Source organism: Elgaria multicarinata, chromosome 3, assembly GCF_023053635.1.
Source record: "Elgaria multicarinata webbii isolate HBS135686 ecotype San Diego chromosome 3, rElgMul1.1.pri, whole genome shotgun sequence".
Taxonomy (NCBI): Eukaryota; Metazoa; Chordata; class Lepidosauria; order Squamata; family Anguidae; genus Elgaria; species Elgaria multicarinata.
Window position 1 is genome coordinate 62,407,466 of NC_086173.1, and position 118,582 is coordinate 62,526,047.

At 47.8% G+C, this 118,582-nt stretch overlaps 4 protein-coding genes across 5 annotated transcripts; 2 read left to right on the forward strand and 2 right to left on the reverse strand.

Moving 5' to 3' along the window:
• Window positions 1–2,598: 2,598 nt before the first annotated feature.
• CAMSAP3 (calmodulin regulated spectrin associated protein family member 3) lies at window positions 2,599–50,213 on the forward strand. 2 transcript variants are annotated; one of them, XM_063120467.1, is made up of 18 exons: window positions 2,599–2,753; window positions 21,195–21,460; window positions 27,895–28,029; window positions 29,050–29,148; window positions 30,864–30,911; window positions 33,802–33,940; window positions 34,054–34,193; window positions 35,087–35,180; window positions 36,779–36,830; window positions 38,649–38,725; window positions 39,625–39,697; window positions 40,208–41,951; window positions 43,198–43,334; window positions 45,905–46,107; window positions 47,307–47,403; window positions 48,180–48,298; window positions 48,570–48,688; window positions 49,774–50,213. In XM_063120467.1, the coding sequence occupies exons 1-18, from the start codon at window positions 2,606–2,608 to the stop codon at window positions 50,074–50,076; spliced, it is 3,993 nt and encodes a 1,330-aa protein (XP_062976537.1). In that variant the 5' UTR covers window positions 2,599–2,605; the 3' UTR covers window positions 50,077–50,213. The 2 variants fall into 2 exon arrangements, with proteins under 2 accessions (XP_062976537.1, XP_062976538.1); XM_063120468.1 differs by lacking the exon at window positions 30,864–30,911.
• A 2,661-nt stretch (window positions 50,214–52,874) lies between these two features.
• XAB2 (XPA binding protein 2) lies at window positions 52,875–71,950 on the reverse strand. Its single transcript, XM_063120469.1, has 19 exons — window positions 71,881–71,950; window positions 70,224–70,372; window positions 69,859–69,982; window positions 68,203–68,400; window positions 65,751–65,885; window positions 65,420–65,584; window positions 62,133–62,277; window positions 61,598–61,749; window positions 60,647–60,766; window positions 60,218–60,349; window positions 59,467–59,598; window positions 57,563–57,676; window positions 57,127–57,289; window positions 56,305–56,495; window positions 55,596–55,718; window positions 55,083–55,254; window positions 54,840–54,966; window positions 53,187–53,296; window positions 52,875–53,107 (listed from the first exon to the last, which is right to left on the reverse strand). The coding sequence occupies exons 1-19, from the start codon at window positions 71,923–71,925 to the stop codon at window positions 53,046–53,048; spliced, it is 2,559 nt and encodes an 852-aa protein (XP_062976539.1). The 5' UTR covers window positions 71,926–71,950; the 3' UTR covers window positions 52,875–53,045.
• Window positions 71,951–72,117: 167 nt separating this feature from the next.
• Window positions 72,118–74,250, forward strand: LOC134396706 (protein PET100 homolog, mitochondrial). The gene is made up of 4 exons (XM_063123256.1): window positions 72,118–72,225; window positions 73,147–73,233; window positions 73,917–73,949; window positions 74,036–74,250. Exons 1-4 carry the CDS (start codon window positions 72,199–72,201, stop codon window positions 74,096–74,098), a joined length of 210 nt encoding a protein of 69 aa, XP_062979326.1. The 5' UTR covers window positions 72,118–72,198; the 3' UTR covers window positions 74,099–74,250.
• Window positions 74,251–76,295: 2,045 nt separating this feature from the next.
• On the reverse strand, window positions 76,296–106,086 carry PCP2 (Purkinje cell protein 2). Its single transcript, XM_063121530.1, has 4 exons — window positions 105,952–106,086; window positions 96,598–96,721; window positions 94,593–94,756; window positions 76,296–76,472 (listed from the first exon to the last, which is right to left on the reverse strand). The coding sequence occupies exons 1-4, from the start codon at window positions 106,084–106,086 to the stop codon at window positions 76,296–76,298; spliced, it is 600 nt and encodes a 199-aa protein (XP_062977600.1).
• Between the last annotated feature and the right edge of the window lie 12,496 nt (window positions 106,087–118,582).

The following is a 118,582-nucleotide window of genomic DNA, read 5'->3' on the forward strand; positions in this document are numbered from 1 at the left end:
GGGTATAGAAATTTCTCATGTGAGGTTATACTAGAGCACTGGGGATGCCATGGAAAAGGCTTTGCTTTTTTGAAGCAGGGACTCACTTGTAGATCTTAACTACCAGGATGGCTCATACAGTAGGCCACGTTCCCTGACACAAGTAGGGCCCAGGCCATTTAGGACTTTAAATGTCAAAAGTGTTGCTGCATGCATCATTCCAACAACTGCGCTCAGCAAGTGCTTCGGGACCAAGTGGCCATCCAGATGCTTTTGCTCTCCAAGTCCTATCAGTGCCAGCCAGCATGGACAATGGTCATGGATGATGGGAGTTGTAGTACATAAACATTTGGAGGGCCACTTGGTCCCGACCCCTACATTAAACACATGTCTTGCCTAATGCTCCACCCCTTAGACATATGGCTGAAACATAGTGTGTCCTCTTTAGAGATAAAGATGCCCTATACATAATCCACTAATTCCCAGTGTATTGGGCTATTAAGAACCAAAGAGCCCAGTTAGATGAGTACAAGGGGCCATCTTGCAGAGTATCCTGCGTCCAACCTTGGCCAGCCAGATGTCTCCTGCAAGCATCCCAGCAGGGCAATGAGGGTAGCAGCCCCTCCCCCCAGCAACAACTACTATCAGAGGTATATTTTCTGAACATGGAGGCTTCGTGTAGATCTCATAATGTCTGTTGATAGACGAATTCACGGATGAGAGCAGGTCTAATTCCCTTTTAAAGCCATCTAAGCAGCAAATTAGGTGTGACAGTGGCAGGCCCATGTGTGGTTTGCCACCAAATCCTTATAAAGCCACAGCGTGTGTGATTTTAAGTGAAGCCTGAGTAGAGGAAACTGAAATCACCCCCCCCCCCCGCAACAACACTTTAAAACAGGGCTGGGAACCTGAGACCTCCAGATGATGTTGTTGGACTCCAACCCCCATCAGCCCCAGCCAGCAACCAATGATCAGGGATGCTGGGTTTAAAAAATATATATTATAGCATTTTTATCCTGCCTTTTAGCCAAAAAGGCTCCCAAGACAGCTTACAAAGTTATTTCTTAAGACAGTCCCTGCCCACAGCCTTTACAATCTAAAAAAAATGACACAAAAGGAAAAAGGATTGGGAGGGTGGAGAGAAAAGCAAATTTAGGCACTAAATTCTTGGTTTGCAGTCCAACGTCTGGAGGGCCACATATTTCCCACTCCTGCTTTAAATCTCCCCACCTCATTCCCATGGGGTAGCCCATCTGGAGAAAATCTTTGGGGGAGGTAGTTTCAGATGGAAAAGCACGTGCAGCAAAAAGAGCTTTACTCCCCGTTTTTGCATGCTGTGCTTTAAATCTCACCCGACTTTATAGGAATCAATAGAATTCAGGTAGGGTCCATCCACATGTTTGATTACAACCTAAGCAAGTGGCCATCATCACCACACCTCCCTAACTTATCCCACCCTCCTCCATCTGTTGATTCAACTGCCAATGTTACTGGTTGACCCAAATTCTGGAGTTAGGGGAGGAGAAAAACCGCAACTCCTCACCCCCATGCATCATTTTTGTAAACCTCTAACCCAGCCTTCCCTGACATGTTGAACTACACCTGCCATGAGCCCCGCCCAACTGGGGCTGATGGGAGATGTAGTCCAACATATCTGGAGGGCGCCGGATAACGGAAGCCTGCTCTATAGTGTCTCCTCTTAAGTTGTATTTCTCGTTTTCTAACCTAAAAAAGGTCCATATACCCGTTTAGCCTCCCCCCCCACAAGGAAGGTGCTTCACCCCCTTTTCCAGCTCTACAACACTGCTGTTCGGAGGGCGGCAGAATAATACTTCGATCTCCCCGCGAAGCTCCCATTCCAGTAGTGGACGCGAGGGAGGAATGGCGCAGAGCCACATCGGCGCACGACGTCCTGGCGGAGCAAAGGAGCAACGACGAGTACATTGCGGCCGGGAGATCCCAGGGATCTCCTCCTCCTCCTGCCTCCCCCCACCCGGCAGGAGGGTCCCGCTTCCCAACATGGTGGAGGTGTGCATGCGAAAAGCCCGAGCACGCGCACATTTGCTCCAGCCTGGCCGCGGCTCCTTTGTGTCTACCTCCAGGAGAGAGGGCGGCGGCGGTGGTGGTGGGGGTTTCGCTCCCAGCCTGTGTGCTGAGGGGGCGGCCGGCGGCAGCAGCAACAACAACACTAGCCGGGGAAATCCTAGTCTCCTCTTCGCCCGCCGCGCGCCTCTCTCTCCCTCTCTGAGCTCAATGGAGCCCCGGAGGCTCCCCCCGCCTCTCCGTCCCCGGCCTGCTTACTGCAAGGCGCGCACGCGCCCAACCCACCCAGCCTGGGCGGCTGCTGTTACTGCTGCAGCTCGAGTCCACCCAACCCTCCTCCCTCCCCGGGCAATTACCTGTGTGCAAGCCCCGCCCCCTCGCTGATTGACGGCACGGATCACGTGGGAGGGGGAAGAGAGGAAAGACGAGGACGGCGGGGCGGGCGCTCGCACCTGGAGCTGGAGGCGAGGGAAAACCGGACGGGGATGCGCTCGGCTGGGGCCGCCGCTGCCGCCACCACCAGCTTGTTCGCAGCTGCCGCCGAGCCAGGCCGAACCCAGCTCCAGACCCCGGTGGTGGGGCCATGGTGGCCGCTGCCCCCGCTGCAGCCGCGGCCATGAGGAAGAGCTTCCTGGTGCCTGAGATCAAGCCCTTGGATCAGTATGATTTCCCTCGGGCGCGCAGCGCTGCCAGCCTGGCCTGGGTGCTCGCCAAGGGCTACGGGGGTGCAGGTACGGCTGGAGCCGGGCGGGGCGGGGCGAGAGCGGGGATCCTCTCGGCGGAGCGGGATTTATTTTCCTTCCTGATCCCTGGGAGAGGAGGGGCGGGAGTGTCGGTGCTGCTGCGAGTCAAGAGGCGAGGCGGTGATTTCGCCCCCTTTGGGGCGCTGTGGCGAGCCGATCTTTCTGGCGGCTGAGCGGCTCCTGGGTTGAGCTCCCGAGCCGCATTCTCTTCTAATCTCTTCGCGCACCCCGTCCCCTCCCCTCCCCTCCCCTCCCACAAGATGTCAGCCTCCCCCTATCGTTCTTGGCTGTGGGGGATGCCCTACCTGCTAGCATCCGCTGAGGGATGGAGGACGGCGGGGGGGGGGCTGCCTTGGCAACCCTCCTGCTTCCATCCCACCCTTTCAGAGCTAACAATGGGCTGGGCTTGGGGCGCCGCCGCCGCGACCAGCTTGCCCGGGCGGGGTTGACAGAGCCCGCGGGTGGGTCGTCTTTGCACCTTTCCTCTTTGTGGAGATCCCCTAATATCATTCACCAGGGAGGTGCTTAGTTCCCCTAGATTGGTAAAACTAGGATGATGGGGCTGGGGGGAGAGGGATTGGCATCGGGACTCCGAGGGTGCCGTTTTTTACTAGGTGTTTGTGTTGCGGGGGGGGGCATGAGCGTATGGGAAGGGTGCGTTCTGCCATGTCTGTTGCAGCCCCTCTCCTAAGACTGCCCTATGTAAATCTCTCTCTCCCCCCCCCCCTTCAATAACCCCAGTTCCTCCCTGGCTTTGTGTTTGCTTTTGTTACACGGTCAGCGTCTGCCTGGCTGGCATGCTGTTAGGTGAGCTCAGAGGCTTAGGGTGCGCTTTGCTGAGCACCCCTGAGGGCCAGTTGGCTCATGAAGAGTGTCATGGTTGCCCCACCCTAGTTGGTGGCCATGGCAGATGATGCGAGAATAGGATGCCACCATTGGTGTGTTTACCTTTGTTCAGTGGCATCATTGCTGAGGTTGAATTCCTTAAGGGGAAGCAGCGCTGTTGGGTAGAAGCAGAGCCCCAGCTGTACAGCTCCTTCCTTTTCCTCCTTCCTAGGCTAGGCTATGGCTGTCCTAAGAAGAAAGAGAGATGGAGGCGATTAGTGCTGCCCTCAGGATGCTAGGCTAGTGTTTGATCACTTGGCCTTGCCTTGGCATAGGATAGCTTAAACAGGCATGACTGAAAAGGCCACTTGGTGTGGTCCTCTTCAACCCCCTGGCAATGCCAGGCTCAGGACTATGTATATGCCTTCACAATCTGAGCCGCTGTTCCCTTTGTCTCTGCCCGGCCTGGAATTAATGTCCTGTGAGGATTTGCAGATTGGCCTTGCTTGAATGCATGATGGAGAGGGAGGAGAGAAAAGGGGGAGCAGAAAATCCCTGGCGTTGGGGTGGGTGGGGTTGACCTTCTTGCTGTTGCTTCATAAAAGTGGGCGTCATCTTTGCTGATCTGGTGCCCCTTCTAACCCAGATCTTGCGCTCTCCCCTCCCCCCCTTACCCATTTCATCCTTTCATCCTCCCTGCTGCCAAAAGAGTGACAGGCCTGTTGTATTCTTATAAGTCATGCTCTCCAGATCTGTCAGCCTGGTGTGGATGTGGAGAGTGGTGATGAGCTCATTCTAAGGATGAGTAACGTGTGAACTGCTTCTATGTAGGCCTGGCGAAGTGGAGGACTGGGCCAGCTGTAGAGCCCTTGGTGGTTTTGCTAAAAGTATAAGGAGTAACAAGGAGCTCCATGTTGTCACCATACCTGCAGCCAGGAGGCTGGACTGCCAGTTAGGGGTGATAGGGCTGTGTGTGTGTGTGTGTGTGTGTTCGTGTGCGCTGTGGCATTCCTCTGACGCTGCTGACCTGGAAGTAACATAATAGGGTTTGAAGCCTGCTGGGCTGCAGGCCAGCCTGAGAGCTTGGAGCAGGGGAATGGCTTGTGAGGTTGTGGGACAATGAACAACTAGTCTTTCTTCTCCCCTCCTCTCCCCAAGGCTTTTGTGCCCCAAAGTTCTCTTATTTGCCCCCTTGCCCCCACAGATGAAACATGACCACCTGAGGTGAGGTGCCGCAACCATTTCATGAAGCAACAGGAGGGAAAGTGTAGAGTAAATGGCTGTACTTAATGGGTGTTGAAGGGCCATATGTGTGTTTCTGTGTGTGTTCTCACAGAGGTGTAATTGGATGACCAGTTCTCTAGTTCTAAATATGCGATCTGGTTATACCCAAGTGGGAACAGGTTCCTCTTGTCCCTGCCCTTCTAAGTCACATTGATGACATATTAACAGTACATGGTGATGGAAGGGCGAGAGCCTTGTCATTTGGCTTGGATGAAGGCCAGAATGATAAGCCTTGCTGAGCCAGTGCTGGGTTCAAAGTCCGGGTTTGTAGTAGCTTCAGACTGCAGCCTTAAAAAGGCCCTTTCTGTTTGCAAGTCAAGCCCTTTGGAGTGCAACACCTGCTTGTCCCATACCAGAAAATGCACATGGTACTATTAGCATCTGCTCCAGAAATAAATAAGCTACTGGTAGTAAGGTACTGGTCATCAGTAGGCCCCAAGCCAGGCATTCTGTGGGATTGGTGTGACTTTATGGTACAACATGGGAGCCATTCAAAATCAAAGTGAAACAGCAAAAACAAATAAAAAACAAACACTAGATATGAATTTCCTATGTTTTAAATTATTTAATTTTATGAAGTTACTTCAATTTTAAATTCTTTTTTTATAAACGGTTAAGTGTTTGCTGGCCATATCATTGGTTAAAATAGTAAAAGTTATGCACAAGTTTGCTTTATTGGATTATTGCCTTCACTTTTACCTTCCTTCAGTAACTAAAAGAGCCAGAGGCTCTTTTATTTACTGAAAACTCAAGCAAGGGGTCTGGAATATTGCTGGAGTTGGGCCCAGTTCTCCCAATCTATGACTACAGGCTCAGGCACTAATGCTATGTGTGTGGGTTGGGCCTTCTTGGCTTACTTAGCTAGCAACTGGGACCTTCCCTGTAACTGGGTCAGGAACTGGCTTACCTTTGGACAGAATTTCCTGACTGATATTGCTGTGTGTTGTACACCCAAGAGAGTTGCTAGTAATTATGCACATTATGATGGTAGCATCGTGAGGTTAGTTCCCTATATGAGTTGGGATCCCCTGCGTGTTGGGTCACAAACTGGGGCAAGCCATACCCTCAAGGGGTTGAAGTAAAGGGTGGCACAGGAAATAGGAGAGGAGTGGGAGTTGCTGGTGCAAAGGCAGCCCGCTGAGAAAGTGTGGCTAATAATCTCGTTCCATGGGACTGAGCCTTGCTGCTTCCTTTCCACTCACCCTTCTGGGGGTCAAACAGGCATGGCTGTTTAGGTATCAACTGCTGTAGCCCAAGAGACAAGTTCTTCCTCCCTCAAAGGTTCCAGCAATGAAGCAGAAACTTCAACTCCTGGTCAGCCTATTGTTCCCTCAGCCAAACTCTTCCCTGGCCTATAGCCAAGACATGCACAATAAATTATGCCCAGTTTGCCAAGTTGGGCATAATGTAAATGGAAAACTTGAGTCCAACTAGGTTTATTTATTATTTATATATTAAATGTACATCCTGTCTTTCCACCCCAAATGATCCTCCAGGCCGCTGACAATAATAAAATTATATTTTTTTTAAAAAAAATTAAACCATAACGTTAAACAAAAAATAAAAAACACAAATGAAGCAGACAGTTCAACCCATTAAAAACCACTTCAGAACCAGACCAGTTTGCATGACAAAGTCCTACCTGAATAAAAAAAGTCCTTGCCTGTTGGCGGAAGCGCAGCAGAGAAGGAGCCAATGTAGCTTCTCTTGGCAGAGAATTCCAAAGCCTGGGAGCAGCCACTGAAAAGGCCCTCACCTGCATCTCCATCAAGCATGACTCAGGTAGCAGTGGGACCAAGAGAAGGCCCTCCCTGGGAGATTTTAAAACCTAGGTAGGCTGTTATGGGAGAATGCGCTCTCTCAAATAGCCTGGTCCCAAGTTGTGTAGGGCTTTATGTGTCATAACCAGCACTTTGAATTGTGCATGGACCGGTAGCCAATGAAGTTGTGACTAGGGAAAGTCACACACACTCCCTGTAACCGACCCTGTCAACAGTCAGGCCACCACATTCTGGACCAGCTGAAGTTCCCAAACACTTTTCATTGGGTTTCACCCAGTCCTTGTGCTCCAAAGCATTGCATCAAGCAGATACTTCTGTATAGTTGAGCAAACCTGTCTAGCGCCTGCTTGAAGCGGAATGGATGATTGCAAATGAGATGTGCAAAGCCCTTGTATGAGCCTGGACAGAAGAGGACATTAAGAGGGTAGAATACAAGGCCTATGAGTTCAGAGATGTGCCTTACTCCAATGTCCTAGATATACTGATGTGTTCTTCTCTTCTAAAAAGATACCCTAGCTGAGTCCAGCACCAAAGTTCCCACTTATAAACTCCTCCTGCAAATCTTCAGGGAAATAGTTTCAATAACCCACCTGGGTGGCTTGTTCTGCTCTCCTTTGTCATAGCGCACTTCCTAATATCCCCCAGTGCAAATCAATTTGGGGGGAGCCATAGCTCCTTGTCCTTCCTGGTGAACTGTTGTACTGTCTCTTCTTGGGGCATTTTTTTTTGTATTTTCTTCCTAGTAGAGTGCTGGCTGGTTGTGGACTGGGGAGCTCTGGATTCAAACCTTTGCACAGCAATGAAGCTCACAGGGTAGCCTTGGCTTAGTCACCATCTGTCAGCCCAGGTGTAGGTGACCTGGTGCCCTCCAGATGTTTTGGACAACAACTCCACAAGCGCCAGCCATCATACGACCAGTGGGAGTTGTACAAAACATCTGGAGGGCACTTGGCCACCTACCCCTAACCCAATCTGGCTAAGATGATTGGATGAAAAAACAGGTGGGCTGGCTGGCTGGCTAGGTGCACTGCTTTAGGCTTCTTGGTCAGTGGGGCTGGGGAGGAGGAAGACAGGATAAAAATGTGATAAATGTGTTATCTTCCCTCTGCAGGTTAAATATGATTGTCTCCATCACTCTCTCTATATAGTTTGCTAAACCTTCAGCATGTTCCTCTGAATCTTGCCTTTGCTGTGTTTCCTAGAAGGTAATCTTGAAGATTATCCAGTTCTAAATGGAGCACTTTTACTTCCACCTTGCGGCTGGCGTCCATGAGTGAAGTCTTTTTACAATAACATTACATTGTCAACTCTTATTTGTCTTAAATAGATTTTGTTTAAAATCTAAGGTCCTTCTTGATGTTGTGAGAGTTGTGCTTCCAGTTTTCTCAGGCCCTTTCTACACCTCTTGGCCTTCCGGGAGGGCGGGAAGGATCTTGGGATTTCCTGGTTCCGAGATCCTCCCCTGAGTCCACACGCCCGCGCCACATCCAGGGATGGCGCGGGCGCCATTTTTTTTTTAAGCAGTGGGGCCAGTCATGCAAGAGCAGGGCCCCACTCCATCAAAAATGTGAGTAGTTTTTTTTAAAACAAAACCTGAAACCACCCCCCAAACCTCCTCCTTGCCATCCCAGGGGTGGCGAAATTGCTGCCATCCCCTCCCCTGATGGGCATGGAGTTGCGCACCATGGCTCTGTGCACATTTCTGGTGCCGTGCTGACTCGCGAGTCATCGTGGTACCAGGCGGGACAGGCGCCCACACCTCTTGCGGTCTCGGGACAGTCCTGAAACCGCAGGAACAATTGGGTCTTCCTAGGGTTTCTTTAGCCTTGGGAAAACCCATTCCCCTCCCACCCCATGTCCCTTTGAATCCCTGTGCATCATATAGACACACAGGGACTCTGCTGTGACCAGACCAGCCTGGACTATCGGGCTGGTGTAGACACAGCCTCAGTGTTGTCAAGTTAACATCAGTGCTGATCCGGGTCTAGATGTATGCAATCTCTAGATGCCCCTTCAACATCAAAAGACATGGCGATGCAATCTAGTGCAGCTTTCCCAGCTAAGTGCCTTCCAGACATTGTGGACTCTCAACTCCTATCAGCCCCAGCCAACATGTCCAGTGGTCAGGAATCCTAGGAATTGCAATCCATTTGGAGGGTACCAGTTTGGAGAAGGCGGGTCTAGTGGTATTTTATTGCTTGCACCTCAGTGCTCCCAAATTGTCATGGTCACTCATTTTAATCTGGCCTTCTCTTCTGAACTTGTTCATCCTGTCTACAAACTTAAGCATATTTTCCATTATTTCATTCAGGTGACTAATGAAAATGCTTAATAGCACTGCACCTAGGAGAGACCCCTGACAAACATTGTATATTATAACTTCTCACCTAAAACTGACCCCAGATTAACTCCGTATTTACTGTTGGGCACCACTTTAATTAGTAATGGGTACGCAGTTCATGGCACTGTCATTTCTGCCTCTTGGAATGACCTCTGCAACTGTGTAAACCAGCCTTCCTCAACCTGCTGCCCTCAATTAGCCATGCTCGCTGGGGATGGTGAGAGTTGTAGTCCAACACAAAACCCTTTTGGCTGCTAATGATCACAGCCTTTTCTTCTAGATGCTTAAAGGGCTTAAAAAAGAAGAAAGAAAACAAATTTGCTCTAATGTCTTCTAGGTAAAAATTAGGCCTGTAATTTCCTGGGTCCCCCTATTCTCTTTGTTACATTTAGAAACAATGACTGGCTTTTGCTAGTCTGCTGTCTTGTAAGATTTCTCAAAGATGATAGTGGCGTTGAGGTTTCTGCTTCTTGTCCCTTTAACATTTGAAGGTGTGTATTTTGTTCGGACAGGGATACAAATATTTAGCTAGTTCTTTTCTTAACCTGATGGCTGCCTTTCCTTTGTGTCTATTTGAAGTAAGTATCTAGGAACCATTACCTATTGTTTTTTGTTGTTGAAACTGAAGCAAAATGAACAAGAAAGTTTAACTTTCTTGTGAAAAGGGAATCTAAAATAGCACACATACACCACCACAATGCCTCTCTCCTCCATGGTGCTGTGTGATTCCTCTTGTCGACCATGAAGTTGTGTATTCATCCATGGAATGAAGTCCTGGATGCATCGTTTGACCTCATTCTTGGTGGGGTATGCCTTGTTATGTCAGGCTGGAGTGCCCTGAACTGAATCCTCAGCTAAGTGCTTGCTATTGTAGCCTGATTGAACTGTTGCCAGGGTATTTATTGGTAGGAATGTGCCTCTCAGTCATCTCTTCTTGGTACTTTTCTGAGATCTTCTGGGCCTTTCTAACTGCGCCACAGATGTTTGGGGCTGATGGCCTAATTCCTCACTGGCCCTGACCCGACAACATTCTCAGGTGTGTGCTCTGTGGAGGAGCCCATGCAGTTGCAGAGGAACTTTGAACTTCTTCTAACCTAAGAGCCCTTAGTTGTCTTGTACCATACAGGTGCTCATAACTGTCCTAGACATGTTGGAATGTATATCTATTCATGATTGTTGTCATGGAGACAAGGCCTGTGAGCTGATGAATCCTGCATTGGTTAGAGAAAGCTGGTGGCTTGCACTATATCTTGGAACCCTTTAGGACCCTGCCTTTGCCCTCTAAGCCTGACAAGCTGAACTATACTTTGAGAGTTAGTTCAAGCTCTACCCGGCATAGTAATCGTGGGTCTATTGCCATATATTTTCACAAACTGCACTTAGGAACCGGGGAGGTGAAATATTCCAAATCCTGGTGTTTGAAAGCCATTACTGTAATAATAAATGTTCAGACCCAGAACCTGTCATAACTCCATTCTGAAACATGGAGCATCACTAATCCCATTCTATAACATGGGTCTTCTCTGTTTCCTACCTACAAAGTAGCTGTACCATATTATGCAATCCTTCTGCTTGAGCTCAAGATCCCTCGCTTGAACACCAATATCATAACACATAGTCATTCTAATAGAAATACACTTTGTAAAAAACTGCCCCACTGCTTGATCTCCCCTGGCTTAGAACATCGACTGGCAGGCCCACCTCACTATCTGCAGTGCTCTGTCACCCTGAATCTTGTATGTAATGATGGGGGTGTTGTTGTGAGTGATGGTGCTGCTGACAGCCTCGCCTTACTTCTTCTGGCTAACTCTATGTTGGTCTAGGTTAACCTTCCCCCACCTGGTGCCCTCCATACGTTTTTAATTACACCTCCCATCAGTCCCAACCAACATGGCCAATGGTCAGGAATTCTGGGAGTTGTAGTTCACAGCATCTGGAGGGCACCAGTTAGGGAAAGCTGGCCTAGGCTAGCCTTCCCCAACCTGGTGCCCTTCATATGCTTTGGATTACAAATTTAGGGTTTGCTGGGCTGGGCTTTTTCTCTGGTCTGCAGACTGAAGGGGGCCAGGTGGGAAAAGGGGTTCTGAAGCATTTGCAGCTGTGGAGAGCTTCCTTCCAGGTGAGAAGAGAGTTGAAGACTGCTCTGTCCTGCCAGCTGGAGGGGGTGGGTGGAAAGTTGCTGACACTTCTTTGCACATCTCTTTGACTTCGCCTCCAATCCAGTTTAACCTGCTAGTCCCCAACAGGCCCATGATCTGGCAATCTCTGCCTCTTGTTGGCTTGTTCCCTTGCTGGAGGTAAATAGCTGGGTTTGTTGTCCCCCCCCCCACTGTTTTGATATGGTGGCGCAGTACTGAGATGGTGCCAGAGCTTCTCCCAAAATGCAGCATACACCCACTACTGCCAAGGGCCCAACCTTGGGGAGTGGCAGTTGGCATAGCAATTATCCCTGTCCCATCCCCATCCCTAGCAATCAAGGAGAGTTTGTGGGATATTATTTTTTTGAATAGGGTTCTATGGAGCCAGGCAGTCAATGGCTGTATTTGCTGGGGTTGATGGGAGTTGAAGTCTAGTACATCTGGTGGCCATGGTGAGAGCCAGTGTGGTGTAGTGGCTAAAGTGTTGGATTGAGAGTTGGGAGATCCGGGTTCTAGTCCCCACTCGGCCATGGAAACCCACTGGGTGACTTTGGGCCAGTCACAGACTCTCAGCCCAACCTGCCTCACAGGGTGGTTGTTGTGAGGATAAAATGGAGAGGAGGAGGATTATGTATGCCACCTTGGGTTCCTTAGAGGAAAAAAAAAGGTGGGATATAAATGCCATAATAAATAAATAAATAAGGTTGAGGAAGGTGGGAGTAGATTTTTTGTTCTGTTGTGCAGAATTATCAGTGGGCTGGAATTCTGTTGTGCAGAATTATTGTGCAAATTATCAGTGGGCTGGAACAACTCCCCTGTGTTGAAAAGTTACAGCCTTTAGGGCTTTTTAGTTTAGGGAAAAAAGTGAGCAAGGGTGGGGTGATGCATTATAGATGTTCATAGAAAGTAAGTATGGTGTGGAGAGAGGGAAGTTTTTCCCCCTCTCTGATAATACTAGAACCCAGAGTCATCCTATGAAGCTTACTGGTGGGAGATTCAGGACAGAGGAAAGGGAGTACTTCTTCACACAATGCTTCATTAAGCTACGGAATTCACTACCATGAATAGTTTACCTGTACACCACCCAGAGACTTCATTTATTGGGCGTTCTAGAAGTGTGAGAAATGAAATAAATAATAAATGTAATATAAATGGCTACTAGTCATGATGGCTGGATGCTACCTGCAGTATCAGAGGCACTATGCCTCTGTATGCCGGCCAATGGGGAACATGAGCGGGAAGGTGTTGCTGCACTCATGTCCTGTGTGTGTGGGCTACCCACAGGCATCTAATTGGCCACTCTGGAAACAGAATATTGGACTAGGCAGGCCTTTGGCCTGATCTAGCAGGGCTCTTACTTTCTTATGAAATGGAAGGCTTATGGCCCTCCTTCCCATGTCTTGATGCTGTGCACGACCACTGATCCCATGGTCTTGTAGCTGGTGCAGCTTTGCCTTCTGTAAGTCTGACTCTATAGACTCCTTGCTACCCCTCTCTTTTGGCTGTAGGCCTGCCGTGGAGCCCAAGCTGTGACCTTGGTGTTCCAAGAGGGAGGGGGAGGTGGCTGCTGCCCTGCTTGTTTTTCTCTCTAATCTGGCTGCTTGGCAAAGACTCCCACATGTGATTTTTTTCAAAAGTTTCCTGGCTGGAGCCAAACCCCTTTGCCTCTAAGACCCAGATTCTCTCTGGTTTGTTGCATGCTCCAGGCACTCTACAATCTTGATTTGTGTCTGACCCGACACCCTGTATAATACCTGCCCATAAAACGTTCAGCTTAATCCCAACAGGAGTGACTCTGGTCCTCAAGCAGGGGAATGATCTCCCTTACACATAATGGTAGCATTTGTTGTTAAGAATATGTCTATGTACCTCACTACACCCCCACCCCAATTATATTCATCATTGCCTTGGTGTGTCTAGTGGTTCCCTTAAGAACCTGAGCCTTCCTTGGGCCTCAATAATTAGGCCCTGTCTAAACAGATGGGCTATCCTACCTCAGGCGGTAAGTGAAAGAGGGCACAACTTTTGAATGCTCCCTGGTGTAAGAAAAAACAAAAACAAGGAGGAGAGCATCCAAAACAGGTCAGAAAAAAAGACTTGACACATTTCATCCTGTACTTTATTCAAAGGCCTTTCTCAGGGGGTTGTTAGAAGATAGTGTCTGCAGAATTTCCTTTGGCAAAATAATTGTCTCCTATAATAATCTTTGGCGGCTGTGATAATCTATGAAAAACAACACAACACCTAGACTAAGACCTAGGGAGGGTCTAGCCTAGCCATTTTCTCTTCTGTGCTAATTTTCTATTTTTAGGATTATAATTTTTACTTGGGAGAGCTTTCAAAGATGTGAAGTGAGTGAGCCAAAGGGCCGTGGCTCACTAGTAAAGCACTTGCTTTGAATGCAAAAGGTCCTAGTTTCAATCCTCGTCATCTCCAGGTAGGGCTGGGAATGAACACCTGAAACCCTGGAGAGCTGCTACTAGTCAGTGTAGACAGTACTGAGCTAGATGAGCCAATGGTCTGATTGGCAGCTTCCTTTAGGGTTCAGTCCATTCTACTACTTGAGAAGTCTACCTTCTCAGTCTGCTATTGAAGATCTGGCCTCCTCATTAGACCGAGTTCTGCTGGTTAATATCTCTGGATGAGAGAGGATCTTTTCCCCAGATCGGTTTGAGCTGCACGCCCTCATTTCATGTTGACCACAATCTTGTGCTCTAGAGTGAGAGCAGTCCCCCACCCCCACCCCCAGCTCTCTCCTTCCCCAGCCACTTTGATTCTTAGGAAGGGACTGATCTGTGCTTGCCTGCTTCCTGGCTGCTTCAGGTTCCATCTTTTGTGGCGAGTCCTCCAAGGCCCTCAAGGCTGTGTGTTGCCCTTCTGCGTGTCTGCTTGTGCAAACCTGTCCTTCCTGAGACACAACACTTCCTATTGCATAGGATACATCCATATTGGGATCGAAGCCTATGTCTGAGAAGTGGAGTCCAGGTGATAACGGGAAGGATGTGTTCCACTATACAGCTGATGTCATTTCAGGCTACGGTGCTTACACCCTTGGGGCCTCCATTGCACGTTGCGACCTGTTGCCTATGGGGGTGTGGTGCTGTGCCAGGTGCATATTTTCTCTTCACCCCTCTGGCTCCTGCATAGTTTTTGGGATGCTTTTGTCACGTGGCCTTGCACAAGCCCCTGTGGTTTTGGGTGGCGGCAGCAGCTGCATAATAAGCTTGCTGAGGCCTATGGATGATCCACAGTGGGGTAGAGCAGCTACTGCTTTCCATGAGGGTTGGAGGAATGCTCCACAGCTCACGCCTTTCTGGCCATCCCTACTGTGTTCATGGGCAAAAGCAGGGGCTTCTTGGAGCCAGGCTTGTGCAGCATGTGCTCAGCTCCTACTGGCTTGAGTCGCCTCTGGCGAATGCTGCCCTCTTTCCCATGTTCCAACAAACTGTTGACGTGTCTTTGAATCGCTGTTCAGTACTTCCGGGCACATTCCCATGATTAAGTCACGACTTAACGTGGATTAGTAAGTACTCGAGGAGTTTTAACCACACAAGTGTGTGATAACTTAGGCTAGCCTTCCCCAACCTGGTGTCCTCCAGATGTGTTGGATTACAGCTCCCATGCTGGCTGGGGATGATGGGTGCTGTTGTCAGACACATCTGGAGAGCACCAGGTCTGGGAAGGCTGGTCTTTAGGCCCAAACAATATGTTAACTTAAAAAAAGGTGTAATGGTAGGTAACCCAATAACCCTTTTACAAAAGAAAAAAAAAACAGCTTCTGTACAAGGCAATTCTGAGTAGAGAAACATTGGGCAGGGGAAATATTTTAACGTTCTGACCCCAGTCCCTCTTGCTTCTTCTCTCTCATTCACCTCCACCAGTTTCCTGTTCTAAAAGGACTGCCCGGCTGCCCACCGTTGTATGCATTTGTATATAACGTGTAATTTGGACCTGGGTGCAAGCCACACTGTATTGTGTTTGAGTTCTTTCCGATCCTGTTTGTGTGTTCTCACCATCCCATGTTCATGCTTCCCCCCACCCCTCATGGATATTGTCTGCTTTTATGCTTTTTATGGTTTTAAATTTTGTATATTCGTTTTAAATGTTCACTGTTTTTAATCTTTGTAAACCGCCCAGAAAGCTTCAGTTATGGGGTGGTATATAAATGTAACAATAACAAATAATAATAATAATGGCTGCAAGTGCAGATTAGAATGAAAACAGCACTCTCTTAAAATGTCCTCTGAGATTTTACACTTCCCCGTTCATGCATCATGTTTTAATGAACCCCATGAACCTGAGTACTCTTAACACATCTGTTTAAATACCCCCCTGGATTCAGCTTACATCTTTTGGAAAAGAACGCCTGAGGGACTATTGCAGGGGACCTGAGGCTCAGACCTATGACTGCTCGCTTCTGTTCCCAGGGTTGGGAGTTCCCACTTCTCTCCGAAGCATGCTGAGCTTGTCATTTGAAAGGTGTTCTCCCTGCACCATGGTGTGTCCCTGCTGTGGTGATGTTTTGTTTGAAGGAATCAGCAGATTACCATTTTATTAAGTTTTAACCTGCATTCTAAAACCTGCAGGGCCCAAAGCTGTTTATAATTACGGATTCCTCTGCTTCCAATTTTGTCTCAAGGATGGTCTTCTGATTTAGATCCTTTGTGGTCAGTGGCTGCAAGTGTAACTATTAAGTGCTTGCCACATTGGGACGTTGCACGGTAACATCTTCGCTGCTCGTTAAACGTATTAAGGCTCGTGCCTGCTGGCTGGAGGCAAGGGAGGGTAGTTGCCTGGGACATAATAGTTGGGAGAGCTTGTTTTGATCCACCTGTCCTCCGTGGCTTAGATATTTTTTAAAAACCCAATGGCCTGTGAGGTGGTGCAACTCCCTGTCGTGGGAGTTGGACTTAACTCCTTTTTAATACCACACTGGGTGTGAGGTGAACATCTTAATAGGGTAGGGTGACCATATGAAAAGGAGGACAGGGCTCCTGTATCTTTAACAGTTGTATTGAAAAGAAAATTTCAGCAGGTGTCATTTGTATATATGGGGAACCTGGTGAAATTTCCTCTTCATCACAGCATTTAAAGCTGTAGGTGCCCTGCCCTTTTTTAAATCAGGTCACTCTAGTACAGCTCCTGCACTTTAACTGTTGTGATGAAGAGGGAATTTCACCAGGTTCTCCATATATACAAATGACACCTGCTGAAATTCCCTTTTCTATGCAACTGTTAAAGATACAGGAGCCCTGTCCTTTTCATACGGTTACCCTATAATACCCTATAACTTCATGTCAAATGAGACATGAAGTTCATCATGTGCTTTGGCCTGCATGGCTATAAAAAAAAAAGGTGTAACCTCCCCCCACCCCCAGCAATTTGGGGCTGGGCTGTGGTGCAGGGAGGGGAGGGTGTCCTTTGCCCTGTGCTGTGGTTCCAGTCAGATTTTTCATGCTTGCTCTTTGCAATGGGAGGAAAACGCACATCTGCGCAAGTGGGAGCTCTCCTTCCTTTGGGAATAGCAAGTCTGGAGACTCTGAACATGATTGGCCAGGGGCAAAGGGTTAAAACCCCTTTCCCCCATGAACCAATCAGCCACACAAGGCCAAACCACATGACAAAGATACTTTACAGCATCAGTTGTGAAGTACTAAACCTCTGCATTCCCTTGAGTTTGAAGGGTCAGGCCTCAGAGGCACTTGCCCTGAGCTTTTGGGCTGCATCCATGCTAGCCTATATGTCAGCTGCATTTTGGGGCCTTTCTCCTTTGTGCTTGCCAGATGTTCAATGTGGTAGAACACACTGAATTTAACTGTCCTGGGCACCTGGCGCCGAACTATGCTTTGGAGCTCAATGCTTCTCTTGACGAAATCCCTCCTCTGTCTGCACACAAACAGGCACACTTCTCTATGCCCATCACAGGAACTTTGTTCATTCTGAATATTGAGCAGGCTGCCATCATTTTTTAAATTTTCTCATAATGGGGAATGTGTCCATTGCTTCCGGTAATGTGATACAGCAGCCTTCCAGTGCTGGCTGGAGGTTATCGAAGTTCTAGTCCAGCACATCTGGATGGTGCCAGGTTGGGGAAGGCCCTAAGGAAATGGCCTCTTCCAGTGGTTGTCTATCTATTAGAGAGACCCAGAAAAAGGGGCAGGGTAGGCTTCTGCTCCAGACACACGCCATCCAGTAGACATGCTGTAGTGGGGCTTCCACATGCCTGGGCCCCTGTATTAGAGCATTCGTAACAATATGGGCCCATAACACGCTAAACCATGCTGCTTAACCACAAAATGGTTAATGGAATGCATGCATTCCATTAACCATTTTGTGGTTAAGCAGCATGGTTTAGCGTGTTGTCTGCATGGGGCCAACGATTAATCCAGAGCTGGTTAACTGTAAATGAAAAGGGAATGCTGAGGAAAGTTCAGTTTCAAACCCTGCCATCTCAAAGTAGTCTTCCTCTCCAGTCTCTGTGGCTTGTGCCGCCACTTTTTGAAGGAGACAGAAGGGGCTGTTAGCAAAACCTGGAGGGAGAGCAAGAGGTGTGTGTGGGGTCATTCATGGTGGTTCTATAGAAGCTTCTCCCCCACCCCCTGGGATATAAGCAAACATTTGTTGAGTCCAAGCTAAGGCACAGTTATCTGTTGGAGTACCCTCTCCAGCACGGCAAGGGCAGCTACGGTTCCAACCCCGGGCTATCAGTCACGTTGGGACTTCCTGGGCTGCATAAAAGAGGTAATTTCTGTCCACTTGCATCAGTGCAAAATGAAGTTCAGGGCAAGGCCTTGGCAGCAATACCATACCAAGAACTTTCCTGTTTGGCCTGCCCAGATAAATAGCTTTGGCTGGCGATGGGATTAGCTCCCTGAGGCTGAACCAGCTTTCACAGGCCACCTTCCCCCACTTTCTTCTAGTATGGGAGAAGGAGGGTTATGCTTCCTTTGGAATCGGGTGAGAGCAGATAGCAAAGATGGGCCCAGAATATGATGGGTTTCTGCATTCCACTGCTCCAGTCCTAGCTTGCCACAACGTTAAATGTGTTGCCTTGATAATGCTTGGAGCTGCATTGTTAGTTTGCCTTAATGGGTTTGCTCCCTGTGCAGAGCACAGTGCTCGTCTTGACTTAGTTGGGAGCATAAGTAGGTATTAGCAGCCGTGGTGCTCCTGAGAAATGTTTGGTGCATAGAGTGAGGCAGGGCACCTGCCAGGGTATTCCGTGTAGCCATTCATCTCCCAATTAGCCTCTCTGCACTCTTCTGCAATCTGTGTTGCTTGATGTAGGCCATGCTTCCCCAAGCTGGTGCCCTCCAGATGTGGTGGACTACATCTCCTATCATTTCTGGCCAGCATGGCTGCTGCTGGCTGGGAATGATGGGAGTTGCACTTCAAAACATCCAGAGGGCGCCAGGTTGGGGAAGGCTCATACTGGGTCTACTTTGTGCTTGCCCCGGGAAGGGTCTGCTTGAGGATGTTCTTTGTGGGGAGAGGCTTCAGCTCAGTCTTGGCTGGGGCCCCTGTTATTCCATGCCTGGCTTAATGCTTGCTCTGCCCGTATTTCTCAGTAATAGCTGGCTGATGCTGAGCTTGGGAGGGAATGGGAGCTGCTGTGTTCTCAATGTAAGGATCACTTAGGCCTTCTGTGTCTGTCCTCCACCCCCCAAGTAGTACGTTCTCAGTGTTGGATGCCCTGTGGACTTGGAGGTGGGTGTGATGGGCTCTCTGCCAGGATGGGTGGATGGGTTTGTTTGGGCCCTGAGCCATGGGGTGGGAAGGAGCTGGGATTGTAGCCACAAGTCTGGTCTCGTGCACTTGTGGTTGTGATCAGGTGATGCTGAATCAGCTGGTGAAGCTGTTCCACCTGTTCCTCTTGCGCGCTCTCTCCCTCTCAGGAATGTCCTGTCCCTCCCAGCCAACTCACTAGCAGGAGCTGACACGTAGAGTAGATCTTGAGTCTCGTGGCCTCGCCGCTTGAGGAAATGGCCAGTAGAGCGTGTGCATTTTAGTCCTGGCATTCCCTTTCTGTTGGGAGCTGAGTATGTCTTGCTTTCCTTATTCCTGCCATTCACAGTCCAGAGTTCCAGAGACCCAGTGGGAGGAACGGAGCTCACAGTTTCCCAAAGAGGAAGGAGATGTCGGGGCTTCTATCACTTATTTGTGAGCCTGTGGGAGGCCTGCTTCCCAGTTCCTGTGAAACCCTGCTCCAGCCTTCCCCAACTTGGCTGGGGCATCTGGGAGTTGTAGTCCAACACATCTGTAGGGTATAAGGTTGGAAAAGGCTTGCCCCACTTTCTTTCTTTTTTCAAAACAAAAGATGAAATGTAGAAGGCCTGATTTCCAGTCTAACCCATTAAACGTTGTTCTCCTCTTGCAACTCCTCTTACAGTTGCACACAGGATTCTCAGCCCCTCTCCCTCTGCTGCCCCTTGAGATAGTGATGGCAAAGCTCTGGAGCCCCTTTCTGCCCAATGTCCAAAGCGGGTGGCTGTGTCTTGGGCTGCTGATGTTAATCATGCTGCCAGAGCAGATAATTTTGAGTTCTTTCTCTTATGGCTGGATGCCAACTCTGGCAGTGGCTGCCCCTAAGCTGTCTGTCTGCACAGTGCTTGCTTAGTGGGCCATGTTTGTGTGTTAGCTCCCACGTGATGCATAGCAGAAGCCTTTGCGTTCTGTCCTGTGTGCCTGTAACTCAGTTTGAAGTACTCTGGTCTCGTCTGATGCCCGACTGTGCGTCGTTGGCAGCCGGCCTAGCTAAATCCCTGTCCTTATTGCTTCTTGTCTTCTTTTCCTCTCACTGTAGGAGGAATGTGCCGAATAAGACAGGGCTTCTGCAGGTGTAGGATGGGGGAATCCCCTCATCTCCAAATCACAGGTGTTGCTAAATCCAGGTGTGCATGTGGAAATGCTTTAAAATGCAGGAAGCCTCTGGTGATGAGGGCAAGCAGAGATTAGCCTCTCTCTTGCAGCCTCTCTTCTAGTCTAAGATGCTGACTGGTGATATCGATGGTCAACCTGAGCAATTGTTTGTTCTTGTCCCTGGCTGTGACAGAGCCATGCTGTGTCCCTCTTTTTCTCCTCCGCCCGCAGGAAGAGGTCTGGGAAAAGAGTACTTGGCCAGGGTTCCGAGGTCCTTGAGGATGTTCTTTCTAGGTCGCTGTCGGTCTCTTGGATGGGCTGGTAGTGGCATCACAATGAATCTGCGCAGTATGTTTTGGCTCCCCCAGATCCACTGCCATCTCTCAAGCAGGGGACTAGGAGGAAGCCAGTCACCATGCTTTCCTGCAAAATGCCCATCCCAGATGATTTCATCCCAGCTGCTGCCATAATCCCACAACTGACTGGGCGGGTGGGCCAAACAGCGGCACCCGTGAGCTCCCTCATGACACTTGGGCCCCAAGAGCCCTTCATGGCTGGTGGCTCCATACATCCACTCCAGTGCAGCTTTGAGCAGGATTTGTCTGATTCCTGCTCAGAGGAGTAAGGAGACCAGTCTCTAGTATCATTAAGGATCTCCCAGCTTGAAGGCTGTGCAGGGCCCCCTTCATCTTGTGTGACTGGGGCATGAACAAGCCCTCATCCGGGCAATCCTCCAGGGAATGGGTCTGTGGCAATGGGAAGATGAAAGGGAGGTAGACGTTGAAGGGCCCTGGAGGAGGGAAAGGCCATGATATCTGCAGTACTTCTTTTCTTGGTACAGGTTAATTTTCATTGCACAGGTACCCCCTTCTCCTTTGAGGGAAACTGGGGCGCAATGTCCATGGGGCTATCTCATTTTATTCTCACAACAGTCTAGTGTGGTATGGTTAGACTGAGAACTGGTGGCTTCCCCCAGGCCCCCTCCTATTGAGCTTTGTGGCTGAGTGGGGATTTGAACCTGGGGCGGGGAGTGGTGGTGGTTCATGCATCCAAATCCAACTCTTAGCCCCAGGCCATACCTCGTTGACGTGACATAGGAAGCTCTGTGCTTTGCAGCACAGAGGGCAGAGCTACATAGCTGCGGTATATTTTAGGGAAGCAGAATGGGTGCAAGAAATAGCATGTCTGTCTTGTCTTCCAGAGCACGTTCCTGCTGAGCTGCGTGAGCCCTTCTATACGGACCAGTATGAACAGGAGCACATGAAGCCCCCCCTCATCCGCCTGCTGCTCTCCTCGGACATCTACTGCCGTGCCTGGCGCCAGGCCCTGCCCCCAGGCCCTGATGGCACCCCGTCCCCCAAGGAGAATGCGGCCTTGCTGCAGCTGCTGACCCACCGTGGCTTGGTGCCCACCTTCCAAGAGAAGCCTGTCAAGGAGGCTGACCTGCACCACAAACCAATCCGGCTGGTGAGTCTGCAAGCAGGCCCCACGATCCCAGGGAGGCGGCGGCGGCGGCGGCGGGGTAGATGGAGAAGCTCTCCAGTTCATCAGCAGCAATGAATAAGGGAGGCCGGGTGCTCAGTAGTCATTTTCTCAGAATGCCTTGGCAGGAACATTCTGCTATATTTTACATGTTTTATTTGATTTTTTTAAAAAAGTGTTTTAAAAGGAAACCTCCTATACCCTGTTCTTAAATGTTTTATCTGTGGACATTTTATATTTTAAACTTAGGAACATAGGAAGCTGTCTGATACGGAGTCTGATCATTGGTCCATTTAGCTCAGTATTGTCAACACGGGCTGGCAGCAGCTTTGCAGGCTTTCTGGCAAGAGTTTTTCTAGCCTCACCTGGAGATTCTGGGGATTGAACCTGGGGCTTCTGTATGCAAAGCAGGTTCCATACCATTGAACCATGGCCCTACAATTTTTATGTTGTAAACCACATTGAGGATATATATATATATATATATATATATATATATATATATATATATAGTCAAGTGGTCTATAAATGGGTAAAATACATACATTCAATGCGGTATGTTGGGTTGCCCAAGAATGATGCATGCTTTAGGATGGCTCAAGATGAAGGACTTTGGTTCCTTTGAGAATCCTGGATGAGAGCTGTGTCCAATATATACGGCCTTCTCTGCTACTGCAACACTCTGATGGGAGAAGCTGCACTTGCAGGAGGCTATATTAGAAATTAGTCTACTAAATGGATGCCTTATGTTTGGGAATAGGGTTGCCCTAAATGGCTGCGATAATGCCTGGGTAATGTGAGGTGCTGATGTGGGTGTGGGAAGCCCCACCCACCCATTGCATTAGTTGCTGGTACTTCTCTAATGAGAGAAATGTTGGCTGTTCTGGGCATGTGTTCAGTGCAATTTGAGGAAAGGAGATTTATTTATTTTTTAGTGAAAGGACTCTTCCCCCGCCCCCACTTTCCCTAGAAGGCAGTCTATGAGATCCATGGTAGATGGGGAGGTGGCCAGTCTAAAAGGAGCTGTTGATGGCCTGGTGTAGAGACGACACTTCCCTGTGCAAGGGGGCCGGGTGAAGGCCTTAACGGTGACAGACAAATCCCCAAACCTCCCTCCAGCCCTTCCTGCCTGCCTGTCTCTCGCTTTCTGTTAATAGTAGGAGTGTCCCATGTGGCGCCGCAGCTTCAGGGTGTGGCCTTTACAAGCTTAGATCCCAGCCACCCCGTGGGAACCCCTTTCCTCATCTCTTCGTGGGTGGGGAGGGCTGAGGTGTGGCTAAAGCCATCCCAGGAATAGCTTTTTCCCAGGGCTTAGGTTACCTGTTGGGGAGAGAGGAGCCTGTTGATGCACTAACCTTTCCAATGGACCTAAGTTGGGTCATGATGTACTGCAGGTTAGATGGCTGGTGCTGCGAGTGCAGGCATTTCTTGTGCATGAGTTCTTGCTCATGTATGGAGAAATTAAGGGCCTCATAACAAAGTCTTTTGTTTAAACCAAAGTACATGAACATTCAGGATTTCTTTATCTTGGGTGTCAGAGCAGCAGTTCCTTCTGTAGCTGGCAAGTCTAAAGCAAGAGCATGAGTGGGAGAATGCACTAGAGCAGCATTTCCCAACATGGTGCGCCCCAGATATTTTGGACTACAATGTCCATCTGCCCCAACCAGCCTGGCCATTGTGGCAGGACTGATAGGAGTTGTAGTCCAAAACGTTAGGAGGGCATTATAAGGTTGTGCTAGAGAAGACAGGGTGTTCTTGTGTTTTGCCTTGCTGCTGGTGATGTCCAAGCAGGGGCCAACAAGAGTCCTTGCTGTGTATCCCTCCTTTAAAAGAACCTATAGTAGCAGGAGAGGGGCTTTTCTCCCCACTCCCAAATTTATCCATGTGGATTGCAGGTAGTGCCACTGCTGGAGATGGAATGGAATGGAGTGGAGAAGGCTGAGGGTTTTGTTTTGTTATTTGCCTGAAAGCAGATGGGGAGAAGAGAACATTGAAGGGAGGCAGCTGTGCTTGAGAAAGGGACCAGGGTTGGGGTTTGTCTGCCCCTCTTCAATGTTTGAGAGTTTAAAAAACAAGAATTTTAAGGTGTGGATTCCAAATAAGCTGGCAATACTGCAGGTGGGAAGCATTCCCTTCTGTGGCGGGGTCTGTCAGTGTTAGTGGGCGGCCGCCCCAAGGAGCATAGGGGTGCTACATTGAGCCAGAGCGGCTGCTTCTCCCAAATGCTCTGGCTAGTGCCAGGAAGGGTGTGTGAATTGTTAACAACCTCTGAAGATAGGGCTGGCGCGCTCTGCTTTCTACTCCCATGGCCCAATGATTTTAGAGCTTCTGCCTGATGCTCGCGCTTGTGTGTGTGTGTGTGTGTGTGTGTAGTGGGAGGCAGCAGCGAGGGGGAATCCCAGCTGGTGCAGCTCTGCCAGCAGGTGCCTGCCAGGATTTGTCGGTGCTGAGCGGGTCTCTCCGACTGCTATTAATTTTGCTTTGGCGACTTCTGTCGAGGCTGGAAGGAGGGTTCGGAGCACCAATTCTCCCAATTGAGGGATGTCCTTTCTCCTTCGCTACTTGTTCTGTTGTGAATTACTGTCAGCTGAAGAAGCTGGAAAGGAAGGGTTTTATGTTGGGGGATGGGGAAAATTGATTGAGACTTCTGAATCGGATGAAACTTTCGGAGGCTTCCTCCCAGCCCCACAAAATAGGATGGGCCTTCCGTGGGGCAGAATGCTTAGACAGTATAGAGGGGCAGTTGGGGCAGGGAAGGAGCAGTGGGGAGAGAGTGCAGCTGGATTTCCAACACACACACACACACACACACACACACACACACACACACACACACCCCAACTCCAAGGATGGGAGAGTAAAGCTGTGGATTAGTTGCTCTGTGGAGGGAGTTTGTAGCGGCAGCCATGTTGGCTTGCTGCCAGCAATGATATTGGAAAGCAGACATCAGTCAGAGCTGAGCGGTGGCTGTTCTCCTACTCCCCTGGCCTTGTCTGACACAGTCTTTGTGTACTGATCAGGTCCATGCAGCTAGGGGTTACACCTGTTTCCTGGTGGGAGCAGGCCCACCTCTGAAGCCAGGGGAACTGGGTTTTGTAGAGGGAGGACTTCTGCACCCTCCATCTTGATGTGTGTGAGGGATAGCCCTGTTCTAAGATGGCAGGAGACCTGTTTTCAGGGTTTTCCTTCAGGCTTGGCGTGTCCCTTGTTCAGCCATTCCCGCCCCCCCCTCCTCTCTAGAATATGAGTTCCACATTAACAACCTCCCAATCTTGATTCTCGGCTTCGTCAACACCTTTTTCACTGCTGCAGTTCCTTGTGTTGCGCTGTGGAAGATCCGGCTGCCAGGAAAGCCTGGGTGTGGTGCAAAAGTACCGAGAGTTCTATGTCTGGCCTGCCTGCTGGTCTTGCTGCCTCTGCTTTGCAAGGCCCAGTTTATGTCAGGCACTCGGTGAGGCTGCCTGCTCCAGCGCATGGATGGGGAATCTCTGGCCTGTGGCTGAATTTGGCCCATTAGGCCTCTCCATTCAGTTCTGTGGAGCCCTTTCCCCTCACCCCCCCTTTCAGAGGTAAGAGAGGGAGTGAGAGAGCGGCTTCCAGCTGAGCCACAGTCTCCAGGAGAGCTCCTTGAGGCCGCGACTCAGTTAGCTTCGTTCAATTGGGGCTGTTCAGCTCAGGATCAGGAGAGCCCTGATTTTTACCCCCTTTGTGGTGTGCTGGGCGGTGTTTTGTAAACCTCCCTGCCCAACACACCACCGTGTCGCTGAAAATGCCCTCTTCTTCAGCTCTTTGGAAGTTGCCAATCTTATTTGTTTTGGTCATAAATTAGTCCTGGGACTTTGATTAAGGGCTGTATTCATCCCAGTTTACAGGTGTGAACTGACCTCCCAGCACTTGTCCTTTGGTTTCAGCAAAACTATTGTAAGATACACCAATTTATACTGTTAGCAGAATAAAATAGTAAAGCGTATATTCCTTGAATACAGCCTCCATACTCCCTGTGTGTGGAAAATGAGCATATCAGGGGGAATTCAGCCTTGTCTCTCCCTGCATCCCCCTCTACATGCATGGAGCTTTTCTTGTCAGAGAGCATCCATGAACCTCCATCTCATAGAGCATTACTACTTGAATTCTGCTGATGGTGTAAACTGAATCTTGATGTGAGTGTGGGATGAGCTTGGCCTGAGGGAAAGGAGAGAGAGAGAAGAAACACAATCTTTTCTTGGTTGCTCCATTTTTGTTTCTACTGCTGGTAGAAAACCCTCCAGTGCTGCTACATGCTGTTCTTCAGGGCTCATGACTTTCCTCTGTACCAGGGTGGGCAACTTGTGGCCCTCCAGATGTTGTTAGTTTTTCCCTACCCTGTGCCTGCTTACCCTTACCCTACCCTGTACCTGTTTGCATTCTCTTCCCCTCCTTATTGTTTTACTATGATTTTATTAGATTGTAAGCCTATGCGGCAGGGTCTTGCTATTTACTGTTTTACTCTGTACAGCACCATGTACATTGATGGTGCTATATAAATAAATAAATAAATAAATAAATAAATAAATAAATAAATAATAATAATAATAATTGTTGGACTGCAACTCCTATCAGCCCCAGACAGCATGGTCAGTAATGGATGATAGAAGTTGCAGTCCAGCAACATCTGAAGGGCCACGAGTTGTTCACTCCGGCTTGATGCATCCATGGGAAGTGGTGGGAAAGGGCTAAAGTTTAGATCAGTGTTACGTTGAGGAGACCCTGCTCAAATCTCTTGGGTTAGGTCAGCCTTCCTCAGCGTAGTGTCCTCCACATGTGTTGACCATGCTGACTGGGAATGATGAGACTTGCAGCCCAACACAACTGGAAGGCATCAGCAGGGGGAAATCAGTGTGAGATGGTCTCATCTTTGCATAGGCACCTTTTGGGCCTCCTGAGCGAATGTTCCTCTCAGCAGATTCTCTGTGTGCAGGTTTGGTGGAAGGGAAGCTGTGCTTCCTTTGCCGCTCCCCATATTGTGTGTGCTGCTGGAATGGATATTTTAATGGCTACAACTAATCAAGAAACTGAACCTGGAGGGATCACTGTGGGCAGCAAATGGGATTGCCCTCCTAAGAGAGAGAAGCACTCTCTTCCATTTACCAGACAGCCTTTGACAATGTGGGCAGGGGCTGCGCCAGGGTCTTACCTCCCTTTGCAGGCTAGGTTTGCCCAGGAGCTGCAGAGGCTTGACTATCTGGAGTCTGGCACCAAGATACCTTATTTGCAGAATTTGGTGTGTGTGTGTGTGTGTGTGTGTGTGTGTGTTGTGGTGGGGAGGCAGGCAGACTGCATACATTTTGCCGAGCCTGGCAATAAAGATTGCCCGATATCTGCACCCCCAGGCTGCTCTCATCTGGGTTCATCTTAACAGCATTAAAAGCTTAAGAAAACTAATCCAGCTCTCCTGTGGCATAAGACTGAGTTAAGGTGGGACTGAACTTGCTAAGTCAGGCAAAAGGAGGATCCTGATGTCACCATGATCTTCCCAAGGCTTCCAGCCTCGGGGATTTCTTTTATTTCCTCTTTCCTGCTCCAAACTTGCACCTGATGGCAACCGCACCGATCACTCTGGCTCATTCACCCTCGCCCATGTCGGTGTCCTCACAGCCTGCTCCTGCAACGCTCTGTCTTGCCTGTTATTGCACTGGGAAGACCTGCATACGCCCAGGGGTCTGGCTCCTGCTCTCTAAACACAGAGCTGATCTGTGTTTCTCTGAATGTTGGGGAAGGGCAAGAGAAATAAGCCAAATGCAATGTGGAAATCCATCCTAATGGAAGGTTAAGCTTGCTTCCACCTGCCCCAGCATTAGCGGCCAGACAATTCTCCCTTCCCTTGGTATTTCAGACCCTGGTGGTGGTTGGGCTGAAATGTGTGCCAGAACCCATTTGTGGGGCAAGGATACCCTTGTGGCTAGTTCCCATCCTCTGACTTGCCCCGTCTCTTCTCTCTTCCCTGCCACACTTACAGGGTGCCCACTTGGCACTGATCGACTCTCTGATGACGGCAATTGCATTGTTAAATTTGTATTAGGAAAAGGGAAAGGGTGTAAACCGTCACAAGATGTGTTACAATTTTGGAGTGGAGAATAATGGTCCCAGGGGGTGGGTTGCACTTATTATTATCATTTTTAATATGGTTATTATGATTATTATTATGATGGTTATTACTATTATTAGATTATTGTATTAAGCAGTTTTTTTCTTTGTTCTTTATTGGTTATTATTGTAGGGTAATGAGTTGATGTGTTGTGATTATTGCATACTTTTAATTTTAAAAACAAATAAAAAGTTATTTAAAAAAACACCCCATTTGTGGAGCAAGGATACCCTTGTGGCTAGTGCCCATCCTCTGACTTGCCTCGTCTCTTCTCTCTTCCCTGCCACACTTACAGGGTGCCCACTTGGCACTGATTGACTCTCTGATGACAGCATTTGCATTGGAAGCCACCAGCTCATTGAATGCTGCACCGGGTACTGATCCAGCTGCCATCTCCTGGGACCAGAAGCTTCTGCACTGGATTGACATGGTACGATTATGTATTTACTTATTGCGTGTGTGTTTAATTATTATTATTATTATTATTATTATTATTATTATAATAGCAAGACCCTGCCGCATAGGCTTACATTCTAATTCTTCGTTCGGAGGAGCTCAGCGTAGCACACTTCGGGTTATCCCATTTGTTCCACCCGCCAGCCTTGCGAGAGCACTTTGGCTGAGACACCCACTGAGCTTCATGGCCAAATGGGATTTTGAGCCCCGGTATCTCTAGTCAGTCCGGGCCCTGTGGTGTGCAAGACATGAGGCTGGTTGGGTGGTTGTGATGGGTTACTTGGATTGTGAGCCCTTTGGGGGATAGAGGCGGATAGTGATGAAGTTGCTGCAAATCAGCCTCAATCAACAGGGTAGGGGCAAGGGAAAAATGTAATTCTGTTGGCCGCTTTGAATATAATCTCATGGGAAAAATGGTGTGTGTGTGTGTATATATATAAATATATAGACACGGACACACAGACACAGACACTGCAGTGTCCATGTAGTTAAGAGCGGAGTAGATTCTACATTCCGCCATTGTAAGATATATGTATTGAGTGCCAGCTCCAGGCTTTTGAGGGCCATTGGGCAAAACACCCTCAATGGGCTCCCTCCCCTCAGTGAGCTTAATGTCTCACCGCCATTGTCTCCAGCTCCTCTTGCTCCTCTTCCTCTTCCCCGTCATTCGTACTACTTGCTTGCTTGACAGGCCGAGAGGCAGTGAACAAGTAAGCAGTGGCATCTACTGTGGGCTCTTTTCCGTTTGCAATGGTGAAGACGGGGAGCAGGTCCAGGGGGCTCTTGTCGCTGGGCCCCTGCTCCGATTTCTTGACCCTATTTTGGATTGCGATCAGCTCGGCATCCATGTTTTGGGGAGACACACACATCCTGTTTCCTGTTTGGGAGGCGAGTGGAAGGGGGAGGACATAGGAGCGCTTCCGCACCGCAGGGGTTTGTGGGGCCTGAAGCGGTGTGGCTTATTCACAGCATGCTCCTGGTTGCCTCCCTGCAGATCATCCACAAGATTCAGCAAAGCACGGAGCAGGAATGTTCTCAGCGGACGGCTCCTGGTTCCGATGGCCAGACCCCGGCCTCCAACAGTGGTCCCAAGGTGTGTGTGCCTTGCTGTTCCAGCTTCCTTCTGAATGAAGCTGGGTGGGGTGTTGGGACTAGTATCTGGGCCGTGACATAACTGGGGGGGGGGGAGGGGGTTGGTAGTTGGTCTGTGGACCCTACCCCATATGTCAAAGCGTGGTGGAGCAAAGAGAAAAGGGTGGCTTGTTCCACATTGGCTTTGTTCTGCATATGAGCCGCACCCTCCCCAGCCCCTCCTGCCTTAGAGGGCAAAATGTGCTTCCTCCCTCCTGCCCCCTCCGCCGCAGGGTTGGGGACTCCCCTCTCCCTTTTAACCCTGCTGTGCTACCCTCATGCTGTGAGGTGGCCTTGGTCTGCTTCGTCCTCCCCTTGCTCATTTGTTTTCCTGGGGAACCGGCGGCCATTTACTTCTCCCCAAAGCTGTCCTGTGGGGCCGGCCGGCCGGCTGGCTCTACCAGGCCGGAGCTGTTGAACACTTGGGGAGTGGGGCTGGATGGGGGTGGTGCCTGCCTGGGAAGCCATGCCCTCTCCGATGGCCTCATCCCTGCCAGGCTGCCTGTCTGGCTGCCTGTGCTGTGGGTGCAATGCAGTCAAGGTGTGGTATTGTGACGGAGCTTGTCTTTTTCTGCATCTCTTTCCTCTTCGCCACCCCATGGCCTCCTCTCTCTCTCTCTCCTTCCTCTGCTTCAGTGTCCCACAAGGTGGTACTGGAAACTGGTTCCTGTAAGTGGGTGGTTTTACTTATTATCTCCCTGCTGCCTCGGCTCCTGTGCTGCATGCCAGGGGGACCCAGAGCAAAGGATGCTGGGGGTTTAGGACCTTGGAGCAGAGGTGCTTGTGTCTTGCAGGGAGGGCTTCCCTTGAGAATGCAGTTCCGGTGGCTGCGTTGCTCTTCTCCTTGTGGGGATGGGCACTGAACTGTGAGAGCAGAGGGCCCCCCGCCTCTCCTGGGGCAGTAGGAGTGTTCCTGTCTGAGACACCAGCTGCTGGGATGCTGGTATATCCCAGCATCCTTTGTTCTCATCTCCCTTCTCCCCACCATCTGTACCTGCTTTGGTCTCTCTTAGCTCCACGTCTCCTCCTGTGGGGACCCTTGAGGGGCAGCTTACTAGTTGTGTGTGTGTGTGTGTGTTTTGGGGGGTGGGGTTCGTGTGTCTTTTCTTCCTGCCCCAGATAAAATGGCCTCCTTGGGGTTGCAGGTGCTTGGGGTCTAATGGACAGGCAACAGAGCCTCCCTCCAGAGTTCAACAAGAAGCCCCCTCGTGTCACTTGTACGGAGGGGTTAAGAGACAGCCAGAGCAGGGCGGCTCATGCCTGGAGCTGCCAAGTAGGAACAGCATGCTAGTTATATGACATGCCTTTATCTCCCCCCCCGCATTTTTGTTGTTGCCTTCTGCCTGCCCCCCTCTCCACACCTTTGCTTGCTGCCCTGCTCTACTTGGTGCAGCCAAGGATGTGACCGGAGGATGCTTTGGACCAAAAGGTCTGGATAGAATGCAGCGTCAGAAGTGTCCAGGAGCGTGTGGGACGCTGCAGAAAGGGCAGGGCCTCAGGATTCCAAGTGCATGCTGGGAGGCATCCATCTAGGCAGGACGTTAGGCCTAAGCCAGGCCCCCCTTAGAGCATCCCGCCCCCCCTCCCCAGTCTTGCAAGGCAGCAACCCTTCCCTCCTCCCTCCCTCCTTGCGGGTGCATTGATCAGGCTCTCTCTTTTCTTTGCTACTGCATCCAGCATGCCATCGCTTTTTGTTTGAAGGAGTCGGGGAATAAGCCTCCTGTGGTAATGTATCCGTCGGCGCGCGCGCTCGCCCGCCCGCCCACCTGCACCGCCTTGCCATCCACTTGGGTTGCTGTTCTAGAACTTCTGGCTGTTCCTGCTGCAATGGGCCTGCCTCCACCCCACACGCTACCAACTTGCTTGGGGCTTCAAGAGGCGAGCTCCCCACCCCACCCCCACCCCTCCCGCACCATGCTGACATTTGTCAGGGCCCGTTTCCCCACGTTCGGAGCAACTGGCAGCTGTCTCTAGCGGCTCCAAACGTTCACGATGCAAGAGACCTGCCCCTTGCCGAAATCTATTGGGAGTTAGCCTCATATAGTTCCTCTATCCCTGAAAGAGTCTGAGCATAGATAGTGGGCTGGTTTGCAGGATTGAACAGTCCAGCAGGGCTGCGGTGTGTGCCAGCGGGCATTTTGGATATTCAGCACCTGGCCGTAGCTTCTCATGTGTGCGAACCCTTGAGGTGAGGGTTGTGTGAAGGTCAAACAACCCTCACATAACCCATGGTCTGTGGTTGGGTTATGAGAGGGTTGTTTAGCCCTTGCACAACCGATACTGCCCAGGTTCACATGACACTACAAGCTGCAGCCAGGTGTTGAATTTGTGGATTCTGCCTGGCATGCATTGCAGCTCAATGTGGCTTAACTAAGCCATGCTGGGGCGCCTTGGTCATGCAAACTGGGTCAATCAGCCTTGTGTCCCTTTTATTATTTTATTATATATTTCATTATTACATTTATATCCTGCCTTTTCCTCTTGCGAGAAGCCCAAGGCAGTATACACAGTCCTCCTCCTCTTCATTTTATCCTCACAACAACCCTGTGAAATAGGTTAGGCTGAGAGTCAGTGACTGGCCCAAAGTCACCCAGGGAGCTTCCATGGCAAAATGGGGACTAGAACCAACGCTCAAACCACTATATCACACTGGCTCTCCAGTGTGGTCTGTGGTTTATTCCCCTGCCCAATATTATTAAGCGTCTGCAAATAAGTGCTTTTATTTTGGGTTTTAAAAAAAACATGCCGCTCACCACTACACACCACATTGGCTCCTTGTCTTTCCAGAGCCCACAGAAATCTCAGGTTGCATTTCCCTTTCCAGTAGACACCCTGTTTGTCAGGGCTAAGGCCATGGCTAGACGAGGGGTTTGCAGGGCGACGATCTCGTGATTTTATGACCTCGAGATCGTCGCCCTTGTCTACACACGGCGTGCGACATCGCGGCCGCCATTTTGGTTTTGTTTTTTGAAGGAGAAGGAGCGCACAAGCGCTCGATCGCAAAATGTAAGTATTTTTTTTTTTTAAAAAAAAATCCCCGCTCCCCCCACCTCCCCCCTGATGGGCACAGAGCTCCTGGCAACTCGCAGTTACTCTTGAGGAGCCGTGACGATCAGCCATATGTTCTGTGGTCTCGGGATCATCCCGAGACTGTGGGGAAAACAGGGGAAAAGGCTATGCCGATATCCCGGTCCAAGGGAGGGATCATTGCTCCCTGCTCCCGGGATCCCCTGTGCGTCATGTGGACACACAGGGACGATCCTGGGGCGATCCCTGGGATATCGCCTGGTCTAGCCAGGGCCTAACTGTGTGTAGGCGGGCAGCCACCCAGGTTTCTCTTCAGAATGGCTCAGTATATCCATGGATTGGGAAGGGAAGCTGCAGGTGGATGTGGCCACTGGCACAAACCCTCACTCTGCAGTGTTAGGAGCTGACCTGTTTTGGCCTCTCTAGCCAGGTGATGACCCCACCCCCACACCACCTCTCCTTCTATTTGTTGGGGGTCTCTCCCCATCTTCTCCCTATCTGGCAGATGTCTAAGCAGCAGGGGGAGGGCAGGGCTTGCACGCTGAATTCCTGACTTCAGCAGGATTGGTGCCAGGGTGGGGCGGGGGACGGGGGCGGGTAGGAGTCTGGCCTCCAGCGCTTCCTGTGTGTGGCCGGTCCTTTTGCCCTGCACAGTGCGGTGTCCCCTTCCCTCTGATCCTCCCTCCAGCTCATTGCAGCAGGAATGGAGGTGCCCCCTTTGCCTAGTTTGATTTTTCTTCTTCTTCTTCTTCTTCTGCTGGCCTGCTGGTTGTCTGTCTCTGTCTGTGCACCTCCTCCCTCCCCCTCCTTGCCCCGTACACTGTCCCCGCACCGCCTGCCCCGCTCTGTGTCTCTGTCTCTGGTGTGGGGGCTGCCTTTGTCTTGTCTGCTGTGTCCTGGGGTGAGGACAAGCATGTTTGGAGTGGGAAAGGATAACTGGTGGTTGTCTGACGAGAGGGGGAAGCTTGACGGATAGCTCCTCTGCCTTCTCTCCCGTCCAGCAGCGCAGATCTTCCCATTTTAGAATCCCCCCACAGCCATTGTGGTGCTCCAGCCCCTTGGGCCGAGTGTGGGACCCGGACCTCTCTTGGAGCAGTGGTGGGAAAGGGAAGAGGGGCTCTTGCTCTTTGGGGCTGTAGAAGGGAGAGGTGTCTCCTTTTCTATTCATCTTCTGGCTGCTTCCTTCACCTCCGTCCTGCTTTCCTCCTTGGCTGCCTTTGAAAAGGGCTTTTGCCCAGGTTCTGGCTTGCCCTCTCCCCTGCTTTATACCCTTGTTTCCCTCCCAGCATGCACTCTGCTCTTGGTCTGGGGGTGGGTACCGTATTGTGTGTACCCTTTTTTGTTGTGGTTCATTTGCTTGGGGAGGGGCCTAATGCCACTAGTCCTTAGCCCTCTGGGTGCCCGCTCTGAGGAGTGTTTGAGGGCTGCTGCATGGTAAAGTCTGAAGTAGACTGGGTTTTGGGGCAGAGGAGCTTAGGGCGCAGAGTCACGGCAAGGGAGGACGCCGTGCCGTCCTTTGGGGAGACCCTGGTGCGGGGCTCGCGCCTGTCGTCGTTTTAACTTCTTCCTGCAACTTTGTTCTGCTCAGATCCGCTACCGGAAGGACAAGGCCCTGCCCAAACAGACGCCCTGCTTCCCTGCCATCACCGGCTTGAAGGATCTCGCCAGCGGGGGCGCCATTGCTGCCACCATCCACTACTACTGCCCCCAGATTGTACGCCTTGAGGGTGAGTCGGGGCTTGGGGCGGAAGGACGGGGGTGGCCACCTGGAGGCTATGGCGGCTGGGAGTGGATCTCCTGTCACCGCTAACTGCCGCCGTGCCCTTCCCCTGCCCGGCAGATGTGTGCCTGAAGGAGACGATGTCCGTGGCGGACAGCCTGTACAACCTGCAGCTTATCCAGGGCTTCTCTTCGGACTACTTGGCTGGCTCCTGCTTCCTCTCGCTGGAGGACCTGCTCTACATGCCACCTGCTCTGAGGGTGAGTTCTGGGGCTGGTGGTGAGAGCGCCTGCTTGGCAGGCCGAGGGTCCCAGGTTCAGCCCCCAACCTCTCCAGGCAGGGCTGGGGGGGAAAGAATCCGCCCTGGAGAGCCTTGGCTGCCAGTCAGTGTCGACTATATGGACCAAGGGTCTGACTCAGGACGAGGCAGCTTCTGTGTTTTCAGTATGAATCCCGTTTCTAAACCACCCAGTCATCAAAGCTCTCTGGGCAACTCGCCACAATTGGAAGCATAAGAAGCATGCTAAGACGTAATGTAAAACTTTTTAAAGTTTCAAAGCACAGAGTCAAACCAAAGTAAAGACCTGAGGCTCTAAGAAAGCCATCACAGGCTTAGAAGCCACCGGTGAGACCGTCCCTGGCCAGGGCGCTTCTGCCCCTGGGGAGGCCCTGGCTGCAGGAAGGGAAGCCCTGCCTTAGCGGCACAGGAGAGTCACCACCTGGAAGGCCTCCTATCCTGCAGCCTTGGCTGGCCCAGAGTGGAAAGGCCGCCTCCCCGTCCCGTGTGGCTGCTCGTGCAGAGCAAGCAGGGATTAGCATGTGGTCCCGGCGCTCAGCCTGCCTTGGCCCTAATGAGCTTCACTAATTAGAGGCTGGCCTTCCGGAGACAATGGGGCCCTTCTGTGGTGGGTGGCAGAATGACGCTAGCCGGTGGGGGCGGAGGCTTAGGCATTCGGACGGCGTCCTGATCCTGTGTACTCGCTCCAGTCCTGGCAATACTGCCTTCAGGTTTATGCAGGTGTTAGAGGAGAGGCCGCTGTCTTTCCTGACCACCCCAACCTCAGGCCAAGGGAAGGGCCATTCCGGTGCTTGGAGGGGGGAAAGAAGACTCTGTTCCCTCCCCCTTTGGTCATGGATTGTTCTGCTTCCCCAGATCAATGTTGGCGTGTTCCTGGCTGAGTTGTTCCGGTGCTTTGAGGTGCTTAAGCCAGACTTTGTGCGCCCAAAGGAGCTGCCCGGACTTCAAGGTATGGTTCCCCCCCGCCCCCCCCCCCCAGCTGACCGAGTCGTAGCCATTGGCTTGAAGCGCAAATACTCCAGGATGAGTGAACGGTTCCAGTCCCGGCTTCCTGTGGCTGCCTTGCTCTTCCTAGACCTATTCAGGTGTTCTCCTTGCATGCAAGCTCTACACGTGAGCAGGAGGAGTGGAGGTGAGGTGTTTGCTCTACTCCCGTGGTCTGCAGTGGAGAGCCGCCTCTATCCCTGGAGGCTGTCCTGAGATTTTAGAACCATGGAAACTCAGGATTTCAAAATCTTGGGAGGAGCCTTCATGGATACTCACCCTGGCACCCTCCACGTGGAGAGGATACGAATGGCAAGGATGGGGGTGAAGTGGGTAGAGCTTACACGAGGGGAGAACCCCTGAATAGGACTCCTGTCTTGCAATATGGCAAAGTTAGAGTAGAGGCCATGTTAATATCGTCCTTATTAGCAGGGTTAGATATATGCATACTTACAATTCCCAATAAGTGTGTTAAGCCCCCAGTCTGACAATGTAGCAAGGGCGCCTAATTTGTATGCTTCAGAATTTGGATTTTTGAGGTATTTCGGATACTGGAGTGGTGGTGGGGAAACTGGGGGGGGGGGAAGAGAAGGCAAGCAAAATGTGCAAAACTTCTTTATTGCAGTCAGATTCAATTTTGGGTGGAGGAGTTGTTATTACTATTAGTCTTCCATAACTTTTTTGGCAACCCTGGGGCCTGTGCACCTCCTTTTTTTAAAAAAGCAATTGTCTTGAGTTTCTCAAGGTCCCAGGGCTTGATAATCAACAGTTAGGTCCTCTCTCTAACAGGAAGGTGGGGGTACAGCATTTGCCGCCCACATTTTGTGGTATAAACCGAATGTGAGAGGCGTGACGCGTACAGACCCCACCCCCAAAAAGCCACTTTAATCTAATTACGTCACCAAACATATTTGCAGTTTCCATCTGTGGAGTGTCTGTGGATTCTGTCGGAGGATATATATATATATATATTGTGCTCATGTTGCTTTTTCTCTAGGTGTGTGCTTTGATGGCTTTGCCTTGTCCTCCATTTATGGCTCTTCCAAGTATTTGTTAAACCCTGGCCTTTTCTAGATAGCTCTGCATTTGGACACTGCAGACATTTTTGTGGGCTCTTTTTTTGGGGGGGGGGGGAGGGATGACTTTTATACATCAGATAGCACATTGCATGTCCAAACTTTAAGGATAGTGCAGACTGTGTTATATAGTTACACTGTTTATAGTATGTGTGCAGATCACACACACACACACACACACACACACACACACACACACACACACAGGCACTTTGACAGCCATCCCTCACCACACCTTCCCCCAATCCAGTGCCCTGCTGAGTAAGTGGAGTGGCCGCAGGGGCTGCTGGGATCTGGCATGCCCCAGCCCTGGAACAATGGCCCTCCTGTGTGAGCTGAGATTGGAGCAGGCTTCTCTCGAGCACCTTGGTACACGTGGCTGGCATTCCCACCCTCTGTCTTGACCTTCTATGGACTTAATCTGCAGCCTGAGCTCTCGGCTCTTTCCCCTCCCGGCTCGTTGGCTGAAGTCACTGTTCTCTTTCAGATTCCCCTGGGCTGAACGACTCTTTGACGCCCAACAGTGGGAACAACAACAGGTGAGTGAGCCTTTGGCACTCTCGCCACCGCTTTGAGCCCGCCCCCGGCTCTCCCTCGTTGGCCGCCGCTGGGAGTGAGGCTTGGGGTTCTGTGTTTCCGGAAACGAGGTGGGAGAGCTTCTCAGGGGCGCCCTCCCCTTGGAGCCGTGTTTGGTTGCAAGGGTTTGCACTGTGATGGAGAACCAGTGGTGTCTCCGTAGAGGAACGTCTTCTGCCAGGCGGTGGTACCCTAATGTTTCACCCACCAAAAGGACTGTCAGCTTCGGTTCCTGATGACTGCGTGAAGCTGCCTTAGATTGGGGCAGGACCAGCCCTACCATTAGGCAGAGTGAGGCAGCTGCCTCCAGTGACTGATGCTGAGGAGCAGGGAGTAGACACCTGTGTGTGCCATGCAGCGGTCCTTCTACCCCCTAACCTAGCCTACTGCCTTAGTGCGCACTGGAGGATGCTGCCCCGGCTGTTGAAGTAAGATTCAACAGCCACTCCGGCCGGCTTTTGTCCGCGGAACGAAGGGAGGCACCGTCTGGTCCTTCATCTGGGGCAGTGAAATGGGTTGGGCTTGCCCCAGCTGGGCGTGTGCTGTCGCCAGCATCCGTGGCTGACAGCCTGGAAAGCCACATCCACGGCTTCGAGAACGGGCCTGCCGTGTGTGGAGTAACGCTGTGGGGAACGCTGGGGCCACCACCTGCCAAGCCCACGTGGGCCGTGGGGATGTTGATGGAGAACTCCGAGTAGCCTCAGGAGCCGAGCAGCTCTGCCGCTGATGCCTTAGCTGCTCCCTTCCCAGTAGGCGCCCAAAGGCCCTGACTCTTCAGTGAAGGGCAACGGGCGGCGATTTGGGAGCAGGCTAGTCCTGCCATTGCAGCAGGCTGAGCTAGGCAGCCCTTGAGGGGCCCTGACTGTTTCTGTGCTGTCTGCTGCTACTTCTCTGCTTGCCCAAGGGCCTCTTTCCATATTAGAAACGGCTCAGGGAAACTCAATCTGGAAGCAGCTATGCCTGGAATCAGGGTGGTGGTGGTGGGGCGGGGGGAAGAGCTCCTTGCATTTTGTGGTGGGTCCTCCGCTTTCAGCCTGGTGGGACCTTCCTTTGCTCCAGGGAGAGAACCGAGTCCTGAACGCCCCAAGTGGGAGCAGCGGGCTCTCTTGGCTGAGGCTGTTAACCAGGAGACGCTCCCTGACTTAACCCAGATTGGGTTGCATTGGTGGAGGAAAGAGGAGCCTGCTCCTGGCCGGCGCTGCTGTTCTCACATTGCTCCGGGTCCGTAGAAATTGTCATCCTTCTTGGGGGGACAGGAAAAGCCTCTGATCTTAAGGCTGGCACGGATCTCCTCCCATTCGCAAGCTATGGGAATGCCTTTAGGCTGCGCATGAAAGGAACTGGCTCCGGCAAGCCTGTAAATACATGTTCACTTTGTTTGCCAAATGGATGAGCAGGCTGACACTGTGCGCTCTGCATGTACGTGCACCGTATAGTGAAATGCAGCGATTCTCATGTTGGGCCAATTCCTCCTTGAGTCTCTGTCTCCCCTTTCCTCCCGCTCAACCAAATTCTAGGTGTTTTCCCCTGTAGGGTCGGCTTGAAGCACCCAGTTGCCTCCTGCGGCCTCCCCTGGTGTGTGTTTGCAGGTTGTCTCTATTTGTGCTGCTCACTGGTTTGAGCTCCTCTCTCAGGGAGCCCTGGTAGCTGTGGCTGCAGGCCTCGGTTGCCCCTCTCCTAGGCATTGAGCTACGACGCTGGCCTTCCTGTGTGTGGCTACGACTTTTGTCACTCTGCCCCCGTCTTGATCTGATCTCTGCTTGTCTCTCTTGTTCTACCAGCAGCTCCCCAGTGTTCAGCTTTCGCCACCCACTGCTGCCTGGAGGGCAGGCGCAATCCCCGCTCTGCGGTTCCTTAGGTGAGATGCTGCTCCCGGTATTCTTTCCTCTCTCCCCCCCCCCCCCCAATACAAACCACTCATAAAAGAAGAAGAAAAATGGAGCTGGATTAAAAGCCTAAGCAAAACATAAGACTCTTAGAGGTGCTTCTAGTATCCTTCAGTAGTCCGGGGCAGTGGCTGCACGTTTTTCAGGGGCTGCAGAGCGGCAGAGTTTCCCGAGAGTTCTGAGAAGAGGTGTGTCACCTTTGTTTTGATTAATCTCCCAAGGAGGGATGGGTTCCATTGAACCACTTTGACAGCAACACAGCCAGGGCTGCTGCTGCTGCGGTCCTGTGCACACTTCGGTGTAGACGTGTGTAAACTGGTCTTCCTGAGAAACTAGATTTTAATTATAACTTCAAAAGGGGGTTGTTGACATAATTAACAGTGATCCAAACTTGTGCTAATTGCCTTGTATGCTCATGGGGAGAAGTGTGGCGCTTTTTGTTTTGCTTTTCTTTGAAATGCACGCTCGGCTAAGAGATACGTTTGCCAAAGAAGAGCGGGGCGCCCTTAAAGTAGAGCTTTGGTCCACTTTTTGCATACCTGTCTGCTCCTCCTTATTTTGATGTAACGTGGGGGTTACTATTCCCTAGACCAGGGCTGGGCAGCCTGTGGCCCTCCAGACGTTGATGAACTCCTCCTCCTCCTCCTCTTGTCATTGGCCGGGCTGGCTTGGGCTGATGAGAACTGGGGTCTCCATCACTTCCGGAAGGCCACAGTTTTGCCAACCTTGCCTTCGGCTGGTCTTCTCCTCTGACGCCAGCTGTCCCCTTAAGTGAACGCTTTGAATCCTGCTACCACATCATCAGGAGACCCCTGTCGTTTCCTCTTGGTTCTATGCTCCTTTGTGACTTTTTATGCCTTTGTGCCCATAGGGTCCCTGCATCATTCCACCTCCATGTCCCATGTAGAAGGCTTTGGTAAAGCATGGAGCAAGAAGCAGCTCAGGTGAGAGGGACGAGGAGGCATTGGGGGATTATGGGGATGGTAGTCCTGGAAAAACTTCTTCGCAAGGATGTGGATTGGTGGATGCTTTGGAGTTTAGGAGGTTGATAAGTTTTTGGCTAGTGTTTGAGCACTGTACCGTACACTTTATCTGTACTTGCTAACATACACTTTATGCATGTTAGTGGTGGATGGCTGGGTAGATAGATAGATGCATAGATATAATTTATTTTATTTATTTATTACATTTCTATACCGCCCAATAGCCGGAGCTCTCTGGGCAGTTCAATATTTAGAATTTTGAACAATTTAAAGTAACATCATTACATGCTAGATGTTCAAAAACAGGTAATATGCCGGGGGAAAGTCTGCACTTCCTAAGTACGGCTCTGGATGCAGAATTCTGGGGGAAGAAGTCATGGGAGGCCTCAGTTGGAAGGGGGACCTGGGAAGTGCCCTGCTTGCTCTGTTCTCCTTTTGCCCCCTAACGCTCTGCCCCCGCTTCCCTCCCAGCCACCCGCTCTCCCAGGCAGTCTCCTTCAGCATCCCCTTTGGCCTGGACAGCGATGTGGACATTGTGATGGGCAACCCGGTGGGCATCCTCCGCTCCGTCAGTTCTGACAGCCTGGCCCCTGCCCTGTATTCTTCCCTGCCTCGCTCCCCCCGCCCACGGCCTGGAGACTTGGCCGAGGCCCCCAACGGGTTGGTGACGCCGCCGTCACTCCACGGGGCTGGGCCCAAGAGCCAGGAGGGGCTGCTGGCCTTGGAGAACGGGCTGAGCGACGGCTACTCCGACCTGCCCACCATCGAGGAAGCCCTGCAGATCATCCACAGCAGCGAACGGCTGCTCCCCGAGGGCGCACCAGACGGCTTTTACCTGCACTCGCCTGAACCCCCCAAAGTTTCCTCCGTGCCGGAAAAGCTGCCCGCACCCACGGTCTATCACTGCCACAATGGTCCTCCCAATGGTGCGGAGCCCACCCAGGACGGCAGCCTGGACTCCGATGCGGAGGAGCCCTTGCGGCTCACGGGCCCCCCGGATGACTCCACCTCGTGCGTGAGCTCCCTGAGCTCGCAGCCCGACAGCACGGCTTCCTCGGCCTCTGGCGTGCGCATGACCAGCTTTGCCGAGCGCAAGAAGAAGCTGGCGGCCGCAGACAGCAAGTCCAGTGGCATCAGCTCGGAGGGCTCGGAGGCGGGGCCTGTGCCACCCGACGAAAGCCCTGCCCAAAGCCCCGCCCTCAGTTCGGAGATGAGCCAGCTGGGGGCACGGCTGGAGGAGAAGCGCCGCGCCATCGAGGCTCAGAAGAAGCGCATAGAGGCCATCTTCACCCGCCACCGCCAGCGGCTGGGCAAGAGCGCCTTCCTGCAGCTCCAGAAGGCGCCCGACGCCCAGGCTCAGTCCGAGGATGGACGCCTCGCCCTGGAGGAGCGGCTCGCCCAGCTGGAGGCCGAGGAAGAGGCCGGCAGCCCTCGGGCCCGCCCGGATCATAACAAGCAGGTGACCTTCTCCCCGGAGATCATCAAAGGGGGCGGGCTGGACGAGAACCTGGGCGACTACAACCGGGCAGTGGCCAAGCTGAACACGGCTCTCAGCTCGCTGCAGCTGGACATGCAGCGCCTGAGTGAGCAGCAGCAGCGCCTCCTGGTGGAGAAGAAGGCGCCGAGTGCGCAAGCCTGGGTGATCCCGGCCCCACGGACCGGCCGCGAGGGGGCTCCCCCCCGCTCTTCGCTGGAGCTCTCCTCCCCGTCGCCCTCACCCTCCCCTTCCCGCAAGTCTCGCTCGCCCCAGCCCACGCCCAAGAAGACTCCGGCCCCCGCCCCTCCCAAGAGCCCCAAGCACGCCCGGCCGGTCGAGCTCAAGCTGCCCACCCTCACGCGGGTCCTCACGCCCCCCAACAATGTGGACACCCTCCCGCACCTCCGCAAGTTCTCCCCCAGCCAGGTGCCTATGCAGACCCGCTCCTCCCTCCACTTCGCCGAGGACGAGGCGCTGCCTGTGCCGGAGGCGGAGACCTTGAGCCACCTGCGGCCCGTGGCTTCGGTGCCTCCCCAAGGGGGCAACGGCCGCATGTCGGGCGACGGCACCAGCGACGTCTCCTCGCCCAGCGACCGGCGCAGCAGCCTGATCGAAATCCCCCTGTCCAGCTTGAAGGGGGATGACGACGAGGAGATGGACGGCGACGACTCACTGGAAGAATCCATTGCCGAGACGTTGGACTCTGAGCCCCGTTCTGGTCTGGGCTTCTTTTTCAAGGTGAGAGCGTTGCCCCGGCTAGGAAGGGTCCGTCGCCGATTCCTGGAGCTTCCCACTTTCGGTGGGAGAGTTTCTGGAGAAAGGGGCCTGGCTGTGGAAGGAGGGAGTTGGAGACGGCTTTTCTCCTGGGACCAGCCGGCCCTGGATTGGGGTGGGGTGCAGTGGAGACAGTGTCCTGCTTCAAGCGGTGCTGGCCGGCTCGAGGTAACGCGAGTCGGACAGGTGCGGTGGCTCAGCACTGGCCCTGGGATTCCAAGGGGCCCCTTGCCCGGCGGAACTGTACCCGGAGCTTGCAGGTGGGATTGGCCGGGCAAAAGTACTCAAGCAGATTGCTTGTGCAACTTAAAACGGCGTCTCCCTTTTGAGATCCTTGGATTAGGAAAGGAAAGGTCTTCTTTCAGAGGCTGCTCTGCCCACCCTGACCAGTTTGAATCACGCCAGCAGGTGCTGCCGCCGCTGCTGCTCTCTAGTGGTGACGTCGGCCTCTGCAGCACTCTTCTCCCAGGCATTTTAACAGCATTTAACAACGTTAAGTTTGTTTTTAATGGACCCCAGAATTGTTGTTTTTAAATGAATACTGTTGTTGTTTTTATACTGTTTTTATGTTTTTTAAATTTTTGTATACTTTTAATGTTTAAGATTTTTAATTGTTGTAAACCGCCCAGAGAGCTTCGGCTGTGGGGCGGTATATAAATGTAATTAAATAAATAAGTAAAATAAATAAACTGGAGCCAGCCGTTCTGCTCCTGCCTGAACTCCGCCGCCTGAGCTCTACCTTAAGGTAAGAGCTCGCCGAGGGCGCAGCATGTGCGTGGCTGATCACCGCCTGGGGTTGCTGGGGCAGAAAGCCGAGGTGCCGATCCCTGAGCTTCCTGCCTGCCTGACCCCATTTCAAGGCTCAATAATCCTCCGGCTCCAGGCGTTGCCTACCGTTGCAATCCTGGTCCCGGCTGTGGATGCTGCGAACTCCTGTTTGGTCGAGACTCAGAGTGGACGGACAGCGTCATGCAGGATGTAACCCTGGTAGAAGCGGCTGGAGCGGAGCGCGGATGTCCTTTGCAGGCTCCCAACACTGGGCCTTTGCGGAGGGGTTGAGAGCGTTGGGTTCCGGTCCAGGGGTGGGTAGGAGACAGAACAGCCCGGCTAGGTGACTCCCCTTCTGGAAGTCAAGCATGATGCTGCGTCCCTTAGCACATCCTGCCACCTCGCCCTCCCCGCCCCTCACCAAGGTACTGTGTTTGTGTAGGATGAGGAGAAGGCCGAGGAAGAGATGGCGCAGAAGCGTGCCAGCCTCCTGGAGAGGCAGCAGCGGCGCAGCGAGGAGGCCCGGCGCAGGAAACAGTGGCAAGAGGCGGAGAAGGAGCAGAAGAAAGAGGACACCAGGTGAGCCACGGTATCCTCCCCCCTCCCTCCCTCCCATTTTAGGTCCTCTTAATACATCTGCAAATCGGAGTGTGGGGTGCTTTGCTGTGGTGATGCCATCCGATTGCAGCATGCGTGTGAATGCTGACCCCAGGTAGATGGTTCCCCCCGTAGGTATGGGGCTGCCTCCCTGCCATACGCTGTGGTGGAAGAGTGCCGTGCTGACTGACTGGGGCCCTGGGAATTGATGATGAGATTAAAGTATCTAAATCTGTTAAACCTCTTCCAGGAACTGTGCCTGGATTTTTTAAAAAAACGGATCTTGGACACTTGGGGTTGGATCTAGGATCTGCCTTGCATGAGAAGAAGGGCTCTGCTTTCAGAATGTCCCCCTCTGATTTTTGGGGATCCCCCTCTCCCCACCCCCTAGTTCACCTCATTCAGCCCATTCCTCTAGACTTCCTGTGTAATTTTCTGGAGTCTGGCAGCAGTGCTGCTGGAAGGAGGGGCGGGAAGACCACTTTCAGCAGCGCAGTTGATCCAGCTTAAATCTGGATCCTAGTCAAAAGAACTCTAGTGGGCCGAGAAAGCTTGCTTCACTTATTGGAGGACCTTCAAGGGGGCAGAGGTGCCATAGATATGCCAGGACTTTTAATGTAAATCAATGCAGTAGAACATGCTACTTACCATATTATTTATTTTCAAGAGCATTTACAATCCTTGAAACTAAATGATCTGGTCAAGGTGAGATGTTCTCCATGTGCAGACTGAGCCTCGTCAGCTGCAAAGAATGATGAACTGGTATATTGTCTGGTTTGGGGTGGGGGTTGTGGGTTGTTGTCATTTAAACATTTGCAGCAGAATGTGCTAGAGGCTGCCTGGAATGGGACAAGTGAGGATAATCGTATAAAATAGGCTTGTTACAAATGGAGCCCTACAACAAAACATTTCAACGTGCTTTGCTTCCATTTCAAGATTCCAGCCACGTCGTTTCATTCAGTCTCCCACTGCCCCTGTCCCCAACCCCCCACTTCCCCGGCAACAGTTAATCAACATTTCATGTACATGGAGCCTGCTTGGGTAACCCCATCAGGGTTTAGTTATTTATTTATTGCATTTATATCCCGCCTTTTTTCCTCCAAGGAACTCAAGGCAGCGTGCATAATCCTCCTCCTCTCCACGTTATCCTCACAACAACAACCCTGTGAGGTGGGTTGGGCTGAGAGTCTGTGACTGGCCCAAAGTCACCTGGTGGGTTTCCATGGCCGAGTGGGGACTAGAACCCGGATCTCCTGACTCCCAGTCCGACACTTTAGCCACTACGCCACACTGGCTCTCTCTTGTGTGTGGGCGGTGCAGTTTTGGGTTCATGAACATGTGAAGATTCAGATTAGAAGGGATGGTAGCTGTTCTCTGTGGCAAAGCTGGCACTCTGTGTGTGTGTGTGTGTGTGTGTGTGTGTGTGTGTGTGTGTGTGTGTGTTCGTTCCTTGGCAAAATGGCCTCTATTGCCACACCTCCATCACTGGGTTTACTGATGGAGCCACGGTGGACAGGTGCTTGCGAGCCAGCCACCACCACGTTGACATTCCCATCATGCCCTGTTGTAAGATTGCACCAGGTCATTGTGGTAACGTCAGTGGCAACTTCGGACCTCCTTGGTGCTATTGCTGCTCGGGGAAATCAGTTGAAAGCGCAGTGGAGGGCAAGAGAACCCAGCTCAAAGTCCAGCCCTGTCCTGGCGCAAGATGTTCAGTTCCTTTCTCTGGATTCTTGAGTTGTTGCAAGCTTATAAACTTGCACTGTCACCCTTCAGAACAAAAAAACCCCATTGCTTGCCTGTCCAGACTGTTGGCTCCCTGGACCCACTACCCGGCTGCTCTGCTCCTCTTACAATGGAGGTGTGAGCAAGGCGTTGTCTCTTGATTTAGGCCGTCACTTCCTAAACAACGGAGCTCTCGCCTTGAGGTACTGTAGTGTTCATTGTAATCACTGTTCTGCACTACAAAGCCTTAATCCAGCCTTCACCTCCCTGGTGCCCTCCAGATACGTTGAACGGCAGCTCCCAGCATTCCCAGCCTAGCTGGGCATCATGGGAGTTGCACTCCAAGTTGAGGAAGACTGCCTTAACTCAAGGTTTTTCAAAGTTTATAGATTCAGAAAACCCTTTTCAATATCCACTTACCTGCTGTGGAATTCCTATTGGTCTGCCATGCATCAGCACCGGATCCTGCACTAAATTATAGGGCTCACGACCTGAATCAAATCAAATTGTATTTGCACCAAACCATTGGCCACTGCTCATGCCCGGTTTGCACGGGACACTGACCAGGCCTCTTCTCACCCTGCGTGATCTGAGAACGCAACCAACGCTTGTTACTTTTCATGGCAGGGGAAGAGAGTTAGGACGGTTTTACAGGGAAGCTTGTCTGCTATTACTGATTTTTCTCATTGAAGAATCCCCAGCGGGCTTTTGAGGCTTTCCAGGGTTCATCGGGAAACAACTTCCTTAACCTGTCGAGAGCAGCAGCACGTGTGTGGGTGTGTAGCTGCTTCTAACCTCCGGCGGCATTTGGGCTGTGTTTCCCCTAGGCTGGAGGAGGAAGTGGGGACGCGGCGTGGCGACTTCACCCGCCTGGAGTACCAGCGGCGTCATCAGCTCAAGCTGATGGAAGACCTGGACAAGGTGCTGCGGCAGAAGCCCACCACGGTGCGCGCCCTGAAGAAGGGCCGGCCCAAGTCGGTCTTCTGCGATGACTCCGCCCTTGCACGCAGCCCAGTGAAGGGGCTCCTTGGTAAGGGTTACAGCTGGCTGGAGGGAGGGTGCGGAGGAGTTGGAGGGCAGGGCGCAGGCTGTCAGCAGGGAAGCATTTGTGAATGAGGCTGCCGAGTCCCACGGGGATGAGAATGCAAGATGCCTTGGGAGTTTCGGTGGGCTGGGAAAGGGCTGGGAGGAGGCTCAAAGGGCCCTGGTGGTCTAGTGTGAGTCCACCCCACTAGACAGGAGTCCCGTTCAGCAATTGCCAGGTTTTGAGCATTTGTTATTGATGTTAGTGTGCAAAACAGGGTGGGGATTCTGCTGGTATACTGTTTCCCTGCTACCCGACTATCTCCTTACCTGAGCCGGCCTGGGCTTTGGAGACTCCCCAGGCTATTCACGCTGGGGGCTTTTAATTTCCATGCCAAGGCCCCCAAGATGCATGCGGCTCAGGTTTTCATGGCCACCACAGGCTAGTTTGAACTGATGCCTGCCCCCACTTCTCAAGCTGGATGCATTTTGGCCTTGTGTTTTACTGTGCAGCGGATGAGGGGTGGTCTGGTAGTGGTGGAGGAGATTACAATCGCTCCTCTGTCATGGGCAGATCACCACCTGGTAGAGTTTAGACTTACTGGGACTACTAATGTCTGCTGGGGGGTAGGTGGGGGGACATTGAAATGGTCCACCTTTGGAGACTTATGGGTCCAGATAGAGTCCTGATGACTCAGTTTCCTCCCCCTGCCTTTATGGCTGATGCTCCTGTTGAAGCCATGGCTGACTACTTCTGGAATGGAGAAGCAACTGTGGATATTAATACAATTACTCCTGAGTATCCTTTCTCCACCCATAGAGCAAAGGCTGCTCCCTGTTTTCTGGGCACTTGTTTGCAGTGGAACAGGTGCGGTGACTTCTAGCGTGACAATGGATGTGCTTTCTGCAATTGCTTGTCCAGTCATTAGGGATTCTTTTCAACTTGTGCAACCTCAAGATGTAAGCAGGATTCTTGGATCAGTGAGGCTGACCAAGGGTGTGCTTGGCACGCCCATCCTGGCTTGTGAAAGCAGCCAGAGGTGGACTGGCTGACTGGGTGGCCGAAACTGTCAACCCTTCTTTATGTGAGGCTTCGATTCCATCCTGCCTGAGAATGGCAATAATTTATCCTCTGTGAAAGAATTCCTCTCTGGAGCCCAGTGGGAGGATGCTTTGCCAACTCCTGTTTGTACCCGTTCTTCGTAGGCTCCAAACTCAGCAAGGTGTACTCTCAGTCCACTCTCTCACTTTCGACGGTGGCCAATGATCCTGGCAACTCGCTCTCCTTCAAGAGATCTTCTCGGTGAGTGTGCAGCGCTTCTCCCACCAGGTATTGGTGCTCTAATGCCACACTGGAACAGGGTCTCTGGCCATTTGTTTGGCCTGAGGCCTGGGTATTAAGAACGTAAGCACCCTGCTGGATGGGACCAAGGGTCCATCTAGTCCAGCACTCTGTTCACACAGTAGCCAACCGGCTGTCAACCAAGGATTCACAAGCAGGACATGAGTACAACAGCATCTACCCACCTATCCATGTTTCCCTATGTGCCACCTCCTCTGATACAGGAGGCAGCACATAGCCATCAGGGCTAGTAGCCAGTGATAACCTTGTCCTCCAGGAATTTGTCCAATCCCCTTTTGAAGCCATCCAAATTGGTGTCCATCACTACATCTTGTGGTAGTGAATTCCATAGTTTCACTATGTGCTGTGTGAAGAAGTACTCCCTTTCCTCTGTCCTGAATCTCCCACCAATCAGCTTCATGGGATGTCCCTAGAGCATATCATAGAATAGGAGAGTTGGAAGGGTCTACAAGGCCATCGAGTCCAGCCTCCTGCTGAATGCAGGAATCAATGTACATGGGGTTCCCAGGTTGTCACCCTTCCAGAAACTGACCAGGCCTAGACCCACTTAGCTTCATCAAGGTTGCAGCATCCCGTGCCATCACACCAGATGAGCCTGTTTTCTAGTATTAGGAGAGAGGGAGAAAAATTGTGGTTGGCTGAAGCCCCCAAACAGAGTTGCTTACACAAGGCTGCACCTCGAAGGGACAGAGGATAAACAGTCACCTGTCTTGCAGAGCTGCATCTCCTTCTGGGCTAATGTCTCCCAGCCGGTTGCTGCCAAACCAGAGCCGGGAGCGTGACTGGGAGAACGCGTCCACTGCCTCGTCGCCTGCTTCCATTCCGGAATACACTGGTAAATTTCTGCTGTCTTCATTCTGCCCTTTGACAAGCCGCAGCTTCCCTCCCCTGCTGCTGCAGATGGAGCCTGGCTCAATCCCCCTTTTCGAAATGCATCGGTACAGTTGATGATCTTGGCCTGGCCTGGCCTGTGCATTAAGGGGTCTCCTCATCCACCTTCTTGCCATGCAGCAGATTTGCAAGCCCCTCTTCATGCCGTTGCTGGGCCCGCGTTTCTCTGGATAGGGGGACACATAACCTGATTTATTTCTGCCTTCTTTCTGCAGGGCCCAAGTTGTACAAGGAACCCAGTGCCAAGTCCAATAAGTACATTATCCACAATGCACTGTCTCACTGCTGTCTCGCTGGCAAAGTCAATGAGCCCCAGAAAAACCGTATCCTGGAGGTAAGCTCAGGAGGGACTGGGTGGTTGGGTGGGTGGTGGGGGCAGGTCATCATGCAGTTGTGGTTTGACTGCTAGAGAACATGGAAGAAGCCTCCCTTGTCCCTTCTGGGGTGAGCTGGCTATCACCATAACGTGCATATGTTAATGTCTGAGTACGAGGTTTGCCCTAAAGAATTGTGGGGTGGGGCTAGGGTGGGTATTTGGCACATCTGCAAGTGTGGAATGAGGTAGAGAGATGTAAAGTGGGGCGAGAAAGTGAGAGAAAAATGTACAGTCCATGATGGCTCAGAGGGCAAAGGATCTTTGGTGGTGCACTATCTGCATGGCTTCCTCTTCTCTTCTACTTTATGCCATGTTTCCCCCTGCTTAGTTAATTTCTACAAATCAGTTGCACAGGGAGAGAGAAAGAGGAGCCAGTAGGGTGAGGGGGACAGAGATGGGGTGGTGGAGTGGAGCCAGAGAGAAAAAAGAAAGGGAGCCAGAGCGACAGAAGGTAGGAAAGAAAGAGTCGGGGGTGGGACCAGAGCTCTAGAGAGATTGAAGGAGGGAAGGAAAGAAACCAGACTGGGTATCACACAATCACAAATCAGGGACCACCCTTTTGATTTTTTTCCTGTGATTGGCACCTCACCCTCCTACAGCAATTGTTTTGCGGTGATGCCCAGGGTACTTTCTCAAAACGCCAAATGTGTCCAAAAACATTGGCGAACCGCTGCCATAAAATGAAGCTCAAAGGTTTGATTGCCACCTTTAGCTGTGATGTTGGGACCTAAGAGGAGAGTTCAGGCAGAGAAGCGGCTGAGATACGGCGGTGGCTGTCCTCTGCTGCCAGTGGGTAGGGGAGACCCCTCTGATCTTTGCAGGCGGGTTGATACGTAAAGCAGGGCCAACCTCCATCTTATTTGTGGGGAAGAAAGCAAGGTGTGGCTGCTCTTGCTCACCTAGTTCCATGTTGTGACCATCCGCAAGAACTTAGAACTGCACCTTCTAGTTGCTCTTTAGCAAATTCTAACGTCGTTGGGATTCCTTTGCGGTTCACCCTAGTTTTGCCTCACCCCTCTTTCCCCCCCTCCCTTCATTTTAAGGAAATTGAGAAGAGTAAAGCCAATCACTTCCTCATTCTGTTCCGCGATTCAAGTTGCCAGTTCCGGGCGCTCTACACTTTGTCAGGGGAGACCGATGAACTAACGCGCTTGGCGGGTTATGGGCCCCGCACCATCACCTTGGCCATGATCGAAGGCATCTACAAGTACAGCTCTGACCGCAAGCGCTTCACTCAGATCCCCAGCAAGACCATGTCGATGAGTGTGGATGCCTTCACCATCCAAGGCCACCTCTGGCAGACCAAGAAGCCAGGCACCCCCAAGAAGCCAGGCACCCCGAAATAGCTGGGACTGGCAAAGCTCCACGTCTACTCTCTCCTTTCTGCCGGGACTTTGAGCTGCTGTTAGGTTGCCAGCCCAACTTGGATCCGTGGGACCGGGCACACGGCCTTCCATGATGGGTGGCTTGAGTAGACAGGGCTGCTTGGCATGGGTGGACATCTTGTCCTGGAGTAGCACGATCTCTGGCTGGATCAGAGCCGCCTGGAAGTCTTGCGCATAGTTCTTGTGCCTGAGCTGAAGATGAGACTGCTGTTGGATTGGGGTGGGGTGGGGTGGGGGGAGAAGAGGGACAGATGCTCTGGAAACTGCCAAATCCCACGATAAGCTTGAGGCTCTGCGTTGCCATAGTGACACTGCCCTACATAGGGCCTTGGGGGTCTGGGCTCTGCATGCTGTGTCTGCCTTCAGCCACCATCTGAATGTCAGTCCGTAGCCAGAGAAATGAAAAGTCTCTCTTTGGTTTCTTCTGACTCCTGCTTTCCTAGGGAGTGGGGCCCAGGATCTCCTGGATACTGCGCTGGGTTTTCTCATTCCCTGGGTGTCCCTGTTTATATTTATACATACTATACATACATACATATATATATATATATTGGAGCTATTTAATGATTTTTCAATTATTTGTATATAAAAAGGAGCAAATTGCATTTGGAACAGCAGGGCAGGGTGGATTTGTATATGAGGTTGGCATGGTGGGGGGTAGCACAGAGTAGGGTGTGTGTGTGTGTGTGTCCATCCGTCCCTTCCTTCCTTCCACACCATTCACTGAATGTCTTTTCCTCTTGATGAATTTTGTTTTTGGTCATCTCCCTTGCACACAAGGGCTATTGGGTATAGGGACTGGAAAGGGCTGTGACCGGTGATCACTTTTTAGCAGGCATTTCTGGGACGGCAGGTTATTAGCAGGGAGCCTGTTTCTCTGGAGAGACAGAGCAGGCTTCAGCTGGCCACTCCCATTTCCATGTGGAGAAGCTGGCAGTTGCTGTAGATACAGAGCAGGCCTCTGTGCATTCTGAATTGAACTGCCCCCCTCCCCTCCCCTCCCCCCCCACCCCCAGGCAGATTCCTACTGCTCTAGGAAGAAGTGGGCTCCATCCTCTTCTTCCTTCCCCTACCAGTTTTGAGCAACAGCTTTGGTCTCGAGGCTGAGTAGGCGGTGAATGTAGGTTGCTTCTTTTAGTCCCTTCCAAGAGACAGTGGGGGCCTGAGCACACAGTGCTATTCCCTACCCACCCCGCCCGCTCCCGTTTTGGCATCCTTCTTCCCCATGTCTGCCTCTCCTGCCCTTCTGGGGCAAAGAGGGAAAGCCAGCGCTATTCAGCTTGGATGCCCTGGCCTGAGTCTGTCTTGTTCAACTTTATTCCTGGTCTCCTATGGTTGCTTGTTGCCGACTGAATGTCATGTAGGTGTTTTGGGGGGGGTACAGTATAGTGCAGGATTGGGTTGGTGTAAAAAAGCAGGTGGGGGCTCTTCCCTGTCTGCTTAATAAAGTAACTTAAATGAGGTCTGTGGTGGTCATTACTTGGTCTTGGGCCCTAAAGAGAAACCTGTACCATTGATACACAGGGAACATCTGTACTCCCACACATGAATAACTGGTGTGGAATGCAACTGTAGTAAACTGGAAGCAGCTGGCCTCACAGCTGTGAAAGTCCCTCCTGTTTTTGCTATCATTGGCATTATGGAGGTACATGTCTGCTTTATCAACTGCTAAAGCATACAGAATCAGAGAGTTGAGAACTGGAAAAGCAGGGGAGTAACAGGGATAAGAATCACAGGTTTTCAATATGGAACACACCATTTTATATCTTCCTTTGTGTGTTTCTGCATTTATTTCTTGTTTAATGTAAAAATATAACCAGTGGAGTGAACTAGCTGCTATTGTCTTGCCCCCATTGTAGAACTGTTGCCTCTACTTACAATGGTAGGCTAGTTTATATAATAGATTAATCAATATTTTATATGTTCATCCACTTGGCTGAAGGAAGTATGGTGCTTCATCACTCTCCAGCCAAAAAGTAATGGAATTCCTTCCTGTTAGGTCAGGTGCAGAGTGATTCTCTTCTTGCTATGGGATAGATTTCAGGAAGATAATGTATTGGCATTTACAATAGGTCCAGCGCTAACAGCTAAGCTACTGCTGTTCAGATATAACCTTCAATTGATATTGCTTACTCTTAGACATCACAGCTTATTCATAAGTCTTTTTTAATCTAATGCCTGTGGTTGTCTGGTAAAGTTATTGCTGGCACCAAGGTAAACTGGTGAGAAGTTTTTGAACAGTTTATTGCAGATTTCCCCAACCTCGTGCCTTCCAAATCTGTTGAACTATAACTCCTACCAACCCCAGCCTGGGGATGAGAGGTGTAGTCCAACACAGCTCGAGGGTGCTAGATTGGGGAACGCTGCTTTAGAGAAATGGCAAACCCTTCCATCTTTGTATACGATCTTTATGTAGTACAAAACAAGTTTTTAAACACATAGTTCATAGTAATTAATACCAAGGAATCACCCTGAAATTATACAGGACTTTAAACACATGTATTAACTTCACTTCTATGAATGAAGCTGAGTTTTCAGACGGACGGCACAAGCCTCTCGGCCTTGGAAATTCCTGGAGATCAGCCTCACATCACCAGCCCCTTTTCTTATTTACCCTCTGAGCTGAAGGTTCTAATTAAGAGGCAGCAACGGAGCAATACACCAACACAACAGCTGCCATTAGCAATTAAGCTTGCTTACTCATGGAGAGGACAGCCACTGATGTTAATCTCCACCTTTCCCCAAGAACACAGCAGTCATTGACAAAAATTATTTTATAAATAGCAATTTGTGACAGAATAGAGAAAGACGCTACAAAGATCAGTAACTTAAATGATCACAAAGAAAGCAATCAGTTAGGCTGGGTCCAGGTTTAGGCAGTGGGCAGAGTCCTTGTATTGACTCAAAGCAGTTCACTGGTAAAAGCCAACTCAGTCATCCTTAAGGCCCCCAAACACAGCAGAAGGGATGCTTTTCTGCTCCAGCTGTACCTCTGTAAGAGAGAAGAAGTGGGATGGTCAATACAGAGGACAGACGAAACTGGATAATATCACATTGCCACCTTCTCTTACCATCAGGCTCGTTATCCTCGCTCTCATCGCCATCATCTAAATCAATGTCTATCTCATCCGGGTTGGCCTGTTTGGAGAGTTCAGCCAACTCACTGCGGGAAGCATCGCTCCTAGAAATAAGCAAGGGGAGACGAGTGAGATGCAAGGGAGCCCGCCAGCCCTGGAATAGAGCCACTGTCCCAACACATAGGCTTCCCGACTGCAGATCAAGCTGCGATTTCAGTTTCATGTAGGCCTTCTCCATCTCAGCCTGAAAGTGAAAGCCAGTAGCCTAAGATATGCCGACTCTTGGAACCTATAGATCAAGAACCCCACCTCCAATGGTGCCCACAAAGCTCTTCATTCCCTGCCCTTCAAAAATAGTTTTAAAATAAACTGAAAAACATTAGGGTGCCTGCTTCTCCTTCCTGTTGCTGATCAGCTATTCAGCAGGCAGTAAGAAAAAAGTAAGGTCAAGGGAAGAGAAAGAGAGGCTAGAGGCTGGCGTAGAGAGAGACTGAGAAAGAGGTGTGTATGGGGGAGAGAAACCGCAAGGTGAAGGGGTGAGAAAGAGCAAGGCTAGGGAGGGGGAAATATAGTCAGGCGAGAGGCTGGGAGTGGAGCGCACAAGCAGAGGGGAAAGGTCTGTGTGGACGGGAGACGCTTGGGCTAGCCAGGAAGCAACTCTTTCCATTTCTTCCTTCTAGCCTCACTGTTGCCCTGGCCCCATGACTAGCCACATCCTCCATAGGAGCCATTTTTGGGTGGTGCCCACAGGTCCAAAAAGTCTGGGGACACCTGGAATAGGTAGTTCCGTATTAGCTCGATAGTACAAGGTTAGCGATCTGGGTGCCGTGTGGGTGTAATTGTCACAATGGTAATGTTGCCAAATATTTAACACACATCAAGCAAACAAATCTCAGGGCGAGGGGGCCAGCGGTATAAAACCACATCAATTGCCCCCTGGCCTTATTCATAAATGCCTTCCCTTCGACTCCTATTAGCTACCACTACAGTCCTCCACATACTCTCAGCTCAGAAAAATCCAATATTGTGCTAATTACCTGCTTTTTTCCTACTCTCAGAATCTACCAATATTTGCCGTTGAGTTTTCCTTGAGATTCAGTATCTACATCTTGCTCCTACCAAGTCCAAACCCTAGTATAATTCTTCACTGCAATTTGACAACCATGACAAATTATGTGCGTACTTGCAGTATTTTGACACAGAAGATGGGACAACCCAGTTTTTGTTTAAACTCAGTTTTTCTTCTTAACAATAAAGCACGCTTGGAAATAACAGAGATAGAAGGTACATTAAAAGCACAAATGCGTTGGCTATACTTTTATCCCCACTTCCTCTATAAACTAAACCCGTAGCTGAAAACACAAAGATTAATATCTAAGTTTACACATCAGCCTACATTCTATGCGAAGTACGCATTCTAGTCATCAACTGCCTGGAGTCTCACGCTGACTTTATCCCACTTCGGATTTCCTTATGGCTTGATCATAACGGCAGCAAAGGCTTCTGACAACGCTCCAAGCTTGCAACCAACGGTGTGGTTCTTGCCCAACCCTGAAATCTTGTGCTCTGAGCCCTGCTGCTCCTGCATGCTGGGTGGTGAGCCACAGGGAGGAAACCAGGCAAGCCTTCTGCCTACAGCACACTCACCTGACAAACAGGATCTTCTCCTTAGCTCGAGGCTGATCTCGCTCTGCTTCAGCTGCCAGCTGCTCAGCCCGCTGCTCTAACAGCTTCATGTCATCCATGCCACTCTGCCCAGGTGCTAAGTCAGACACTGAAACCAAAAGACAAGGAGGGGGAGAGGCAGCAGAGACAGAAAGGGGTTAGAACTGGACCGAGGTAGCTAACCCCCCAACCCCAGGGGCTCAATGTAGGGGGATCGAGGCTTACCTGTGCCTGTGGCGTTGCTGTAAACCTTCAACATCTGGGAGGCCATGAAGTTGACTTGAGTGTTGTAGGTAGCCTGCACACTTCGCTTAATGCGCAGCATCTCCCGGATTGTGTCTTCGTTCCCATGCCTGATCTCAAATTCCTTCCACGTCTGCCAGAAGTTGGAAGTAGTCTGGAGAGGGAAAAGGGTGTGTGTTTCAGGCAAGTGACGGAACAGTTCAACCGACTGGTGAGCACAGAGGTCAATGGCTGCTGCATAATGTATCCTCTGCACCTGGGGTGGCTGTGCATGAGCAATGGGTGCAGAGAGAGCATCTGATGGGGAAGCAACACCTACTCCTTCTAGTCTACACCCTGACACATGAAGTATCTTTGCCAGGACCGTGTATAATATTGTCATTGCTAGGTGAACTGAATGGGGAGCTAGCATTTTTAACCAGGCCATATCAAATGGGAGGACTTTCTTCTCCGGTCTACTAGGAAATAAGAGGGTTTACGGAATAGATCACTTACACGGGGATCACTTATCTGCGAACAGTAGGAGTAGATGGCCCGCGCTCGATCTATTTCGCCCAGCTTGCACTCCATGTCGGCAAAGCGTAGGCACATCTCCCGGGCATGTTCATCTGACAGCACCTGCAAGGGGATATTTTATTTTATTTTGAAAAAAAAAACATTCTGCCCTTCAATAGTTCTACTTTTAGAGCAACTAACAAGTAATAACCAACAACCAAAAAAAAGCTTATCAAAGCAACATAGAACCAATTGACACAAAAGCAACAGAAGCACACCAGCAGTGGAACAAAACTGACTTAAAAGTTAAGAAGCCTGGGAACATTAAAAGTATTTAGTGACAAGGGACGCGACATGGGCGATCGGTGAGCCTCCCTGGGGAGAGGGTTCCAAAGGCAAAGGCACTGCAACGGAAGAGACCTCTTCCCTCTGGTTGCTACCTGCTGCCTTGTCTTTGAACGTGGGGACAACTGGAGAAGCACCTCTGAGGAGGACCTCAGGCAGGTTTGTGTGAATTGTGCTGGGTAACATATTGCACATGAACCACCCAGAGTCGCAGCGGTCATCACAGAAAGGATATCCACTCCATGTGGAGTGTAATGGGACCTGGGGGCCCCTAGCCAGCCACTACAGAGCAGATGACTTCCCTCATAAACCAGGTTGGGCAAATCGACCTGCAGCCAGCACTACTCAGAGAGAAGAAACTAACCTCAATCGCCTTCTCGTAGATGCTACGGGTGTGGGTCACCCCATAGATTTCAGCTGCTCTCTTGATGTAGATGTTGTACATGTCATACTGCTCTGAAGGTTGCACAGCCTGAGTGGCTCGCTCGTACACTGCCATGGCATGGCGGGCCAGCCCATATTCCTCCTCCAGCTTGGCGTACAGCAGATAGATGGCTGTGAAGAGATGGGAAATTAAAGCCAGGCTACATCCCCCTCCCCTCTTTGGGTCAACACTTCTCACCAAGACTTGGGGGTCTTTTGTGACCTAGAGCAGGCTGGGCAACATGTGGCCTTCCAGATATTTTGGCCTACAGCTTCCATCGGCCCTAGCAAGCACAGCCAATGGTGAAGGATCACGGGAGACCTAGGCCCAAACATCCAGAGGACCACAAGTTGCCCACCCTGGTCTAGAGCTACAACACACACCTTAGTGGTAGTCCTCATTCCAGAGAAGATAAAAATGAGCTCTCCTTCAGGTGTGAGTTACTCTCATCCAGGTTACCCTGTTCCACTGAAATAGGAGATGGAGAGGTGTCCTTAAATGCCTCTCCTGCAGGAACCAGTTATCAGACCTCAAGGCACACAGCTCATTGACACAGACCTACTTTGGTCAGGTCCTAGAGCAAGTCCATCAATACAGGACCCATCTTTCACCTTGTCTCTTAAGCCTAATCATTTCCCAGACCCCAGCTTGCACTGGCCAGGAGCACAGGACCCAGCTTTTCTGGTCATCCACCTAATTTTGACCAGACCATGGGATGGATTAGGATGTCTCCTCCTTGATGGATAGAACTGCATCACATACTCTTAGCATATTTCTGGGGACAGCCATCCAGAGCCTGTTCAAAGAGGTCCCGAGCACGCTCCAACTTCTTGCCACCATAGCGATCAATGAATTTGGTTAGGTAGGTGTTCCAGATGTCATACACATTTGGCCACCTGAACAGCGAGATCCCCCTCTCATATGCCTGCAAGACAGAACAGAAAGTGGGAATAAGACAGCCACCAACAATTCCAACGAGGAAAAAAGATAAAAGACAACAGAAGAAACCAACGAAAAAGCTTAGATGCCACTTAAGTGTTAGCATCCTAACACGTTGCAGCTGTTTTGGAGCCAAGGTCCTCTTCTCTTCTGCTCTACTGCCTGCATCCTTCAAATCCTGTAGTCCCCAAACTGGACAACCTCCCACTGTCCCAGCTGCTGGGGAGAGGAGAAGGACCTGCTGGTGGGGCCAACTCACCTTGAAGCTCTCCTCAAAGTAGTTGTGTTCTTCCAGGAAGAGACCATAGTTGATGATGATTTGAGGGGTGGCAATGCGCAGATCCAGAATGCGGTCATACACAGCTTTAGTAGACTATGGGAGGCAACACAAGGAAGCATCAATACTAGGCTGGACCACCACAAATCCCAAGGTTACAGGCAGCTTGGGCCCTTGGGTCACTAACCCTTGCCCAACTATGCCTGTAGACATGGTGAGGGGAACAGATTATTATTATATTTATATCCCACCTTTTTCCTCCAAGGAACATAATCTTCCTCCTCTCCATGTTATCCTCACAACAACAAACCTGTGAGGTAGGTTGGGCTGGGCTGAGAATCTGTGACTGGCCCAAAGTCACCCAGTGGGGTTCCGTGGCCGAGTGGGGACTAGAACCCAGATCTCCCGACTCCCAGTCCAACACCACACTGGATAAACACCTAAACATGCACTTGAGTCCCTGTTGTTAATATCAAATGGCTTTTCAAGCTGCTGTGCACAACTGGTCAATCCAGTTCGCTTCCTAGGCCTCTATGACAAATCAAGGGACCTCCATAGACCCCAGCTGGATTGCAAGAGCATCTGGCAGCAAAGAAGGCAGCCTGGATGTCCTGGGACAGGGAAAAGCTAAGGGTCTGAAGGAGAGGGATTTACACAAAGTAGCTAGGAATTAGGGCTGTGCAGGCCTCGGATTCGGAAATCCAAAACATGGAGGCCTTCACCAGAGTGGGTGGGTCTTTGGGGAAGCAGGCAGCTGCAGGGCACCTGCGGAACACGAGGGAACCCCTCCAGGGACAATGGCGTATTCTGGATTGTGGCGGCAGCAGCCGATCTCGTGGAAGAGGCGGCGATAACGGTGGCGAGTACACATATGCCCTCTGTTCCTGAGCCCTGATAAGTACAGCCCTCCCAGGCACTGCATGCTGGGGGTTATAGGCTGTATGGAGGCCTAGGGCTGTGCAAGGAAGTAGCAGATAAAATGGGGGGATCCACCATAAAATGGCCTCCACGATGCGGTTTCCTGAATCCGAGGCCCAAGACTTGCACAGCCCTACTAGGAAGGATTAGGTATAAAGGGGGAAGGTGGGAGCCAGTTCTCTGAGCCCTTCTGCCCTTCCTTAGGTGCTCATGGAAAGGAAGGAGCAGATGGGTCTGCTCCAGTAGCCTGACTGTGGCCCCAGCTGCTCATCACCTGATTATTTCAAAGCCCCTAAAAGAGGGAGGGTCAGGGACAAACCCGCTAGAATGACTTAAAGACGACACGGAAACAGCAAGAGTTTTTAATTTGGGATGACTCAGAAAAACTATAAGTCTAGCAGTAACTAGCAAATGCAGGCCCCCGGAATATCTAAGCCTTTGCCTTTCGTGCCCAGCAGAAAGAATATTAATTCAAAATCAGTTTATCCATGCTGAGCAGCTAAAGCATCCCTTCAAGGACTCTCTTCTAGTCTTGGGAGGCCTTAAGTGGCAAAAAGTCATTTGCTCTCGAGGCAGCTTGTCCCAGCAGTTAATCCTTTCTCCTGCTAAACTGGGGGCGGATTTCTAATTTGTCTTTAGTCTAATTCCCAGATGTTGACCCTGGTGTTTTCTCTCTTTCTCCCTCCCTGTGCTAGGCTCAAGGAGGCCTTTATTGCCTAGCGCTTACTTCCTCAGATAGTTCCCAGACACTTATGAGCAGAAGGAGATTAAAGCTGATTGAATAATGATTAAACCAGCCAGGGAGAAGTACCATAATAAGAACAAAAGCCCAAAGCTAAGACTTTTCCTGTCTGGACAAGGTGGGCCATTGTCAATTCTCCAAACAGGGATGTTGGCACTGGCCCTTCCCACAGCCTCAGTGGGCACAGGGGGTAGGGGGAGAACGGAAGCCCAGGAAGGCCACTTACGTTGAAGGTGCCCAGACTCTCTTCCAGGTCTGCCAACATGGACCAGACCTTGAGGGACTTGTATACGCGGTTCTGCACAGGTTCCGAGGAATCAAAATACTCTGCTTTCTTAGCTGGGATGGCTGTGGCTTTCTGCAAAGGACAAGAAACAACAGATGATGGCAAAAGTGAAGGAAGCAGAGCCCAGGGCGGCAAGGTGACAGGTCCCATAAAACCCCGGTAGTACATGATGGTTAAGAAGTGGGCTCTTTTTCTTCTTCTTTAAAAACATGCTCTTGTACAGACAACACTGCCAACACAAAGAAGACCAGGTACCCTTGTTTATCCTTCCCAGTATAAGAACTCAGGAGTCTTGGTTCCTAGCACCTCTTTTGTCAACAGAAACGTGTGTTCTGCTTGCAGAGTAAAAGGGAGCCCTCTTCTGCCTCCCTATGATCCAAACACTAGACCCCCCTCCCTTCGGGAAGGTGTGGGCAGAACCAAGGAGCCCTATGCTTTGATCACAAGACCATTTGTCCCCCCATATCAAAAACTAACCTTTTGAGGGGTCGGGTTAGGCATGAGGGTGGGCCCCCACTCTGACATCATCAGGTCCCTGGCAAGAGTGCCAGCTGGGGTTCTTACAACCAGGGACCCTTGTTTATCCTCAGCCCAGGAGCCAATCCTTCGCTCATCCTCCCCCTTCCCCTTCCCTGCTTTTGGGGAAACCCAAGGGCACCCCTGCTTGATCCTCAGCCCCTCTTCTCCTCACCCGCAGGATGCGCAGGGCTTGGTCATAGTTCTCATGTCGCAGCTCCATCTCGCCATACTCGCACCACACGCTGGCCAGTTCATCCACTTGTTTGAAGTTCACCTTGGTGGCCTTTTCAAAAATAGTTCTTGCCTGGGACAAGCAAGGTAGGCAAAGTTAGGGGAAGAAGCCGGGCCAGGAAGGGCCCAGTTTCAGTATCTTTTCTCTCCTTAGACTAATCTGTGTCACGTCTGGCAGGTCCTATCCTCAGTGACTTAAGCAGTGCTGGTGCCGGCCCCAGAATCCCTACAGCTCCATAATGCTCATGGAAACGAGCTGCATATGGCTGTCCTGAAGGACATCTGCAACCGAGAATTTAACCTTCTCTGCTGTGAATCTAGACAGCGGCTAGGAAACATCCCCCCCGCCCCACCCTAGTGCATCACTTACATCTTCTATCTGTCCATTGACCTCGTAGAACTTGGCAAAAGATACCCACAGCGTGTGTGTCTTTCCGGTGGCCTTAAAGGGGTCGACCGTCTGCACCGCTTCTGTGTAGGTGTTGATGATCTGCAAGGGGGTACAAAGGAGAATGAGCGTTGGAAGGTCCCTTCCTGAGCCACTGTCCTGGAGCACTGGAAGGCAACGAGGAGGGAGAACAGGCTGTTCGCAACACGTTTCCAGCTCAGCCTCACATGACTGAGGACACTGACCTCATGGCTGATGGGCAACCTTCAGGTTGGGAGGCCCATTGGGGCCAATATGGGCACGCATTTACGAACACTTCTGTGAACAAATATGTGAAGTCAGGATCCGAGTTCCCATTAGGAGACAGAAGCTTTCGGTATAGCAGAGGTGGGGAAGCTCAGGCCCAAAGGCCAAATCCAGGCCTATGAAGTGCCCCAGGTGGCCACGGCCCCTTCCTCGACAGCTGATGGTTTCCTGGCTTTTGTGCACTATTTTCCTCATTCTAAAAGATGAAATGCCTCCCGCCAACCCCAGGGCTGAGTAACTGGCAGTAAGAGCTTTCAGTGAATATATTCTGCTATTTTTTTTTTGTTTTTGGCCCCATCCCTTTTGCCTTCGATCCCACCCACCACTGAAATATGAATCCCCTTTAGAGCTTCTCCAAAATTGAATTTGGTCCCTTGGGCTGAAAGAAGCTCCCCACCACTGCAGTACCCCTCCCCTCCTGCGTCAGGGCAGCTATTTCCACTGGCCTGGCTACAGTTGGGCAATAGCAAACCTCAGGTACGGGTTCAGATCCAAACCCCAATCTCCACGGTTCATCTTTCAACGCCCTGATAACAGGAAGGGCGCGTCTCCCTCCCCCCCCCCCCCCCCGCAGCTTTGGCTGGCCTGGGAGTCTGTCAGCAGCTCCCCACCACCACGTTTTCCTACCTCCCGAGGTTGGCCTTCGTACAGCTTCACCCGCTTGTGCCACTCGTGGACATTGTGGGGGTTCTGGCGCAGCAGGACACTGTTGAGAAGCAGGGGCCGGCGGGTGATCAGCTGCTCAAAGCGAGCAAGACGCAGCTCCAGGTCCACGTCGTCTGTTTCCCACAACACGGAGGAAAAAGAGCAGGTGTGAAGTCGTACAGGAAGGCAGCTGTGTTTTACCTACGCACTCCAGTGGTCCCAAGCTCCAACGGGTGTTGTGCACCCAAGCAGAAGGGAGGAAACTGTTGTGCCCACAGACGATTTGGGGTGGAAGAGGGGAGAGAAAGCAGCTCTCTTTTAACGTAAGGCTTGATCAATGATACAACCAGAGAGAGAAACATCCACCCTAACTGAAAAGGTTTAGGGAGAGGCCGAGGCAGACCCAGGAGTCTGAGCTGTCCTGGCACAGTGGCACATGCTCCCCAAAGCACAGCCTGGCTTCTCCTCCTAAAGGGAAGGCGCAGCGCCTGCTTCCCACCAGCGGCGTGGCTCTTACCCTCCTCCTCGCGTCCCATCTCGGACGTGGTCTCCATCTTTGCAGCGATCATGCTCTCCTCAAATTGCGCGTAGCTGTCAAACACCTGAGTGAAATCCCGCACGGTCATCACCGTCTGAATCGCTTCTTCGTACACATCGCGAGCCTAAGACAGGAAGGGCAAAAGGGTGACTGGCCTGGCTCCCATCCACAAAGGGTAGTGGTGGTAGCCTGTTCCCACCAGCTGCCTCTTCTCTAACATCTTTCAGAGGAACTGGTCTTGAGAAGGCTCAGACCACCACATGGAGAGTCATCCACTGTTATGGAAGCCAAGCTCCTCTTCTCAGTGGGCCACAAGGCAGCCATCTCTGGGATGAGAGGGATCTGCGCACAGAGGTCATCTGTCCCTGGAATGGGCAGAAGAAGCTTCCTGTGCTAAGGAACAGCAGCTGTTTAATAATGCCCATTAACTTACCGCAAAGTGATAATTGCATTACAACAGCTCAGAACTCAAACCTATTATTTAAAAGCAAAGTCCAGGCTATGGGAAATTATGCACTGAATTGTCCATCAAATCCAAAGTCTGTTGGCTGGAATAGTATTTTCCGTCCTAAATTAAGGAGGTATTAAGTTGCAGGATCTCCCAGATGTTTCATCCAGAACAGTTGGGAGTCTTTCTCAGATGGCACCAAAACAAGGAATGCGCTACTGAGTAGTAATTCTCAGTCTCCTCCCCTACAGTCCATATCAGTGCCTCCCTCACCCACCTGCTAGCACAAGCCGAGAAAAAATATGAGAGCTAAGGAAAGGAAAACGGTGTTACCCACACAAGTCACACCAAAAAGCACAAAGATTTTTATCTGTGAAAAAACAGCAGGGAAGACAAACACAGAACACACAGAAGCCCACGAGAGGTTCTACTATCCCGTGTTCTCAATGGGCGTCTCATGAACATGAAGCCCAGTGGACTGCAGGCCTTGGGAAATAGTCTGTACAGCAGCAGGGCATTGAAAAGAGTTTGCTCAATCTGCTGCCTTCATCAGATAAAGGGCCCAGTGGCCTGGTGGCCTCTGTTCCGTTCTTCCCAAGCTAGCAAAGAACCTGCAGCTCTATTCCAGTGACGAGCCACTCTAAATCCTGGTGAGGAAATCAATTCAACTGAAGCGCTGCTTACTATCAAAATGAGGCCGAGACCCTTGTCCAAGATGTGCCCTCATCATTCTTTGCTTCAGTCCTCCGAGACACTCCTGAGGCATACAATAATAAGATTGTTTTCTAAATTGCTAAACTAAATCTGATTTGAACCGCTGGTGGGATATGGAATAAAGTGCTACAATTAAAATGCTTCAGTGGTTTTGTGCACTGAAATTTATTAGGATCCTTTACTAAGGGTTAGATGCAGATTAAGTCACACTTAGGCCCATTCACATGTTATGGCAGCAAATAAAGGGTTAATTAATTAACCTATGATTTTCTGGGTTTATTCCGCTGCCATTCTGTATATGCAACATATGATCAGAGGTTGCTACATGACATCTGAACCCAGATACTATAGGTTAATCATGGGTAAAGCAACTACAGTTAACCTAACAAGTTAATGGCCCTAGTTCAGACAACACGCTAAACCATGACGGCTAAATGTTTTGAGCTAAACATTATGCCTTAGCGTGTCATGTGAACCATTCCTACCATTTAAACATAATCACTGTTTAAACATGCTCACTAACCACTTGCTGCAAAAGGGTTAGCGGTTTAATTATGTCTTAGCGTGTTATCTGAACAGACCCTTTGTAGGTTGTTTAACCAACAATTAACCTATAACGTCCAGATTCCAACATCACTTAGCAACCTCTGATTAGAGGTTGCATATGCAAAGTGGCAGCTGCATGCACTCAGCACATGCCATGATTTGCCACCATTACATGTGATCTGGGTCTTAGACTAGACCAACTGAAATTAATTAGACTTAACTTAGTCATGACTAGCATAACTCTCATCGATGTCAAATGGATCTACTATAACTGTGACGAAATATGGATCCAAACCAGATTTATACGCCCCAAATTTTCATTTCTATGGGGCAGGATTTTCTGCACCTCTTTGAGCAGTGAGAGATCCATTACTTTCTCTCCTACGCAGTGTCATCTCCACTGTGGTCATGTCTTTGCTCTATCTTTGCCCTTTCTCTTAGCTCACTAGCCTTTTCTTTTTATTAGCTGCTCCTTTTGGCAGCCTTCCAGATTTTTCAATTCCCTCTTTTGTTTGGTGGCTTGGCGTGAGCTCTGTGGGTTATTTTGTCTACTGTTTGTTGATCGTTATCTACAAAATAAAAGCCTTATTTAAAAGAGTGAACCAGAAGAGGAAAAACCAAGGCTGGAGCCAGACAATAGGGTTTTGGTTTTCTAGTTTCTAAAAAACAGGCTTGTGACACCTTAAAGACTAATAGATGTATTACAGCAAACGCTTTCATGGACTATAGTCCACTTCGTTAGACACAAAGTGTTATCCTGAATTATAAACATGATGGGGTGGGTGGGGGGAGAATCATAAACAGTGAGGTTAGAGGGAACTGAAGTGCAGACAGAGATAATTACCTTGTTAACTCATACATGTTTACATGTGTGAACTGATTAACATATGTAAAACTTTGACACAGTTCAGGCCACAGGAGATAAGAATTGTAAAAGCTTATACCATAGTATTAGTCTTTAAGGTGTAATATGACTCTTAGTTATTTTGCTCCCTTCCCCGTGGCCATGTGTGTGTAACCACTAGTAACTCAGGATGATACTCCATGCATCTGATGAAGGTGGCTGTAGTCCATGCAAGCTTATTCGAAAATAAACATGTTAGCCTTTAAGGTGCCACAAGACAAGTTCTTTTTGCTGGAACAGACCAACAGAGCTACCCCTCTGGAAATAGTTATGATAAGTGAATTGAAAGTGTTCTGAAAAAGGCTCCACAACTTGTATTGCACACAAACATTTGTTTTGTCCAGCTGTTAACCTGGATCAAAGAGGATTTGGAATCAACCAAAACACCTTCAAAATTGGATTAATGGGGCAAAAGTAGGGTTTATGCGTATGCCATAAGTAGTAAGCCCTAGTTAAACAGCTTTCAACTTTTTGTAAAAAAGATTGTTTGTTTAAAGTCCAAGGTTTTCTATATAAAGGCCCTGGTCAGACCAGATGAACTGGGGGGTAAAGGAAACATTTTCAAGGGCTTAAATGTTGCATTCTGTGCTTTTGTGAATTTCAAAGAAGGATCTGGCTGAGTCACAATGGAAATTTCCAGGCCGAGGCGCCTACCTTCTCAAAATGGCCACTGCGGATGTAATAGTCTGCCAAGGAACACCACAGCTTGCCCAGCTGGTCAGTGAAACGGGTCAGGCCTCCCCGGATGATGGCACCCACATCGAGAGACTTCACCTTGTCCGGATTCTGCGAGATGAGGTCACAGAGCTCATGCCACAGCTGCAGAGGAGAGCACAAAGTGTCAGAGGGATCTTGAGGCCACTGAGAGGCAGGAAAAGTGAGAAAGCACACAGGTTCCACAGGAGGTATTTTTAGATGAAGGAAAGGAGTCGTTCTTCATGCAATATTGGAGGGGGGAGCTGAATGGCAATTACAAGAACCTTACTTGATAGTTGGATTTGCCTTCCTTGGAGATGAAACGTTCATCATTCACCACAGCACCAAGGCGGACAGCAGCCTCATCCAGGCGGTCAATGGAGTGAAGGTACTCAATATATTCTTCAGCATTCTCTGGACTCAGCTGAAACACAAAAACAAAATACCCAACATATCATGCTCAGAATCCACCAGAATTCTGAGCATACCAAAGTGATGGCAGCTGACGATTAATTACAGCATTGCTGGAAATGCAAACTGGGGGCTAGCTAGAAATACAAGAACTAATTAACTCACGTTGTTTATGGCAAGCTGCTCAATTGACTAAAGCTATTTTCTCAGGAGAAAAGTTTTACTTTGTCAATAGCATATAATAGGTCAGCTTTCACCAACCTGGTATCCTCCAGATATTTTAGATTCAAACTTCCGGCATTCCTGATCATTGGTCATACTGTTGCTAAGCAAAAAACAGACTAAAGCAAAAACCCTTTATGAACAGAGGGATCCAAGCATTCTCACGGTCAGTGTTGCTTCTATCATGAGCCTCAAAACCATTTGTCCATAGCAAGCAAGTTTTCAAGTTAATTAAGGTTTGTTAGGAAAGATAAGCGTCAAATCAGATTTGTGCTAATCCAAATATTAAAAAAAATAGAAGTGGCAGGAGATAAAGATTTAGAGTAGTAATCTTTCCATAAAGAGATATCATAGACTAAGACCCAGTTTGCATGACATGGCCGGGTCTTTGTTGGTTATTTACCCCATGATGTGCTAACTCCAATCAGGCTGATGGGAGGGTTGATTCATGTCATCTGAACCCTATCATCATGAGCTAAACAACTCTCACTTAACCCATGATTTACAGTAGGGGTTAATTAAGAGTTGTTTAATGCTTGACTAACCCACAAAGACTAGGTGCAATCAAGCTGGGGGCCATGCACGCCCCAGCTCACTGTGGATTAAATAAGCCACAATGAGCTGGCCCCGTCGTGAGAACCAGCCCTAGCAGTCTTCAACCAAGTTTCAGCCCCAGAATCCATCTTTAACCCCAGTAAGCAAGAAGGGACCCACTTCTATGGAAAAATATTATCTCTATCTCTTCTCTTTACCTTTATGAGATGTACATAAGAATTATGGAAGCTATAGCTTCTCACATAGTGGTGCAAAATAAAAAAAAAAACCCAACCTGCTCATGATGAAATTCCCCTATCTACTAAACTACTGTGAACTGATGAACTCTGGCGTTCTTTGTATCTCGTCTCTCAGTTTTTTCCAGCTTAAATACATATGCACACACACAAAAAGCAAAGGAAGTTACAAGGTTCCCCCGATACGACCCAATTTAAGACCAGCAAGGCATCCACTTGTGGCTTCCAATCCACCACCAAGGCTTTTGTCAGCACAAATATTATTTCCTTTCTTTTATTTGTTTTAAAGATTTTGAGACTGCCTTTAAGGCCAAAACTCTCTCAAGCCTGCTTACATAAGAAGGGTAATGCATAATTCCAATTAAAAGTCCAATAAAAGTTAAATGTCCATTCGTATCTGTGAGAAAATTCTTGGCCTGAACCAGAGAGGTGCTAAACTAAAGAGCACTTTTGTCTAATACTTATCTCTCAAGAAGAGATTTTCATTTTGCAGAAAAAGCTATTTTATTTATTTATTTAAAACATTTATATCCCACCCTATATCAATAAGATCTCAGATAAAAGCATACAGTATAAAAGAGTAAATATACAGAGCTAAAACCAAATTAAACCATAAACCAAGTTTCCTGGCAGAAGCTAAATAAATCAAAATGTTATGTGCCATTTAAGAATTTATTTCACAGCTTTCCATTCTCTTGGTACCCTCTTTAGTTTTGAACATTTCCCAAAAACCCTGTGTACCCAAGCCAAATATGGTATTCCAGTAAGAGTCTCAGCATAAATTACTTCTTTTCTCCTAGTCAATGCCAATAACAAAAAGTAGTCTAAAAGCAGGGTGGGGAAAAGGTAGATCTAGATCTACTGGTAGATCTCTGAGTGATTTACAGTAGATCACCAACAATTTCTGCCTCCAGATTGTTCTAACAATAGAAGTAACAAAAAGACTCCCCTCCTGCCCTAAAATTATTCTACTCAAATGAAGAAAGCTTGGTGTAACCAAGAGTAGATTTTTGTGCAGAAGGACTGTGAGCTCTGTTCAGTTCAAAACAAACCCCTGGCCTTAGAATTCTCTAATTTTGAATGTATATATTTTGCACCTGGGCCCAGTTGAGGGATCTTGGGGTTCTAGTAGAAAAAGAAGTATATCCCACAAACCTGAGGTCTGCCCACCTCTGGTCTAGAGGAGCAGAAACCTGGAACTGTTTGGTCAGCCATCACACACCCAGCACAAAAGGCTTTCTTTACAGAGCGCACCCAAGTAACACAGAAGTGGACATTCTTAAACAAGACTAGTTGGGGATGGGCTGGCCCTCTTACCTTCAAGTACCTACGGTAGACTCGTACAGCTGTCTCAGGTAATGGATACAAACGCACAAACTTCAGGTAGAGTGGCCAGATACGATGGTGCTGTGTGATGGGCAGGGCCCGGAGTGCGCGATCAAAGGTCCTGCGTGTACGGGTGATCCGACACTGGTCCATAAGAAACTGGCAGTAATCTAGCCATATACGAGGCATCTGCAGGCACATAGGATAGTAAGAATATAGTAACTCCCTTGTTGGATAACAAGTACATGAACTCCAGCAGCCTGTTTCCCAGCAGTCAGATACTGCTGGGAGATTCATAAGGAGGCCGTGATGACAATAGCTGTTTGCACCAGCGTGTGGTAATCAAGCGAGACACTGCTTTTGGATACATAGGCTCCATTATTAGCTATTCTGCCTAATGGCCTTTAACAGATCTATCCTTCAGCAATTTATCTAGTTCTTAATTCAAAAAGCCAGTTAACCTATTTAGTTAATCACCCATTTTGCTATAGGGAATTCCATAACTTATTGGGTTAATTAACCCACTATTTGCCAAGATGCAAGCCATGCACAAGCCACTTCCACTTATTGTAAACAACTTCTGATTGGCGTGATCAGAGGTTACTGGTGTGATGTGCGAACCCAGACTGCTGGGTTGTTTAAGGGGCTAAATATTGCAGCAGTAAACTGAACAACAAACCAAGTATTAACTGCTTGGTTGTTTAGTCCCTAAACAATCCAGCTGTCCAGATTTGCACGTCACGCTGACAACCTCCAATCATGCCGATTGGAAATTGTTTACAATAAATGGAAATGGTTCCCGTTTGCACATCACAGCTTGCACCAGGCCATTATGTGTTATATGAAATACATTTTTGTTTGTCCTGAACCTACTCGCCAATCAGTTACATTGGATGACCCAACTTCTAGTGCTTTAAAAAGAATTTCTTGTTATTAATTCTCTTCAAACAACTCAGTCATTTTACAACACTCTCAGTCATTTTCTCGGAACTAAAAAGCCCCAGCTGCCTAAGCCTTTCTTCATAAACGAGATACTGCACAGTTGCTGCAGCATCTTAATTAGCTCTGCTGTGTCCTTTTTGGGGAAAGCACATAGAATTCTAAATGTGGAAGAACCAGAGATTTAGGCTGAAGATGGATTATTGCTTTTAAGGGAGTTTAAAGTGACACAGAATCTTTACAGCTCTTAAAGTACGTACACATTTCTTTTATCCCACCTTTTCCACTGATCAAAGAGTTTTTGCACTCCTTTGTAATACCACAAAACTTTTACAATTTTCAATGCACTGGAAAAACAATTGTGTGTTCCCAGTCTTACATAATGGCATTATGATATCTGTATTATTTTTAAACCCCTTTTTTTCTTTTTTTACTGATGTCCAACATTGAATCTGGCTTTTTCATTGCAGGACTACAAGTGACCCAACATTTCCAAAGAGCTCTTTACTATAACCACAATCTTTCCTTACTTAGTAGTTGCTGACAGTTTAGACCTCATCAGTATAACTGTGTAGAAAAATCTCTAGAATCGAACAATTGTGTGACCTTCACAGAGATATCACCACAACAGTAAGAATATTAGCCATCATGACTTCTACACTCCCCCAGGATATACCAGCCCTTTAAGCTTAGCACCTACGATTGTACCTTGTGCATGAAGACAAGGGCACGCTCGTGACAGTTGTTCACCTCTTCATAGCTGGGATCTGTTACACACCTGCTCTTCACCTGTTTCCGCCGCTGCTTAAGATAATTATACCACAACTTGTAGCTGCAAAACACAAGGGGGGGGGATCTTACAGGACTGTTTCCAGGAGAGACTAAAAATTAGGTCATGGTTAAATCCCCCCAAACAACTCTGGAGGAGTCAGAATTATTCTTACATGTGCAATTTTAAAATTATTTTTACAATGAAGCCTTTTGAAAAACTGGACTGGAAATGTTTATCCTACTATCTGCACACACAGTTTGCTGAAGCACTTTCCACCTAAGAAAGAGACATAACTGCATACCTGCCTGGCAATTCCTTAAGAGCTCTCTCATAGATCAAGTTCAGAATATGCTTGGGAGCATTCTGCTTGAATTCAATGTAGCGGATCCAGCACTTGACAGAGAATGGATTGCGCAAGATCTCTTCTTCATACTGCAGGTCTTCCTCCTCCTGTGTGGGGGAGAGCAGATGGCAATGTACATTTAGAGAGAGGACACACCATTTATTTCCTTCTACAACAGTACAACTCCAGCATACCAACACCTCTTCTTTCAAAATACCAAAAGGTAAGGATTCATAACTTTACATGGAAACACAGTAGCTAAAAATGTGAAGTGTGAGCTAAAAATTCACCAGTTTAAATCCCACCCCAGCCATAAATTCAGTATGTAGCCTTTAGCAAGTCTCTCTGACCCATCCACAGCTGTCCATCCAGCACCAGCATAATGTGCAATATGGGAATAATAATACTGGCTTACCTTACAGGGCTACTGTAAGTGTTAGCAAGAGCTAAAGAATATGGTATAAGAGATGTGGAACTGCTGCCACTCTGTGTCTAATTTAAATAATATGTGATGAGGTTGCACATCACTGGCTGGCAGGAGCAGAAAAAGCCCAATGTGATCATGCCATATCACACATTGTGTGAGATGTTACCAAAAAGAGGGGGTCAAGGTTCATGGACAAGCAGCAGCTCCATCTTTTATAACACTTGGTCTGCCCATGACATGTGCAGCACTTCTTGCACTAAAATTAAAAAAAGGAAAGAAAAACTAAATGCAAAGTAGAATTATTATGCAGGATTTCCACAATAGAATTATTATGCAAGACTTGTCATATACAAGACTTGCCATTAACAGAAAGCCTGCTATATACCTACTTTTTCCTACACCCACAAGTTCAAAAACGTAGTTTCCCCATAAGGGATGCTATGCAGACAGTTTCTTATGACAGCCATCAGTTCCTCACGGCCCTCCCCAAGAACAAGCTTCCTTCCTAACAATTTGGCAACCAGAGAGTTGATCCAGAGCGGAGGATAAGTCATTGCTACTAGGCGGGACCCCTTGCCTTTCCCTAGTAGGGAGAGCTTCTTGGGTAGGGTGACCATATGAAAAGGAGGACAGGGCTCCTGTATCTTTAACAATTGCATAGAAAAGGGAATTTCAGCAGGTATCGTTTGTATATATGGAGAACCTGGTGAAATTTCCTCTTCATCACAACAGTTAAAGCTGCAGGTGCCCTGCCCTCTTTTAAATCTGGTTACTAGTCTAGCTCCTGCAGCTTTAACTGCTGTGATGAAGAAGAAATTTCACCAGGTTCTCCATATATACAAACGACACCTGCTGAAATTCCCTTTTCTATGCAACTGTTAAAGATACAGGAGCCCTGTCCTCCTTTTCATATGGTCACCCTATTCTTGGGGCATATTCACAATGCTGCAAAGCCCACCCACTAGAACTACGTGGTTTCTCCTTCGCGTGGTCTGTTTATTCAGCAGGATGGGGAAAGCAGCCTGCAGACGCACAAAACAAGCCTCTCCTGTTACTTCACGCGGGTGTCCTGGCATAGAAAAAGGCTCCAAATTAAGCTCTGCGAGGCAGCGGAGCTGGGACTGGGGAGTGACCCATCCCAGCACGTCGCCCCCGGGATCCTACTCCCGCCCCCGGGATCCTACTCACGAAGATGAGCTCCCGTTTCCCCAACACCGTCTCCAGTTCCGGCATCGCGGCCTCTTCCACCCGAGGCCAAGCAGGGCGCGAGAAAATGACGTGGAGCGTCGCTGAGATTCATAGATCGACTTCCCTCCTCCGATTGCGTCATTCAGGCCTCCTTCATCAGCAATCTTTCTATTGGTTGCCCGAGAAAGGGGGCGTTTCCTTTCCCCCTTCTGTCCGTCGCCGGGCGCCATGTTGGTCCATGGCGCCATCTTCGATGGCCTTCGGGGGAGGAGCTTGTGGCGTGGGCGGGGCGTCGTTTAGCACCCAGCCAGCGGCGCAATGGGAGTGAAGCTGGAGGTGTTCCGGGTCCGTAGCGCGGGGTCCCGGACTAGGGGGTGGCTGAATTTCTGCTTAGTGGACAGTAGGGAATCGGGTGGGCCGTCCTCGTGCCACCGCCACATCCCCTTTGGTGCATATCTTGGTGGCCTTCTGAGCTCCCGGGGGCGATTCTGGGCGGATTCCCCTAGCCCTGCTTTGGCGGGATCCATCATGGGGGCTCTTTCCCTAAAAGTCGGGATAAAGAGCAAACTAGTCGGGCCCGGGCACCCACAACGCAGGCACACGCCCCGCAGGATGCTTCCGTTTATGGCAGTGACGCGGAGCGCCTGTCCCTCCAGATGTGGTTTCACTACAACTCCCATCAGCTCTAGCCAGTATAGATAATGGTGAAGGATGGTGGGAGTTGCAGTCCAACAGCATCTGGAGGACCATGTATTCCCTATTCGTGGTTTATGGGAAGTCATTTTGAAAACTGGGCTAATAGATTGATCGAGCAGGCTCTAAAAAACGGTGATCTTGTTTGCAACGAAATAAACGTATTGTCAAATATCTATATTTCCTGTATATGCATAATGTTTAATTACATATGGAGGGGGTTTTATGTGGAAATACGGCCCTGAATGTTACCCTTTCCCCAAGTATTCTTAAGCCCACTAAGCCTTATGTGGAAATAAGAAACGTTGCTCTTGAGAAACCATGTCTATCTTTACGGCCTTGAATGTTACCAGTGGCTGTTTCCTCTTTCCTGATGCAAATTGACTCTGTAAATTTTAACCTTATCTCTTCCTTTCTACCATTTAAGCAAAATAATAATAATTAAAAAATGGTTTTTTTTTTTTATATCATGGGCCAGGTTAGAGAATCTAATTAAATTCTGCAAGGAATTACCTTCAATGGATTTAACTAGCGTAGCTGCATGAGCATCTCATTTCCTTCTTTCTCCTGCAGATGATGCTGTATCTGTCTTTCCCTGTTGCTGTGTTCTGGGTTTCAAACCAGGCAGAGTACTTTGAAGAACATGTAATCAAGCGGAAGGTCAGTCGTCTATAACTAGAAAGGAGAGAATGCTGTGGACTAGTGCAATGATTTCCAAACTTTTCCTGTGCTGTTTTTTCTGTCCTTGAAACTCTGCTATTAAGTTCAGTTCTGGAATTGGAATAAAAAACGATTTTACTGCGTTTTCCTTGACATTCATAGTTGGGAGCCTGGCTCCTACAAGCAAATGTGCAAACGTCTGGCGTTGTTGTTGTTTATTCGTTCAGTCGCTTCCAACACTTCGTGACTTCATGGCGTTGTTAAGTGCTGTTAAATGCCTGGGAGAAGAGAAAAGTCTTGACCTGGCGCCTGAAAGATAACAGTGTTGGTGCCAGGCGAGCCTCATCGGGGAGATCATTCCACAGTTTGCTGGGTGCTAAGATAATGGCTTGTATTTGGGATGTTATATGGTGCGCTATGTTCTTACTGCATTTAGGAGTAAGAGGGGAAAAATCTCAGGGGAGAATGGGTAGTTTGCTGGGGTCCCTCCTCCCAGCTGCTTTCTGTTAAAGTATACATGTGCTTGCTTGTTGCATGGCATGGCTTGTTCACTTTGCTGATTTGCTCTGTGTCTTTGATGTAATTTAGAAGGTGCGGATTCAACTTTGGGAGTATTAAATATGACTTTCAGGCCTCTCCATCCCTGCAGTTATATGATTCTCTTCCTAATACTTTTCCTGCAGAGAGAGATCTATCCACCAGAAGATGATTCTCAGGTAAATATACCTCAGCTATGAATATCGTTATTGTATGTCTAAGAGAAACAGATTAATGGCGAGACTGGCACTTCTGTCTTCTCCAGAGGAAAGAGCTGGAGGACTTCAAAGTGCGAATAAGGAAGAAGCAGGAGGAGCGGCTGCTGTAGACGGCGAAAGAGCCATGGTGTGGCATTCCCCCTCTCTTCGCAGCTTGATGCACTCTGAAGAGATTTGCCATCACTAGTGGCCTTCTCCTTTAACGTGATTGTGCTCCTCCAAGACACTTTGAACGATGGAATAAAAGGAATTGCAACACAGTTCCACATTGTATTCCCTAATCATGGTTCTGAATGTGTTTGCTAGTGCCTGAAAGTACTTCTGGGGTAAGACTGAGGGGAAAGTGAAGAGTCATGTTATTCTGTCATGTTATTCTGCCTCTGTTGAACCCTGCCCTTGGTTTGGAAGGTGTCTCATGTGAGCCACATTGAATAAAAGCACTCTATACGAAGGCTGAACCTACATATCTTCCTATAAAGGTGTCTTCTGGGATGCAGTTTGTGCTTCACTTGCCCCTTGGAGTGAAGTTCAGACTTTTATTACGGTAGCAAAAAGCATGCCTAAGTTGCTTTCTTTTCTCATTGAGAATTGGAGAATAGAACTACATTTCTGAATAGTGATGGCTACATTATTAAGTTTATGTAATAAAGATGTACGTGGAGGCAGGGGGAGGCAAATATAGGAATGTTTTTTTGGGTGCCTACAAATACACCATTTTGAGAACGGTGGTAGCAGTTTCACTTACCTCTTCATTACTGAAGTGAGATCAGAAGGAAGAAAATGGCGTCAGTTTTGAGTTGGAATAGAGAAGAGTCACTTGTGGAAAGTCATTGCTTGGTGCTGTGATGTGAAGCCACCTCCCCCTTATCCTCAGAGCATTTTCGCAACTCAAGAGTGTGTGGTTTTTTAAAAAACACACAAAGAAAAACTAGAGAGATGCAGTGTATTAAAATAAAAGTAAAAAACAAACAAACCAAAAAGGTGGACAGCCTGCCTGAAACATGGATGGAAGGGTCAGGACTGCTGGCTGAACAAGGATTTGATTCCCTGGAATATCTGTCAGCCATGCAAATTGGGAGGCCAGGAAGAAAATGGTTTCGGTCACACTGCAGGTGAAGACCTTGCTGAGATTTCTTTTCTTTTTGTTTTTGTACATTTTGTCTATCCTTTTTGTGACTACTGTGCAATCCTATGCATGGTTACTCACTTATTCCTAGATAAGTGATTGCAGTCTCAACTGACTTTTTATGAGAACTGCATAATTCTGGTGCGCCTCCTGTCCAATTTCCTAGTGCACTGAAAAACCAATTTTACCATTCTCCAAATCCGCACTTGTGAAAGTATTTCCATGATAATGTATTCTTGCAGAACATGATTTTGGTCCATAAATAACCACACATTATCCATCCAGTTCTAAGAAAGCTTCTTTTATTTCAATTGTACATTGTGGCAGCACTTTCTGAGGCTGGGGGAATGTCACTAGAGGTCCTCAAGAGGGTTAGAAACACAGGGCTATTGGTGTGTGTGTGGGGTGTTTGGGAACACTGAGTCAGGGTACATACGAACATAAGAAGAGCCCTGCTGGATCAGACCAAGGGTCTGTCTAGTCCAGTACTCCGTTCACACAGTGGCCAAACAGCTGTTGACCAGGGATCCACAAACAGGACACGTTGCAACAGCATCCTCCCACCCATGTTCCCCAGCAACTGGGGAATATAGACTTATTGCCTCTGATACTGGAGGTGGCACGTAGCCATCAGGGCTAGTAGCCATTGATAGCCTTCTCTTCCAGGAATTTATCCAACACCCTTTTAAAGCCATCCAAATTGGTAGCTATCACCACATCTTGTGGTAGCGAATTCCATAGTTTAACTATGTGCTGTGTGAAGAGCTGCATGCATCCCATGGGGAAGCAGCACCAGTGCTTGATGGAATTGAGAAACAAGGTGCATGCATGTGTCTAAGGTCAATAGGATTCAGAGGGGAGGTAATAGCAACATAGAAAGCTGTCTTATACTGTGTCAGACCCTTAGTTTATCTAGCCTAATATTGTTGACACTGACTGGCAGCAGCTCTCCAGGGGTTTCAGGCAGGAGTCTTTCTTAGCCTTACCTTGGGAGTTTGAACCTGGGACCTTCTGCATGCAAAACATATGTTTTGCCACTCGAAGGCAGGGAAAGGGAATTGCAAAGAAATGAGCAAGACAGAACCTACAACAATTTTCAAAGGTGTCCCTAGCTCTGGGGTGGAGGAAATATGGGGTTAAAGCAATGCATGGTGGATTTGGAAGAGGAGTCCTTGCAGTCTTTAGGAGGAGGTACTAGGGTCCTGGGCCTTGAAAGGTTTGGGGGTTGGGCCTTTTATTTTGCCTGTTACAGCTTCTAGCTGCTTGCCATGGATGCGGTTGATGAATGAGAAATAGTCATCTGTGGGTGCGATGGGGACGAATGGGATATCAGAAGCAGCACCTTCATCTTTGCTCTCCTGTTGAAGCAAATGAAAAGGTCAGTCGTATCCCAAATTTGTTTTTCCTCTTCTCATCTGGCCTCTAATGTCATAGTTACACAAGAGATAGGTCTGACTCTACTAGTAGATATTGCAGTTTGCAATATATCGGCAATTGATTTCTGGCTGCCAAACTCTTTAGAAAGAGTGGCACCAAAATGACTTCCTACCGCCCTAAATTATACTGTAGAAATGAAGAGTGTTTTTGTGTGGGAGGACTATGAGCTCCATTCATTCCTAGTTCTCAAAATTCCCAGCTCAGAATTCCAGGTGTAGGTATGTTCTACCAGGCTCCGGTGGGTGGATCTTTGGGTTCCATTAAAAAACAAAATACCTCACAAGCTTAAAGTCTGCTCACCCCTGTCATAGATGATTCTGATACCCAAATAGTGGCCTTTATGAACATGGGTTATGTTTTCTTATTCATTCGAATCCTGATCCTAGCAGCTTTAAGCAGCAAACTGCCTCCAGTTTCCCACCATCAGCACCGTCCACCCTTTGCTGCCACTTGTGTATACCACACTTGTGCACTGATGGCTCCTGGCATTGGGCCAATGTAGAATCTTTAAGGTCTTCTGTCCTTGTAAAGACAAAGCACTCTAGTCTATTAATTCATGTCGCATCCAAACCAGAGTTGGAAAAGATGCATCAGTTATAAAATTAAAAGTTTAATGAGAGATGTTTGGGGGATTCAGGATTGGGTGAGATGGAAGGGAATATTGGTTATCACACAGGAAACACGAAATGAACACCTGAACTTCATTCAGACAACACAATAGTCAACAGTGGGATAATAACTTGTCCGTTGTTTATCTGTGGGGTACCCTCCGCACGACACGATAATAACCAATCGTGGGGTGGATTAGGATCAGCCTTGAATTGACTTAGTCCATGCTGAGTTGACTCACTCATCCCCCACCCTCTCTCCCCTCTCAGTCCTCCTGCTAGCATCCCATCAGCCATTGTTGCCAAAAATCTATCCTGCCAGCTGGGCTAGAGCAGCAGCCACCACTTTGACTGCTCTTGCCTTGTGACTCTGTGGCTGATTAAATAACTAACGATACCCTCCACACAACACGATAACCAGTGGAGGTTCAAATAGCCAACTCTGCACAGCATTTGTTATTTGCATTGGTTATTTTGGCCAAATAACCAACCTTTGGTTAAAGAATTCACTCCACACAACACGATAACCCATGGTGGGTTAAACCACCATGGGTTATTGTGTTGTCTGAACCCAGTCTAGGTCTGAGGTTTTAAAGTAGGCTTCTTGCCAGTGCTATTAAGAATCAAGGGTAGGGTTCAATTTCCAAACACTTTCATTTGCTTGCTGTTCTGACTGGTACTGTGCTCCCTTTTAGCCATTTGCCTGTGATCTTGCCTAGCAAAGGATATAGACTAGAACAGTCTATAATTTTAATTGCTCCTCTGTAGTCTGGGTGTGGAAGCAGAAAAAGATGAAATACAGGCCTTGCATATGAACAGAATTAGCCTCCACCAGAGGGTTTTAAATGACCACTAATTATTTCTACCTTCAACAAGTAAAGGGCTGCTGGTCTGTAGTGTCTTTCAAGCCTGAAGGTGTACAATACAGTTATGCTCCTCTGTTAATTCTTCCCATGCCCCCAATAAGATGTATACGGACCTCACCTGAATTTTAATTTGAATGTTTTTTTGCCCAAATGTTAAGGACATCTTTTTTTGGATTTCGAAACCTATCATTTTAACGAACCTTTTGTTCACTCTAACAAATAACTAAGGTAATAATTTTCCTCTTTCTTCCTCTTTTTTTGAAAAGGCGTGTAACCTGTGTGCCACTAAATAAAGTTCACACACTCAAGCTCCATTCAGCTGTGACACAGTGCAATAGGGGTAGAATGGGTTTGAGTGATGAGGTTTCAGTGGGCCTCTGGCCTGATCCGTACTCCTTTCAAGTTCCCAGGGCCTGGAATGGTTTGGGTTTCGGTGAGGAATGCCCTGAGGGGTTCTGAAACAAGATTACTTTAAAGACATGGTCATGTGCACTCTTGCAACGCTGAAGGAGTTATTCATAATTTGGGAATGGTGAGTCTGATGCAGTGGAAATAGGATCTACGGCTCAGTGCTTGCAGCAGTGCAACAAAGGTTGATTAATTATGTTGCAGTAAAATTATTATTATTAATATTAATAATAATAATAACACTGAACAATGTTAATGTATCTCAAAGTGGTTAGAACATAGAAGCACTGTGATTCTTTCACTGTTATCAACTAGTAACTTTTATAGCACCCTTGCCCAACTTGGTGTTCCCCAGATGTTTTGAATTTCAACTCCCTTCAACCTCAGCCAGCATGGCCAATGGTCAGGAATGCTGGGAGTTCTAGTGTACTACATCTGGAAGGCACCAGGTTGTGGAAGGCTGTTATAGGAAAGCAATGGTGCCAGTTCCTTCAGGGGGCAGATGCAGGAGTATCGGTCACACTGGGGTTGGGGTGGAGAGATCATCCTAATCCCAACCTCAGATTGCCTGGCTTTGATGAAGGAGTTTGCCTTTTCCTGTCCATGATGGTCTCTTTCTTCCTGTTCCACAGCAGCAACTAGTGGAGACTGGTGGTGCTGGTTTTGGTGAGACTGTGAATCCATTCTTGATTTCAGTCAGAACCCTATAGGAGCTATCCAAGGTGCTGAGCCTGCTTGGGGGTGGGGTTCAGCACCTCGGGTAGCTCCTTTAGAAGTCTGGCTGGTTCTGACTGAAACCCAGAATGGATTCACAGCCCCACTGAAATCAGAGCCACTAGCCTGCACTGGAAATAAGGAGATCAGCGATTCCAAATGCGTCCTGGATTATTTGCAAGACCATTTTCGCAATGCAAGAAGACTTTGGGGCAGCTGCCTTGCGGCAGAAATCCACATAAATGCCTTAATTTGTTTTTATCCATGCTTAGCAAAGGATGGCAGAGCAGCAAGGTGTGTGAAGAATCACTTCACAGGAACGGGATCCATGCTGTGCTCTTGGAATGGAGGCAGAAGATAGCTTTGCTTCTGCAAGGAAGTGCTAAAACCCTTCTTTACTCTGAATAGGGAAACCCTTGAAAAACAAAGTAAGGCAAGCTGCGTTAAAGTCCATTCAGTTTAGCAGTTTGCATTTGCAAAAAAGGAAGAAAGAAAAGAAAAAGATCAAAACAAGACATAGTCATTCAACAGGTGCACCTTGTAATAATCACGAGGGTCCTATTAAAGAGTCCTACAGCTAATAGCTGCGAGGAAATGCCTGTAATCCAATATATTTTGTTTCCTTTACAATTGCTTTCTTCCCACCCCACATATTCTTGGTATTTTGGCCTAATGTGGGTTTAATTCTTCTAAGGCAAAAATATTGCTCGTCGTTTTTACATTACCAGATAGGTTAATAATACAGGAATAAAAGAGACAGACCTCTAAACAGAGCAGTTATATCTGTTCAGTGGTGCAGTGTGACACACAGCTCCCATGCTCTCATTGCCCCCAAGAAGGATCCATAGTCAAGATTCCCTGCTTTTCCATTATTTCTTCATGGGGGAGCTCACATTCCCAGCAGACTGTCCTTGGTTAAGTACATCCACATGATATACTTAATATTTCAACTGCATCTTCATAACACATTTTTCATTTTTTAAAAAAATCTGATACCTCTTCCCACTTGAGTCTTGAGGGTGGCAAACAATCAGCAAACAATCAATGCAAACAATCAGATAAAGCAGAACTGGCTGCTAAAATGGAAGCCTGCTTTGTTTATTGATTTATTTCAGAATATTTTTACCTTGCTTTTTCCTCACAGAAGCTCAAAGTAGTTTACAATTAACCCTTTACGCTTACATGGAGCTATTCTACATGAGGCATTTATTGTGTGCTTGTCGTTCCTTACTCATGTTTTTTATGGATTCTTTAGATGACATCATGGCTCTCCAGTTTCACTTCTGTGTCTAAAGAGCACTTTCAGTGAGTTTAGAATGGGAAAATGTATTATTTATGAAAGCAAAAGGAAGCGCTTTCCCCATGTGTATATGCACTATTCTGCTATACCACAGCACCACCTAGAGGTTATATAGCAGAAAAGCTGGAAATGAAATGTTCTTTGTATAGTGCTAAGATCTCTATTCTACGAAGTAGGTACAGCATATTAACAGCCTTGTGTAGAAAAGCCCTTGAGTCACTGTGTGAGTCACGGAATGTGTCCAGGGTGCCATATTTGTTTAAATTAATTTCTTTTGCTACAGTCCATGGCTGTGAATGAAGTGCTTTGAAGAGCGTGACCAGCTATCTATTTGCTTACCCCTCATAGGAATGGGTACATCTAGTCCGGTACTGTTGACGCTGACTAACAACAGCTCTCCAGGGTTTCAGGAAAGGAACCAGGCCTACGGGTGCCAGGGCAGATATAATGTGTCTCAGCTGTGTACTTGAAGGTTTCACTGTATCAAACTAAGGAATATTCCAACCCGAGTGAAGATGCGTCCTTTTTCTAGTGGTTAATACATTTGATGCTTTGTTTTAGTTTTTTTGCTGACAATTTCACGTTTAAAGGATGGTAACTTTTAATATTCTTGGCTAGTTGTTACCGGAAATGCTGCAAGCCACCTTTGAAATGTTTAGTGATAAGGTGGGACAGACATTTTAAAAATAAGTTATTGCAAATGCCTTATGCTGTAAGTGTTTGGGATTTCGTCTTTGTGTGCTTCTTCATTCATTGATTCTGTTGCCCACTTCATTTGCTCCTGTTTGGGTGCTTCCAGAGGTGCTTCCTGTGGATTTAAGAAGGAAGTTCTTCCTCTGGTTGGAAGGGAAAGACACTCAGGCTCAGGACAACTTGTTGAAGCCAGTCTGGTCTCCCTCCCAAGTCCAGTCACAATGGGCCTTGCAGCATGAGCATGTGCAGCACATTTCGTTAGGGTGTGCACCCAGGTAATTAAATGTTTGGTTTTTTTTTTTTAAAAGGTGAACACTTATTGAATACTCAGTCATAAAGGGCATTGTTTGTATTCATCATTTATTTATTATATACTGTAGATACTGATGTCCTGCTCTGCATTCGGCTTGCCTGATCAGGGAAGAGCCATTGTAGTCTGTTTTTGTTTGTATTTTATGCTTTTTATGGTTTTACATTTTGTAGATTTTTTTTAAATGTTCACTGTTTTAACTTTTGTAAACCACCCAGAGAGCTTTGGCTATGGGGTGGTACATAAATGTAATAAATAAATAAATAAATAAATAAATAAATTGGCGGGGGAGAGATGAGGAGATGCTCCTCAAGCCCCAGCATTGGTGGGACTTTGTGGTGACACTGGCTGGAGGAGGGGCTGATGAGGTGATATTTGCCTTCGGGGGCCCTTCCTCCTGGCCTCTTTGAAGCATGGCTCCCAGCAGAGAGGCTCCTGGCAGAGTGATTCCTTTTTGCTCCTGTTGCTGGGAACAATGGCGCGCTGTCAGGGGCAGCGGCAGCAGAGCAGCCAGAGGGCAGCTGGAGGGCCATTCCAGCTGCCTCTGGATTCCCCTCCGGATCCCTACTCAATGGCTCTGTCAATTCAGCGCTTAGTGCTTGAGACCTTAGGGTGTGCCTGGACACACCCAGCACACCCTTTGGGCACACCTATGCCTTGCAGTTCATCATTGGCTGGCAGCTGTTCATCTAGACTTTGTCATTTGACCTGGGCATAGGGTGGCATTTGATTCAGGATCAGTGTGGCCATCCCAGACTTCACAGCTGGACTTTCTGCTTGGATATAGACTACTTAAGACTACAAGTCAGAACCAGAGCTAGCTAAGAAGCATGTTATTGCCTATGGGCACAATCCAACATAAAGTTATGCGCACCTAAGACAATTGATTTATTTCAATGAACACCTAACTCTGTGCTGGGCTGTGACCAAAATGTATGCCATCATCCTGTATTTGTTCTAGGAGGCATCTTTTCATATTCACTATGATCAGTTGTATTTGTACTCAGTCCCCTTATTCTCATATGTTACTCATCACAGTTATCTTAATTGCTCACAAACTTAATGTGCATCAGTCATCCCATACAAATATGTGTTTGCATGTATGCAATCCCTTGCATTCCCTTCTTTGACACATAATCCCTTTTCATGAATTCCTGAGAACCATTCCCTCTGAGCAACGGTTGGGGACGAGTGCTGATCTTATGTAATGAAAACAACACTGGCCATGCACAATAGAGAGGGGTGTGTATGCAGTATTTTCCACAGTGGTTATTAGATGTGCATGTTCAATGATCCTGTTTATGGTTGTTGATGCAATCAGTATCCAGGTGTGTTGCCACATTCTGAGAACATGTGAGGGAAAGAGGTAGGCATGGGGTGATATAAAACAGACAGAAGTTGTTTCCCTTCCTTCTGGCCCATATATCTATAATGCAGACTAGGATTCCTCTTGGCCTGTGATGAAGAAGGCTGCCATTTAGAGGTTAATTGTGATGTGTATCTCTGTGCTGCTGCAATCAAGCAAGCTGTTCAGGTCCAATGAAAGTCCAAGCGTGGTGACCACTAGCCATTCATCAATTGCCCAGGAACTCACCTGGCCAAGTTTTGCCATTGAATGTATGTTACTGACTGGTACTGCCACCAAGCGGGTTTCCTATAAACACAGTGGGTTGGATCCTGATTTATGTGTGAATGACTGTGCTGGTAGAAGTGGGCGTCCTTGCCCCTCCAGCTCCCTGAAAATGGTACAGGAGAAACTGCAGAGCCGTATTGTGTGGGGTGGGGGTGGAGGAGTCACCAAATATCGGGCAGAGGGGCCTTCTGCAAGCAGAAGACAGATCCTGGATCCAGTCCAGTGACAGAAATAAAGCAGCTCAAGTTCAAATCAAGAAATAGGTATTGGATAGGTATTTCAGCAGTTTTTTCTGAAGGCTTGAACTAAATTATATAGGAGGCAATGACTCTGCTCCATATAAGTGTTAAAAGAATCAAATAGATCTGATTTATAATATTGTACAAAGAATATGCCTGATCTTTATCATCCCAGTGATTTTAGGTGTGAGTCCCACACTAAAGAGTAGAGTGGCTGATCCCAAATAATATATAGTTCATAGTGCATCTCCAGTCATCCGTAGCATATCTAAAAATTTAGTCTGTATCTTTCATCAAATCATCCTTCCATAAAGGATAGAGTCATGCTAGTCTCTTCCATAAAGAGTCATCTTAAACTAAAAGGTGCTGCTTGTGGCATTTAGCACCTTGATGCCACCTTTGGGCATTTGGTGATGATGATCGTGATATTTGCCAAGTGAGAAATGTGTCTTTGAAAGTGATGGTTGTCATGGAAGAACAGCTAAATTTCGAATTCTATCATTTAGATTCTAAATGAACAAGATAGATTGTAAAAACACCAGAGTTATCAGAAGCTCAAATGGATGCAAGCAAGTGCTGGTTGCATTGGGTTATAATAACAAGTTTGAATAATGGATTTTGGCTGTAGACTTTGTCAAATGTTGCCTCCATTCAAAGCCCCATGCATGGTCTGATCGGGACAAAGTGATCTTGTTTATTCAACTGGCTGCATTACTTCAGTGGAGGGGACAGCACTGAGCACACATCTCTTTCTGCATGTGCTAGTTTGAAATAAAAGGGGCTGCTCCTGTAGAGAGAGGAGTTCCATCTCTGTGTTTTGAGTCCCTGTGTCTTTTGCAATGTGCCAGATCGGGACATGCGCTTAACAGTTTTAGAGCACCGTGTGGCTTTCTTGTTTTTTTGATGGAAGCAACACTCCACCAACCCACTATTATTTCTTCTGTGAACCGTTTATCATGACTTTCTGTCAAGTTTATGTTTTTCTCTGTGCTTTTTATTGAACGCTCAGCTATTTTGTTGTGGCAAAAGATATTTGTTGCTCTCTGCAGCTTTCTTTGTGCTCTACAAGTTTCATTCTATTCAAATTTCATATGGTAACCACAGCAACATGCTGGCTTTTAAAAGTCTTATTATATGCATACATAGGAAGGATCTACACTACTGCTTTATAACAGTTTATAATGGTTTTGATAACTGTTCAGGCTCAGGACACATTACATATACTGTTTTCAAAACGTTTTCAAAGTGTTATATCCTGCTTGGTGTAGATATGGCTGTAATAGGATACTTGTGATTGTATGTTCCTTTCCAGGCAAGGCTGTTTTAGCTCCCTCCTCTGTACTTGTTTACATATGGTGATTCCCTGCATTTCCACCCAACATGTGTATAATTACCATTAACTTAAATCTGCATGTTTGGACTTTCTGCTTTTTCCATATGAATGCAATTCTCTACCTGTATGTGGTTCATACTCCTACCTCTATGTCGTTCAAAATAATAATAATAATAATAATAATAATAATAATAATAATAATAATAATATGATAGGAATAGTTGTGAAATGCATTATAATTCAAAATATGGATTTTATGGAATAGATCCACAAGCAAGTGAATAGATTGCTGCACAGAAATCATTCCAGCAAAACATGTGCACTCTGATGGAACACTTCACACATATTTCTCTGTGGGCTTCCCACTGGAATCAGGAATGTGTTCCTGAAGTCTGTCTGAAATTGCATCTGATCCATGTGGGGGCTGCTTCTCCACCCAAAGAAAAAACTGCATGGAGCATTGGTTCAACCAGCAGCACCACAGAACTTATGTCTTTGCCATCACAAAACATTCCTGCCACCTAGGAGAGGCTGGAGAGGGACTAGAGAGCAGCAGCTGTAGCTATTATGTGGGTTTTGAGTATTTCAAAGCAGAAAGTACAAATCCTCTATTTGCTATGAAGCTTGCTGGGTAGTTTTTGAGAAGATACAAGGCTGCTTCCAGACAGAGAGCTCCTTGTGCAACCAGTCAACAGGCATTTTGACCTATTCCATCATTTTCCCCTGAAAAGCATTTTTCTTGTCAGAAAAAAGATGGAAGAAGCTGTTGGAAAACACGAAGGTTACAAGAAGAAGATGATTCTGTGAATGAGGCAGGGCGATTTCAGAATAAAAGTCTTTTGTGGAAGCACCCACAGATTGCTAGCGTAACCTACCTTGAGGCTAAAATACCACCCTAGGCAACTTAAAGCAGCTTTCTCCATCCTGGTATTCTCCAAATGTTTGGACTTCAACTCCCATCAGCCCCAGCCAGCATAGACCTCCAGATATTTTGGTCTGGGAGCCGCAGTCCAAAACATCTGGAGGGCCCAAGGATAGGGAAGGCTGGGGGCTGTCTTCATGGTGCTGAGTTGACTCCGCCTCCCTCCAAAACGCCATGGTTTAACTCCCCATGATGGCGTCAGGTAATCCCAATGCCAAGGAGGGAGCATGGGCTTTCCGTTGACCATCCAAGTACAGGAGCCCACCCACCCCGCCGCCCTCTTCCTGATGAAAGGAATCACCTTCCACCAGGGACTGCCCCCGAATTGGCCCTGAAGTGATGACAGCTGGCAGAAAAGCTGTACTGATCTCGCTCCCTTTGAAAAAGTCGGGGAAAGTCCCTGACTTTTTCAATGCGTAGTTTCACAGGAAAGCCCCATGGTGGCTGTGAAGCTGCGTCTGCATCATATAACTGGGATACAAATTTACAAAAGTAAGGGTTGGGTCTCTGGAGGTAGGGGAAGCCAGGGGCTCAGAAGCAAGGGATGTGAAGGAAAGGGGCAGACTAGGCAACGGCCTGAAAAGCTGGGAAGTGGGGTGGCGACAGAAGGGCCCAAGGCGAGAATAGTGTGGAGGACAGAAGAGCCCAAGGTGAGTAGTGCAGAGGGCCTCTCCTTGCCAAGAAAAAAGCAGAAAGAGGAAATGCCTCATGCAGGCCCTTGTGACAGAGCTTTTTTCCCCTTTTTTCTGGAAATGGGAGAACTGTGGCTGGAGGAGCTCAATTTCACATACCTGTTTTAATTAACCATTCAAATCTTTGGCAGTGGGGCTCTCCTATAGAAGTAGTACATTTTTGGTTTTGTGTTGCATGATGTCCAAGATCTCTCTCCCCTTAGTCTATGGGAATGTGCAATCTACTTCTGTGCTTCTGCATAGAATTGTTCTGTACTGGCCTCAGGGAGTGAGGTGCAAAAATGTTATACCTGAAGATGTATGAAAACAAACCCCACTATTGTGCAGTCTCAATTTAACTTAGTTCACCTCCCGTGGAGTTCGTTCAGTGTGTTTTGATTCTTGCCATTGTAGCTTACAACATGCAATTACTGAGATAGGATCTGTGCTACCTTTGTTACAACTGTAGTAGAATAAGAGTTGGACCCTAAGCATTAGTCTAATTTAAGCTCTGTTCATTTCAATAGGTCTATTTTAAGTAAGACTTACTTTGGATGCAACCCTAAGATTATGTTTTATACTTCCTTTGTAACCAGTATTTTCTTCTTCCTATTTAACTTAACCTCTAAGGCCATAGGTAGATGGGGCTTTATCCTGGAGTGAACCCAGGGATTGTCCCTGGGTGTCCACATGATGCACAGGGGATCCCGGGATCAGGGAGGGATGATCCCTCCCTTGCCCCTGGATAGAGCCCTCCCCTTTGGCCCTAGTTTTTCTGCTGAGCCAGAGACTGCGGAACATGTGGCCGGGTGCCGCGGGTTGACCTGGTGCCGTGTGATTCCTTGCGCGAAGCTGGGAGCTGCGCCCATCGAGGGTAGGGTGGGGGAGCAGGGAAAGTAAATTAAATTTTAAAAATTTCCCTTTTGCGCACGAGCATTCGTGCGCTGCTGGTCCTTTAAGAAAAAATTTAAAATGGCGGACGCAACGCCTCTCCTTCTGAGGACATCATGCATCGCATGTAAACAAAGGAGGGATCTCGCGTTAAACACAATGCGAGATCTTCCCTCCTCCGTTGCGGGATAACAGGTAGGTCAAGCTAAGGCCTAAGTTGTTTGTATTCTCTTTTGCTCCCCCAGTTTTGGGGAAATCTATTGCCATGAGTTGGATATTACACCCAAACACAGGTACTTAAATGTGGCAGCTGCTAATTCTTTCTATGTGAGAACACAAATATTGATAGCCCCGTGTTTAGAGAAGAAAAATGCTAAATCATGTGTCTATTATATATGAGCAAACTGAGCTCATTCTGAGCTCAGTGCTGGGATTAGTGACACAGCTATACAAACTTGGGTATCAGCAGAGGTGGGTTACCAAACATTCTGTAATTCTCTCTTAACAAAGCAAGATTTTCAGCCCAAAGGAGAAAATTTACTTGAGAGGCGGAGAACATAAATCAAACCCAACTTTCTGTGCCCAAATTAAACCTCATAGTTACCAGGATGATAGCTGTAGAGTTGAGGATACAACTAAGAGGGCTATATTTCAGGAGTTGGGTGCAAACTAGTTCAGCCCTTCATAACCCCACAGTTCAGGCATGTGAGCTGCTTCAGCCCATGTGGGTTTTCTGCTGATATAGACTTGCAATGGATTAGTAGGGATGGTGTATTCTATGTGGCTGGCTTCCGATGGTAAATACGTATAGGCAGGGCTGGCCCAACTATGAGGTAGAGTGAAGCCTCATATAGCTGATTTGGGGTGTTATGAAAAGGCAGCACATGTTCAGTTATTTAAACTATTAATGTTGTATTTTAGTGCCATGGGGGGGGGCGGGGCGGGGAGATGCTTGTGGGATTTCCTGTCTCAGGTGCCACAATAACTTGGTTGGCCTTGGATACTACGCACATGAGTGTGGGGCTGCCATTTGCTTCTTTGCCTCAGGCAGCAAAATATCTTGGGCCATCCTTGAGTATGAGAATATGTTGGTGCTGAAAGTATCTCTCCAGAACAAATTCAATTGTGTGCTTCTTCACCTTGCCATCTGTATGTGATGAGCCCTGGTTGTGTTCTCTCTCTCTCTCTCTCTCTCTCTCTCTCTCATATATTTCTCAAGGATGGATGAACATCAGAAGCTGCCTTATACCAAATCAGACCATTGGTTCATCTACTTCAGTGTTGTCTTCACTGACAGGTGGAGGTTCTCCAGGGACTCAAAGGCTTTGCAGCCCTAGCTGGAGATGTCAGGGATTGAACCTGGGAACTTCAGCATGCAAAACGTGTGCTGTACTACTGAGTCACAGCCCTTTCTGCATCCAGGTAGTAGAGGGAAAAAGAGAACTCCTAAAGCTACAGTGTACTGGAGAAAAATGCCTGTTTTAACTCATGTATTTATCCAATATCTCTGCCATGTAATCCAATTTGAGCTCCATCACACCTACGTTTTTTTCCTGGTACACAACCGCAATTTCCACCTCCGTTTCATTAGTGCATCAAGCACTGGTCACTTTCATGTGTGTGTGTTGTTGTGCTATTTCGCCTTGTTTACCTTTTAACGTGTGCCAGCTCCGCTCCTGGTATTGCTCCCCATCCTGCCCCTTCCCTCTCCAGTTAATTGGTTCTTGTGGTTGATGGACATTCTGATGGACTTAGGCGCCCCCACCCCCCGCTCTGGTTTTGTTGTCTAAAGTTTAACGATTTAGTGTTTCATTGGCGGGCAAAAGAAAGGGGGATGTTGAAACAGATGGATGATAGAGCAATGAGAGTGGGGTTGTAGCAGCAAAAGTCTGTTCGACTGACTCGGCACGCTGGAGAACTACCCCCACCCTTTCGTCAGCAAGAATGCCCTTCAACACACATGCCCCCCAAGAAGGGACATTCTGTGACATAGCATAAGGACAGCAATACATGGGGATGGAATGGTAGTTTTATCCTGCGTGGAGAAAAAATACCGCACTTTCCCTGCCCTAGAAAAACACGGAAAATGGAGGGAAAGAGGCAAGATGACTGCAGGACAGGGACGATGTTGTGTGAGGGTCCCGGGGCAAAACGGTAAACAAGGCAGGACAACAGTGAGATAAAATGCTAGTGTGATGGAGCTCTTTGTGTGTATTTACTACAGTTTAATGCTGAGGATCACTTCCCACATCACCTTTTTTCCCTAAGTGATAACATTTGTGAAATATGCAAGCTTGATATTGCCATAGTTACATGCATTGCGTAGCCTGTGGAATCTGCAATCATCCCGCACTGCTCATCTGTGTACTTCTATTCAGCCCCTGCACCTCTCCCTCTCGAACTGTGGGCCATTCCTGACAGTGCTTTATGATGTTCATTTAAAGGTTTGTGGTTTATGATGCATGCAGACACCATTATGCCGAAGGGTTATTAATGTGTCCTCTACGTGCTCTTCTTTCTGTTCCAATGATTTCTCCACTCATTTCCAACTTCTGTGATTAGGCATAATTGCACCGTCTTTTGCAGGGAGTTTGTGACGCGAGCAAAGAGATGAGTGAGCACACACACACACACACACACCCCATCTTTCACAACGAAGTATTACCTCTGATGTGCAATAGTTCCGATCCTCTCATCGGTATGTTTTATTGCTTAATTCAGAAAGGAAGTGCTGCGTGTAGTGTATGTGTGTTTAAATTTATTTGAAGAGGATGTGACATGAAGGGCACCCATGAATTATATCCAAAGACATCACTTTCTTTGCTGTACAGTTTGAATGCAGTTTACTAGTCTGGCAGCACTGCTCAGTCTCTGAAAGGGGGAAGTGTCCTGCTGTATTCTTAGCCGCTGCTGGGAATGATTTAGCCAGTGCAGTTTTATCTGCCCTCCTTTCCCCTGTGTTTGAGTATGTGAGAAATTGCGCTGTTCTTCCCCAGTACAACATGATACCATCCTACTAGAAGTGGCTGTTCCTTGTACCAACAAGTGTGTATCTGCCATTCCCACCAGGTTGAGCTAAGGGTAATCTGCTAAGGAAACCGACGAGGAGGAAACCATCTGAGCCTTTATTGGACTGGCAGGGCGTGTACAGAGAACGAACGGGATGGGTGCTGCGGTAGGGGACGCTATTGGGTGAGCGGCGGAGCGCTGTGCTTGGTGGCATCGGGCTGCTGTCTGTCTCGTGCTTTCCCTGACCAGGGTTGGGGAAGTACTCATTTCTGCAAAGAAGAACATAACGACGGTGGTAGTGCAGGAAAAATGGGCATGTTTCCCTCCCGATGGAGCTGCCCTACTGGACATAATACAGAGACACAAATACAGACATATACAAATCAAACAGACTCTGATCAAGATTCCAGAAAGCTGCGGGTGGGTGTGTTGTGTCCTGTGGCTCTTATTCATTGCTAATTGGCATTTCCCAGTCTGGGCTACCACCGCCTACCTGCCTGCAGAGATTTTTCTGTTCTAGCCCCATGCTACTAATGGCTCGTCCTTTGTTCCAAACATCTTACCAAAGGAACATACCTACATCATTTTGTCTTCATTCAGGGCACCCCTGACCATGCCCAATGCCTCCACATTGCTTGACCTACTTATGCCAGATTGTTTGATGCCTACTTCTGGAAAACCTGGCATAGTGCATTAGTGCATTATTTGTGATAACTACATTATAGGAGTGTGTTTCACAAATGTTTTAAGCTCAGTGCCCCTCAAACTTCCTTTACTTTCTGAGTGCCTAAACTTAGCACCAATCATCTGTTCCCCAGGTGAGCAGGTAGAGAACCTTAGACACTATTGCTCACATATAGAGCCATTTGCTCAGGATCTGTGCTTGAGGCCCTAATCAAGAGAGTTGGGCGTTAGAAGAGGAATATTACAGGATCGGTCTAGCCCCTCCTAAAGACCAGAAATGGGAAACAATATGAAAGCAATAGCTCCTCCCAAATCAGGATAGTGAAGCAAGCAGAACACAGCTCTCTCCCACAAATTCAATGGCCAATCAATTGGGGACCCTCTGTTAGAGATCATTCAACACACCTATGACTAGGAGGGTGGGAAGAAGGCTCCTTTTGCCACACCATCCTATCCCTCCCTGGGAGTTTGAGCCTCGGCAGGTGTGCCACATTGCCCCAAAGGGTTTCACCCCACAGTTTGAGAAACACTGTTGTAGGGGAATGATGCACAATTGCATGGTTGTTTACATAAAGCTGTATCAATCTGTGCATAGAAGGTGCCAGTCCAACATGCTGAGCTCCCATGAAAGCTCCTGGAAGTGTAAGCAATATAATTTCACTGCTGGTGGGGGAAAATATATTACTATGCAGGGTAAGCTGACTGCATGCTACCTCCCTTGTAACAGACAGCAGTGGTTTTCAATGAGGCTCTAGATTGTGTCAACTCAGCCCCAAGTTGAAACAGCACCAGCACCACCTCCATCTTCTGTAGCATAGCTGTAGAGATGGGAAGGAGCACTTTCATCATCTGATCATATTAACCTTAGAGCTGGGTGTGTTACCATCTCTGAAAATGTGATGTTTTATCATCTCTGTGTTTGTTTTGTCATCTCTGCAAATGGGATGCGCTGTCCTCCATAATTGTGCGAAGGAGAGAGAACGGGGAGAATCCTTGCAGCTCTAGGCACAACTGAGTGCAAATTCCCATCCCATGGAGAAGGTGGGGTGGACCAGCATACCCTAATGATTAGGGAGACCTGCAAGGAAGCAGTGGGATCCAACCTGCCCCCCACCCCCACCCCTGTGTTCATCTCTCTTGTCTTGGGCATTTGTGATTACCCTAACCTAGGCAACTGATGACATTTTCAGTATTTTATAGAGGCTGGGTTGAGAATGTTGCCTCCCAGGCTAGCTCTGCTGTTTCACGGGTGTCAGGACAGCAGGGCAGGGAGAAAGCCTGACGTGCCATATTGCGGCCTGTTTTCCTTGCCCATGTTCAGCTGCTAATCTCCCTGTTCTGTGTCGAAAATCCCATCTTCCACTTTTCTTTGCTTGCCCCTAGATTTGCAGGGGCTTCATGCAGCAAGGACATGCTCTGGCCTTCTCTAGCCCCAGCATGTTAAAAGCTTCGTGGAAAGAGCCAGCCTGGAGAAGAAACTTCTTGCAGACACAACACAATAAAGCACAGACATGGTCTCATGTTGATCCAGCCAGAAAACACAGGAGAGAAACAGAAATGAAGAGTTAATCGGTTGAATCACGAGGAGGACATCACAAGGCCACCTGTAGCAAGGGAAGGTTAGTGACAATCTGTCGAAGAGACCCAACAAACAAGGTTAATACTTGCACCAGGGGGGTTAACGGGGCCACGGGAAACAAGACATTATGTGTTTTATCATGAGCTGGGAGACTTCTCAAGCAGACGGGTTCTGCAGGATGTGAGTCTGTGACCTAAAGGTCCAGTTCCTGCTTCCACATTGAACAAAAGTTATAGGTTAAGTGCTTTGCCCTCCCCCAAAAAAGAAAGGATTAGAAAATATAGACGGGGGATAGTGGAGGAGAGTACCCAAATCATTTAGAGAACTGAAGCACAACGTGACTGATTAAGATAGAATGAGTGTTCACGAACGTAGTGTTTTTGTACACAGCTCTGGCAGATGAATAGAACCAAACAGGCTCTGATTGAGAAGGAGAAGCTACTATACAAAGTAGCCCTCAGTCCCATCTCCCTGGTAGGGAGGGTTATGTATGGCTAATCCCAAACCCCTGGGGTCTGCAGTGTACGTGTATGATACATGCAGGTGGAAATACATTTGCTACAGTTTTATAGATATAAATCATATTGAAGTGGCCCTGAGAAAGAAAGAAAGAGATGAGTGAAGGTGTGCACGCGTGTGCGTTTGTGTAAGGAGAGGTTCTTTGTCATACATGAAAAGACACCTTTGAGCTTGCCTCTTGAGTTATTTGTGCGTACGTGGATATTGTCAATATGGAAGAGAATTCAAAAGAAAAGTCTATCCCAGTCAACGCAGGTTTTACATTCTTGTTGGGAGCTTACTGAAACAAGAGCTGATTTATGTCTCCCATGTGAAAACAATCCATGACTGAGTGGCAGAAGATAAGATTGCTGCAGCATTGCTAGAAGCAATGCCTTATTTGAGATGGCAGCGGCATCCATGTTAGGTTAAATTATAATCTGCCCTACCTGCTAAAAGCTGTAACAGTGCAAAAACAGAAGGAACAGTGTTCAGAGGACCTTGACAGGCAATAATTGCTGGACATATGAATTAGGATTACGATCCCCAACCCCCATCCCATTTTATTGGTTTTAGCAAGCATTGCCTTCACCTTTTAAAAAGCATTCCATGCAAGCTAGATGTTTGCGTGCTAAAAGTAAAAGCGGCAATTGTACTGTATATGATTTTGACCTGGGAAGCTGGAAGTTCAGATCTAGCGTAGCCATGTACCAAATTGTTTTAATTCAATTTCAGTTTCCCACTTTGAAAATGAGAATAGTACTGACCCACCTCATGGGATTGCCAAAGAAGAGAACAAAATAAATCACTCCGGCGAAAAAAATGGGAACCCTCTTTGCGCATAGAGGTGCTAAATAAAGGATGAAGACGACAACTTTGGACCTATCCTTTGCCATCTCTGCAACCCGGTGCTCTTATGATAATAAATACCCCTCCCCCACCCCCGCAGTTGCTGGGGAACCTGGGAAGTAATTGAAGTTCTTATCAGCAGGGAATAGTAACCAGTGGCAGCAGTAGTTGTGATTGAAGAAGGCAGCAGACAAATAATTCTAGTAAAAAAGTTAGGATTTCTGCTATCCATTAGTGTCCCGAGGAGGCAAGCAGCACTGCCCTCCAGTGGGTAAAGCCAGTGATCCTTTTACGCAATTATCATGCGGGCTGCACAGATGAAATTACTGCTTCTTAGGAGGTAGATAATACTCTTTTTCAGGGCATTAGAGCTCTTGGGATTCTTACCCATCCTGCTATTGTCTCTGGTAAACACATTTTGCGGGGTTTTTGTAATGCTTGGAAAACATATTGGATGATCGTGGCGGGGGAGAAATGAGTGCTTACATTTAGTTTTGCAGAAATTGTTTGGGTTTTTGTTTTGTTTTTACAAGTGTTTTTATATTTGAGTTATCATGGTTTGCAATTTTATATGTTTTCGTTATTCACGTAAGCCACCTTGAGGGCTCCTTTGTGGGAAGTGAAGGCATCTATTTACAAAACAACACACAGTGCGGGCCGGGACAAGGCCTCTGCACTTTTATCCTACTGTTTGTTTCCAGCTTGAACTGTTTGTTTCCAGGGTGTGGAGACAGGCTGTGTAGCTTATCAGCCAAGCTACTGTTACACAGCGCGGCTATTCTGAGGTCACTCTGCGCCCCCCCTCCCGCCACATGCTTTCCCACCTGCCCTCACCTTGGTGGCCCCAGTGGCCGGCTTGTTACTGGCATTACGGTCAGCGTTCTGGAAGCCTGGGAGGTAGTTGAAGCTGACGCGTTGATCATCCATCCGCCGGCTCTGTGTGTTCGCCAGCATTTCCATGAAGTTGTCCATTTCTGGTGGTGGGCTGGGGCTGCCTTCTGCCCAAGAAACAGAAGGGACCATTAGAGGATGGCTTACAGAGGGAGCACAGCACTAAGGCTTGGCCCTCCATTCTTAGGTATTGTGGACTTTCCATGTGAGGGGTCAGGTCCTGTCCCCACAATTTGGTACCCTCCAGCTGTGCTGGATTGCAACCCCCATCATCCCCAGAAAGCTGGACTGATGGGAGTTCTAGTTTAACACATCTGGAGGGTGCCAGGTTGGATAAGGCTATGATAGGCTCACTTTCTGTCATTTTATAGTTATAGCTTCGGCTATTGGGCGGTATAAAAATGTAATAAATAAATAAACTCCATTTAGTGCCATTGCTTCTCTAAACTGAGCAATCAGTATTTAGTGGTTTCAGTCCAAGAGCTCAACACACCATTCCACCATTCCCATAACCTGCCCTGTGGAGTCAGGCTTCCAGATACAGGAAGTTGGATTTGTTGAAGCCCAACCTGGTAGGAGGCAACATCTGGGTCTTGGTTTTGAGTCTAGAACAGAACCTCACATATCACATTCAGAGCTGCCAAAACATCTAATTATCCTTTACCATTGCTGTTTTTGCATTGTGATCCCCGTATACATCTTCTGTGTTAGAGCTGAAAAGATGTAGGTGGTTCAACTGACACAGTTGCCTCTCAACTGATTTTGGTGGCAGTCTTCAGTGTCAATATCCAAAATTATCTCCTTCAGTGGATCAGTGGGCTTGCTTCTTCCATCACCCTTCTAATAGGAGGGGTCCTGCATGGTTGTCCTGTCCCCTTGTTAGGACAGCATGGGGATTTATTCAGCTCTTTGAGTCTCCCCCAACCCCTCTGAAAACTTTGGAGAAGTAACTTCCTGGTTCAGTCCATATCCCAACTCCATACACAAAAGAAGCACCAAATTACAACAGATCAAGTTCTAGTCTCTTTAAGCAAATATCACAATGGTTTCCCCACACCTTGGTTTTCGTATTTTTACCCAGCCCCTTCTGGATAAAAACAGGGCTTGTGCTCATCTGGTCTAGTTTCTTCTAACTAGATTTCCAGTGTTGACTTATAGTCCACACAACCTTAATCCAAACTAAGTGTGTTAATTTTTAAGATGCCACAAGATGCTCTGTTATCCCTACTGCAAGAGACAAACATGGCTACCTCTCTGGAAAGAATATCTTATGATGACCTGTTGATTTCATCTACTGAAGTATTACTATGGCAATGTCCTTGGCAGCCATCATGGAGGTATCTGGATCCAGCTCTTGGTTGTGATATTCCTCACCCAGGTCAGCATCGTTTCATGATTGCCCAGCCAATGTTGGAAACAACTTGCACTGACAAACCAAGACTTTAGCTAGGGAATCTTGATTGCACTACAGAAAGGTGTTCAAGGCAAATGGGCTAGGCTAGACTCTAGTCATCAGAGAACATACGTCTCTAGTGCAAACAGACTTCCCAGCTACTGGCTTTGTACAGATAATCCTATAAAGCGGTGGTGGGCAACTTGTGGCCCTCCAGAAATTTTGGCCTACAACTCCCAAGAGCCCTAGACAGCATAGCGAATGGTGAGGGATGGTGGAAATTGTAGGCCAAAATATCCAGAGGGCCACACGTTGCCTACCCTTGGTATAAAGACTTTGGAAGACTTAATGGTAGGCAGACTTCCCACATCCTAGGACTAGAGTCAACAGCTTTGTAAGGAAATGGACCTGCAAGAAGAGTTGACCTCACATATTCTGGGGGTAGGGGAGGGTCAAGAGCTTTGTTAGCTCTTGCAAGTATGCACTGACGTAATAAGTAGCTCCTGAGTACCTCCCCTTTACTCATCCCTCTCACCCAAGCTTGCTTTAACTCACTCTTCTCAGTGTCTGAGCCACTCTTGCTGTGCACAATCTGAATGTTGCAACGTTGCTCATCTATGCGTCCTCCCTGTACATGGCTCAGCAGATTGAAGAATCCTTCTTGTTCTGGGGAGCCTGACTGCAACACAAAAACAATGAATAAGCAAGGCCTGACACCACCCATCCTGTGTCCTCAAGCATCTTCTCCTCTGACCATCTGTTGTTAGTGTCATCAGGAACAAAGCTCACAATCAATTCCGAATTAATAGTAAATTCATAATACACCAAATATGGTCTCACTACAGAGGTGAGCGTTAGGAACGTTGGCGAGCTGCCTCATACTGAGTCAGAACATGTAGCCCGTCTTTCAGATGGTAGCAGCTGTCCAGGGTTTCAGGCAGGAATTCTTCCAACACTATCTGGAGATGTCGGCGTTGGGACATGGGACCTTCTACATGCGAAACATGTGCTCTGCCTCTGAGCCACGGCCCCTCCTCTTACAAACAGGTGAGTTCTGACCAATCAGCCAACTAATTATGAAACATGGCGACATCACTAGTTCACAGGGAGTGTTACATGTGCATCTTTTTTCACCTGACAGAGCTGGATTGCTGGGGAAACCATGAAGACAGTTTCCTCTGCCTTCTCTGACTTACCAGTCAGCAAACAAAGATGGCCTCCACAGCCCTATGTATACAGACATAGCTAGGCATAAGACTAGCATTGCCATTCATAATACTTAGCATGTATATAGGGCAGCCAACCTGGTGCCCTCCAGATGTGTTGGACTTCAATTCCCATCAGCTCCTGCCAACATGGCCAATGGGCAGGGATGCTTGGAGCCATAGTCCAGCACATTGGGAGAGCACCAGGTTGGGGATAGCTGGTATCATTTTTGAGTGTAAAAAGCACATACATTGTTATCTCAGTCATCCTTACAACAGCCCTGCAAGGTAGGGAAAAGTTATTATCCCTCACATTGCAAATTGGTGGGTGGGGAGGGGGTGCCTGCTGAGGCTGAGAAATAGCGGCTTGCCTAAGGACAGCTGGTGACTTTTGTGGCTGTGATTTGAAGTGACAGGCGACTTTCCGACTCACGCCTCACTCATTTAGCCAATCCATGGCACCAGACCCCATGAAAGATATTGTATAGGAAAATACTGGTTCAGGCACCTGTAAGGATAAAACACAGATGCTTTCAAACCACACACACACACACGCAGCAACAAACAAATAGAACACCCATACGTGCGCGCACACACACTACAGCGTGTGTGAGCATGTATGGGTGTTCTATTTGTTTGTTGCTGTGTATACATACATACATATACACACACAGCATGACCATATGGAAAGGAGGTCAGAGCTCCTGTATTTTAAAGAATTGTATAAAAGGGGAATTTCTACAGGTGTCATTTGTATGCATGCAGCACCTGGTGAAATTCCCTCTTCATCACAACAGTTAAAGCTGCAGGAGCCCTGCCCTCTTGACCTGATAGTATATCTGGACTAGAATGGACTTGTTGATATGCTACTGCCAGGAATGTTGTCCTGAACGTAAGCTCTGAAAGTGTGTGTTCTGTTCCCTCAATTTTTGCAGGGTACATAATTCTCATTCAGTGCCTAGGAACGATGAAATGTCTGTGCCTACAGGCCCCTTGTTCCAATGAATACACAGGGCTGAGGGCAGCACGTGCAATCCCCTCCCCACCCACCTCCATGAGTTCATGTCTACCTAGGTTGAATATCTGCAGAGTTAAAGGGACTTAGGGCCATTGGCAAAATAAGCCACGCTTGGTCCTCACAAACATCTTGCCCTAAGGAGGTGGGTGAGTGACAGAGATGTGTTTGGGCTGCAGGATTTGGTGTGAAAAAAGTATGGGCAGTATGCCATGTTAGCATTAAGACAGCTGATTTTTCTAGATATGAGGAAATCTAACTATAATTATAGTTTGAATAAGTTTGTCCTACTGGTTTTAAGTAAAATAGCCTTACTTACTTACTTACTTACTTACTTATTTATTTATTTAAAATCACGCCGTGACAGACCCTGGGAAATGTGGATTTGAATTAATTTCCAGCCTTACTTTTGTCAGGATATCAGTTGTTTGAGGACTTTGATGTGTATCAGCCAAATGTTAAATTAATTTCTCATAGTAGGCAATCAGTCCCTACTTATGTTTATGGTCCATTCATGTGTGTGCCCCCACCAAGGGTTAACTAAAGCTTCCTGTTAGAGCCTAAATCTTTTGTAGAAAGTTAGGTTATTGGATTTACATATTGAATTTTCACTTCTGCGGATATTAATTTTACCATCTACCTGACCATGATGGTAATCAAGTCCACATTGCCTCAGGAAAGCCATGAAGTTGGTTTGGGAAGTATCTACCGTTCCCAAATATGGGCTGGTTTTATTTTATTTTATAATGTTGAGGAATAATTGAGGTGAGGTGTGAAGGTTTGGAGACTTGGAGCAGTCTTTCCAACAACAGTTTTGAGGACTCCCAGATGGTCAGAGCTGCTTTCTGAACCAAACCACAGAATATGCTGTTTCTTGTAACTAAGCCAAAACATGCATGTACTTTCTTTTTATTAATTTAATTTATTATTACATTTATATCCTGCCTTTTCCCCTCTTGCAAGGAGCCCATGTGGCTTACATGGAGGTCTTCTTCCTCTCTATTTAATTATCACAACCACCCTGTGAGGTAAGTTAGGCTGAGTCAGTGACTGGCCCAAAGTCACCCAGTGAGCTTCATGGTTGAGTGGAGACTGGAACCCAGGTCTCCTGAGTCTTAGTCCATCACTAAAACCACTACAGTGTGGTCTATGGTTTATCTCTCCCCCCCCCCACCCCCAACCGCCTTAGGATCCAGTGTGGTCTGTGGTTTATCCCCCCCCACACACACACACAACCCAATATTATTAAGTGTCTGCAAATACACTTTGTTATTTATTTTTAAAATATACTACTGGACATGCAGCCAAGACGCACTTCATGTTGGCTCCTTTTCTGTTTCAATTAGGAAGCATAAGGCAGTTCTTCTGCAGTTGATAACCTCTGCTTAGTATGTTTTGGAACTGTTTTTGGGTAACCTACCACAGTTCACTACTAACTCTGTACAGGAGTAGAGAGAGAACTCCCCAAGATCAACATCGTATCTTGTGACAAGCAAGTAGCTGGTTGTGATCATGTGGCTGGCCACAGTTGACCAATTAGGCAGCTCTAGCCACAAAGGCAGTTCTGGTGCTTGGCCTGTATTCTTGTGCCTCAGTGGAGCCCTGCTAGCCTGTGGCCCTCGCCTTAGAGAGCCAGTGCAAACACAAGAGATGTGATCCCAAATCAACTAAGGGAAATTACATATGATGCACATAATACCTTAAAGAATACAAGTATATCGTATAGAAATTCTTAATAACCACAAGACAATAACAAACGAAATACAGTTCAAAGTGCATGGATGAAGGCTGAAAATCTAAATATTGCTGAAAGTTTATTTATTTATTTATTACATTTATATCGTGCCTTTTTTCCTCCAAGGAACCCAAGGCGGCGTACATAATCCTACTCCTCCTCTCCATTTTTATCCTCACAACAACAACAACCCTGTGAGGTGGGTTGGGCTGAGAGTCTGTGACTGGCCCAAAGTCATCCAGTGGGTTTCCATGGCCATGTGGGGACTAGAACCCAGATCTCCCAACTCCCAGTCCAACGCCTTAGCCACTACATCACACTGAGGTTTACATTACAGAACTTACTTATGTTATATAAAAGTACATTCTGGTTTTCCAGTCCTAGCTTTGGATGATCATAAAATGCAGAGAGTGATAACTCTTCTCCCATAAGCACGGACAACTGTCTTCTCCAAGGAGAAATGCGAGAGAGAGGGCACTTGTAAGGTGAGGCAGGATTACACGGCGCACCTTTTCCTGCATTGTACCATTTCAAACGGTTGGAGTGGCAGCCAGCCAGCAGAGGAGGCCACTTGCAGCAAAGAGCAATTGGTGCATGTGAATGCTCCCAGTTCGCAGGACTTGACTGGGTTTGGGGGAGGGGGGGGGAAGATTGACCATAAATAAATAAAAAAGGGTAGCAAACAAAATATTGGTGAAAACACAAGCAGGGGGTTGGGGAGCACATGGAATGAGTGAAGTTCCTCATAGTCTCCATCACCACATATATATTTTTAAATAGTTTTCAACCTAATGACAGGGTTGTTGTGAAATCCAAGACACAAAGCCCTTGAGTAAAGAAACGAATTTCTGCCCAAAAGGCAGATAGAGTTCACTAAGAGTTTGAGACTGTTCTCCCCCCGCCCACGTTCTCTGCACTTAAACGTTTGAAGGCCTGGACCACCCAGATGTGCAAAGGAAATAGGCTCCACTGGGAGTGTGCCATTCAGAACTTTTAAATTAGATTTCCAGCATCATTCGTTATGTCAAAAGCAGACTTCCTCCCTGCTTCCAGCATGGCCCGCTCCCCACGTAAGCCCAGTGTAAACCCCCCCCCAATTATCTATGATGTTTCAGGGATTTGTGTGGGATTTGTCGGGTTACCATGTCCTCACCAAAATCTTGAGACGCTCTGAGGCACTGAATAAGACTGCATCTGATGATGAGATGGTGCTAGCTAGCTATTAGGCTTGAGAGAATGGAGGGATGCAGAGGGGATAATGAAAGGGGAGGATCTCAGGTCTATCATACTGTGAAAATCAGCTTGTTCATCTTGAACTAAAAGGATTTAAGTGGTTTTTTTTAAACGACATTCAAAGTCAGAAGGCCACTAAATCCTGTCCTCTAGTTGCATTTAAGCCCTCTATTGAAATATTAAATTAAGACTGACTTTGAAAGAGGGAGGGAAATTAATCAGCAGAACCCAGGGAAAGTGGGAAGTTTACATCTCATGTGATATGCAAAGTGGATTCCTTCTAAGAAGAGATCAACAAGATAAAGAATCATTGTCCCCACCTGCTCCTTAGAATGTTTTATAGTTAATCTATGGGAAGTGGAGGCTGCCAGACAATAAAGGAAATGTCTGCTGCAAGTATTTTTGAGCTGAGGCCTGAAACCCAGCTCCAGATGGTCCAAATTGTAAAGTGATGCACTCCTGCAAAGAGGAAGTGCTCAGGGCTGGCCAAGATATTTTGCTGCCTCAGTTAGAATGGCAAATGGCACCCCCTCCCCAATTGAAGGTGCATCATATCCAAGGCTGGTTGAGTTACTTCAGCACCTGAGACACAAACCCCCACCAGTATCTTTCCCTGGCAGTAAAAGTACAGAAATAATAAATGTCATGACTAACAATTTGATGCCCTTTCATGACACCCCAAAGCCGCCTCACTCCAAATAATTGCTTTGGCTGGGCTTCCTCACAGATGTTGTATAATCCTTAAAATAGGGTGATATTACCAGACCGTCTATTTGCTTTCATTTCACAAGACATTGCTCCAGCTTGCCTAGTCAGGCCAGGAAGGTAATTGTGCTTCCATATGTGGCTTTGCCATATGTATGGGTCCCGCTTGTTATTCTGTGTCTCTCATGCCTTAAAGTGGGGCAAGTCTTCTCTGGTGCTTTGAGTGTATCGTATTTTACTTAAATTCTCTGCTCTACCTCCTGAACAAACTCCATAGAATAACTGCCTCTACTTTTTACTATCTCACGAATGTGCACTGTGAGCTTAAATCATGTCTGACAAGTAGCGCATAAGATGAACAGAGTTACAGCCACAGTACCAGGGTCAGGTGTAGCCTTTCATGCCTGGAATGATCTTGCTACTCCTATCTCAGAAGTAATTAAAGCTCAATGGTGGTCTTTCAGGACCTATTTTGGTAAGGGCTTGAATTAGAAGTGGTTCTTATACATGCACAATTGAACACAATCTGCCATCAGTGGTGACTAACCACAGAATGATGTCTTATATGTATTGATTTCACCAGCAAACATCCCACATTTATACTAGTTGACTGTGGATGTGGGCGTTTGTATTTATGTATGTTGCATTGGCTAGAAACTAACTGCATTAAAACAAACAATCAAAAATTAACTAGAAACCTGAAGCCAAATAATTGTCTCATTAGTCCAAGTCAATATGTGAAATTGGCTCAGAGCACTTTATTCTCTTCCTTTTTCTTCAAGCCTCTTTTCATGTTACCTCCCCTCCCCTCAGATTCCTGTTTCTCATTCTGTTGCCTACTTTGTCCCCCTCCTTCAGCAACCTTGACTTTGGACACCCTGTACCATGGTTTCCCTCCCTTCTGGGTCTCCTCAGTCTGTCCCATAAAACTACTGACCCTGGTGCCTGTGAATGAATGAATGAGAGAGATCAAGATCTTCCCCTAGAGAAGCTGGACTGAAAGTATCTTTTAGATTTGTTGGAGTGTTCGTGAATATCCTATGTCATCACATCAACTCAGCCAATTGGTTGTCAGAAGCTTCACCACCACAAGTGCAATACAATGTATATTGCTATGACACCTTGATTTCTTAGCATTTGACAGCAAGTTCAGGCACATCAAATAACCATGAACAAAATCATGTTGGTTACACACATGTAGAACCGAAAACAAAACACTGTCCCAAACGAATAACTAAAATCATGATGCCTGAGTCCGCTTTCCCCCCTCTTCTTTCCCTGTCACCTTTTCCTTTTGTGTTGTGTCTTTTAGATTGTAATCCTGTGGACAGGGACTGTCTTGTTTTATTTATCGTATGTAAGACATGCGAGCAGTCCCTATCTACCATGTCCTCAGTATGTTTCTAGCACTGATGGGGGACAGGGCAGAGAGCTGAGTGCAAGGTGAAATAAGGAATTATTACTGGGATAGGGTCTTGATTCAGCAGAAGAAAGAGGGCCTTGGGTCATATATAAAAAGGTCATAGCAAAATGTAGAGATAGATGGAAGGAGATGACTGTGTAAGAAATGAAAGGGGTGGAATAGTTACATAAGGATTAAAATGACAGGGAGTCATAGGAAGCTGATCTAAACTAAGTCAGACCAGAACTGAGTCAGAGGGGCAGTGGTTCTCCAGGTTTTCAAGCAGGAACCTTTCCCAATCCTATCCAGAAAGGATTGAATCTGGGACCTTCTGCATGCAAAGTAGGTGCTCTATCACTGACCACTGGCCTTTCTCACCAAGTTGATGGCATCTCCAGTGGTCAAGTGAGAAGTGCAGGAGCTCACTATGTCAATTCCAAGAGCCACCACGACTATACAAGAAAAAATGAACATTGAATTTCAGGCCTGGGGGGCAGATGGCAGGTAAAGCCATCTATGAAGCTGGGGGCCAGAATGGACCCAGACATTCACTTTTGAAAGAAAGACCTGCCGTCTCTAACGCCATCCCACCCCAGCCCGATCGGGCTTTAGAAATGCTGTGCTGTGCTTGTATTTGAAAAGAAGTTGAACCTTAGAGGGCAAAGCACCCTATTGGAACGCGGCGGCAGCAACCAAGAACGGGCAGAGTTAAGCTGCTGCTGCAGAGGATTGAGGCTAAACTGTAGAGGAAGTGAGAGGACTTGCAGGCGAGGGGAGGGGAAGGAAGTCTGTCAGCCCTGGAGTGAAGCCAGCAAGTGTTAGGAATTAAGGCATTAATCTCCTCTGCCAGGACTGCCCAACAGCCAGTGTGGTCAGGGCACCCTGCTATAGCAAAGACGGAAATGTGCTGACTGAGAGACTGGGCTTCATGGAAGCATTTGGCTGCAAAGAATGGAGCTTATTCTTATGTGAGGTTACACGTTACGTTTGGCCATGAGATGCAGGTGAACAGATATAGCCCAGCTTTTACTATCCCAGTGACCAGTGGTGCAGCTAGGTAATTTTAGACCCTGCACTTCATGGTCTTGTGTGTGTGTGTGTGTGTGTTTCCTTTAGACAGCCGTGTGTCTTCACTGAGTTCCCATCAGGCCTGTTTATTTTCTAACTGTAAAATAAACTCTCTTTTTTTTCTTACTCTCTTGAATTTTCAGTGTCCTTTAAAATGAAGGGCCCAAGGCCAGCCACAGTATCATTCCCAGCAGCCTAGTGCTATGTACAAGATTTAACCCCCCCCCCTCTTTTGATTGCTATTCTGCACTGTTCTCTTCATTAAGTCGTTCAGAGAAGCCTTCCTCAACCTGTGGCATGCTGGGAGTTGTGGTGCAACACATACAGAGGACACCAGGTTGGGGAAGGCTGGTCCAGAGGGTTTGTTCCAAACTAAGTTAGTCACACTTCAGCCCCATCGTGAAAAGTTATTCATGACTAAGTCAATTTCTGTAGATTTCATCGTCTGGATCCAACCAAGAGACTGCATTTGCCCAGGGTTGCTACCATGTTGCTCCAGATGGTCAAAAATAGAACCGGTGTTTCTGCTAGGACCCATGAACTTTTTCGAACTCCTTGCTTTCCACAAGACAGACTCCAGCTGGGGTTTCCTGGGCTGCTTTTCTCCAGAGCTGTCCCTTACTTTTTTAGACTGTAAAACCACATGTGACTGGAAAGGCTCCAGAGGACCAAGAAATCTAGATCTCTCTGGACAAAACTGCTGTCCCACCAGTCTGGCTGTTGCTTTGTCAACATTTTTCTTTAGCAATAATATAGAGCTTAATGATGAAAAGAGAACACCGGGTAGGCAGGAGAGATAACAAATCTCTGGTGAATACCTGTAGAATTCATATCCTGGTCTCTTTCAATAATGTTCACTTTATCACTAGTTTTCACATTCACTTTAGATATGGTTAAAATCAATCAATCAAAAATCAATCAAAGCGATGCCATTGAAAGAAAGGGACTTTGAGTACTGTATATGCATGTGTGAATCATGCCCACATTAGAAAATATGGGCATTGATGACTAACACACCAGGGCTATGGACTAATAGACAGTGGGAGATGTTCTCTCTCTCTCTCTCTCTCTCTCTCTCTCTCTCTCTCTCTCTCACACACACACACACACACACACACACACACACACACACACACACACGAGATACTGAAAATCAATACGAGAAGGAAGTGCCCACAGGACATGGTAGGAGTGTTGGAGAAACTAAGAATGGCTATGGGACAGAGAGAGGAAGGGTAGTACAGATAGAGAAAACTAATAAAGGACAGGAAAATGGCAGCTGACCACTACACGAAAGGAATGAAAGAGAGCTAGCTAAACTGGATACCATAGTGATGCATTTTCTTTTTGATAGGACTCGCACAATCCTGAATCTCACCTCTCTCCATACTGAATTCAACCAACCCACCCTACTATAGGATAAACGCCCCTTTTTATCCTCCACGGTTGGTACAGGCCAGCCCCAAGCCCCACAGCAGTGGGAAAACTGGACCCAATTTCCCCCTTTCTCAGCAGTCCATCATGCCATGCCCTGGGTCAACCTTACCCCGCTTGATGGGTTGGATGGCTGTGCTGGTGCCGGCTCAGTCTCTGTTTCTGTCTCTGGAGCCGGAGCAGATGCTGGCTCTGAATCTGGCTCTTTTTTCTCCTCCTCTTCTGCCTTGGCTTCTACTGTTGTCATTGTGAGACCCCCCCTTTTGCACACACTGCTCCAAATAGCCTCCTTCCTTCCCCCAGCGACGAGGCTGTTTTTATCTCCCTGAGTTGGTTGTATAGGACCTCTCGGCACTGTGCACTTTGCCCGCCCTCTGGTCACTATGACAGCCCTGATGCCCTGATGCCGCTCTTAGTGATTTATACAGAACTGCCGCACTAAGCACCCCCCCCCCCGGGCTCAATGCCACCCCTCCCCCGCATGGCCTCACTCTCCGCACAAGGGATCAAAATCCATATTTTAATAAACACAGGCGTCCAATCTGCTCCGTCCATCGGATCCCCGTAATCTGCATAAAGATTATCCCGGATAATTGTATCAAAAGAGCCAACACACACTTCATTAGTGAGCGTGTGTATATGTGTGTGCCTGTGCATTCATATGTGTGTGCATGCACATGTGTTGTACAGCGAGGGAAGAAAACACCCATCCTTCCTTCACGTAACTGTACATAGACCTTGTTTTAAATGGGTCTCATCCAGGCTGTTAACGGAGACCAACAGGGCTTGCTTCTTCTGCCCTAATCTAGTGACATGGAGACTTCTAGTGAGACCACATCATTGCCAGGTTCCACTTCCGGTCAAATATTACATCTCTCACTTCATATTGCGCCCTTCAGTTTTGAGCCTGCCTGCTGAGTCTCCTCTGGACATCAGCAGTTGGCCAGTGGCAGTGAATTCTTGCTATCAAGGTGACTTACAGACCTTTGGCTTGCTTTGGCACGTGAGATGCTCGTGCTACCTGTACTGTGTGTGAACATAAGATTGCCATCTTTGCTAGGGGTGTAAACGCCACTGGTAATTTCCATGCTAATTAATGTGTGGTGCAATAATAACAGGAAGAAAGTCATTGGCCTGGACTCGATAGGTGGTAACCCAATGGACAGGTCTAATTTGTGAGTTACCAGAGCATGAGCAGCTCACTTCCTCCTACATGGAGTCCTCATCTCTCTCAAATATTTAGCCCCATACCAGGAGGGAGGGAATAATTATGATGTTGCTGTGCCATACTCTATACAGGACCAAAGGAATCATCATAGGAAACACAACCAATGTCCTCTTACATAGCAGGATCTTTTGATTCTGCCCTTCATTTATACTTTCCTTTCATAAGTGAACCAGGCAGGGGAGGTTTGTGGGCACACCTGCATGCCCAGGTCACTAGATTTCAGGCCCAAAGGATACAAACTGGAAGGTACCAATGGGGGGTGGGTCAAGAGGCCTGGGCTCTGGGTCCTCACTGTGTAAGTCATGTGTATTCTAGATGTTGCAGTTTTGTTTTTTAAATTCTGGGGAACCGTTTCAGTTAAAGTTGGAAGGATGAAGGTGAGCAGGGATTGTCAACAACAAACTTCAATGGGTTCTAAAGTGCTAGTGGGAAAAGATGGCCTTTTGTACTTAGCAAGGTCTGTGGTAAAAAGGCAAAGGAGTTGTTAGTAGGGAAAGAACTGGAGGAGAGAACAGGCAGGCAGGGCCGAACCACAGAGCATAAGACTTTTGACGCTACAGTATGAGGAAGAGTGTCAAAGGTTGGCCTGGCCCAGCTGGTGTAGTTGGCTGGCTGTGGAGGCCAACAGGTGGTGAGCAAGTGAATCTTTTGAGGGCACAGGGATGCCAGTGGATTAGTACAGCTTTGCAAGCTCAACTGTGGCACCAACCCCTGGCCCTAGATTAAGGCAGGTCCATAATGCTACACCGGGCAATGTGCCCAGCAAACCTTTTCAGCAGGGTCCAATAAGGGGAGCAGAGGAGGAGAATGGACCCTAAAGGCAAAGCTGTAATGGAGGGAAAGCAGGGTTAGATTTCAATGAGGCATGATGGAGAGTTTTGGGGTGTCGTGTCACTCACTCACTGAAAGAGGCATCTTGGTGGTCATGGTGCTGGTGTAGCGGGTGCTGGTGTCACAGTCACCGAGGAAGACACTAGGCAGGGCCTGGTACTGACGGCCAGGCATGGACAGGGCCCTGAGGGAGCACAGGAACAACTTCCGTGGACGCTTAGCACTTCCAAGACTCTCCTTCTTCATCACCTAGGAAAATGTCAAGAGCCAATGGATCAAATGGGGAATGGATGTGGGGGAGAATTGATTCCCTAGTTCCCTTATCCCCCCTCCCTCCACACACATTATGCTTGCCTATTCCTTCCCCAACTGGTGGTCCTCTCCCACTCAATTTTCCCTCTCAGCCATCTGGATTCTTCCATGTAGCTCTCCATGGCTGTCACGGGTGGCCCAGACTGGGCTTCTTAAAGCTCCTGCTTCGTGCTCCCTGACAAGGCACTGAAGCCAATTGTCACCATTTTCTCAGCATATATATCCCAGTAGCCCCCAACTAACTTTTTTCTTTTTTCTTTTTTTTAACAAAAAGCTTCTTACCTGGGCAGACATGTTTCCGCTTTGCCAGTGATGACAGGGTGTTGTCGTGATGGCTTGCGATCAGGTATGCTAAGAGGCAAACATCATTGGGCAGTGTAAGTAGCAGGATGAGCCCCCACAAAATGCTTGTTCTCATATTCATGTTGTCCTCTTTTCAAGTGCCATCCTCCCATTGCCAGATTATGTCTCAGGGAAAGAACCAGAAGAGCTGGTGTCGTACTCTCTGGAAGCGGCCAGATGTATTCTTGTATTTTATTTTTTGAGTAAAGGGTTATTCCAGATCAATATAGCCCTATCCATCTTAATGATATTACATTCCACAAGACCACAGTTGTACAGGTACCACCACTCTATACCATGTAATTTATTTTAAATATTGAGCTGGCAACCTTAGATCAATTGCTTTTCTCTTTCTTTTCCTCCCCCCCCCCCGGTTCAGTTGATTCTTATTTAATTTCCAGATTTTATATAAATTACTAATACAGGGGTTTGCTTTTATCACTATATCTTTCTTATTGCAGAACCAAAGTGTATTCTTAGTACTAGTTGTTAAATTTTATTTTTCTATCTTTGTTCCATAACCTGATATGAACCATGACTTTAACATAGCCGGTATAGCAGCGATGTAGTACCATTTGATGCAAGAAAGTGCTAAATGTCCTGAATTTATAGGAAGATACAACACTCAAGCCTTAACTCTAGCCCTTTTTTTCTTGCCCAAATACAATTTGATACTAATATTTGCCATTTATTGAGCAGTACTCCATTCACCTTTAATGGAATATTCAAAAATATTCTTTGCTTCTCTACACTGTGATTGGAGATCTGTTCCTGACTAACCATCCTTCCTCCCATCCACCCACTCCCCATACCTCTGAAGATTGCCTGTGAAAGTTCAGTTCAATATCCCTTCATGTAATGAAGTTAGAACATTTGGAGCGAGGGGCAGACATACTATATTCTCTGAGGAGACCAGGACCACTACATGTCAAGCTAGGATGTTGGATGGGGGGGTGGATGTGGCCCTAACGAAATGTGCTTTGGGAAGATACATAATTACTACCACTTACTGAAATATTGGATGGGTTTTATTTCTCAATCATGATTGGCTTTCTAATCGGTGCTGTTGCACCGGCCAAGAAATGTCCCGGATGTGCGACGGGATGGGCTGGAGGCCACGTTCCTGGAAGTGTGGGAATGTGTCCTTTCCAGGCCTTTCCACGGTAAATTGGGGGCCAGTCCCGGTTGCCCCAGAGATCCCTGTTTTTCTGGAGGTCTCCGGGGTTTTCCCGGTCATCTGGTCACCTTATTTCTATACTGTTGGGGCTAGCTAGGGCTGCTAGGTTGCAACCTGGGGACGTTGTGCAAGACCAGCCTTCCGCAACCTAGTGCTCTCCAGATGTGTTGGACTACAACTCCCACCATCTTTAGTGGCTGGAGGGAGCACCAGGTTGCAGGAGGCTGTGCAAGACGATGCAGCCACAGCTTCTCCTGCCCTGTTCCTCTGTCATTCCCTTTGCTTATACTCCTTTGCTGTTGTCAACAGGGCTCCAACATTGTTCCACAGTGGATGAGGAGTGTGACTGATGGAGGATCATCACAAGAGAACATGCTGCAACTGCATCATTGCTGCATACTCTGAAAATGCGAAAGGTATACATAACACCTCCAGTTTGCAACCTGCCAGCTCTATTGAAACCCCCCCAAGCATAATTTCTTTTAAAGGATAAGACCGAAAATGCAAGTACAGCAGGATCAATACCAAAGAAAAAGGAGGAAATAGGAATAAAATGAAATTCTATACCTATCCTTTCCTCCACCATACAAATTTCTGTCTTTATCTCAAATCTTATACAGTATGTATATTGTAACTTATATAAATGTTGATTATTGTTAGCTACTGAACATCGATAGATAGATGAAGTCTGTAAAATTAGTGTGATAGTTTTCCAAATATATAATCATAGGAAAAATTCTTTTTCTTGTGACTTCCCATTTTAGTCTGGATTCGTTGTGTTAATTAGTCCACCTCAAACTTTATAAATCTGAATGTCTTTGGGTGCTTCCAGATGGAGGGATCCTAGTTCAACAGTTGGGAGCCATTGGGCAATGTTTCCATCTTTTTTTCTTCCCTTTTGGATTTTCCACGGTAAGAAAAAAGATTGGAGGGAAAACGCAGAAGGGTTATGGAGCGATGGTGCAATAAAAGCCTTGTCTGCAGGCCCCTTTTCTTGACTTTCAGCTTGGAAGGAGTTTCTGCAAGGTCATATTTCGCAAGTCACTGTTTCCTCCGTCTTCCCCCATAGTTTTCTTGTGAGCATGTAGCTTGTATAATTCAGATGCCACATTTCATATGTACACACAATAGGCCCAATTCTCCACAACCGTTACAACCAGCTAGTGGCCCTGGATAAGCATACAGGGTCCCATTTACTTCAGCAGATGCATCCAGCTAGATCAGTGGGATCCAGACGAGGATTGAGATGTAGATGGGGATTAATATCTGCATCCACATCAGACAGTCACACAGTTTCCCATTGCTGGAGTGGGACAAGGAGTTTTTGAACTCACGTGAATCCTTACATGGTGGAATGTTGCATTAACTGGGCCATCCCAAGACATTTTGCTGCACCTTTCCACCCTGCAAACCTCCATGGTAGGGCTAGCCCTGAGCAAGAGCTATCCAGATAACTTTTCTGTAGCTGATCCTGTAAATGGGACTTTCTAGATACCTGCTCCAAAACAGAGCCTGCTGCAAAACTAGTGGACTGGATTCTGCCTGTCTGTGACAGGAGTTTTGCATAGAGAAGTTTTATTCATTGTATTGAATAAAAGAAAATGGGATGGATTGGATAAATTTCTTGCTGCAGCCCTAAGATTCTACAGGCCTACATTTTTGCACACAATTCTGTTAATATCTTCAACAACAGAATGATCTAAATTACAGCTTCATATTGAAAAACCTAGTTGTTTGAGTCTTCCCAAAAGACGTTTTACTGGGTGTAAATGCTGATGGGGCAGCCATTGACATGCTATCTCCCTTTGTTGCGGCAGTCCCTGCTCTCTGCCTCAGAGAACAGCATAAAGATTTCTCATTCCAGTCCAAATAGTCTCCCTGCACAACATGAATAAAAGCCAGACACTACATTTTTACACATTATAAACATTTTCATTCAGAAATATGTGAAGAAAAAAAAACAAGGGGTAATATCTCAGCTTTTGATTTTGATTTTAAAACCATTGATGTCATATATTCCAACACACTTTTTTAAGGCGTCCGTCAGGCAAAAACTTAGAAACATAGCCATCGAATTCGTCACAGGGTTTTGAAAAGAGATGTCACTGGACCCAACCCTTCAGTGTATTGATGATGATAGTGTGTGTGTGTGTGTGTGTGAGAGAGAGAGAGAGAGAGAGATATGAAATAAACAAGGCAAGGAGACCGCTGTGATGATCTAATGACAGATGTTGAGCTAATAAAGAACTATAGCAAAACCTGAACAGCAATAAAGATAGATCAATGCTGTGAACCTTTGATTGCTTGAAAGGACAGTGCAAACCAAATGCAGTATCAGTATCAAGATAAGCAACCAAGAGCAAACAACTTGGGACAATAATTAATAAAGAGAATGGCTAATAGAGAACATAAAAAATTAGAGCGCATGCAATTGGAGATACAAACACAGATTAAAGTAGTTTTAGGTGCCTGTCTATCATTTTAGAAATAGCAGATCTATCAGTGTCGGCTCCAGGTTTTTGAGGGCCCTTGGGCACGATACACTCAAGGATCCCTTTTCCCTCAGTGAGGATATGTTCTTATTGCTATTGTCAGCAGCTGCTACTGTTTCTCATATTTTAATAATAATGTATACTACATTTTTAATTCAGTTTCATGTATTTTATACTTATTGTTGTTCCCCGCTTTCATCCAAACAGAGAGGCGGATATGAAATAAAATTCTCCTTCTCCTCCTCCTCCTCCTCCTCCTCCTCCTCTTTGCTACCACTTGCTTGCCTGACAGGCAGACAGCCAATAAGCAAGTTGGCAGTGGCATCTGCTGCTCCTATTTCTGACCACCCCTGTTGTCTGGCCAGAGCTACCAGTGGGTGAACTCACAGGTTCCAAAGGTGAGGAGGAGAAGCAACTCCAGAGGGCTCTTGACAGCGGAGCCCTGCTGGGACGTGGGCCCTCGGCAGGTACCTGACCATGCCTACCCTTGATGCCGGGCCTGACAACAATGTTGACTTCCTGCACTGCTACCAGTCTGGCTTCCTGGAAGTGTCACCTCCAATCTGAGTGTGTCAATGCCATTGACCCTGGATCCTACTCAATGGCTTGCTTCTGCAGATAAATGGCAAATGGCTGATGCGATGTATTGGTGGCTTTCGTGCAATTTGGTGATAACTGAAAGAGCAGGCAGGTGTTTGTCAGCTGGTCTTGAGGGTGATAACCATTAGTTGCTCATTGTCCTCTTGGGATCTCTCCTGTGGGATCCCACACCTGATCAAGATGTACATGAGACTGCTAGTGGAGACAGTGTGAATATTTGGTAAGATGCCACTGTACTGATGCCACTATGCCCAGGTTTTATTTATAGCTAAATATAGGAAACCTTATACAGCACCTTGTTTTACTTTTCTTCCACCAGCAGTTGGGGGAGGGGGACACACCCACCACAATGTCCATCAACCACAAGAACCAATAAACTGGACGAGGAAGAAGGGGACCGGGTGGGCCGGGCGCAAGAGCGAACAAGTGAAAAGAGTTTTCGCTGAGACAATGACGATACCAGGAAGGCACGTGAAAGGGACCAGCGCTTGATGCGCTAATGAAACAGGTGGAAACCATGGATCATACCTGGGGGAAAAGGTAGATGTGATGGACCCCAATGTCTTCGCATTGGCAGTGCTAGGAAACCTCCACCTGAAAGCACCCTTAATGGTATGACATATAAGACCACTTAATAAATAATATATTTTTACAGTTGTTTTTTTACCACCTTTTAAGTGAAATAAAATTGTTGTATGAGAATCTTTGTATCTTATGTGTAAGAAACCATGGATCCGATATTTTCCAATCATAGGAGTTTTTGAGCATGTTGAGTTAGGTGTGTGTGTGTGAGTATGCACACACACATGCTTCTTGCATTATGTTGAAAATATAATTAGGTTGGGGAGGGAAACACAGAAAATAACCAGGACATGGGAATAGTAGAATGTCGAAATGATATACAACAGGCAAAGATGGGAGATCATGTGAACAAACTGTATCTTAGGAGCGTCATTCATTCATTCAAGTAATGATATACTAAGGATGCAGTCCGAAATTGAGGGCTTATGGGCATCCTATGTAGAGCAGGCTGAGTCATGGAGGCGATCTTCACTTCCACCCTCCTCTGCTCTGCGCTTTGGCTAGACGTGCTTTTTCGCCCATCTAGCTGGGGTGCATAAGAACAGGAGAGAAGGAGGCTGGGGAGGCCTCTGGAAATGTAGTTCCCTCCCCATCCCACCCCACCTACTGACACCCCCCTTTACCTCCTTTCCAAAGACAAATCTGAATTATCCTATGCTCCCAGACTCTGTTTAGGGGCCATAAGATCGCTTCCTAAATCAGCCGTTCCTGAACCTGGTGCTCTCCAGAAGTTTTGGACTGCAACTCCCAGCATCCCAGATTATTGACCATGTCAAATGGGGCTGATGAGAGTTGAAGTCCAAAACATCTGGAGGGCACCAGGATGAGGAAGGCTGCACTAAGTTCTTGCGCTGTACAAGCAAACCTGTGAGAGTGAATTGCATTTCAGTCAATATCCCACCTCTTTCTTAGGAATATGGGCAAGTGCCTTATTCCAGATCAGACAATTTTTCTATTGTGCCAGGCAGTGGCTCTGTGGATTCTCAAGCAAGGAAGGGTCTTTCCCTCCACCTCCTCCCTGTTCCTTACAATAGGAAATGCCAAGGATTGAAACCACGACCATCTTCACGCAAACCATGGCTTCTACCACTGAGCTATGGTCACACCATCTTTAAAAAAGGGGGGGAAGCATTTTGTCACAGATCGCTAAAGCTTTGGTTTTTCCTTTCCTTTGCAATATATGGCATACTTCCCAAATGGAAAAAAGGCACACCACAGCTAGCATTCTTCCTAAACCAAAGATATAGAAACTCTCATACCATTATCCCCCGTCCACCTGTTCTGTTCTTTTACCTGAGGTGCTGTTCACATCCCCTGCCTATGGAGGACTTCTTCTTCTTCTTCTTCTTCTTCTTCTTCTTCTTCTTCTACTTCTTCTTTTCTCTCTCTCTTTCTGTGTGCTATGTTGTCTGATCTCCAGTTCCTTCTCCTATCGAACCCTGGGCATATGGAGTTTTGTGGCCCCTGGAGCCTTGTTAGCATCGGCAATCATTGCATTTTGCTAATCTATCTAAAGCAAGTTTCTATGGCAGCTGGCTTCCCTGGGGCAAGGTGGCAAGAAAAGAAGACTTGAGTGGAAAGAGAGGTGGAAAGCCAAGCTGGCCTTACGGGCGAGTGCTCAGGCACTTTCTCTTCTCTTCCTTGGCCTTTAAAGGGTAGGCATGAAGAATAAAGAACTCCCCTGTTGCTGCACTGGGCAACAGAGAATAACAAAGTGGAAAAATACTTGTTTTGCAGTGAAAGAGGACAATGTCAGCCAGAAGGAAAGTGTGTGTGCGTTGTGCATGTGCTTGTGCAGGTGTGATGCATGTGCTCATGCATGACTGGGCTGGCTGGGGATGGTAGGAGATGCAATCCAATACATCTGGTGGGCACCAGGTTGGGGAAGGCTGCTTTAGAATGGCAGGGAAGGTCCTGCTTTAGGATGACAGCAACCTTAGAGTTAGACATCTGCCTTTGATCAGTTGAGAGAGAATGAGTGTGAAATGAAAGAGTGATAGCTAGAACTACAATTAACAAGTCAACAGTTGTTGAATTTGGCTGTGTGATTGTCAGATGGAAAGGGTTACGGGTTTGAAGTCTAAAAGCTCCATCCGAAGAGTGTTTTATTGCACGCTCGTTACTGGGCACTCATGGAGTTTGCTCAGGTCCCTCACGTGACATCGTCTGCATCCCACACGCCTTCCGCACTTTCTGGCCTTCCATGCACGACAAAAAAAAACCCTCATTAAGTCTGATGTATTTTTAAACTCGGAATTGCTATGTGCAGGAGAAACAGCGCCGTTAGAACAGCGGACTCAATAGGCCTCGTGCTCGTTCTGTACTTCCTCTTTTGAAAAGAGGAAGTAACTGAGGAACTAAAACATGAAGGTAGGGAGCGTGTTAACCCCTGGTGTGATGGATCTTTAAGAGCTACTTCACACCTTTTATTTTTCAGCATCCAAGAACTGTGTGACTTGCAAATAAAGGAAACATTGATTTCATGAATATGATGATGCAACCCAGTGGATAGCAAGCTGGGTTAAATCCAAGATCTGGCCTCAAGAGCCCCACCTTTACCACAGACTGAATGTGTGGCTCTCTTCAAGTAGCTCTCAGGCTCCTTATCTGTAAAACGAAAAGAAGTGACTCACCCCACAGGACTGTTGTGAGAGCAATCACAATTGATTGCAAGACACTTCACAACATAAGAGTTTGATATAAATCATGAACACTGCTCCATTTTAAGGGACTGAGAGGGCTTCCAGACTCCTTCTCTATTCATGGCCAACAGCTTCCTTTTCAAGGAGCTAGAGTAGGCAAGGTAGATCAAATGCAAAGTCCTGGTACTACGGGCAGGGATACTTGCTTTAGCAAACTGGATAGACTCCTTGGGTTTATTCAGATATCAGCAGTGGTTTGAAAGAGGCATTCCCCAAATGCTACTATCTCAAAAAAAAATTCACGCATATCATGTAGTCAGTAACATCCCTATTTTTCCCCAGCGCAAGCTAGCTGGCATAGAGCAGATGGGTCTGGGAGGTGTTGCTGGAGCCTGTCCAGTAATCAGGAAATGAGGTTTAAATTTAAGCAATGGAACAAGTCACTCTTTAAACAGCTTTCAGTAGTGGTTGCTTGCAAGGTTTTAAACGGCATTAGGGAGCAGTTGCATAACTGTGAAAACAGCGAACGCTACTCCCCATCACTCCCTTCGGGAGACCCAGGCTTCCTGCGTCGCAGGAGGTACCAAGTTTTCACTTTGTTGAGGATCCCTACAAAAATGCAGCAGGAGGCAGAGGTTACACTTTCATTTTCTGAAGACTTCCATTTTCATTGCAGGATATCGAGAGAGAAAGGAAGAAACACGCCCCAGGCTTGCTCTTTATCCACTTCTGGGTTTATGATGGTTTTGCTGCTGTGTTTCCTTACAGAAGCCCTTCTCCAGTCCTGTATGCAATCTGTGCCTTATACAATCATCACAAACCATACCTTTGCCTGACAAGGTTGCTGTACGGATTTACCTTGGATAATGTGTTCAAAGTGTTTTGAACAAGATATGGAAGACGAATTGTCATCCTTGGGATGACAATTCTCCGGCTATTGGGCGGTATAAAAATGTAATAAATAAATAAATTAAATAAATAAACAAATAAACCAAGACCTCAAAAACCATCTTAGCCCAGCTTTTGATTGGTCAAGTCATGATGCCAAATGCCCCGCTGGCTGTAGGTATTTCAAGAGCCAGAACGCCTACAGCTCAGTGGGGAGGACTGCTTGTTCATCTCCTGTTCTGGAGACTTGTTGCTGCATGAGTTCAGAACAGCCCTCCAGATGTTTCAGACTTGAGCTCTCATCAGCCCCAGCCAGCATGGGCAATGGTCAAGCATGTTGGGAGTTGTAAACCAAGTCATTTGGAGGGCACCAGGTTGGGGAAGGTTGCTTTAGAAGAACAAGCTCCAATCAATAAGTATGTTATTGGCTTATGTAGCCTCCTCCTCACAATTGGGCTGAAACCCATCCAGGCACTAGGGACTCGCAACATCCGTACTAATTCATCACCCCCCCCAATCTACTACCCACCCACATGGCAGCTGCTGTACAGCAATTATCCAAATGGATATTAATTGCAGATGATAATTCCCAAGCAGGGATCAGGACTAAAAGCTCCACGCAGAGCAGATTGGGCTGGGGGTGTCCAAGGCAGATACGCAGCCGGACATCATGTAAACATGCCTTACTCGGCTACTGGGGTCTCAACCCCTTTCATCGCACATCTGATAGACAGCAGCCAGGCAGCAAGTGAGCAACAGTTAGATAGCTCTTGTTTCTCTGAAAGAAGCCAGGCCCCAAGAGCTAGGAGGAAGGATGGATCCAGCAGGCATGAGCAAAGACCAATTCACATGGCAGCCAAGCCACCTTTGACAGTGAGTGTGCCCACACCACAGGCTGCTAGAATCAATCCCGGCTCACTGCTGCCGTCACGAACATGAGACACCTGTTTGTAACGTTCACTCCTAATACTTAACTATACACACACAAAATGTAACATGTAAATAACACCTCCAAAATTTTGCTCCCAAGTTGGCTCTATACTTTATGCAGCAAACAATGCAGAAAGTAGATGACATACCTGTATCTTCACACACATTTGTATAAGGGTATGTGCAGATACATACTGTGTCATTCACACTTTAGATTGTGCAGCACAAACAGCAGTAACTCTGGCCTACATGCAGCAAGCGTGTTCACTACATAAATCGTGGAGCTATCTTCAAACACCTCTGGAACTTTGTTCCAGAGAGCCTCACCATCTGCAATGATGAAAAAAATGAAATAATTTGGTTGACTCTATATTGGGCCCTTTTGGACCTAATGCTAACCCATGGCTTGGCGCTACATGAACAAGCATGTTACCTCTTCCATAAAACAATAATATCAGAAGTATCCAATTCCCACTCTTAAGTAAACCAGAGTTCCCCATTACATTCAAACCTCGGTTAGTTTAAACTATGTTTTCTTAGTTTACATCTAAATCTGGATAGTTTAAACTATGGTTTGTTCAAATAAGCCAGGATCAAACTGTTGTTTTATGATCCTGGTTTCTTCATTAACCACTGGTTTCTTCACTAACCACTTCACTAACCACTAGTTAAATGTTCACCATGTTCAGATGTGGCATGGAATCTGGAAGCTTCCATTT

Excerpts from the sequence above, each read along its gene's own strand:
- XAB2 (XM_063120469.1), bottom strand. The coding sequence starts at position 71,925 with ATGCCGGAACTGGAGACGGTGTTGGGGAAACGGGAGCTCATCTTC. Across the intron at positions 57,290-57,562 it reads ACTTTGAGGAGAGCTTCAAG|GCATATGAGAGGGGGATCTC; the intron begins GTGAGTTGGCCC and ends TCTGTCTTGCAG. Across the intron at positions 55,719-56,304 it reads TCTACGAGAAGGCGATTGAG|GTGCTGTCAGATGAACATGC; the intron begins GTTAGTTTCTTC and ends ATCCCCTTGCAG.
- CAMSAP3 (XM_063120467.1), top strand. The coding sequence starts at position 2,606 with ATGGTGGCCGCTGCCCCCGCTGCAGCCGCGGCCATGAGGAAGAGCTTC. Across the intron at positions 28,030-29,049 it reads TTCTGCACTGGATTGACATG|ATCATCCACAAGATTCAGCA; the intron begins GTACGATTATGT and ends GCCTCCCTGCAG. Across the intron at positions 46,108-47,306 it reads CCCAGTGAAGGGGCTCCTTG|GCTCCAAACTCAGCAAGGTG; the intron begins GTAAGGGTTACA and ends CGTTCTTCGTAG.
- LOC134396706 (XM_063123256.1), top strand. The coding sequence starts at position 72,199 with ATGGGAGTGAAGCTGGAGGTGTTCCGG. Across the intron at positions 72,226-73,146 it reads TGAAGCTGGAGGTGTTCCGG|ATGATGCTGTATCTGTCTTT; the intron begins GTCCGTAGCGCG and ends TTTCTCCTGCAG. Across the intron at positions 73,234-73,916 it reads AACATGTAATCAAGCGGAAG|AGAGAGATCTATCCACCAGA; the intron begins GTCAGTCGTCTA and ends CTTTTCCTGCAG.
- PCP2 (XM_063121530.1), bottom strand. The coding sequence starts at position 106,086 with ATGACAACAGTAGAAGCCAAGGCAGAAGAGGAGGAGAAAAAAGAGCCA. Across the intron at positions 94,757-96,597 it reads TGGCTCAGACACTGAGAAGA|AAGGCAGCCCCAGCCCACCA; the intron begins GTGAGTTAAAGC and ends TTTCTTGGGCAG. Across the intron at positions 76,473-94,592 it reads CGGCCACTGGGGCCACCAAG|GAGAGCAAAGATGAAGGTGC; the intron begins GTGAGGGCAGGT and ends TTGCTTCAACAG.